The sequence below is a fragment of the Podarcis erhardii genome (genome assembly GCF_964252035.2).
Source record: "Podarcis erhardii genome assembly, chromosome: 15".
Taxonomy (NCBI): Eukaryota; Metazoa; Chordata; class Lepidosauria; order Squamata; family Lacertidae; genus Podarcis; species Podarcis erhardii.
Genome location: NC_138505.1, coordinates 23876222 through 24005924, shown reverse-complemented (window position 1 = coordinate 24005924; position 129703 = coordinate 23876222). Strand labels below are relative to the sequence as shown.

General features: G+C 47.9%; 5 protein-coding genes and 1 long non-coding RNA gene across 13 annotated transcripts; 2 read left to right on the top strand and 4 right to left on the bottom strand.

Moving 5' to 3' along the window:
• Nucleotides 1-25982: 25982 nt before the first annotated feature.
• Nucleotides 25983-45621, top strand: NEFH (neurofilament heavy chain). Its single transcript, XM_081841761.1, has 4 exons — nucleotides 25983-27004; nucleotides 37797-37996; nucleotides 41726-41850; nucleotides 43001-45621. The coding sequence occupies exons 1-4, from the start codon at nucleotides 26119-26121 to the stop codon at nucleotides 44643-44645; spliced, it is 2856 nt and encodes a 951-aa protein (XP_081697887.1). The 5' UTR covers nucleotides 25983-26118; the 3' UTR covers nucleotides 44646-45621.
• Nucleotides 45622-54322: 8701 nt separating this feature from the next.
• On the bottom strand, nucleotides 54323-77524 carry THOC5 (THO complex subunit 5). Of its 2 annotated transcripts, none has more exons than XM_081841858.1 (20): nucleotides 77436-77524; nucleotides 75721-75835; nucleotides 74411-74554; nucleotides 73342-73455; nucleotides 72219-72316; nucleotides 71655-71801; nucleotides 70217-70331; nucleotides 69095-69227; nucleotides 68612-68689; nucleotides 67046-67086; nucleotides 65835-65934; nucleotides 65019-65127; nucleotides 61646-61747; nucleotides 61455-61551; nucleotides 60394-60508; nucleotides 58879-58982; nucleotides 57442-57529; nucleotides 56681-56796; nucleotides 56266-56456; nucleotides 54323-54609 (listed from the first exon to the last, which is right to left on the bottom strand). In XM_081841858.1, the coding sequence occupies exons 2-20, from the start codon at nucleotides 75814-75816 to the stop codon at nucleotides 54546-54548; spliced, it is 2052 nt and encodes a 683-aa protein (XP_081697984.1). In that variant the 5' UTR covers nucleotides 75817-75835; nucleotides 77436-77524; the 3' UTR covers nucleotides 54323-54545. The 2 variants fall into 2 exon arrangements, with proteins under 2 accessions (XP_081697984.1, XP_081697985.1); XM_081841859.1 differs by lacking the exon at nucleotides 77436-77524 and adding an exon at nucleotides 77198-77319.
• Nucleotides 77525-83223: 5699 nt separating this feature from the next.
• Nucleotides 83224-94989, bottom strand: LOC309330432 (uncharacterized protein). 5 transcript variants are annotated; one of them, XM_081842108.1, is made up of 7 exons: nucleotides 94816-94989; nucleotides 91218-91446; nucleotides 86619-86730; nucleotides 86298-86416; nucleotides 86113-86189; nucleotides 85448-85552; nucleotides 83224-83441 (listed from the first exon to the last, which is right to left on the bottom strand). In XM_081842108.1, the coding sequence occupies exons 2-7, from the start codon at nucleotides 91437-91439 to the stop codon at nucleotides 83282-83284; spliced, it is 795 nt and encodes a 264-aa protein (XP_081698234.1). In that variant the 5' UTR covers nucleotides 91440-91446; nucleotides 94816-94989; the 3' UTR covers nucleotides 83224-83281. The 5 variants fall into 5 exon arrangements, with proteins under 5 accessions (XP_081698234.1, XP_081698232.1, XP_081698233.1 ...); XM_081842106.1 differs by lacking the exon at nucleotides 94816-94989 and adding an exon at nucleotides 92072-92120; XM_081842107.1 differs by lacking the exon at nucleotides 94816-94989 and adding an exon at nucleotides 92072-92120 and having other exon boundaries at nucleotides 85448-85549.
• Nucleotides 84614-113755, top strand: LOC309330525. Its single transcript, XR_014151473.1, has 2 exons — nucleotides 84614-84846; nucleotides 113639-113755. It is a non-coding gene; the product is annotated as an uncharacterized lncRNA (long non-coding RNA).
• On the bottom strand, nucleotides 96500-102234 carry LOC309330466 (phospholipase A2-like). The gene is made up of 4 exons (XM_081842165.1): nucleotides 101730-102234; nucleotides 100900-101074; nucleotides 98808-98935; nucleotides 96500-96790 (listed from the first exon to the last, which is right to left on the bottom strand). The coding sequence occupies exons 1-4, from the start codon at nucleotides 101761-101763 to the stop codon at nucleotides 96669-96671; spliced, it is 459 nt and encodes a 152-aa protein (XP_081698291.1). The 5' UTR covers nucleotides 101764-102234; the 3' UTR covers nucleotides 96500-96668.
• On the bottom strand, nucleotides 108231-129263 carry NIPSNAP1 (nipsnap homolog 1). 3 transcript variants are annotated; one of them, XM_081842098.1, is made up of 10 exons: nucleotides 129196-129263; nucleotides 123089-123216; nucleotides 119914-119959; nucleotides 117484-117578; nucleotides 116500-116570; nucleotides 114448-114588; nucleotides 112999-113030; nucleotides 112085-112179; nucleotides 110313-110396; nucleotides 108231-108845 (listed from the first exon to the last, which is right to left on the bottom strand). In XM_081842098.1, the coding sequence occupies exons 1-10, from the start codon at nucleotides 129246-129248 to the stop codon at nucleotides 108781-108783; spliced, it is 810 nt and encodes a 269-aa protein (XP_081698224.1). In that variant the 5' UTR covers nucleotides 129249-129263; the 3' UTR covers nucleotides 108231-108780. The 3 variants fall into 3 exon arrangements, with proteins under 3 accessions (XP_081698224.1, XP_081698223.1, XP_081698225.1); XM_081842097.1 differs by lacking the exon at nucleotides 129196-129263 and adding an exon at nucleotides 125625-125797; XM_081842099.1 differs by lacking the exon at nucleotides 129196-129263 and adding an exon at nucleotides 123909-123943.
• Between the last annotated feature and the right edge of the window lie 440 nt (nucleotides 129264-129703).

Sequence of the window (129703 nt, the reverse complement as noted above, 5' to 3'; positions counted from 1 at the left end):
TAAGTACTTAACCCGAGGTACCACTGCAGTAGTGTTATAAGAAAAACAACCTCTTAATTCCCTTACAGGGGTGCCCAAACTTTATTCCATCAGGCATTTTAAGTTCAGGTTTCTGGTTTTGTGGTTAATTTTTATAGTTTTATTCTCTATGTGGTTTATCTTTATGCAAACTGCTTAGATCTGCTAATGATCAAGTAGCATAAAAATGTGATGAATGAATGAATGTGTCTGCAGCTGCTCCTTCATTCTTGTGAATAAACCAGCCCTTAAAGAAGAGGAGGCTTGGCAGTGGAGAGGACTGTCCCCTTCGTGTAGCTGTTTCTTGCTCTGCTCTGTTTCCCATTTCCCGTTTGGGATAGAAAACTCAAGATGGTGGGCAACTCAGCATCGCTACTGTTTTAACAGTGAGTCCATAAGTGACTGTGGAGGCCAATTTTAGACCCACACGTTCTTCCACAGTGGGGACATAGGTTTCTGGATGGGAGTTGACCACGGTGAGGGTTTGCCAAGTTTGCCTTCCTCTTAGCGCATTTCTCCCTTTCATCCTGAGTTTGAGCGTCTTCAAAGCCCATGGCATCTTTGGTAAAGGCTGTTCTCCAGTTGGAGCGCTTGCAGTTCAGTGTTTCCCAGCTGTTGGTGTTTATACTACATTTTTAAAGATTTGCCTTGAGAGAGTCTTTAGAGCTCTTTTGTTGACCAACAGCATTACGCTTTCCATTTTTAAGTTTGGAATAGAGAAGTTGCTTTGGAAGACGATAATCAGGCATCCAAATAACATGATCAGTCCAACAAAGTTGATGTTGAAGAATCATCGCTTCAACACTGGTGATCCTTGCTTCTTCCAGTACACTGGCATTAGTTCGCCTGTCTTCCCAATGGCCCGCTCCTTCCTGAATTTGTCCGATTCTCTTTTAAAGCCATCCAAGTTGGTGGCGATCATGGCCGCCTGTGGGAGCAAGGTTCGCAGTCTAATTATGTGCACCGCCTCACTATATGCACATCATTGGCTCTGGTTACCACCTACTGTTCGTCTGTCCCCCCAATTTCTGGTCCACCAGTCCTAAATGGCACCAGCCACCACCGCTTACAGCCACCCCCAAATGCAACACACACAGTGCACCCTTCTAGGACATACCCTGAATATATCTTTTGTGAAAGGTCTTGCCCCTACTGTAATGAATCTTGGACCTGTGAAAACTCTCACCCAGCTAGCAAGCTGGCAATGGGCCACAGCAGGCTTTCCATAAGCCAATTCTGGACATAATGCAATTGGCAGCTTCATCGCCATGGAAGCAATTATGAGATAAAGAGCCAAAGCGAGCAATTTCTGTGGCTATTCACAGATGGACGTGTGTGTCGTAGCCATGTGTGTCCTTCCAAGTGCACATTTTGAACCCTTCAGACCGTTTCGGAGCCAGGACAATGAGCCCTTTGGAATGATACAGCAACAATGTTTGGATTTAGCTCCCTCTAGTGACAAGAGTATATTTATTTCTATACAGTCATACCTTCGAGTTACAGACGCTTCAGGTTGTGCTTTTTCAGGTTACGGAAGCACCAAAACCTGGAAGTACCGGAAAGGGTTACTTCCAAGTTTTGGCTGTTGCGCATGCGCAGAACTGCTAAATCGCGTTTTGCGCATGCGCAGAAGCGCCAAATTGCACAGACGCTGGGTTGCAGGGTGTGAACGCTGTGGGTTGCGAACGTGCCTCCCGCAAGGATCACGTTCACAACCTGAGCGTTCACTGTACCTAGAAGAAAAAGCACGGGTGGTATGTATTTTTGTATTTTTGGTATTGTAAACTTTTCTGCAACCTTCGGATGAAGGGTAGTATACAAATTGAAGAAGAAGAAGAAGAAGAAGAAGAAGAAGAAGACAACAAGATACTGGTTGGGTTTCAAATAGATAAAACCTTTATTGATGAATGCTTAAAAGATCTGGAGCTGACTAAAACCACTAACTGCTAAACTTCCTCCCACTGAAATAGGGAGGTTGCGGGTATTAATCTGAAATGACACTGGAGCATGTTCTCAGCTCTTTTGGGCCTACTCCCTTAGCAAAGGGAAGCGGGGGGGGGGGGCTCCTGCTCCTAGCTAAAACTTAAGAGTGTGCAAAGGATACCTGCCCACCTCAGCAACCTTTCAGCCACACAGCTTTGGAGGGGAAAGTCAGACAGGCCTCAAGAGAAACTTGAGAAAGAAGGTTCTTTTTATCACATGTGTTGTAGTAAGGTTAAAGTTTACTGGGGAATGATATATTAGGAATTAAAAAGGATGTTTAAAATAACATTGGTAAAAAACAACAACCCAGAAGCTTTCCTTTTGGGAATTATAGGGGCAGAACTACGCAAACTGTATAGAAATTTATTCATGTATGCGACTACAGCGGCAAGAATATTATTTGTTCAAAAACAGAAAGAAGAAGTCCCGCCAGAAGAAGAATGGATACATAAACTTTGCAGAAATGGCGAAACTTCCTGGAAATCAAGATAACAAACTTTTAATAAAAGAATGGAAATGATTTATTGAATATCTGCAAACAAATTGTAAACAGATAAGAACATTGGCAGGATTATTGTAATAACCTGCCGTTTTATAAAAGTATACATTTAAAGTAGATGAGTAAATGCTTAAGTTAATTTGGAATATGTAGAAAATATAAAAAATAAATTTAAGGAAACCGCAGAAAGAGGGGGAAGGAAGTCGAGTTTCGAAATGTTAAAATGATTGTAAATTATATATATATATACAGTATATTTAAAAAAGAGAAACTCTTGTCCACTCTATTATAAAAGGTAAAGGGTAAAGGGACCCCTTACCATTAGGTCCAGTCGTGGCCGACTCTGGGGTTGCGGCGCTCATCTCGCTTTATCGGCCGAGGGAGCCGGCGTACAGCTTCCGGGTCATGTGGCCAGCATGACTAAGCCGCTTCTGGCGAACCAGAGCAGCGCACAGAAACGCTGTTTACCTTCCCGCCGGAGCGGTACCTATTTATCTACTTGCACTTTGACGTGCTTTTGAACTGCTAGGTTGGCAGGAGCAGGGACAGAGCAATGGGAGCTCACCCCATGGTGGGGATTCGAACCGCCAACCTTCTGATCAGCAAGTCCCAGGCTCTGTGGTTTAACCCACAGCGCCACCCGCATCACTCTATTATCCCATCCCCCAAACCTCACAACCATGATGGGCAGAACTTTGAAAGCATCCACTGTGTTCTTCTTATTTCTACCCCCCACCTGCCTCTACCGTTCATTTAAGAACCTGCCTACCTGAATCTCTCTAGCCCCAGCCGGAAAGAAAACACTCAGGCCCCAGACCGATATGGACCTTTTAAGCGGGGGGGGGGGGGGGAGGAGTTCCCACGCGGCCCCAAAATATTTGGCGACGGGAAACACCGTACTGAGCGAAGATCTTTACTTCCGACGGCCAACCCTTACCTCCTCTGCTTACCCTGGGGCTGCCTCGCTTTTGCTGCTGGTAACTGGGGGAGCCGGGCTACTCCGCCCACGCGGCCGCCCGCTCAATAAATGAATGAAAAAACGCATCAATGAACGCGCAGCCAGCAGCAAGCGCCGAAGGAACGAATGAATGAAAGCGCAGCAACGAGAGCGCCCAGTCAATCAACGAAGGCGCGGCGCCAAAGGCGACAGCAAAAGCCTATCCCTCGGCGGAACAAAAACGCGAGTGGGAGGAAAAAAGGAAACGGGAGGGCGGTTCTCCAAACTCCCTCGATGCTTCTCCTAACTGCACTTTTTCTGCTGGGATTGGGAAAGGATTGGACCTTATAAGAACAGGATGCTGGACTAGGTGGACCTCTGGCCTGATCCAGAAAAGCTCTTCTGATGTTCTTGGACAAGACCTCCATTCAAAAAGTAGGCTGTCCTCTGAAAAAACCCTGGACCCCCTGGTCACTCTGAGTTAGAGATCAGAGCTTCGTACCATAAACTCAGGATAGTAAACACGAAGACCTGAAGAACTGGTGGACATCTGATTAAGCTGAATGTTGGTTAGACTATGGAACTCTCTGCCACAGGAAACAGTGATGGCCACCAACCTGGATGGTTTTAAAAGAGGATGAAACAAATTCATGGAGGGGAGGGCTGTCAATGGTTACTGGCCATGAGAGCTGCCCACAGTTGGAGGTAGCAGTGCTTCTGAATACCAGATGCTGGAAGCCAGAGGAGGGGAGAGGGCTCTTGCTCCCTAGTTCTGCTTGAGGGTTTCCCCATGGGGGCATCTGGTTGGCCACTGTGACAGCAGAATGCTGGACTAGATGGTGGTCTGATCCAGCAAACTCTTCTTACAATGTGGATCCGCCTTATGCTACCTCAAACCACCAAGGCTCTCTTGAAATTTCAGCGAATTCTACAGAAAAACTGTGTGCTCAGTCTAAACGGTTTTTCTGCCCCTTAATGGTTTGCAAACTCCCCTAAAGTAGCTGAACCCAGATTTTATTTTCTTGCTTGGAATGGGGGGCTTACTCCATGGGCCAAGCTTCCCACAAACGTACTGCCGTGTCAATATCCATGCACAATTCACCCATAAAAGTAAGGTAGGCTAACTCGCTGTTGAATCGTCTGCAATAAGCTCTCCTGCCTGCTGAGACAGGAAACTGCAGACAATTGCTGGCGAGATCCCAAGAGCTATGCAACAAATTTTTGCAAATGCAGCAATCCCCCTTAGTGTGTGGCAGGTTTCCAGGGGGGAAGGGGGGCAGTAGACCTTTTTTTTTTTTTTTTTGTCTCCTGAGATCTTTGGAAGAGTGCTGGTAATAGGAGGGTGCCCCATCACCAAGTATATAGATAAGCCTTTCTGCAAGCATAAAATAGTTTCCTGGTGGTTCTAGGCAGCGGCTTGCGAAGACTGCAGAGCTGGATTTTACAAGGCCATTAAAAACTCTGCCTAGCGACTGCCTCTGCTGTTGTTTGGGAAAGGGAGCAGACAGCATTCCCTGTTCAATGCTAGACGCATCAGCTGCAGGAATTATCTTAGGTTCTTCAGCATAATTTCCAGAAATGTACATAGGCTTATTCTGAGCCCAGTATTGTATACACTGACTGGCAATGACTAGCCAGGGTTTCAAGATAGGGGGCATTCCCAGACCCCCCCTGGAGATGCTGGTGATGGAAACACTGATTTATGGCTTTTCCCTTAAGGAAATGTGAGCATAGCAATGTGTCTTGTACAGAGTCAGACCATTAGTCCACCTACCACATGCAAAGCAGATGCTCAGCGTCTGGACTATGATCCCTTTTTTAAAAATGTTAAGATTCTAGTCCTTATGGTTCTAAAGAAGGGACTGAATGAAACAGACACACAGGACTCCCTTGTACTGAGTCAGAGCACTGGTCCATCTAGCTCAGCATTGTCAACACTGACTGGCAGCGGCTCTCTGGGGTTTCAGGCAGGGGTATCTCCCAGGCCCACCTGGAGATACCGGGCGTTGAGCCTGGGGGCTTCTGCATACAGAGTAGATGCTCTGCCACTGAGATTCTATGCAACATAGAAAATGTAATGTCAGAGAGAACTTTTAGTTCATGAGGCTGTATGAGTTGAGACAAGATTACGGCATGGGTGTGGGAGGAGGCCCATGCTATAAGTTTGTAATGCCCCCTCCCAACAATGTGTGGGTCCTGTCTGCATGGCAGACCCTTTCAATATCTGTTGACTGCTATCATCCTTCCCATTAACCTCCTTCTCCTCCGTGACTTTGTTGAATCCTCTTTTAAAGCCGCCAAAATTGGTGGCCGTCCAAACATCTTGTAGGAACGAGTTCCATAGTTTAACTGTGCTTTGCTGTTCCTCTGATGGTGCCTTCAATCTTCACAAAAGGAATTTTGCATGTCACCTGGAACAAAGAACAAAAACTGGTGGTCTGCGCATATGTGTGTGTATATATAAAGCTGAGAGAGAGAGACTTTGCTGTTTGCTCACCTGGACCACAGGGACGCGGGTGGCGCTGTGGGTTAAACCACAGAGCCTAGGGCTTGCCGATCAGAAGGTCGGCGGTTCGAATCCCCGCGATGGGGTGAGCTCCTGTTGCTCGGTCCCTGCTTCTGCCAACCTAGCAGTTTGAAAGCATGTCAAAGTGCAAGTAGATAAATAGGTGCTGCTCCGGCGGGAAGGTAAACGGCGTTTCCGTGCGCTGCTCTGGTTCGCCAGAAGCGGCTTAGTCATGCTGGCCACATGACCCAGAAGCTGTACGCCGGCTCTCTCAGCCAATAAAGCAAGATGAGCGCCGCAACCCCAGAGTTGATCACGGCTGGATCTAAAGGTCAGGGGTCCCTTTACCTTTACACCTGGACCACACACCTATTCCAGCATCCTTTCCTCTCAGTGGCCAGCCTAGGGGAAGCCTGCAAGGACTTCCACTCTGTTTATCGTCATGCCACCCCCAGTGCAGCTTGATGTATGTATCAAAGAAGAAGCGCAAGCAGGCAAAAAAAGGAAGTAGAGATCTATTCCCCAAAGCTACCCACTCAGCAGCCAGAAAGAGCCACTAGGGCTGTTTCCAAAGGGCACTTTCCAAAGGATGCTGGTTGACATAAGAACACCTTGTTCTAAGTGTACAAGGATCCTGATCCAAAGGGAGCTGCAGTCGACGTGCAATATGTAGTAAAATGAGGCGAGAGGGAGAGGAATTTAGGACTGGCCTAGAAGTTATTTTTATAAAGAAAAAATAAAAGAATGCACATGGATGGGGCTGAATCTAGGGACACCCCTCCCTCCATTCTTAACCACAAAATTGTGCCCCAGTTAACATCCAAGATTGGTTGTGGGATCTCAGTGCCAAAGTTAAGCCACATCCTGCCAGCATTTACCGGTAGATGGAGTTGGGGAAGAGCTGTAGCCCAGTGCTGTAGCTTCTAGTTTGCACACAGCAGGTTCCAGGTTCAAATCCCTGGCATCTCTAGGTCTGTCAGGGCAAGGTTTCTTGTCTGAAAACCTGGCAGGACAAATCGGAGACTGCTGGGAGCTGTAGCCCGAAGCATCTGGAGGGGCACCTGGTTGGAGAAGGCTGGAATGTGTCTACTGCAATACTATGCCTAGGTGTGATCTGGTTACATCAGCTAAGCAGGTTCAAGCCAGGCCAGTCAGATGCAGGAGCCTTCAGGGAAAAGCCCTGAGGATACAGAGATGTGATGCTGTTGCATCTCTGGACCAGGAGATGGTGCTCCTTTCCCTCAATGACAAACCTGTCCAGAATAGGGAGAGATGGAAGATGAAGGATGAGGCTGCCTTCCTGTGGGGGAGGGGGGGTTGCATAAATATGCATGATTATAACCTGATCTTGTCTGAGAGGCTTGAGTTAGGGAACCATGGATGCAAATGCTGCAATTAGATGACAAACGTAAGTCACTGCATTCCAATCCAGTTATCAGAATTGCACGACATCTCCCATTTCCCCTGTCTGCCCTTAAGTTGCAGACATGGGAATCTACGTTATATTCAATGGGCTGAGAGAAGTCGGTGTTGTACCACTGCTGAACCTGAACTGCCTGGAAGGGAGACTATCTTAGTAGCCATGCAAAGGTCAGAGGCTTCTGTGCACACGACTCTGGGTTCAACCTGGGACTTTCTGCACAGAAAGCAGATACTCTGCCTCTGAGCTATGGCCTTATAACGTTAAAATCCTAGTCCCCATTGTTCTCAATGAAGGGCTGGATTCAATAGGAGTCTAGGGAGCTGCCTTATACCAAGCCAGTCCGTTGAGCCATCTAGCTCATTATTGTCTACACTGACTGGCAGCATGGCTCTCTGGAGCTTGAGGCAGTTTTCCCCAACACTACCTGGGAATGAACCTGCCTCCTAAGCAGATGCTCTATACCTCTGAGCTGTGGCTGTTCCCCTTATAGTCCTGATAGTCTAAAATTGCTTCTCATGCAGGTAGCTGCTCGCCCAAGCCGTTAGCTTGCCAGTCCTGCCTCTAAAGTCTCTGCAAGCAAACTGGGTGTCCCAAAAGCCAGGGTGCCACCTATTGCTGCTCAGTGCTAATGATTCAGCACTCTGGCTCTTGAAGGAGATGCAGAGAACAATGCAGGGTTTGTGTGTGTGTGTGTGTGTGTGTGTGTGTGTGTGTGTGTGTGTGTGTGCACGCCACACCTGCAGCCCAAACACCCAAGCCCTCCAGATGCAGATGAGGCTGGGCGTGATGGCAGGGCCGGAGGGGGGGGGAGAGAGAGAGAGAGAGAGAGAGAGGCTTGATGGACCTTTAAGATCACCTTTCCTCAGGAGCTAAACGCCAAGGCTGTTAAAAGCCACAGAGCGGTTTTGCATGGATGGTGAGAGGCAGGAAAGAGCGAAGGAGGAGCTGGCGGGTGGGTTTGAGGTCAGAAGGCGAGGTGGGGAGGGGCGGGGGGTTGGCAGGGAGAGAGAGAGAGACCCCAGGAGGAAATGTTGTGCTAGGTTAGAAGAGACATTTCTGCACTGTGTTGGTCTGCAGAGCGTCCTGGGGTGAAAATGGCTGCGTGTCGGATAGAGAGATGTTTTGCTGCAGTGCTACAATTTGTTAGTTATGCTCAGTGTGCTGAGAAGCTCCTTAAAGATGCTGTTTGAGCTGGATGCTGTGACCAGAGCAGTGCTTTCAGCAGCAGCTTGGCCAGACTACATATCACAGGTAGACAATTTGGTGTTCTCCGGCTGCTGGAAACCAAAAGGAGGGGGAGAGTAGCTGTTGTGCTCAGATTATGCTTGCGGGCTTCCCACAGACGTCTGGTTGGCTGCTGTGAGAACAGAGATGCTGGACTAGATGATCCAATGGTCTGATCCAGCAGGGCTCACCCGATGTTCTACCTATGCTGTGGACTACAATTCCCATCAGCCCCATCCAGCCAACAGCTGGGAGCAATAGCCTTTTGCCCCCAGGCTGAAAACTGAAAAGACCTGACACACAAGGAAAAAGGCATGAGGAGGGCAGAGGAGAAAAGCAAGCTCAGGCACTGGTCCTTCAATGTGCAGCTTTTTGCAGCAACCAGCTGGGATGGATACCGTTCAGGAGGCCTTGAGGAAGGTCTGCTGTTAGGTGACAGTTGGGAAGATACAAAAGCAGCTAGCTTTTCAGCAGAGGTGACGGAATTGCCCTGCCTTCCTCTTGTGTCTGCAGTCTGATATGGGAGGAGGGCATGGCTACAATTACTAAGAGGCATGGTAAAGACACTCTGCATATTTTTAGTAACACTATTTTTAATTTTACTTCCTGCCTTCTAAATCTGAGTCCTGACACTGAAAAGCTGAGCTGGGGGTCAAATTAAGGCACACAACTGACATGACATCTGGAAGGCAAGGTGAGACCTTCAGCTGGACTCACCTTTGGTACCACAGAGAGCAGGTGTGGGGAACCTCTGGCCGGTGGGCCAATGGCCTCCCCAGCCCTCTCTATCTGGAAGGTCACATCCCTCACCTTTGAGGAACTGGCTGTGGGTTATGTTATTTGTTAATAGGGAGATAGGAAGCTGCCTCTGTCCTGACTGGCTGCATCTCCCCAGGCCTTTCGCAGCCCTAGCTGGAGATGTTGGGGATCGAACCCAGGGCATTCTGCATGCAAAGCAGATGCTCTACCACTGAGCTACAGCTCTTCGCTATAGTGATTCTAGAACCACTGGTCCATTTAGGTCAGTGCTGTCTGCACTGACTTGCAGGGTCTCAAGACGGAGTCTTTCCCAGACCTTCCTGGAGAAGCCGGGGATCGAACCTGCGACCTTCTGCATGCAAAACAGATGTTCTAACCACTGCGCTACAACCCTTCCCCTTCTGCCTGACTGCCCTGGAACATTTGATCACATCTGACTCTGGTTTATATATTTCAAACACGTAATATCCATCGATATCTCTTACATCATTGGCATTGCCTAACTCGTAATTGATTTAAAATGGTATAATGTTAGCCTCATCAATGATTTTTCTTTATTTGGAATGTCATATTATATTTTGAAATGAATTTGTATTGGACATATTATAGAGATGTGTGGGTTTATAAACTGGATTATTATTATTATTATTATTATTATTATTTTCAGCCAGACATTTAAAAATAATGGGGAATATGAAGAAGGGTCATAGCTCAGTAGCAGAGTATCTGCTTTGCATGCAGAATAGCCTGGTTCAATCCTTTACATCTCCAGGTAGGACTAGGAGATGCCTGGAAATCCTGGAGAGCTGCTGCCAGTCAGTGTAGACAATACTGACCTGTATGGACCAATGTTCTGATTCAGTATAAGGCAGCTTCCTATGTTCCTGTTTCTTTGCTGCTTAGTACACTTTGGGTTTTATTTAGCCATTATTTTAATCATTGCATTGAGCTTAATTATTGTTGTTTCATTGATTCACCATCGTAGCCACATTTAAGTTGCTGCAATTTCATTGCAGTGTTGGACGAGTCAGTGGGGGAAGTTTGCCATTTAAAAATCCTTACTGGTTATCCCATTTGAAAAGCTTATTCAGACCCCAATGACTTTGCAGAAGGAGATTAGCTTATCTGGATACAGAACAATTTACTGTAGCCCCAGCTGGTTTTAAGTCACGCCAATCAGCCTCAACCCGGAGAAATGTCCCTGATGCAATTTGCAGAAATATGGATTCGTGGAATCTCCAGCCCTGGCATTTGCAGGGCCACGGACGGCCACTCTCCCAGGACACAATTCAATTTGCACCTGAGTCCAAAGCCAGCATCACTTTTCACAGCAGAGTGTCTCAGCTATTTTAGGCTGCAGATGAAAGGCAGACAAAAAGGAGGCATTAGACAAACTCACAGGAGAATCCTACCCCAAATGGCCTCGGTGCTGTCTACCTGAAGGAGCATCTAAACCCCCATTGTTCTGCCCGAACACTGAGGTCCAGCGCTGAGGGCCTGCTGGCCGTTCCCTCGCTGCGAGAAGCCAAGTTACAGGGAACCAGGCAGAGGGCCTTCTTGGTAGTGGCACCCGCCCTGTGGAACACCCTCCCACCAGATGTAAAGGCAATGAGCAACTATTTTACTTTTAAAAGACAACTGAAGGTGGCCCTGTTTAGGGAAGTTTTTAATGTTTGATGCTGTATTGTGTTTTTGATATTAGGTTGGAGGCTGCCCAGAGTGGCTGGGGAAGCCCAGCCAGATGGGCGGGGTATAAATAATTTCTTCTTCTTCTTCTTCTTCTTCTTCTTCTTCTTCTTCTTCTTCTTCTTCCAGTGGTACCTCGGGTTACATACGCTTCAGGTTACAGACTCTGCTAACCCAGAAATAGTACCTTGGGTTAAGAACTTTGCTTCAGGATGAGAACAGAAATCGTGCTCCGGCGGCGCAGCAGCAGCGGGAGGCCCCATTAGCTAAAGTGGTGCTTCAGGTTAAGAACAGTTTCAGGTTAAGAACGGACCTCTGGAATGAATTAAGTACATACCCGAGGTACCACTGTATTATTATTATTATTACTACTACTACTACTACTAATACGACCAATGGTGACTAGCCCTTGGAGGCTGGTCCATCAGTGTGAATGGGGGCACTGTTGCACCAAACTCAGCAAGAGACTCACAGGACTTTACATACCTTAGACACATGGACTCTTATGAGCCAAGGAGAGGAGCTGCCTGTCCCTGGCTGGCACCTTTTTCAGTGGCTGAGTGATGCAATCTTGGAGTCCTGGCACAACCCTTACCTATGACACTGTGCCAATTGACTGGGGACATCTTGCAGGTTTGGGACTCCAAGCAGCCCTTCATCTTTTTCCCATCCTGCCTGACAACAGCAAACTTGAGAGAAGGCACTGCAGGGGAGGAAGGTGGGGAGACGACAACATTTTGCATCAGCAGCAACAAAAGGATCCCTGAAGCCTGCGAGATGCACAATTGCCGTTTGTCCTGAGATGATCCGGGAGAGCAGAAGAAAGGAGATTTTGCTCAGGAGCAGAGAAAGGAGAGAATATCTGTAGCAAGGCAGGTCCACAACAGCAGGGGCCTAAGGAGGGAAGAGGATGTGAGATATTGTTAGGACAAAGGTGTTATGATACACTCTTACTGCGAGAGAGCAGCTCTCCTGTAGCAGTTAGCATCTAGGGTTAGCATTCTCCACTTTAAGCATGGCTTCCACTGAGCGCCTCTCCAGAAGTCCTTTTTATTCTGCGTTCAGGATGCTCTGTGCTGAGGATGCTCTTGGAGTGAACCTGCTTTCAAAAAGAAAGAACCTTTTCATACAGCACAAACTATGGAACTTGCTCCCGCAGGAGGCATTGATGGCTTTAAAAGAGGAATGGACAAATTTATGGAGGAGAAGGCTTTTGATGGCTATTAGTTAGGATGGCTATGCTCTGCCTCCAAAGTCAGCAGTAGCAATGCTTCTGAATATTGTGTTGGTGCTGACCTTCAAAGCCCTAAACGGCCTCGGCCCAGTATACCTGAAGGAGCATCTCCACCCCCAGCGTTCTGCCCGGACACTGAGGTCCAGTTCCGAGGGCCTTCTGGTAGTTCCCTCACTGCAAGAAGTGAGGTTACAGGAAACCAGGAAGAGGGCCTTCTTGGTGGTGGCGCCCACCCTGTGGAACACCCTCCCATCAGGTGTCAAGGAAATAAAGAACTACAGTGGTACCTCAGGTTACAGGCGCTCCGGGTTACAGGCGCTTCAGGTTACAGACTCCGCTAACTCAGAAATAGTACCTTGGGTTAACAACTTTGCTTCAGGATGAGAACAGAAATTGAGCGGTGGCGGCATGGCAGCAGCGGGAGGCCCCATTAGCTAAAGTGGTACCTCAGGTTAAGAACAGTTTCAGGTTAAGAATGGACCTCAATAATAAATTAAGTTCTTAACCTGAGGTACCACTGTATCTGATTTTAGAAGACATCTGTTTAGGGAAGTTTTTAATGTTTGATGTTTTATTGTGTTTTTAATATCCTGTTGGAAGCCACCCAGAGTGGCTGAAGAGGCCCAGCCAGATGGGCGGGGTATAAGTAATAAATTGTTGCTGTTGCTGTTGCTGCTGCTGCTGTTGTTGTTACAGTTGCTGGAAATCACAGAAGGGGACTTTGCTCTTGTGTGTGGGTCCTGCCAGCAGTTTTCCACACAGGCATCTGAGTGGCTTCTATGAGAACAGGATGCTGAACTAGATGGGTCATTGGCATGATCCAGTACTTAATGCTGTTTGTGCCTGGATAAGTTTATGGGCGAACATACTACTTCACTTCCCATCCGTGCAAGTTCTGTAACTACCTGCAGAAAGCCTGCAGTTTTTCATGCCCCAAATATATCAGGGTTGCTGCTGTCGTTTTGGACTCGCATTTGCTGGATGAGTGCCCCTCCAGATGGCAACAATATGTTATCATTCAGGAAGCATGGCGGAATGGCTGTTAAAGTGGAATGATTTGTAGACGGTCTAGAATAGAGCCCCGCACTCATGCAGTCCTGTTGCAAAATGTCCTGGGCTGGTTTTGCTGCTAAGTGTCAAATCTTCAGCTTCTTTAAGAACGTAAGTGCCCCACTGGATCTGGCCAAAGGGGCCCAATCTAATCTGGCATCTCATTCACACAATGGCCAACCAGATGTCTCTTTAGGAAGCCTTCAAGCAGGACCTGAGTTTAAAAGCAGCACTCTCTCTCCCCACTTGAGATTTTCCCAGCAACTGGTTCTCAGAGGCATACAGCCTCCATCAATGGGGGACGGTGAAGGGCAGAAGGCATGGAGATCAATTGCAGTTCATGGACCATAGCTCAGCGGCAAGGTGTCTGTTTTGCATGCAGAAGGTCCTGGGTTTAATCCCCGATGGCATTTCCAAGCAGAACTTGAAGAAGCTCTTTGTCTGAACTCCTAGAGAGCTGCTGACAGTGTAGACAGCTTTGGCAGTGTCAAACGAGATGGGCCAGTGGTTTTGACTCAGTATAAGGCAGCTTAAGGGACGCGGGTGGCGCTGTGGGTTAAACCACAGAGCCTAGGACTTGCTGATCAGAAGATTGGCGGTTCAAATCCCCACGACAGGGTGAGCTCCCATTGCTTGGTCCCAGCTCCTGCCAACCTAGCAGTTTGAAAGCATGTCAAAGTGCAAGTAGATAAATAGATACTGCTCCAGTGGGAAGGTAAACAGCGTTTCCGTGTGCTGCTCTGGTTCGCCAGAAGCGGCTTAGTCATGCTGGCCACATGACCCAGAAGCTGTACGCCGGCTCCCTCGGCCAGTAAAGCGAGATGAGCGCTGCAACCCCAGAGTCGGTCACGACTAGACCTAAATGGTCATGGGTCCCTTTACCTTTACCTAAGGCAGCTTAAGGGGTGGCTGAGCCCATGCAGAAGGCCCCAGGTTCAATCTCTGGTAATTTTGGGTAGGGCTGGTTAGAGAGATTCCCCATCGGAGACCCTGAAGAGCTGCTGCCAGTCAGTGTAGACAATACTGAGCAAGATGGTCTGACTGGGTATTTATTATTCCGTACATTTCTATCCCGTATTTTCCTCCAAGGAGCTCAAGGTGGTGTCCATGTTTCACTGACTCCCCATTTTACCCTCACAACCCTCTGGGGTGGTTAGGCTGAGAGACTTTGACTGGCCCAAGGTCATCCAGGGAATGTCATGACTGAGTCAGAATTTGAACTCAGGTCTCCCAGGCCCTTGTCCAGCCCTCTAACCACTACTGCACCACTGGCTCTTCCTATGTCCCTATGCAGAGATGTTCTGTACAGAGAAAGGAGCTAAGTTTTATTTTTTTAAAAAAACATGCTGCCTATTAATTTCCCTGGTCCATTAACATCTCACTTAGGAGCAGTTTTCAGTGTGGGGATAATAAATGAGGCCCATTGCCTAATGAAATGCATCCAACTGGCTTTCAGCAGCCTCCTCGCAGCGCTGTGAAGGGCATCCAGAATCTAGATGGCGCAAAAGGAATTGGCAGCCCCATTAAATGGCTAATGCAAAGAGATGTGTGATTCGATTAGCTCCTCTTTATCCTTCCCATCATGCCGACATCGCCACAGAGAGCTCTGCAGACACTGTGCAGCTGTCCCAAAGAGGCTCTTCTCCATTCAACAAGGGAAGTCTGGTTCCACTGGGTACGAAGCCCTTAGCAGCAAATGAGGAGAGTCATGAAGGTGCAAGTCCCAGTGGCAGAAGTGGCTGCTGTAACCATTGTGAATGGTAGGGTAGAAGGCAAGGAGCTCAACAGTAGGTGGCGCCAGAGCCAGCATTGGGCGGAGGCAACTACAGTGGTACTTCAGGTTACATAGGCTTCAGGTTACAGACTCCGCTAACCCAGAAATAGTACCTCGGGTTAAGAATTTTGCTTCAGGATGAGAACAGAAATCGTGTGCCAGCAGCGCAGGGGCAGCAGGAGGCCCCATTAGCTAAAGTGGTGCTTCAGGTTAAGATCAGTTTCAGGATAAGAACGGACTTCCAGAACGAATTAAGTACTTAACCCGAGGCACCAGTGTACATGAAAAAGTCGGTACTCTCTCACTCTGTCCCTTAGCTATACCCTGTAGGGGCGTGTGCTGAAAGGAGGTCAACCTCTCTTCCTCTGCTTAGCTTATTCGGTGGGATTCTCTCTCTGGTGCCCCGTTTTCAACCACACTCGCTTTAAAGGTTCCTGGAGGGCCCCCCACCCCACCCCCGCTCCCTCCTCTCAATGTCACACTGATCTCTCTTCCCTCTCCTGCATCCTGCCAAGATGCTCGGCTGTATTGCCTCCTCCAGCATTTCCCCGCGATTGTTGACGAGGTCAAAGCACACGGCAGCATTTTCTCCCTTTTGCGTATTGGCTGGAAGGGGAGCAGATTCCCCAGATGTGCTGAGGCAGGCCAGCTCTCCTTGGCTTCCATTGAAGCTGGAATGCTCAGCATTTGGGATGTGTGTGTGTGTGTGTGTGTGAATATATCTAACCCTGGCTGACAAACAGCAGCCTCTGAGCCAGGAAGCAGCTGCCTCTTTAAAGGAGGAGGAGGAGGGGAAATGCTCTATCATATTCAGCAGCTGATGGGTTTCCTGCTGCCCAGGGAAATAGATTTCTCTGAGCATATTGCTCTCCTGGGAGGTCAGAGGAAGCCTTCGCCTTTTAGAAATGTCCTCTGGATGACAGAGCAAATAGACAGGGAGCATCCTTTCAGGGAGAGATTGAGCTTCCAGAAAGAGGAGCGCCAAAACAGTATTCTAGAATAATGTCCCAAATCTGTCAGTCCAGCGATCTCAGTCTCCTGAGTCTTTCCCAGCCTGGATGAGAGGGGTACCCACTGTAAGCTACAATGCGGGTCCTCAGTGAATAGGCAGGCACAGCAGACCTGCCACCATACAAAAAAGGAACATGGGACACCCTCCTTGCTTGAGCCTCGGGCACATGTCTAGCTGTGATTCCTGCATTGCAGGGAGTTAACGAGATGACCTTTGGGGTCACTTTCAATTTTCCAATTCTACTGTTCTATTATTCAGTGACTAAGTATTTCCTTTTCCAGCAGGCATTTGGTGGCAGTCCTCCATTTTGTGATGGTCTTCCGTTTTTGTCATCTTATCTCCCGATTTCCTGTTGGTTGGCATCCCATCTGTCTCAGGAGACAATGGAGGAGGAGTGTGCCTTTGGGGATGAAGCCAAACTTTTGGACGGTTGCAGCGCCTGCTGTGGCTGTCAAGACCAATATGGGAGAGTCTTGTTTTGTTGCTGCTGGGGCAGATGAAGAGGCCGCTGCAGATGCACCGTGACATTTCTTGTAGGATGTGATACATAAGTAGCAGTCAAGTACAACATTCCTTGTTTTCCTAGAGTGGACATGCAGGGAAATGTTTGGTCCAGCCAGTCTAAAACTTCCTGTTTCCTCCTGGCTGAGACATCCTTCCTTTGCATGTGAGGTGGGCATGTCCTTACCTGCCCAGGTAACAAAAGGACAAGGCATGCCGCCACACTTTCTCTCTTTGACTTCCTCCGTCGTTGGAGTAGCTTTTTAGCTAGAAGTGCTCTCAGCCAACAGAGGACACTGGGATTATCCCCATATGGATAGATCCACATGTATATACTTTGTAACTAAGTCTGCCTTCCGGGATCCAACTGAACTGATGATGTGAGTAAATTTATTTTATATACTTTACACAAGATTGTGGCGTGTTTATTCTTTTAAGAAGGATTTAAGGGAACTTATCAGGAACCTTATACTGAGAGGCTTAAACAAGCCTGCAACCAGCTATCCGCTGTGAAGTTTAAAAGGGGAATGTAAAACCCTGCTACAGGGACGCGGGTGGTGCTGTGGTCTAAACCACTGAGCCTCTTGGGCTTGCAGATCAGAAGGTCAGCGGTTCAAATCCCTGCTACGGAGTGAGCTCCCGTTGCTCGGTCCCAGCTCCTGCCAACCTAGCAGTTCAAAAGCACACCAAAAAGTACAAGTAGATAAATAGGTACCACTCTGGTGGGAAGGTAAACATCGTTTCTGTGCACTGCTCTGGTTTCGCCAGAAGTGGCTCAGTCATGCTGGCCACATGACCCCGAAAAACTGTCTGCGTACAAATGCCGGCTCCCGCGGCCTGTAAAGAGAGATGAGCACTACAACCCCAGAGTCGTCTGCAACTGGACTTAACAGTCAGGGGTCCTTTACCTTTTAAAAACTCTGCTAAGTAAAGGAACTTGCTAGCGCAAGTTAGGAAGGATATTAATAAACAATATATCCTCTTCTGCCTCCCTGAACATTCCTACATTTCTTCTCTCTGCACTCCTCCGAGCAGTCATTGCTCCTCTGGTCACTTGTTCTGGCTACACAACCTGATTGTCTGTTTCATGGCACTGCGGTCGGGGTCGTCTGCAGGGTTGATGTTGTCAGCGTTCATGTCACGTTTGAAAACATCTTTGCTTTTTTAAAAAATATATTAATTTTTTTTTACCAACAACCAAAACACAAACAGTGAAAACAAACAGTAAAACCCCCCAGGCAGCTGATACATTAGGTATACATAATCAATAATAACATATTCAAATCAACCATATGTACAATTCTATATACCTTAACACTCCTCCCTCCACAAGGTTTATTTAACTTTTAACATTTTAATTGCCCCAAATTGTTCAAACCTGCCCAAATAATTCAATATCTTCTCAAACCAACCCTCCTCCTTCTCACTGACCTTAAACCCTTTCATTTTATGTATCTTCACAGTTAGATATTCTAAGATTATAATATTTTTCAATTTTTCCCTCCATTGGTTCACCCCTAGCTCTTCTGCATTTTTCCAGTTATTCGCTATAACCTGTCTGGCTGCAATTACCATCAATTTTACCCATTTTACCATTTTACCCATTTACATTCCTCTTTTGTTTCTTTGTAACACAGAGGGGGTCTGCCAAGGGGCCTGGGGCCTGTAGCCAGCTCCCCATCCTTGCGGATGCTGCCATTTCCATTCCAAGGAAGGCCCTGACCAAGCCAGCTTAGATGTTGCTGAGACAGGAGTGCAAATATGCTAGGAATGTGCGCTTGGGAGAACACATCTTTGAAACTCTGTCCTGCCACGTGATAAGCAAGATCTCCCTGACGCAGTGCATTGAGGTGTTGATCCTGACGGTTGCCCACCTCAACCAGCACATGCAAGCCTGGTAGACATTCACCTTGGTATTGGACAAAGCCCTTCACGGCCTAGGACCCTCGTACCTACAGGACCACCTCTCCCGGTATGCCCCACGGAGAGCCTCAAGGTCCATAAATAGCAACACCCTAGAGGTCCCGGGCCCTAAGGAAGTTAGATTAGCTTCAACCAGAGCCAGGGCCTTTTCAACTCTGGCTCCAGTCTGGTGGAACGCTCTGCCTCACGAGACCAGGGCCCTGCAGGATCTGATTTCTTTCCGCAGGGCCTGTAAGACAGAGTTGTTCTGCCTGGCCTTTGGCTTGGAGCCAATTTGATTCCCTCCCCCTCTTTATTTTTTCTTTTACCTTTCTCCTCCTGTGATGAGGCTGCATTTTAATATTTTAATGTTTCAATATTTTAATTGTATTTTAATCTTGTTTTTAAGTTGTATTTATTCAACTTGTTTTTATTATTGCTTGTTAGCCGCCCAGAGCCTGGCCTTGGCTGGGGAGGGCGGGGTATAAATAAAAATTATTATTATTATTAATATTAATATTGCGCTCTCCCATACCCTTTTGGAGAGGTGAGCCTTTGCAATTCCTGTAGAAAAACAACAGCGCACAATTTAAAAATGAAGCAAAATCCCCCCCAGAAATGGAAGGAAGGGAAGGTCCCAACGAAGGAAGACTAGATAACCAAGATGATGGACTATGCCGAAATAGCGAAGATAACCATGAAGATCAGACACCAAGATGATAAGAAATTTTGTAAAGAGTGGGGAAAATTTATAGAGTACCTTAAAAACCACTGCAGATACATAAAAACGTTAGCAGGATTGTTATAACACTTACAATGTAATGAGATTAAAGGTTTAAAAAATGATATAAATTGAATTTGGAAAATGTAATTAGATAGAAGAATAGGGGGGAAATGGAAACCAGGGGGGAGGGGGAAGAAGTCCAGGGATTCAAATAATCTCAGATGTGTCAAGATTGGAAATGTATATCAATATTTCTTTTAAAAATATGAAAATAAAATATATATTTTAAAAAAATAAACATGAATCAAAACCATTCTAACATAGTTTAAAACATTCTAAAAACATTTACAATTAAAAACATCTCAAATTGGTTACGGTGAAAAACGTTTTAAGAGCATTTGCCATTTAAAACATCCTTCTATCCAATGATTACAGGGTAGCCAGGAGCAGTAAAGGTAAAGGGACCCCTGACCATTAGGTCCAGTCGTGACCGTCTTTGGGGTTGCAGTGCTCATCTCGCTTTATTGGCCGAGGGAGCCGGCGTACAGCTTCCAGGTCATGTGGCACGGAAACGCCGTTTACCTTCCAGAGCAGTGCATGGAAACGCTGTTTACCTTCCCGCTGGAGCGGTACCTCTTTATCTACTTGCACTTTGAGGTGCTTTCAAACTGCTAGGTTGGCAGGAGCAGGGACCGAGCAACGGGAGGTCACCCCATCGCGGGGATTCGAACCGCCAACCTTCTGATCGGCAAGTCCTAGGCTCTGTGGTTTAACCCACAGTGCTACCTGCGTCCCTCAACCAGGAGCAGTACACCCACTGAAATAAAGGGCCATGATGACTAACTAACACTCATTCATTTCAACGGCTCCACTCCTTTTTGCAGCATGGGTCTCCTCTTGCACAGGAACATAGGAAGAGTGAGGGGTGGTGCAGTGCTTAGATTGCAGGGCTAGGACCTGGGAGACCAGGGTTTCAATCCCCCACTCAGCCTTGAAGTTCACTGGGTGACCTTGGGCCAATCTCTACCTCTCAGCCTAACCTACCTCACAGGGTTGTTGTGCATAGAGGGTGAGAGAACCCTTTAATACACACCACCTTGAGCTCCTGGGAGAAAAAAGGGAAAACAAAACTTTTTGGTGACTACATCCCAGCTGTTGTTGTTAAACCACACACACACACACACACACACACACACACACACACACGTTGCTTTTTAAAAAAGAAACTTTGGAAACAAGGATGGATGGGGAAGAGTGGAGAGATCAAGGTTGTCTGCTCTCCCTCCGCCCCCTCCTGGACGGAAACTACACTCTCCCACTTGGAGTTATCTCAACCCGCCCCCTTCCCTGGCGCGACATGCGGATCTGCCCAGCCGCACGTATGAATTGGGCCAGAAATAGGACCGGACTGGCATGACCTGGCCCTCTGCAGCAGCGGAGGCGGCCCCTCCCTCCTGTTCCCGCACCTGGATTGCGGCAGAAGCCCCGGGGGGGGGGAAGGACTTGTCAAAACCAGCAGCCCAGCAGCATCAGCAGCAAGCGCCCACCCCTCTCTTGCGCACTCAGTGGTAGTCCCTGCTGCTTGCTCCAGCCACGTGTCACAATTAGCATCTGAAAGGGAGCGGAGGGGATCGCCTGCGGCGTGGAGAAGTGGGTGGATCGAGGCGGATTTGGGTACAGGAAGGAAGGAGTCATGAAAACGAGCGAGCGTCAGAGGAAGCTGGAATGAGTTCCGCAAAGAACATACAGTACACGGTTCCTTTTGTCTTCTGGGCAGGGAGTGAAATTGACCACTCACTCCTGCCGTTTTTATGCTGAGTCAGACGCATTCGCCCACCTAGTTCAGTATTGCCTACACTGAGTGGCAGCAGCAATCTCTCTCTTTTTTTAAAAAAAGATTTTTATTGATACAACAAGAAAAAAGAAAAAAAAAACACAAATACCAAATTACACCCAAGACACATAATTTTCTTAGCAAACAATAAAACATCTGTTGGTCTTAACACTAAAGACCCAACCTCCCGTCTATTCTATATTTCAAATTCATATTATTTATTGCCAATACATGCTTTTTATCATAATTAAACTTATTCTTAATAAATCTAATTTCTTATATCTACCTTGCAACTATTACTGAAGTTCCTCGAATGCTGCAACAGAATTTAAACTACTATATTTATTTTTCAGATATTCTTTGAAAACCTCCCATTTTGAAACAAATTCCTGTTTTGATTTATTCTTTATTTTTTCTGATAGACCATCTAATTCGGCATATTCTGACAGCTTTTGTATCCAATCTTGTATAGAGAGGATTTCATTACCCTTCCATTTTGCTGCGATCAAAGCTCTTGCTGCTGAACTGGCAGCAGCTCTCAAGGGTTTCAGGCAGGGGTGATTCCCTGGGGATGCCAGGGAATTGAACTTGGGACTTGTAAATGCAGAGCAGATGTTCTACCACTGAGCTATGGGCTCCTTCTTGAGATAACCCCACAAGGTTCAACACAAGTCCTGGGAGAAGCTAGCTGGAAACAGGGTGCTGAACTAGAGGAGCCATTGACCTGATCCAGCAGGGCCACCCCAGCTCTGAGATTGCAATAATAATACTTGTAATGCCACTTCGTTGGAACACTCAGTTCCAACCTGAGCAGTCTCTAGCTGTGGCTGGTTCCCCTTGAAACATGGAATAGGATGGAAGGGAGGGAGCCCAACAGAAGGTGGCGCCAGATTCAAGGACAGGCAGAGCCAACTACTTCTAGCTTTCCCACCATCCCTGCTGAGTTATAGAGAGAGAGATTAAGGAGAAGGAAGCTGACAGGCAATGCCACCCCCTGGACTGGTTAGAAGTTAGGAAAGCAGGCTGGAGGGGACTTGCTGAGATTGGCACCCCGTTCATCAAAATGGGGCAACCTCCCCTGCCTGCCATTTCCAATAACCTACTGAATCCACCCTCTCCGCCTCATTTATTTATTTAGGGATGGAAAAGACACTCCCTGTCTGAAGCCCTGGAAAGCCTCTGCCAGTCAGTGCAGACAGTTCTGAGCTAGATGGAGCAACGGTCTGATTCGATATTAGGTAGCTTCCTATTTCTTGCAGCTATTGTGCTGGTCCCGGGGGGAAGGTTACCGTTGGCGTAGTCAAAGTCCGGTCCTGGGTCACTAGCCTGGAAACAGTTCACAAGGAGCGGGGCGAGGTCCGAAGCCGGAAGCCGGAAGCCGGGCGGGGACAGGAACACTGGAGGGTCAGGTCTGGGTCCGGGCAGGAGCAGGTACTCAACGACGTTGCTCCCACAACCTGGGACCGGGCTGACTGGCCTTTATCTTCTCTGAGGCCAGGGGCGGTCCCGGCCCCCAAGAGACCCGCCTCTCCTGGCCTTAAGGCAAGCACTCCTCCTGGGAGAAACCAGTTCCCTCCGCCTCTCTGCCCTAAGCCTCTGCAGTTCAGGAAAGGCTGGGGAGTTACTGGACCCAGGGGGAGACTCTCCTTCCTCTGGCAGGGCCGGGAGAGGCGCACCTGTAGGCACTGTGTCCTTAATCACCTCTGGAGCTGGAGTGGAACCACCTGGTGCCTGCTCCTGAGGATCCGGCACAGGTGCAGGCGCTTCAGATCCAAGGCGGGGACTCCTGTGCAGGCTGGGATTCCTCCGGTTCAGTCTCTGAATCGGATTCCCAGGCCATCACAGCTATGGTTCTTCGTTTTAGAACCATAAGAACTCGTATCTTAACTTGTGGTTAGGGGAAGGGCTGTAACCCAGTGGCAAAGCACCTGCTTTGCATGCAGAACGTCCCAGATCCAAACCCCAGCATCTTCAGGTAAGGCTAGGAGAGACCCTTGTTTGAAATTTTGGTGAGCCACCGCCAGGCTGTGTAGATAATACTGAGCCAGATGGTCTGACTGGATATTTATTTATTTCATTGCACTTATATTGGGGTGTATAGGGTGTTAGGGGAGGGGTAGTACCTCTGGTGAGGGGGAATGCCCTCCTTCTGGAGTAGTTTGTCCAGTTTTGGTCCTCACCGTGCACTCAGCTCTTGCTTGTGGCTCCTAAAAGCTGTCAGCATGCGGCAGCAACCACAGGCCGGGAAACAGCTTTGACTGGCTGGCTAAACCAGGTGAGGGTAGCCAATTGGTCTCAAATTCTCAGTTGGTTAGGGACTCCCCCCCCCCCCCCGTGGGTTAGGGACTTCTCCCACATGCAAAGAGAGGCTTGGCAGATTGAGTGGACAAGACCAATAGTAGGTCCATCAGTCAAGAAGGCAGTCAAGGGGCACATGGGGCTCCTAAGCCTGGGAAGGTAGCCTATCCAGGAGAAGGAAAAGTCTGGTCCTCTGGTGGTTTGAATCCTCACAACAGGGTGAGCTCCAGTTACTTGGTCCCTGCTCCTGCCAACCTAGCAGTTTGAAAGCACATCAAAGTGCAAGTAGATTAATAGGTACCGCTCCAGCGGGAAGGTAAACGGTGTTTCCGTGTGCTGCTCTGGTTTGCCAGAAGCAGCTTAGTTATGCTGGTCACATAACCCAGAAGCTGTACGCCGGCTCCCTTGCCAATAAAGCGAGATGAGCACCACAACCCCAGAGTCGGCCACGACTGGACCTAATGGTCAGGGGTCCCTTTACCTTTACCTAAACCTGACCACTGGTCCTAGGGATGATGGGAGTTGTAGTTCCAATATCTGGAGGGCCGAATTTGCCTATGCCTGGAGTAAACTCTACAGAAATCCAGAGTGGAGTTCCTAAGACGGTTCTTCTATGCCTCCTGCCAACTCCTGCAGCCAAGCTGGTGCCAAACGTATTGCTCTGCTTTCCTTTGGACCACATCAGCCAGGCCGAGAGTGGAGTCTTGTTGTCTGAGCAGCCCAAGGACCTCCATGCACACTGCCCAGGTTTGCACCCCAGGGAGGTCACTTTGATGCTGTTATCACAGTGGCTTGACTCCCCCTGCCCCGAGGCACACTCCATTGTCTCTTGAAGGATGCCAACAATTCTTATATCCCACCTTTTTCTTCTAGGAGCTGAAGGCTATATCCATGGTTCTCCCCCTCCTCACTGAATCCCCACAACAACCCTGTGAGGTAGTTACAGATAGGTAGCCGTGTTGGTCTGCCATAGTCAAAACAAAAAAAATTCCTTCCAGTAGCACCTTAAAGACCAACTAAGTCAGTTCCTGTGAGGTAGGTTAGGCTGAGAGACAGTGGCTGGCCACCAAGGTCAACCAGTGAGCTTCATAGCCAAGTGGGGATTTGAACCCCAATCTCCCAGGTCCTAGTCCAACACTCTTCTCCTGCCTTCACTTTAAAGAAGAACCACAGTCTCAGGTGTGGGAGGAGGCAGATGCAGCCCTCCAAGCCTCTAGTTCAGTGGACGCTCAGGTTGCGAACGTGATCCGTGCAGGAAGCACGTTCACAACCCGCAGTGTCCGCAACCTGCAGCACTGTGTCTGCACACACAGGTTGCGATTTGGTGCTTCTGCTCATGCGCAAGCACCAAAACCCGGAAGTAACCCGTTCCGGTACTTCTCTGTTTGGCGCTGTGCGCAACCCGAAATCGCGCATCTGTAACCCAAAGCATCTGTAACCCGAGGTATGACTGTATCTGGCCCTCGGGACTTTCCTCAGGCCACGCCCCTCTCTGACTCTGCTCCACCCCCCTCCCCTTGTGCTTTCGCCCCTCTGGGATGTGCCACTTCTGGCTTCCATGGATGGAGAGAGAGTCTGTTTGGTACAAACTTCTGAAATGTTTCTGGCTTAATTGAAGCCTACGATACCGTCGCATCTGTTACTCCGCCCATTTTTGCCTCTTGCCACGCCCCCATTGATATGCAGCCCCTGAAGGTTGCTCATGAAGGAATTCGGGGGCGTGAGCCCCCGAGACCCTTTAAGTAAAATTATCCACCACATACTTCCAGCGGAAGGAGCCCCAGAACCTCTTAACAATGAAATGTGGATGTAATTAATGGGTTCATTTGTTCTGATTACAGGTTATAAAATACAATGAATGCTGTAAAGGAAAAATTAGTATGATATAGTAGCTCGAATATTATATTAAACAGAAGATGGTTAATCCTATTTGTAATATATTGTACTTTAAAGAAATGTAATCTGAATCCTGAAATATTATTTAGTGGGCTAATTTATATTTATACTTTCAGCAATATTACTTTTGTAACACAGTTTGGTATGGGTAATTTTTTTCTAAGTGTCAGAATCTGGAAAAAGAAAAAGAAATCAATAGAACCATCACACACCTTGAGTTGGGGGAGGGGGAGACATGCACCCCAGGACCTTTTCAATTACACTAAACCATCATATGCTGTACCTCAAGCTGGTGGCTCCCGAACCCCTGTCCCAGATCCTTTCAAACAATTAAACTATCACATATTTCAGGACGGGAGGTGGAGAAAAGACGCGAGCTCCGGGACCTCTTAAACAATACCGCCCCACCCCCACCCCCACCCCCCAAAATAATATATCTCACGTTAAGGGCAAGACGCATAATCTGAGCCCCGGAACATCTTTTCAAACGAGGAACCCTTCTCGGTAAGTGTCTCAGGTTAGGAAGGCGGGGTACAACTTTGAACCCCGGTACCTACTGAAAAGCTCTGCAGAGTTTTCCTTTGGCAGGAGGGGGTGGGATGCGGGCACAGGTATATGTGTGGGAGAGGGGGGAGGGGGAAGAAGCCGTTTCATCTCCTCCTCTACCACCCCGTCTCTTTCTTTCTTTCTTTCTCTCTCCCTCCCTCCCTCCCTCCTTCCCTGCTCGCAGAAGGGGCGGCCCCGGGATGCTCGGCGGCTGCCGGCGTGAGGTATATAAGAACCGCGGCGCTCCCTTCTGCCGCAGTGGCCCCTCTGGCGTGTCGCTCCGACGGCAGCGGCGCCCTCCCGGCCACCACCATGATGAGCTACGGCATGGACACGCTTTATAGCGGCCCCTCGTACCGCAAGGAGCCCAGCTTCGGCGGCGGGCGATACTCGACGGCAGCCGCGCGCTCCGCAGGCGGCAGCGGCTCGTTGGCGTCGAGCGGCTTCCACTCGCAGTCGTGGTCGCGGGGCTCGGCGGTCTCCGTCTCCAGCTACCGGCGCCTGGGGGCGTCGTCGGCGTCCGGGGCCGCGGGCGTCTTGAGCCAGCTGGGCTCGTCGACTGAGAGCCTGGAGTCGTCGCTGAACGGCGACCTGCGCGGGCGCAACGAGAAGGAGGTGCTGCAGGCGCTCAACGACCGCTTCGCCGGCTACATCGACAAGGTGCGGGCGCTGGAGGAGCAGAACCGGCAGCTGGAGGCCGAGGCGGCGGCGCTGCGGCAGCAGCAGGCCGGGCGCTCAGCCATCGGGGAGCTGTACGAGCGCGAGATCCGCGACATGCGCGGCACGCTGGTGGTGCTGAGCGCCGAGAAAGGGCAGCTGCAGCTGGAGCAGGAGCACCTGGAAGAGGATCTGGCGCACCTCAAGCAGCGCCTGGACGACGAGAGCCGGCAGCGCGAGGAGGTGGAGGCGGCCATCCGGGCGCTGGGCAAGTTCGCCGACGACTCTCAGCTAGCCAAGGGCGAACTGGAGAAGAAGCTGCAGGCGCTGCGCGAGGAGAGCCTTTTCCTGCGCCGCAGCCACGACGACGAGGTGGCCGAGCTGCTGCTCCAGATCCAAGGCAGCAGCGCCCTCCAGGTGGCCGTCGAGGCTCGCGACGCCGCAGCCCGCTCCGACGTCACCTCTGCGCTCAAGGAGATCCGCGCCCAGCTGGAGGGACACACCGTCAAGAGCTCCATCCAGTCCGAAGAATGGTTCCGAGGTGAGACTATAGACGGGACGGGCCATCCCGGAAAGGAGGAGGGGGGCGTCAGGGAGCTCCCCGACGGTGGGATAAGAGAGCTGCGCGCGCGGAGGGGGCAGCTTTGTCCAAAGGAGGGAGGGAGAGGTCACCCCACCCGCAACCCTTCCAAGGACATGGAGAGGGCCGTCGGGGAACCACTGGAGGGCCCCCAGTAGCTGGGCTGGGCGGGGGCGGCAGCTTTGTCCAAAGGAAGGAGGAGGCGGCCACTCGGGAACCGCCCCAGGAATAGGAAGGAAGGAATTGGACGCCGGGGAGCCGGAGAGCCGGCAGGGAAGTAGGGCTACGGGGGGAGACGCCTTAGTCTAAAGGGGGTCGGTCGGAGAACCATCCTGCAGTTAGGAAGGAAGGAAGGGGTGCCGAAGAACCACCTCAGCGGCAGCAGAGGGAGAAAGTGCTGTCTCCTAGCAGCCGCTTCATCAAAGGAGCGGCGAGGAATGGAGGGGGTGTCCCCGTCGCTTCATAATCCAAGAGTGGACCCAGCCCCCCGCAACTATTTGGAAGTTTCAAAGCTGGGAGCGCGCCTTCGTTGGGAAGGGTCAGCGGATGAGGGCTGGTGGGTTTCATTAAAGATCCCCTTTCTCCCCCGCTCCCAGATAGCAGGGAGCAAAGAACCAGATATGATTCATTCCTCTCCAGGACTATATTTTTCTGGCTATTATTTTAATAATGTGTCGCCTTATAGTCAAGCATAATAATATGTCCTCATAATCGCAAATTAAATAATTGGCCGTTGTTAGGTGCGAAAAGGAGCGCTTGCAAAATTATCTGTTGATTTTTTCTTCTTTTTGGATAAAGAGCCCTTTCATCTTGGATATATTCAAGGGCAGGCTGCGAAAACTCCCTGTGAATCTTCACACACAAACATACCGGGCGAAACCTCTCTTTCTCTCTTCTTCTCTTCCCCCCTCTCACATTCGCCTCCCTCCCCATCCCTGAAATCGGGCTCCTACCCCAAGGCAAAAGGGGAACAAGTCGCATGGAGCAGAGAAATTTCCAAATGTATTTTTTTCGGGGGGGGGGGGTTATCTGCGTGCCGGGGTGGGGAACGGCATCCCTTGACAAGACATTACTCTGCAAAAATGGAGACCTTGTCATGGAAGTCTCCACGCAAAGGAAGGCGTTGCAATGGGGGCGTGTCCCTATTTCAGTGTCCCCCCACCCCACAGTACGTCTAAATAGCTTCAACTGGGAAACCTATGATAGCAACACTTACAGGTAAAGCGAAACTCGCCCTCCCCTCCTCAAGTGAAGCAGACGAACCGCGTAGAATTGCTTGTATAAGATAGTCCAATGCAGTGGACAAGATACTTCTGCGGGGGCGGTGGGGGGGCGGGGCGGGGATACTGGTCATCGCCCCTCCCCAGCTGCTGAGTTGGGGGAAGATGTCCTGCCATGGAGGTCAGGCCCGCTAGCCTAGACAGAAAAAGATTAGGAAATGCGTTGGGAGGGGGAGAAATGTTGGGGGAAGGAGGTGGATTGCCGATTAAAGGAGTTGGGAGGTGGATGAAATTTTCTCTTTCCAGAGTCTATAGCGAGGGAAGAAAGACTCCAAAAGGGGCGGGGGGCGGGGGGCGGGGAGAGAATGCTTTCAGGGACTCGGGGGCAGTGGTGAACTTTGGGGATACCTGGACTGTGAGCGCGTTGCTCCATTGCACCAATACGAGGAGGGAGGGAGACTGAGTCAGCACTGTGGACAGCGGTGGAAGGAAAGTACAGTGGTACCTCGGGTTACATACGCTTCAGGTTACAGACTCCGCTAACCCAGAAATAGTACCTCGGGTTAAGAACTTTGCTTCAGGATGAGAACAAAAATCGTGCTCCGGCGGCGCAGCAGCAGCAGCAGGCCCCATTAGCTAAAGTGGTGCTTCAGGTTAAGAACAGTTTTAGGTTAAGAATTGACCTCCAGAACGAATTAAGTACTTAATGCGAGGTATCACTGTATTGCGCCGTCACTCTTGGGGGACAGAGGAGGGTGTCCTTTCATTCATTTGCTGGAGGTGCAGTTTCTACAGGGGAAAAAAGATGAATCTATGCCTCTCCTTGGTGCAAAAGGCGGGTACATTTCCCGCCCCCCCCCGGGGGGAGAACTGAATCTGTCACCAGTCCTATCCATACTGCAGAGGTACCTAAGAAAAAAGGGGTCGATCCGCCTTGCTGCAGAGAGTGGGGAGAGAAAATGGTGGGGGTAACCATGTGTGGGACGAGGTTGGGGGGGGGACACGACGCGCGCTGTGTCTGGGCGCCGCTCCGCAGTCTCTGCTGAGTCAGTCCTCTCCTCCTGCAGTAACTTGAAGCCAAAGTCAGCTGCACGCGGGGAGGGGGGTTGTGGGGCGGAGGCGGCTGCCAGGCTGGCGCAGGGTGTCTGACTTCTCTTCTTACAGCCCCTCCCCTCCCCAGGGCCCCGATCCTCTCCTGCCGCCCCATTTCTCCTCCCCCTCTGGCCATTTCCCAGTTCCCTTGGGATCCACCCACACACCTACCTACTGAAGCGAGAGAGGCGCGCTGAAGTAGGGGCGGGGCGGGGGCGCCCCGGAAAGGCTGGTAATGTCGGGATCGGATGCAGTTGGGGCGGTCGGTGCAAGCGCTCGCGCCTCCCAAAATGAGTTAGGTGGGAGGGAACCTAAGCTGTCTTACACCGAGTCAGACCATTGGTCTGTCTGTGTAGCCCAGAGGCTACCCCAGAGATCCTGGGTGGGGACATTCCTAGCCTAGCCCTACCTGGAGATGGCGAGGATAGAACCTGGGACCTTCTGCATGCAAAGCAGGTGCTTAACATTTTTTCTACGATCTCCCCCCCCCCCCAAAAAAAACGGAGCCCTTTCGACTTCCAAGCACAGGCGGATTTCAGGGACTGCAGCAAAAGCAAGTTCTCAGAACCAGCCGGAAAGTTGGACAGCTCGAGTCACTGTCTCTACCACCTAGCCGCTCTTTTCCTCTCCACGCGCCCCCTGGCCATGCTAACCCGCATTCAGGGCCCCCGGGGTGTGGAGGGACGACGCTGTCCAGGGTCCTGATCCAGCAATTTTTTCCAGGACGCTTGCGTTATCATTATGGCAGGCGCGGGCGCTGTCCGCGGTGCTGATCCTCCATTGTGCCGTTGTCGGCGGGGGTCCTGATCCCGCTGTTCGATTGATTGGTTGCATATATATATCCCACCTCCCCGTCCCGTCCCCCCAGGAGCTCAAGGCACCGTACATGGTGCTCCCCCTCTTCATTTAATCCCTGCAACAACCCTGTGAGGTAGGTTAGGCTGAGAGGCAGTGACTGGCTCAAGGTCACCCACTAAGTTCCATGGCTGAATGGCGATTTGAACCCTGGTTTCCCAGGCCTAGTCTGTACCACTTTAGACCGTGCAGTAGGGGTTCAATTGCTCTGTTCCTCACGAAGACTGGCGCAGAGTGTTACTAGTGGAGAGAGAGAGGCTCCGATCACAATACCGCAATTTATTCCTGGGACTGGTGAGGGGAGTCACATACAACTTCTCCCTAAATTTACCTCCTCCTTCTTAGCATTGCAAAGGGAATCCGTGTTGTTGGAAGTTAGCGGGAGGGACATATTTTTACTTCCTACAAATCCCTGCTGTTGTTGCAGTCCAGCTTTAACAGCTCCCTTGTCTTTCCTTAGCCATTCCTGTTTGGTAGCCACCAGCAATACCCTCCTCCTTTCATAAAGGCTGGCAGAAGCCTGGAGGGCAGCTGCAGGAATGCGAGCCAAATATCTAAGCTGGTTTTCCCACAGGCATCTGGGTGGCAGCTGTGAGAACAAGACAGTGGACTGGATGGGCCATTTGCCTGCTCCAACAGCCAAACTCTGTTTATGTTATTGTGAGGAAATGAAAAGCCTAGCTTATGGTGGCACCCGGTTATTATTATTTATTAAATTAAATGTTTCACATAGCACTTTCATTGTGCAAAAAGCAGCTTATCCCTTTCCCCTGGGGATGCAAACTGCAACCCACCCCCCAGCTTCTAGAATTATCTGTCCCACAAGCCCCTTTAAAGTATGTTGCTTGACAGCTCTTCAGCATGCCTGCATTGTGAAAATGGCACAGGCTTAAGAGTGAGGGGGATGTGACCTAATGGCTCTATTATAGTCCTGTCAGGCAGGTTCCCGTACTGAGAGGCGGCTTCAGATGAGATCGTCAGGTTGGCCCCACAACCTAAAGGAAAATAATTGAGATGCACAGCTGAAAATAATTGAGATGCACAGCTGAAGGTCACTTAATGCAGACAGGTCAATTCTAACACACACACCCTGCTCACAATACGAGGTGCTAAAAGGAGGGTTCTTCTCCCCAATGCCCCATTGTATGGTCATTTGTAGAGGCTTTTTGAGTCCATTTTCACTACTGATTTTGGCTCCTGCGTTTATTCTAGAATGAAACCATCCAGACATCATAACGTATTGCCACTTCCTTAATTTCTCAATGGAGCAGTTAGTGATGGTCACTAAGCGAAAATGTCACCACCCACATACAAGAGGCAGGTTATTGGCAAATGTGGGGGAGATATAAGCTTGCAGGAATAAAAAAAGAGAAAGGAAAGGAAAGGGGTCTTTAAGTCCCCCAAATGCAGGTGGGGGTGGGACTGTTTGATCATGTACAGACAGAGTTTGTGAGGGGTGTTTTTATGGCTATGTTTATTTAATCTATTCATCTTACCTTTTTACAAAAAACATTGCAACCTTTTAAAACATTATTAAAAAACACAGTAATAAGAACAAACGGGCTAAAGGCAATAATTAAAATACACCAGAACAGATTTAGAACCTGCAGTTAAGATTTATTTCTCTCTGACCGTAGCCCAGTGATCAGCATCGTCTGCACCTTAGTTTTCAAAGGCGTGTCTGAATAAGAAGGTCTTAGGCTGTCAGCGGAAATATGACAAAGAGGAAGCCAGTCTAACCTCTCCTTGGGAAGAAATGCTGCTGTTTGGGAGCAGCCGCAGAAGGGGCTCCTTTGTGGATAACCACCTGCCGTGATTCAGATGCCGGTGGGATTGAGAGAAGTTCTATTTTGGCAGCACAACTGCAATAGTGACTGATGGTAAACTAATTCCCCTGCCCTAGGCTTCCTGTCCTTGATCCCACAGTTGCTATGCTCTCCCCCAAAATAATCCTGTGGCAGAGGCCTTTCCCCAACAAGAATGGCTGCAGGCCCAGACATCACCAAGGCCAGCCCATCCAGCAAAGTGTGTGTCGAGGTTGTTGAGACCAGCTCTCCCTTTCTGAGAGGGGCGCCTCCTATCTGGAGGTCTGGAGTGGGGATGTGTGAGCTTTGAAGGTGTAGATCAGTCAGGGCAACTGTCAGCCAATCTGTGTCTTCTACGGCTCTCACTCCTCAGACATAGTACAGTCTCTCCACCAAGAAGAAGGGGAGATTTGAAGTCTCTCTCTCTCTCCCTCTCTCTCTCTCTCTCTCTCTCTCTCTTTCTCTCACACACACACACACACACACAGAGAGAGAGAGAGAGAGAGAGAGAGAGAGAGAGAGAACCAACATTGTCTTTTGAGGCTCTTTGTGCTCCCTATAATACTGAGTTCAAGGGACGCGGGTGGCGCTGTGGGTTAAACCACAGAGCCTAGGACTTGCCAATTAAAAGGTCAGTGGTTCGAATCCCTGTGACGGGGTGAGCTCCCATTGCTCAGTCCCAGCTCCTGCCAACCTAGCAGTTCGAAAGCACATCAAAGTGCAAGTAGATAAAAAGGTACCACTCAGGCGGGATGGTAAACGGTGTTTCCGTGCACTGCTCTGGTTCACCAGAAGCAGCATAGTCATGCTGGCCACATGACCCGGAAGCTGTACGCCGGCTCCCTCGGCCAATAAAGCAATAAAGCGATGAGCGCCACAACCCCAGAGTCGGTCACGACTGGACCTAATGGTCAGGGCTCCCTTTACCTTTAATACTGAGTTCAGGTGGTTGAGTGCCGACAGGATTTGAGCTCAAATTTGGCCAATGAGAAAGATATATAAGAATGCTTTGGTGAATCCTGAAGTCCGCAGTAGTGCGAAATACTTGCAGAAAAATTAAATTCGGGGACTTTCTCCCCGCCCCCACAAAAACCCCAACAACCAGCAGCCAAAATCAGCAGCCCCAGGAACTATGGAATAATGAATGTCAATTGGTGATGGAACAGGCAGAAAAACCAGGAAAGAGGAGCAGGGGAGAGAATAACTGGTTTGCTTGAGCCTTTTAGAGTAGGGCAGGCTGGAAATCTGAAAAGGAGCACTCTTAAAAAAGGGTGGGGAGACACTGCAAATTTTTGTTGTGGATCCTACAATTGTGTTGTGTATGCACATGTTTTCCAAACATAACATCCCATCTTATACAATATAACAAACCTTTGGCTATCATAGCCTAGGACTTCTGTCAACCTTGATTAATGGTTTTCTAACTTTCTTTCTGATTTTGCATTTTATTTTAATAGTTATTGCTATAAAATCCAAATCCTAAATAAACCCTTTCTTGGTCCTTTTTCACAATAATTCATATAGTTCTCCTTACAAAACTTCTTGCAATCCTACAAAGCACAGCCTTATTTTCAAGATGCAGGAAAATCTGTTAGTCTATGTTAGTTTCCATTGCTTAGGATGCGTTCATTTATGGCCATGAAGACATAGGTGTTTCCTTCTCCCCACCCTTCATTTCTGATATCACTTAAACCAAACAGCCTTTTTCTGACCTACCTCATCTATTTTTTGCTCTTTGTAGCCACCGCTTGCCCATATCATTTTTCTGTGGTCCCCTAGCTGGAAATGATCCTGGGAAAAGTTTATTCTATGGCGGCCATAGCTCAGTGGGGAACAGTCCTAGCTCAGTTGCAGATCATCTGCTTTGCATGCAGAAGTTCCCAGATTCAAACCCTGGCATCTCTGAGTGATTTTAGAAAAGACTCCTGTCTGAAGCCCTGGAGAGCTGCTGCCGATCAGTGCAGACAATACTGAAGTAGATGGACCAACAATTGGGCTCAGTATTAAGCAGTTTCTTATGTTCCTCTATGTATTCAGAGGTTAAATGCCTTTGAATGCCGAGCTGCCCTGAGCAGTTATGACATTTCCCAGCCACTGTTGTGTGTGTATGTGGAGACATCCTGCATTTATCTCAATCCCTCTAAAAACATTCCTAAATCAGAGGCTGTTATCCTGCCTTCTGGAGAGGAGTGTCATATGTTGACTACACATTAGAGAGGCAGTGTGGTTCAGTGGTTAAAGTGCCAGGCTTAGGACCTGGGAGGCCAGGGCTCAAATTCTCACCCAGCCATGAAGCTCACGGGGGGGGGGGGCAGGGGGGGGGAGAATGCCATACATGCCACTTTGAGCTCCTTTAAGAAAAAAAGTGCAATAAAATAAAATAAATACATATTTTTGCACCACGGAGAATACAGCGTTCGTTTAGGCTCCATCCCATTTGCCACCTTTACTGCTGCTGATCCTCTCTGGAAAATCAGAAGTACAAACACATTAAGGTTTGTTTTTCAGGATGCTGCAGTCAGCAATATGTGGATGCTGTGCGAGCCCTTCTGAAAGAGACAAATGATGTATGAGCAGAGATCAGAAGAGCTCACAGCTACTTTACAATAGCATTCAACTGATTTGGGTTTTGTTTTTTAAGTTCTGTTTTTTGTTTTTTAATTTTAGCAGATCATTCGTGAACCCAATTAAAAGGGAAAACCTTTCACCATCATCGCAGCGCTGGTGACTGGAAAGCAGAGAGCGAGAAAGGGCTCACATTCACTCTCTGCTTCCATCTGCCTCCATATGTGGCAAGGCAGTAACACAAAGTATTATCCCTCCACAGGATGCCACCTGAAAATCCAAATTCCCCTCCCTGTCCCCTTGCATCTGGGAGCTATGGAACCCCTGCTGAATCTAGTGGGTGATCAGGATCAAACCCTCCTTTATATCCAAGGCTGTATACCTTATAGCTTACGACGCTGCAAACAACACACAGCAAGCCAGCAGCTTAAATAATACAAAACACAGACAAGAAGTACATATAAAAATCAGTTTTGTGGTTTTTTTTGTAGAGGGCATATTGAGGCAAGACTATATACATTTGGGAGCAAGATTCATTCCACTTTTAAACCTGAACAGCCTTAAACGAGTGCAAAACCAGTATACTGTATTTTTAAAAAATCCGTTCAGAATGTTTTAATAATGCACAGTTCATTCGCCCCTCCCCCGGAACTTGCCTAGTTCCGGATGGTGATGCTAAATCATGTTGCAGATCCCAGCAGAGGGGGCTGGGCTGCCCTTTCGTCTCAGGAAGCGAAGTGATGGAGGCTTGGAGGTTCCCATCAGGGGTTGGCCAAAGCGGCTGAATTGTCTCAAGCCTGTTATTATCCCTTCCTCCTCTCTTTCCTCCATCTCTCCGCAACTGTGCTAGCTAGGGCTGCTGGGATCTGTAGTCCAAAAGAGTTGGAGGGGGTTGGGGCAAGCGAGCCGGCATTGCAGTGATGGGCGTGGCCAGTGGCAAAAGTGGGCGGAGCAACAGGCTTCACTGCCGCCTGAGTACCGTACCGTAGGCTACATTTAAGCCATGCACAATTCAGAGCTGCCTACGGGCGTCTCTCTCTAGCCAGGGAAGTAGGAGGCACAATCACAAGAATACAAGTGGCCCATCTAATCCAGTATTCTGACAGTGGCCACCCAGATGCCCCAAAAGGAAGCCCAGAAGCAGGACCCCAGAACAAGAGCCTTCTCCCCTCTTGTGGTTTCCAGGAACCGGTGTTCAGTAGCATTACTGCCTTCCAACCAGTGTCGGATTTACGTATAAGCTAAACAAGCTATAGCTTAGGGTCCCACTCTCTTGGAGGCCCCCCAAAAAATCAAAGGAAAAAAACCCGGATGTACATTTCCAAAATATAAGATAAAAAGCAAATAAAATAAAACCTACATACAGCAACAGTGTTTTGTGTTGTGTAAGTAATGGGCCCCGCCTGCTAGCCTGCTCCCTAAAATGTCACTGGTTTGCTCATTTCTATATATAGGGTGTCTACATTCTGCATCAACTGGTTGCATGGCAACATGTGCAAATGGCTTTCGATTAGGTCCATACATTACCATGTAGCATATTTTCAACACAAAAAACACCGACAATTTGTTGTTGACAAAGGACAGCTGGACATATGTTGTTGTTGTTTAGTCATTTAGTCGTGTCTGACTCTTCGTGACCCCGTGGACCAGAGCACGCCAGGCACTTCTGTCTTCCACTGCCTCCCGCAGTTTGGTCAAACTCATGCTGGTAGCTTCGAGAACACTGTCCAACCATCTCGTCCTCTGTCGTCCCCTTCTCCTTGGGCCCTCCATCTTTCCCAGCTTCAGGGTCATTTCCAGGGAGTCTTCTCTTCTCATGAGGTGGCCAAAGTATTGGAGCCTCAGCTTCAGGATCTGTCCTGTCCTTCCTGGACATATAAAGGGCCCCATTACCTTCAGTAGCTTAGGGCCTCATCAAACCTAAATCTGGCCCTGCTTCCAACCGTGGAGGCAAAGCGAAGCCATCATGTCTAGCAGCCTCAATGAATAGCTTGGTCCTCAATGAATTAGTCCAGACCATGAACTCATCCAATCACATTTCAGGGGCACATTCCAGTACAGTGGTGCCTCGCAAGACAAAATTAATTCGTTCCGCGAGTTTTTTCGTCTTGCGATTTTTTCGTCTTGCGAAGCACAGACTTTGGAAAAGCTTCAAAAAGCACCAAAGTCTTCAAAAACCTCAAAAAAGGCTACCACACCACATGCTATGAGTTGCTCCTCGAAGTGAATGCACGGTTTTAAGAAAAAGGAAACAAACTTGCAAGACGTTTTCGTCTTGCGAAGCAAACCCATAGGGAAATCCGTCTTGCGAAGCAACTCAAAAAACGAAAAACTCTTTCGTTTTGCGAGTTTTTCGTCTTTCGAGGCATTCGTCTTGCGAGGTACCACTGTATGGCAAAACCACTAAGTAAAGGGATAGCAGAGAGCCTGAGGTCTGTCACATGGGAAGGGGCACAGCATGTGGAGAGTCCCAAAGGCCATATCGAGAGCCCTGGAGGGGGCCCAGAATTTGGCCCCTGGGACTGGAGTTCACTCCTGTTTTGGACCATTGTGGATGGAGTAGGAACGGCCTGTACTTGGCAATCTTTCCTTGATGATATATTTTGGCATGCTTTGTGAGTGGATAGATGCTTTTTCTTTCCCCCCAATAATATTTATTTGATTTCATACAAACACATAACTTCAATAAAACAAAAATAAGAAAAACAATAATAAAAGAAAAGAGAAAGAAATAAAATATTACAAACCTCACAAATAATACCCAAGAATACCACCACATACACAAATACAATAAAACTTAATTAATTTAACTTCCAACTTCATAAACATATTACTTGACTTCCTCTAATCTCTTCCACCTGAATTTCCTTGTAATTGAATGTAGCAGTTTCCAATATCATTATTTCAAAAAACAATATTCCAGTTAAAATCAAATTTCCTAACTTTTCTTATTGTTCTGTTTCTCATTTATTTATTTAATCCTAATTTAATCCTAGGCCTAATTAGTTCTTTCAAGTAGTTTAATATTAGTTTAATAGTTTAATATTAATATTTAATATTACAATATTTATTCAAATAGTCTTTAAATTTCTTCCAGTCTTCTTGATATTCATCTTCTTTCTGGTTGTGGATTCTCCCAGTGAGATCAGCCAGCTCCATAAAGTCTGCCAATGACTGGATATATGCTTTTTCTCCTTTCCCTTCCCCACGTTACAGTGAGGCTGGACAAACTATCAGAAGCGGCCAAGGTGAATACCGATGCCATCCGTACAGCACAGGAGGAGATTTCCGAATACCGCCATCAGCTCCAGTCTAAAACCACCGAGCTCGAAGCTCTCAAGGGGACGAAGGAATCCCTGGAGAGGCAGAGGGCCGACATTGAAGACCGCCATCATGTTGATGTCCTCTCCTATCAGGTAATGTGTGGGCCAATGGCAGCTGCCTACAACAGATATCAAATATCAGGTCTCATCCGCCCCCCATGTGGGACAGCCAATGGGGAGGAAGAATGGGGCCATAGTCCAGTGATATCTGGGTTCACCACCTAGATTTAAATCCACCAGTCTTAGCTGTATAACCCAAGGGTAGCCCAGGATAAGCCAAGCTCTCTTAGGCTGAAAACAGACAAGAATGTTTTAGAAAAGAAGTGTTGAAGCTTCTCCCACTGACAGCACTGAAGGAAGATTTAGCCACCACCCTTATCAACCACTGTCTGTGGATTGAAGAGGGTGTCATCTTGTTTTCTGCCCCATGCAGAAAAATGGGTGATAGTCAATGGCAGTCCTCCTCAGAGCAGACCGATTGGAGTTAATAGGCATGGGTAACTTTGGTTTGATCATTTCAATGGATCTACTCTGAGTAGGGCTTAGGTGTAGTTTGTAAAGAACTCTTAGCACCCTTAGGAGTCCCCTGTTTCCCTCTCAGAACTACATTTCCCCAAGCGATTTAATAATGAATCCCTCTTCACTGGGAACTCTGGGAATTGTTGCTCTTAGAGTGGAATAGGGGGCTCTCCCAGCAACTCTCAGCACTCTTAACAAATGACACTTCCCAAGATTCTTTATATGACTGTATAAAGTGGTAAAATACTGCCTCTAGATGAGACCTAAGGCGTACAGCTATTAAAAACAAAAAACAGACCTTAGGTGGATCTACACACTATTGAAACATTAGAAATGAAATCGTTATAAAAGAAGAAAAAAACACTATGTAAAAATCGCATAGAGTTTTTTTCTCTCTCTCCGGCGCCATCCCGTGTTGCATGTTTATAACGCATTCAAAATGTTGGTTGTGGTTTTTTTACCAATGTAGCTGAGTCCCTTGTCTGGTTGGCTTGAAGACAACCTCCCTCCCTTATGCAGATAAACATGCAGATAAACACCAAACAGAAAATGCTCCACAAAGCAACCTTATTATTACAGTGGTACCTCTGGTTATGTACTTAATTTGTTCCGGAGGCCCGTTCTTAACCTGAAACTGTTCTTAACCTGAGGGTTTACCACTTTAGCTAATGGGGCCTCCTGATGGTGCCGCGCCTCCGTGGCGCGATTTCTGTTCACATCCTGAGGTAAAGTTCTTAACCCGATGTACTATGTACTTCCAGGTTAATGGAGTCTGTAACCCGAAGTGTTTGTAACCCAAGGTACCACTGTAGTGGTGTTTTGTTGATGTTACTAACCAAAATGTTTAGGGCTATGCGTCCCCCTGCGTCCCCCCCAGGAAAAAAGCACTGGTTATTGTTATTGTCGTATTACAATTGGAGTGTGTGCCTTTTCAACTAAGCTCTAATTGGTGTGTCTCAGGCCTCTGCCAGTGGCAGTTAATGCCCATTGGGGCTGCTTGGGCAGAAGGCAGGGAGCCCAACACTAGGGGGCGTCAGAGCTGATGGCAGGCCGAGCCAACTAATTCTTAGTTTTGTCTCTGTCCTCCTCCCTGCCAAGTTCTACAAGGGGCAACAATGGGATGAAAGAGGAGGAAGCTGGCAGCCGGGGTCACTTCCTTGGACTCGTAAGAAGGAAGGTTGGTGGTGGGCTGGCTGAGGGCAGGCAGAGGTTGGTGGCACCTCTGACCAGCCTCTGATGCCTTCCAGTAACTAGCAAAGTAGATCCCAGAAGCCTGAAATCTGCCTGCATTTGATCTAGCCCAAACCCAAGCACTTTCAAGCCCCATTCAGTTCAATGGGAGGGCTAAGCATGCACCGAAACCAGTGCAGTCCCGCTTGAACTGCATCCAGGTCAAAGATGTTGAAGCCGTAAGGGGGAGAAAGAGATTTCACTCTTAAATATTCTGTGTGTTTGTGTGTGTTTTTAATTATTTAAAGGTAGTTTTAAGCCACCCTTCACCACAAAAGTAATCCCAGCGCAGTAAAAGGATTGAAACCACAAATACCAGTTACAAATAATAGAAAACCAAGGGCAGATAAAACAAACAAGCAAACTGCTGCAGAAGCACTAACAGCAACATGTCAAGCACAAATATCCTGTGGCAGCCTGTAGTACTGAAAACTCATTAAGGGGGGGCACCTGCCACTTTTGGGGAGGGTGGTGTAGTGGTTAGAGTGTTGGACTAGGACCTGGGAGACCAGGGATCATGAGGAAACTGACTTGGTGTCCTTGGGCCAGTGGCTGCTTCTGAGCCTAACCTACCTCACAGGGTCATCATGGGGATTAAATGGGGGACAGGGGTGAACCAGAAACACCACCTTGAGCTCCTTGGGAGGGAAGGTGGCATTTAATCACAGTCAATAAACAAAACAAATAATAGGACGGAACAGCAGCACGGAGCCTCAGATCTCAACTCTGGCGGGGGAAAAATCCCCGAGGATTTGCTGCCAGCCAAGAGGACCATTGCAGTCCCAGACGTGCACTTGATAATAGACACACTAGATTAAACACCTCTGATGTTTTGGTACAGCTGTCCTGTGCCAGTATTAAACCCTGCTTACTATCGTGTCTGGGGCGCGGGTGGCGCTGTGGGTTAAACCACAGAGCCTAGGGCTTGCTGATCAGAAGGTCGGCGGTTCGAATCCCTGTGATGGGGTGAGCTCCCATTGCTCGGTCCCTGTCCTGCCAAACTAGCAGTTCAAAAGCACGTCAAAATGCAAGTAGATAAATAGGTACCACTCCAGCAGGAAGGTAAACGGCGTTTCCGTGCACTGCTCTGGTTTGCCAGAAGTGGCTTAGTCATGCTGGCCACATGACCCGGAAGCTGTACGCCGGCTCCCTCAGCCAATAAAGCGAGATGAGCGCCGTAACCCCAGAGGTGGCCACAACTGGACCTAATGATCAGGGGTCCCTTTACCTTTACTATTGTGTCACATCTCGCTTGTGGCCCTCTCAGCAATACCCTCCTCCTTTCATAAAGGCTGGCAGAAGCCTGGAGGGCAGCTGCAGGAATGTGAGCCAAATATCTAAGCTGGTTTTCCCACAGGCATCTGGGTGGCAGCTGTGAGAACAAGACAGTGGACTGGATGGGCCATTTGCCTGCTCCAACAGCCAAACTCTGTTTATGTTATTGTGAGGAAATGAAAAGCCTAGCTTATGGTGGCACCCGGTTATTACTATTTATTAAATTAAATGTTTCACATAGCACTTTCATTGTGCAAAAAGCAGCTTATCCCTTTCCCCTGGGGATGCAAAATGCAACCCACCCCCCAGCTTCTAGAATTATCTGTCCCACAAGCCCCTTTAAAGTATGTTGCTTGACAGCTCTTCAGCATGCCTGCATTGTGAAAATGGCACAGGCTTAAGAGTGAGGGGGATGTGACCTAATGGCTCTATTATAGTCCTGTCTTCTCCCAGACCTTTTTAAATAATTTTACACTGCCACTACATATGGTAGCCTCTTCTACTTTTTGCCCTGCCTTCCTTTTTCTTCTCTATCACAGTCAAAGGCTTTGACTGTGAAAGAGCGAAAAAACTTCATGCTGATTGGGCAGATCTAGGATGCCAGTGGCTACAAAAATAGCAACAGGTCTTCGATTCCTCCATGACCCTGGACCCGACCACTACCCCACATTGGTCACTGCGGCCCTTCGGCATCATTCACCTCACACTCTGCCTAGTGCTAGGGCCAGCTTCAACCCTGCCGTTCACTCATTGGCCCCCTGAAGATGATCCCCACTCTTCCCTGCCTCTCTTTCATAGGAGAGCATCGCCCAGCTGGACAATGAGCTGAGGAATACCAAGTGGGAGATGGCCGCCCAGCTGAGGGAATACCAAGACTTGCTGAATGTCAAGATGGCTCTGGATATAGAGATTGCAGCTTACAGGTAAGTGTCGCTTCATATCCCTACTCTGACAGGCTCACAGGCGTAAGCCCTTCCTCCTCCAGACACGGCATCATTTCCTTTCATGCTGTCGTGCACAGGCACATCCCTGTGCATGCCCAGCCTTGTTTTCTTCACCTCGGTCCTTCAATTCCACTCCTCCACAACCCTTTCTTTCCTTGGGTTTATTTATTTATTAAAATATATATATTTCATTTTAAAATGTATACCCTGCTTTTCACCATTTAGCATACAATGATTTTTTTTTTAATGTACAAGATTTAAAACAAATGAAATCTCCAACATGTAAAAACTTCAGAAATTTATAAAGTCTCAGAAATTTAAACAAAGAACACCTGAAATATTTTAAAACATTGGAGGAACACTTGGGACACAAAAGCCTCCTGGAATAAAATGGTTTTAATCAGGCACCTGAAACTCAGCAGGGAGATTTCCTATGCCTGACTTCTAGTGGGAGGGAGTTCCACAGAGTTGGGCCCACACAACTGAAGGTGCAGCTTTGTGTTGAGATGAGTCGTGCTTCTGGTCCCTGGGAGATCATTAACATTGCTTCCCTGGGTGAGTTTTTAATTAAAACTGTGGCGCGTCTATTTAGACATAGATCTAGCCATTGTTTTCCAGGCACTTTCCCGGCAATGAGGCCAAGGGAATATACATTATGCACCAGCCAAAGTAAAACAAATACTGGCCAACTTCACACCATACATTCAAAGCTCTATGGTACCACTTTAAACATGGCTTCCCCCAAAGTATTCTGGGAGCAGTAGTTCAGTAAGGCTGCTGAGATTTGTTAGGAGCCCCTTATTTCCCTTCCCAGAGCTACAATTCTCAGAGTGGTTTAACAATCAATCCCTCTTGCCAGGGAACTCTGGGAACTGTAGCTCTGGGAGGGGAATATAGGGGTCTTCTAACAACTCTCAGCACCCTTACTGAACTACTGCTCCCAGAATCCTTTGGGGGAAGCCATGACTATTTAAAGTGATATCATAGAGCTATAAATGTACAGTGTGGATGTGGCCATTGCTGTATGCCCTCCTGGTTTTCTGCATGGCGATTGGTACTCGCAGCCAATTGGTTTAGCAGACTCTGACTTCTTTTGATTTCTCCCACACACCTTTTTTTTTGGAAACAGGAAGCTCCTGGAAGGCGAGGAATGCCGCATGGGAGCTGGGCTGGGCCTCTTTCCTTTCCCTGAATCCGTCCCCAAAGGCCCCAGCATTTCCACCCACATCAAGTTCAAGAGTGAGGAGAAGATCAAAGTGGTGGAGAAGTCTGAGAAGGAGACGGTGATTGTGGAGGAGCAGACCGAGGAAGTTCAAGTGACTGAAGAAGTCACGGAGGAAGAGGGAGGTGAGAAAAAGGAAGAGGAGGAGGAGGGAGAGGAAGAGGGAGAGGGAGAAGAGGAAGGAGAGGAGGGAGGAGAGGAAGAAGGAGATGCAAAAGAGGAAGAGGAACAGGGAGAATCTGAAGGAGGAGAGGGTGGTGAAGAAGAAGAAGAGGGAGAGACAAAAGAGAAGGAATCTCCATCAGCAGAAGACGCTCCAGAAAAAGCACCAACACCTCCAGAAAAAGAGGTCAAATCTCCAGACAAGATTCAGTTGCCAGTGAAGGATGATGCCAAATCTCCAGCTCCTAAGTCTCCAGCTCCCAAATCTCCAGCTCCCAAGTCTCCAGCTCCCAAATCTCCAGCTCCCAAGTCTCCAGCTCCCACATCTCCAGCTTCCAAGTCTCCGGCAGTTGCCTCCCCGACGCAAGAGGAATCCAAATCCCCGGCCAAAGCGAAGTCTCCAACAAAGGAAGAGGCCAAGGCTCAGGCAACAAAATCTCCTGAAAAGCCTGCATCCCCTACCAAAGAAGACTCCAAGTCTCCAGCAAAAGCTCCATCTCCCACCAAGGAGGAGAGCAAGTCTCCAGATAAGGTCAAGTCTCCGGCAAAGTCTCCGGCAGCAAAATCTCCGGAGAAAGGGGCCACCCCGACAAAGGAGGAGTCCAAATCTCCAGGGAAGGTCAAATCCCCCACAAAGGAGGAGGTGAAGTCCCCAGAGAAAGCCAAGTCCCCGCCGAAGGCCAAGTCACCTGAGAAGGAGAAGCCCCCACCGAAGGAACCAGCCAAGCCACCTGCGAAGGAGGCCAAGGCCCCTGCAAAAGAGGAGGAGAAAGCTCAGGTGAAGCCAAAAGCAGAGGAGAAGAAAGAAAGCAAGAAAGAAGAGGAGCCCAAGAAGGAGAGCCCGGCCAAGGATGTGCCAAAACAGGAAGCCAAGGTGGAGGAGAAGAAGGGGAAGGAGGAAGACCAGAAGAAAGCCACCAAGCCAGAGAAGGAGGAGGAGGCACCTTCCAAGGCAGAGGATAAGGTGAAGGAAAAGGAGCCCACCAAGGCGGCAGCGAAGGCCAAGCCGGAGGCAGAGAAGGAAGCGGAGAAAGCCAGCAAGAAGGAGCCCGAGCCAAAGGCTTCGGCCAAAGAAGCGAAGGCCAAGGAGCCGACCGAGAAGGAGGCCGAGAAACCCAAGGTGGAAGAGAAGAAAGAGGAACCCAAGAAGGAGAAAGCAGAGCCCAAGAAGGAGCCGGAGGAGAAGCCCAAAGCCGAAGCCAAGCCCAAAGAACCAGCCAAGGCAGAGGTCAAGGAGACCCCCAAGGCTGAGCCGGCAAAGGAGCCGGCCAAAGCCACCAAGCCCAAGGCTGAGAAAGTGGAGAAGTCGTCCAGCACAGACTCCAAAGACAGCAAAGCCGCAGAGAAGGCGTCCCCGGCAGAGGAGAAAGCGAAGAAGAGCGAGAAGTGAGAGGGAGGAAGCTGGAGGCACCGGCGGATGTGGGAGGAGCTGTTCAAGGGCCCTCGCCGCCTCAGGACGGGCTCCTTTTTTTGCCCTTTCGAAGGCTGGACCTTTTCTGCTTAGGCGAGTGGTGACTCTCGCTCACCCGCCGAGGCATGGAGCTCACGTTAGCAATATGTTTATGTGAAAGAAAAATAAACAAGACACCCCAAATAAGCAATGAACCGAGCCGCCGCCACCCCCCAGAAAAAGGTGGTTCAATAATGTTATGATAGCTTCCGTAGCAGAATGTGATATACGCAGAATGCCACATTTAAACACTTGAATTTATTTAAGGAACGGGGAGAGGGAGGAGGGGAGGGGAATATCCAGAGCAAAACTTGACTGCCCTTTTCAAATAAGTGCATTTATTTCCAAGTACGGGCAACGATGGGTCGAATGCAATAAATGAATGTATACAGTTAGAGCTGGGATTTATGCTTTGGGAGATGTATAGTAGGCTAGAGAATTCCAAAACGATCTAGAAAAAAAATGCCTTGTCTTCATTTTCACACTGTCGAGAGCTTCATCCGTAGCTGGTCTCAGGAGGAAGGTCATTCAGGGCGCGTTTTATACCGGAAACCTAAACGGGTTTCAAATCTGGTTCCATTGCTTCGGTTCCTCGCTTCCATTCTTAAGGGACCCTGGGAAATGCAAGTTTACCGTGGATACCGAAAAGGGATTTCTCAGCAGAATCCCTTTGCAGGGGAACAGCAGTTCCCGAAGTTTTCTGGGAGGGAGCCAAGCCGGTCAAAACCGGTTGAAAACCTGGCTTAGGTTTGACGTATAGATGTGCCCTCTGTCGTTAAAAACAAAAAAAAACCATGCACACACATGCACACACTCACCCACTGGAAAAAAGTGCACAACAGCAAGTCAAACGTTCACTTCCAGTTGCTTCTGTGCAATAAAAGCAAATGAAAATGCTTACAAAGAGCTGACTCTCTCCTCTGTGTTGTGGTCTTCTTTCCGGGATGTCAAGAGGGAAGGTTTGGCAGGTGGAGCTCAGTGGTGAACGATGTGCTTTGCATGCAGAAGGTCCCCAGTTCATTCCCCTAGCATCACCACTGAAAGGGTTCAGGAAGTAATGGCAAAGATCCTGGGGAGTCATTGCCAGAGTGAAATCCTGGGCTCAATGAGCAATTATTATTATTACTAGTAGTAGTAGTACACTGGCTTGACATCGTCTGATAGGAAGTGCCTACAGAGGGTGGTGAATACAGCACAAGATATTATGGGCTGTCCTGTGAATCCACTGGATGAAATAGCGGAAGACCATTGCCTCAGGAGAGTGAGGAAAAATCTCAGGGATGATTCACACCCTGGCCGGCACTTTCTTGATCTCCTGCCCTCAGGCAGAAGATATAGAAGCATGATTAGTCGCACCAACAGGGTAAAGAACAGCTGTTAGGCTGCTGAATGAAAAGATAAAAACAGGGCAACTGACTTTCGGGTTTGGTGTGTGTGTGTGTCAGTAAACGGGGGGAATTAAGACTAAGGGAGCTGAGTGGGGTGAGCTTGTGTGATCTCACTGTATACAAGTTGTACAAGTGACAATAAAGTATTTCAATAATAATAATAATAATAATAATAATAATAATAATAATAATAATTTATACCCCGCCCATCTGGCTGGGTTACTCCAGCCACTCTGGGTAGCTCCCAACAGAACACTAAAAACAGAATAAAACTTCAAACATTAAAAACTTCCCTAAGCAAGGCTGACTTCAGATGTCTTTTAAACGTCAGATAGTTGTTTATTTCCTTGACATCTGGTGGGAGGGCGTTCCACAGGGTGGGTGCCACTACCGAGAAGGCCCTCTGCCTGGTTCCCTGTAATCTCACTTCTCGCAGGGAGGGAACCACCAGAAGGCCCTCGGAGCTGGACCTCAGTGTCCGGGCTGATCAATGGGGGTGGAGACGCTCCTTCAAGTATACTGGACCGAATGCTCTGACCTTAGCTTCCTCTGCTCCTTTAACTAGGCTGTTAGAAACCCTCAGCGTTAGGGACTGAGAAGCACTTGCCAGGGCAGCTCATCCCAGTCTAAGGCTTCCAGGATGGGTTGGGCCGCAACTCAGAGCAACTGGCTTGCATGCAGAAGGTCCCAAGGCAGCTGCTGCCAGTTAGATTGAGCTAGAAGGACCAGATGCTGTATAAAGCTGCTTCCTGTGTTCCTGCATCTTAAGGGAGGGCCCAAAATTCAATGGCAGAGCACCTGCTTTTCATGCAGAAGGCTACTGGCCAGAACCCTGCCCTATGGCGCTGAATTCTATGTGCTAAAAAAATACATTTATTCTCAACCAGCAATGTAGAACATCTGTGCATGCAGAAGGTTCCAGGTTCATTCCCCAGCATCTCCTGGCAGAATGCCCCCTGCCTGAAACCCTGAAGAGCTGCTGCCGATCAGAGTAGACAAAACTGAGCTGGGTGGACCAGCGGTTTGCATAAGGCAGCTTCCTCTGTATCCCTTGGCATTAACACACTGTCTATCGGCTTCCTGCCTAACGTGACCTGGTTTCCAAGCTTACTCATGTAATATATATGAGCATCCTATTGTCCTCATAAGTAGCCTGTACTACTTAAAACCAATGGATCCACTGCCCTTCTTAATGGATCTTCTTTTCCGCCTTTGGTTTGGCCCCAGCTGTGCTTCTGCTACAAGTCCAGCCTATACCCAAGTGGCTTTCCCATTTTGCAGCAGTATTTTTGATTTGGCACTGCAACCCACACCCTTCTTTTCCACCTGGCTCAGGGCTGTCCTAGATCCTACAAGCATGCAAGCTGCCTGTGTTCACTCTAAGACGCCTCACCGATTGAGTAATTGTCCTGATCTGCAGCTTGCAGAGTTATATGACACCTGCAGACAATCAAGCATTTGTTCCTATTTGTCTGCAGGGACGTGACGTTGAGCACACACTTCCGAGTGCATATTCCCGTCAACTTTCTATGCTGCGAAAAGTCCAGCTTCTTTGGGAGGGGAGGGAGAGATCTTGTTGCACAAGAGCATCAAGCCCACTTAATTGCTTAAATATACTCAGAGTCGAGAGTGGATTTCATGCTCTTTATTCAGCCCATAGTGGTGAGGAGGAATGGAAGTTCCCCCAGAATGTCTGCTTTATATACATTATTTAAACAATGGGCCCCACGTGATTGGCTAATTCTGGGATTCTCCTGTAGGCCAATCAGGTTGCGGATTCACTTCCACATGGAGCTGGATTGGGTGGCTCCTGTGGACCAATCAGACTGCTGCATTCTGGATCCTATTGTTCTGGGACCAATCAGACTGCTGCATTCTTGATCCTATTGTTCTAGAACCAATCAGACTGCTGCATTTTGGATCCTATTCAACTCAGTGCATAACAATTGTGTACTGTGAATTTGCTCGTATGTGATTAATTTGCAATCACAAAACAGCAAGGCCCTGGAATCAGCTTTTGATTGTTTCATTCTCCTCCCAGCCCCAAATACAGGGATAATCATACAAGGGGTGGGGTGTTATGTTACACTGATCCTTTGTGTACTTGAATCAGCTTTGCTGGGGGTTTCCAAAAGCAGTTATGAGATGCATCTCAGATTGCAGAAGTCAAGCTGTATTTACCAGTGCAGTAATAAAAGCAAGACAAGTATCTACATGGAGGAGTGAGACTTTGCACAGGTCTTTGTCCGGTTGCCTGCCTGCCCCTTTGGCTCTACATGCTGATAGACCTCTTTCCACCCATACATTAGGTTTCTTGGATTTCTGTATTGCTTCTCAACTACAAAAAGTTGGGAAGTGAATTACAATGAGTGAATTACAAAAGAAGTGAATTACAACGAGAATGAAGCACAGCAATAGCTATATATAAACATATTAAAAACACAGGACAAAGAACATCAAATTATTATCGGTGCTGCACTGGGAAACCAAAATGTCTTTGCCTGGCATCCAAACAATGACAAATCTGGGGTCAGGCAGGCCTCCCTGGGAAGAGCATTCTAAGGACAGAGAGCCACTATGAAAAAGGCCCCGCTCTCTTGTCGCCATCCTCCAGACCCCCCTTGGTGGTGGTTCCCTGAGAAGAAGCTCAGGTGAACATTTCAGTGTCCAGAAAGGTTCATTTTAGGGGTAGGGGCCCTGGGCTTTAATGGTCAAAACCAGCATTTTGAAATGGGTTGGAAACAAATTGGCAGCCAGTATGGATGCAGATAAACATGCCGGCCCAAGACATTTGCCATCTGAGGCGAAGGCCAAGATGGTGTCCCTATTCCACCTACAGAGGCTGACCAGATGAATCTCATTGCAATAGGACAGTGTTGTCCTGAAGTCAGCAGGAGAGATTATTGGGTGCAGAGCAGCCACTCAGCCCACACAGCACCTGCTGCCTTAGACACCTGCCTCATTTTGCCTAATGGTAGAGCCAGCCCTCAGCCTTAGGGACGCGGGTGGCGCTGTGGGTTAAACCATAGAGCCTAGGACTTGCTGATCAGAAGGTTGGCAGTTCGAATCCCCCTGACGGGGTGAGCTCCCGTTGCTCAGTCCCTGCTCCTGCCAACCTAGCAGTTCGCTAGCACGAAGTGCAGGTAGATAAATAGGTACCACTCCGGCGGGAAGGTAAACGGCATTTCCGTGTGCTGCTCTGGTTTGCCAGAAGCGGCTTAGTTATGCTGGCCACATGACCTGGAAGCTGTACGCCGGCTCCCTCGGCCAATAAAGCGAGATGAGCACCGCATCCCCAGAGTCGGCCATGACTGGACCTAATGGTCAGGGGTCCCATTACCTTTACCTAGAGCCAGCCCTGCCCACCAAGTCTTCCAGGCAGGTCTTCTTGCTCGCAGAATGTGGGTTTCTGAAGCAGAGAGATCCAGACCCATCCCAGCAGACAGAGAACTGGGCCTGGATGAGGCCGATGGCAATGTAGTTCAAAGCTTCTGGTAGACACCAGATTTTTGGGTGGCTGTTCCAGATTCAATCTATTCCTGTGTACACCACTTCACAGCTGCTTGGCTTTTCAGTCTCGGATGATAGGAGCTGTATCTTGTGGGCACCACATTGAAGAAGAGTTTGGATTTGATATCCCGCTTTATCACTACCCGAAGGAGTCTCAAAGCGGCTAACATTCTCCTTTCTCTTCCTCCCCCACAACAAACACTCTGTGTGGTGAGTGGGGCTGAGAGACTTCAGAGAAGTGTGACTAGCCCAAGGTCACCCAGCAGCTGCATGTGGAGGAGCGGGGAAACAAACCCAGTTCACCAGATTACGAGACTACCGCTCTTAACCACTACACCACACTGGCTCTCACCACATTGCTTACCCCTGCTCTAGTGGAAGGATTTCCCTTCCCTTTATTCCTGGATAAAAAGAGCTCAGTTGCTCTAGATGGAAGACCCATTCCAAGGTGAAAAAGACTATGGCACTTTTGTGACGAAATCCCAGGAAGGGGGGGGGGAGAGAGAGAGAATATCTGCACAGTTGCTTTACATTAATTAGCAAGGGCCAATTCAAAGCAATTCTTGGCAGCAGCAGGAATTGGAAAGGCGTCTGAAGACCAAACATCAGAAAGGAAAGCTAATTGGATATACATAGGAGTCATCAGGAGAGAGAGATGCAAAGCGTTCTCCTTGTTCCCAATGCCAATGTCATTTCATAACACAACATCTCACTGAGTGGCTCTGGTGGTTTGCGTGCAGAAGGGCCCCGGTCCAAGCCTCCAGCTAAAAGGATCAGGCGATGGGGAGAGACCAGCCTCTGACCAAGACCCTGGAGAGCCACTGCCTGTCAGAAAGCAGAAAGATCAAAAGTAGGCACAGCCAGAGCCAGTGATAGGCAGTGCCGCCCTCTGCCTGCCTGGAGACAGGTAGCTTGGGTCAGATTGCTTGCAGTGCTTCCATTTCTAGCCCATCTTACCTCCAGGGAATTCAAGGTGACTTGTGGTTCTCCCCTTCCCCATTTAAACCTCACAACAACCCTGTGAGGTAGGTTAGGCCGGGAGATTGTGACAGGCCCAAGGTCACTCAGTAGGGTTGTTGAATGGGGGGTTGTTGTTGTTTGAATACCACCCTATACCTGCAGGTCTCAGGGCAGTTACAACATAAAATCACAATATAAAAACACAAGATACATAATACAAATAAAAACAAAAACAACACAATAACCCACCCACCCCGGCCACTTTTAAAAAAGGCATTGGATGTCAATCAGCCAAAGGCCTGGTTAAAGAGGAACCTTTTTATCCTGGCAACTAAAGGTGTATAATGAAGGTGCCAGCCGAATCTCCCTGGGGAGAGCGTTCCCCAGATGGGGAGCCACTGCAGAAAAGGTCTGGAGGCAGCACACGAAGAAGGGCTTCAGAAAGATGACCTGAGTCTATGTAGGTTTATATGGAAAGAGGCATGAGGGCTCTGACAGGGTCCTAGAGCAGGGGTCAGCAGCCTAAGGCCCATGGGCCGGAAGTGGCCCGCAGAGGTCATTTGACCAGCTGCTGAGCTGCCCTCGAACTGAGCTGCCCGCTTGCGTGCTGCGCTAAACCGGCACAGCGTGGCATGGGGACTCACTTCCACGGCACTGAAAATTGCGTCTGAACATGCACAGACACTGAAAATTGCAGGCACGCACACAATCCAGCCCATAGAGGGATCTCTGCGGGACCAATCCGGCCCAGGCAAGATAAACCTTGCTGACCCCTGTCCTAGAGTCTTCCTATTTCCTTCTCAAAGCCTAGTTAGCACTTTCTCAGCTTTAGGAAGGAGGTGGGGAGGCTCCAGGACTCTGCCAGAGCTTTGTGCCACCTTCTCAAAACCTGGCTTTGGGAAGACAGTCCGAGGGGCCGTGGGAGGTGTCAGATTTTGGTCTCACTCCCCGCACTCCACATGATAAGGCAGTGTGCAGAATTCTGTGTGAAGTACTTTTGCAGCCTACTTGGTATAAACAGCTGGACCACCCTGAGCCAAAGAGAAAATTGAGCTAAAAGTGAATTATTGCACCCGAGTAATACTTTGGGTGTACAGGGGCCCTACTTGCTTTCAAGCTTTAGGCAAATCCTCCACTGTTAACTGCCAGAAGTGGACCCCGAGAAGGCATATCTGACACAGGTGGGTTGCCCAACAGTGACCCCTTGGAGGCTGAAGTCTGCACCAAAAAAGCATGGTCTTTAGTTCCTCTTATATCAGGTGCAAGGAACTTTTGGCCTTCCAGATGTTGTTGAACTACATCTGTAGTTCCAGCAACATCTGGAAAACCAAAGGTTCCCCACATCTAGTTCAGGGTATCCAAGGCATGTTTGGTTGAATGCCAACTTACGGGGCCCATATGCCTAGCCAGAGGATTGGCTCATGAGGGCATGCTCAATCACTAAACTCTCTTACAGAGAGTAAGAAGTCCCCATTGATCCACAGAAGATGGCTACCACAAGCAGCTTCAAGGGGATCAAGAACAAACAAGAAGGTGAAGGAACCTGGAAAAATCTGAGCATGTCTAGTGTGGGCTTTTGGAGTTGCAATCCAAAATGACAGGTGGGCACCAGCTTGGGGAGGGCTGGTTCTCTCCCAGGTCCTTTGATATAGGCTGGGGTGGGGGAACCAGGAACAGAGACAGAAATGGGATTTGTGTCTCCCTGGAAAACCTTTGCTGAAACTGTTATTTGCCCACCTTGCAGGACTGTTGTAAAGAAGCACTTTGAGAGAGAAAACACTCTACTAATACTGAATGTAGTTATGGAATATATTAACTGCTGCAGGACCCCGCTGAAAAGAGAGACACTGTAGGTGAATTCCTGATTTTATTTTCCAGTGAAAGTGAGCACAGCAATGTAGCAAACATGCCTGCCTTTTCACAGCAACTGGACCGTGGATGGAGGCCTGGTTCCGGCACTCTCCCAGAGCCCCAGAGCCCTTCCCCATAGCTCTCTCCCCCTTATGATTTCCTGCAGCTCCTTCTTCCTAGCTATGTGCCCACATCCCATCCTCCAGAGCTCCCTTTTCTGCGGGTAAAGAAGCAAGTCAGACGCCGAGGCTAAAAATAGGCACCTAATGGAAGCTGCAATGCAGTCCTCTCTTCTCGGCATCCTTGCGTTTGGGTGGCAGGGAGCCAGCTGACTTGGCAGAAAGATGAAGCCAGGAAGGCAGTTTTCTGAAGGGGGAAACGGAGACCAACCCGCCCCAGGCCCCGTCAGCTTCCCCCAAAGAAGCCGGGGAAGATTTGAACAAGAGGTCCTTGCGCTTGCCAACAGTAGTTCAGGCCTCAGCGCACCCAATTACATCTCTCCCCACAGCAAGGACCCAGCTTTTCAGCCCCAATCAAGCCAGGCTATCCGCTCTGAGTCTCGGTTGCAACTGCAACTTGGTGCAAGCCAATCTCTGGCATGGATCTTGGCAGCTTCAAAACTCTGTGTCCCGTTTTCAAAAAGTGCGGCAGGGATCCGAACAGCACGGGGGGTCGAGAGTTGTTTTGTACAAGACACCTTTCCTATGCAGGTGCGAGGAAAGCGACAGCTTCCGCTCCCAAGACAGATGCATCTTGCCCGGGTAATGGACCGGATGAGAGCCAATAAACTGAAGCTCAATCCAGATAAGACTGGGGCACAGTTAGTGGGTGGTTCTCTAGAGCAGATGGGTGGAAGGTTGCCTGCTCTTGATGGGGTTACCCTTCCTCTGAAGGAGCAGGTTCGTAGCTTGGAGCTACTCCTGGATCCCTTGCTGTGGCTCGAGGCTCAGGTGGCCTAAGTGGCCCAGAGTGCCTTCCATCAGCTTCGGCTGGTGGCCTAGCTACACCCCAATCTGGACAAGGATAGTCTAACTACTGTTGTCCATGCCCTGGTAACCTCAAGTTAAGATTAATGCAATGCATTATGAGTACGGCTGCCTCTGAAGACGGTTCAGAAACTTCAGCTAGTACAGAATTCAGCGGCCAGGCAACTGAGCAAGACAGTTTGAGCATATTGCAACGATCCTGCTCCAACTGCACTGGCTACCAATTAGGTTCCGGGCCCAATTAAAGTGCTGGTTTTGACCTATAGTCTTAAACTGCTCAGGACCACAATACCTCAAGGACCACCTCTTTCCATCTGAACCTGCCCGGACCCTGAGAGGTGTGGAGGGCGGCAACACGAGAACAGGCCTTCTCTGCAGTGGCTCCCCATCTGTGGAATGCTCTCTCCAGGGAAGTTCGCCTGGCGCCTTCATTATTCACCTTTAGGCACCAGGCAAAAACGCTCATTTTTAACCAGGCCTTTGGTGGATCTGATTGACATCCTATGCCCTTTTAAAAATGTGGCTCTTTTTCAGGGTGGTTATTGGGTTGTTGTTTTTATTTTGATTATATATATTGTGGTTTTTATGTTGATCTTTTCTGTGAACCGCCCTGAGACCTCTGGGTATAGGGCATTATATAAATTCTAATAATAATAAAATAATAATAATAATAATAATAATGTAATAATAATGCAGTTGTAGCAAAACAAGACACCCCATTTGCCCGCGCAGAAGTTACATGGTTCTTAAACCACTTATGGGGCACACTTATGGGGCTTTGCCGTTGATTGGTACTGCTTCTGTGTGCAGCCAGAAAGTCTGTGCTGATGTTGCCAGGGTCAAACAGATTCCTTACCCTCTGTTTCAGTTAGCTGCCTTTGGTTCTCTGCACAACAGGAGAGACACATGTATGACAAAACGAAACTTGTAAAAGCACACACTCAATTTAATATTTTAAAACGATCCCCGCTACAGATAGAATGGAATGGATAAATCCAGAGGTGGGCAGAAATCTCTGGTGAAAGTCGTCGGCAGGATGAAGCTGGAACTGTGCCAACCAAGAATCCCAGAGGGCAACAATTCTCCTCTTCTCTCTTTCTCCTTGCATCGAGCTGCCTGGAGGGAGGATCCCAGCTGCAGAGGAGTCAGCGATGGCTGAAGAAACCCTGAGGATGGTTGAACTTGAAGGGCTTCATCCGACTGGGGCCCCTAAGAAAGAAGAGAGATTCCTGAATATCAACAGCTATTGCAGGACAGCTCTTTATCATCAAATGCTTTCAAAAAATCTGTGGCTCCTATATCAGGATCGTGATGAAAGGGCTGTTTAGAAAGTCACGCTAGTACCTTTGTAGAGATCTGCTGGATGTAACAGAGGGAGATAATCAAGAACTTTACCTGAACAACTTAGGTCCAGGGTACCTCAGGGATTGCCTGAGCCCTCATAAACGTCTCATTTCAAACAACCAGTACAGAATCAGGAAACTGTGCAGAACCAGGAAACTCCACAACATTCACTGATCACACCGGCTGCCCACAGATACCTGACCTCCACACTCTCCTTTCTATTGGAGCAGATTTACGCACAATTCTGCCTTCGTGAAAAGAAACAAAAATACTGCGGCCTCTGGCTGTCTCACAGCATGCCCTTCCTTCCTCCTTTGACTGCCTTTGTTAAAGCACAGAGGAGCTTGAGAGGAGGCAGGCAGAGCCCCAGTCGCAATGCCACCAAACGTTGTGGGTGCAAAAATCAGAAAGAGCCATGGCAGGAGATGAAAAACGGGAGACAGCTCCCAGAAGACACTGGAGACGAGATGAAAGTGCCAAAATCCAGGGGAATGAACAGCTTCCTGCTAGAGATAGAGCTCACTCTTCCTCCCCGCTGGTATAGGAAGAGGCAAGATGAGCCCTCTAGAAGCATGAGTAGAAGTGCCAAGTAAGGCTCATAGCTGTACAAGGCGGGAAAAGATAAAGGGCGGCAAGGGAAGGAAGAGACAGCAGGAACAAGGTGTGCCAAAATTTTTGATTGGTGGGGAGGGGATCGAGAGAAAAGCAAAGCCCCATGTAGGTCACAGCCAGTTAAAAGAAAACCACAGCTTTCTGCATAAGGTGCACAATGAAGCCATCTTGTATGCAAACTTCCAATCTACCTCAATAGTGTCTACACTGACTGGCAGCAGCTCTCCAGTGTTTCAGGCATTAAGTTGCTCACTCGCACCTATGGAGGTTCTTTCACCTGGAGACTGGCCAGAACCTGGGCATCTTCTGAAAGTGCGCACACACACCCCGCTCTGGCTACTCTGCTTCAGATGTGCCACAGTACAAGTGTCAGGGACTGTGCTGAGGAGGGCTGCACTGAGGAAGAATGGTGGGAGTCACCCCCTTCCCCTGATCCTGAATCTCCCCAGGAGCAGGAGGACAATATAGATTTGGAACAGTGGTTTGCAGAGGGGCATAGTTCAGAAGGCAGAAGCTGGGAAATACTGGATGGGGAACAGCTAGGAGAAGAAACACTGGGGGTGGGGGGAGAGAGTTAACAGATTCAGTCTCTGGACAGCATGCACCCCCCGCCCTTCTCTAAATACATGGAGAGCTTAGAGAGTGTTAGAACACAAAGTGCAGAGGGTTTGAGCTCAAATTACAAGACGTAGGAGTGACGTAGATTAATAGGGACGGAAGTGGGGGAGTATGCCTTAATTGGGAGCACCGTCATTTCTAGGAGACGTGTTCTTTTCTCTCTCAGTGTGATTATTAAAGAATCTAACTGGTAAGACTTCCTTTCATTTGATCTTCTTATTTACTGCCATGGCGGAGGAAGCAGATTTCCCGAAGCTAGACAATGAGACACACACATGCCCTGCTCCTTACCTGACGAGGCGCAGACACATTTTCTCCTGCGGAAACTCCTTGGGCCCCTCCACACTGTTGTCGTGGGTCTCCGTCTCTAGGTAGACATCCAGGACAACGCACAAGCGCTGCAGCTGGTTGGTCAGGAGCTGGTAGCCTGGCTTGGGACCATACAGCTCTTTGTAGTAAACAGAGACCTCGCTCTCCATGGCCTGAAGAGAACCAGAGAGGGGAGAGAGAAGGAGAAGTTGAAAAGGGGTCCCTTGGAAATTGCCCAGCCATGTCCTATATCAGGGATGGGGAACCTGTGACTCCCCAGATGGAACTCCCATCATCCCTGATCATTGACCATGCAAGCTGGGTCTGATGGGAGTTGGTGGGCCATAGGCTCCCTGGTTGAGAGTCCTCTTCCCTGGGTTTGGGCCCAGCAGCGTACCCGGATGTTGTCGTCGTTGCTGTTGGTCTTCTCCCCTTTCCAGTTCAGGCACAGGCTGAAGATGGGAGGCATGGAGGAGTAGCCTGGGTTCAGCACCACCGCTGCCTGCAGCTTGGCTAATCACAGAAGGGAAGGGAATGGATGTCATCATAATTATTATTATTATTACATCTGAAGGCTGTAAGTTCAGGGAAGTTTTTAATGTGTGACATTTTAGTGTATTTTTGGTCCTTGTTGGAAGCCAGGGAACCCAGGGAACCCAGAGTAGCCAGGGAAACCCAGCCAGATGGGCGGGGTACAAATAATAAATCATCATCATCATGGAATGGTCAAAATTTCTAGCCCCTCTTGGTTTATGAGTAAACACCAAAAAATGAAGGCATGCACAATGAACCTTGCCACTGAACAAAGGTAACCCACAGCTTTACTTGTCGTTCTCTTGGCCTCAATCACCAAGCGGCCCCTGGAAAACTGCACACAAGGGAATGCAGCCCCCAGAATGAAAACAGTGGCTTCCAGAAACTGTTAATCTGAAGTATTACTGCCTCCAACCGTGGAGACAGAGCACAGCCATTGTGGATATGCTCTGCCCCTGCGGCTGGAGGCAAATACGTTTCTGAATACCAGCTACAAGAAACCACAGGAGGGGATAGGGGTCTCGTGCTCTTGTGACTCTTATGGTCCACACCTCTGCTGACAGCCATGCCTTCTTCTCAAGCCTGCTTGCGGTGGGGAAACACAGGAGAAAGAGAATCACCCACCTGTTCCTCTTTCTATCAGGGCCATGTAGTACAGGTGTGTGTCCTCAGCCAAACCGGCCTCGACGACATCTTTTGTGTAGGACAGCTCCTGCAGTGGGAAGAGGGAGAAGCGGGCAGTGAGCTGGGTCTACAGAGATAGGGACGCTGTGTATCCACACACAATGGAGTCTCTTTACAACACAAGCATAGATCAGACGGCTCAGAGCAACACACAGTGCAGAAAACAGGCAGCTGAGGCCAGCGGTGTGAGATGGAAAAACAAGAATAAGCATTCCACTTCCAAAAACTTTTTGCTTCATTAAAATAGTAATAATATGTCAGGCTTCAGGGAATCTGATCCCCCTCCCTTATGGCAGGCTGCCAGTAATGGAAAGACAAGAAGCTCTTACCAAGGTATTTTATTCAATATTCAGAGAGAGACGTACAAATGCCGTTTCTCGGATAATGGCGTTGCTCCGAGTAAAGTCCCACCCCATCTGTCTCTGCTATTATACGCCATCCCTACACTGGCTGATCTGTGCTTTCTGCCTCTGAGCTTTCTGTTCTCCTACTCTCAATGCCTGCCGGGTTCAGGGAGAGGGGTGGTGATCTGGAATGCTTTCTAACGACACTGAGTCTGTCAGCTGTCTCTCCCCTGGTGCTGCTTCTTCTTCCTGCTCCTCTTCCAATATTCCCAGCTTCTCCCCTCTACAACCTCTGAACTGTGACCTTCTGCAAACCACTGTTGTAAACCTATACTGTCTCCCTCTTCTCTGGGAATTGCAGGAGCAGGGGGCGGTCTCCACCATTACTCTCAGTCCAGCCCCTGACATAATGATAACAATACAGTGGTACCTCTGGTTACGTACTTAATTCGTTCCAGAGGTCCGTTCTTAACCTGAAACTGTTCTTAACCTGAAACTGTTCTTAACCTGAAGCACCACTTTAGCTAATGGGGCCTCCTGCTGCTGCCATGCCGCCAGAGCACGATTTCTGTTCTCATCCTGAAGCAAAGTTCTTAACCTGAGGTACTATTTCTGGGTTAGCAGAGTCTGTAACCTGAAGCATCTGTAACCTGAAGCGTCTGTAACCCGAGGTACCACTGTAATAGATACAATACCAACCAAACTGAGCAAAGCTGTAATTGCCTCTCCCTCCACATGGCTATTCTTAAGCAGCATGCACACATATGATTTTCAAGCAAAGCAGGAAGCATTCTCAGATGTAGCATTCAAACAACATTAAATGGGCTTTTTTGATCCCCTCCCTCCCAGCTCAAATCAAGTATTTCAGGGCAGCCTTTCCCTGCCCAATGGTTTTGGACTACACCCCAGCCAGTACAGCTGTTTTTGGCCTCAGCTTCCCATCAAGTCCCAGACAGTCCAGAACAGCTGGCGGGCACCAGATTGGGGGAGGCTGGTTTAGCAGGCCAGTTCTTTCTCACAAGACTCCACTTACCAGGTAATCCTCATACGTGAGCGCTGTCCACTTCACCAACCGCGACACAATCTTTGCCGGAAAGAGATGCTGGCACTCGCTAGAGACCGGCAGAATGCCATGCTCTGAAGTCCAAGATGGGAAAAAAAGAACATAAATATGATCCAAGAAAGTCCCCTTTCCCTAGCAAGGTCAACGTGTTATGTTCAGAAGTGGTAGCTCGAAGGGCAAATCTGGCCGCTGGACAATTGTGGCTTTAGGTTCCTGTCATATATGGTTAAGCCAAAAAGGTTCTAAACCTCTGAAGGCTCAACAGAGTTCTGACAGGTAACAGCTGGTGATAGGACCAACATGCTGATGAGTGATAAATTAGCACAAAGCTTGCTCTATTGGAGATGGAAGTGGAAAAAACAGAGAGGTGCTTGGAAGCTGCAAAGGCAGTGTTTGACCAAGATTGTCTCAATCAATAACAAGCAGATGTACTGCAGGATCCCTTGGCCAATTCCCAGTGAGCCGCTGAATATCTGTTGGTTGCTAGGACTCTTGCCAAGAATGCTGGGTTAGGGAGATCGTGGCCTGATCCCACAAAGGAGATAGGACTGTGGGAACTGGCCGGTCAATTCCCGTAACTTGGTGAGCCCGATCTGGACCTTGGGCTAGCCACCCACTTTTAGACCTTTTTCTTTAGAGAGGTTCAGTGTTCGCCACTCAGTGCTCTGAAGATTCCATTGTCCTGACAACGTTTCAATGGATAGCTGATAATTGTCAATCACACCCGGGACACCTATTTGGACACATGGAACTGTGTATATTAATTTATATGTTCAAGTCAAGATCAGTGGGATATTTTAACAGTCTATGAAGCTGTCTGTGTAGCTTCAAAACAATTTTGGAGAAAGTCAGTGGGGAGAATGTGCAGAAGGGATGCAATCTGGATGAACCCCCTCTACACAATCTCCCTGCCAAAAATTGCCTCTCAAAGCTTTTGTTAATGTTTTCCCCCCAAAGGAGCTACTACAGCAGCTTCCAGGGGGTGATTTTTGTCAAGGAAACAGGCATGGGGATAATAATTACTTAAAATTCCCCCACTGTCCATGCCATTGTCATGGGGATCCCACAGCTGCTTGATCATAAATGAAACAATTTAGCTGCTTCTAAGCAAGCAAAAATGCTTTTTAAGTTAGATGTAGTTAGGCCTGGAGGTGGCAGATTTGCATCTGGGAGGCTGCCACCTCAGATTACAGGTAGGGGGTTCCCATGATGTGATTCTCCATACAAAATAAAAATCCCTGCACCTAGAAAACTAGCAGTGTCAGAGGAAATGGGACTCTAGCTACATCTTCCTGACATGCTAGGTTTTCTTGTGCAGGGATTATTTGTTTGTTGTATGAAGGAACATTCCGCCTCACTTTGTAAGTTGGGGCTGAAATGAGTCCCAGGCCTGAGGGTGGGGGGCATCTGATGCTCAGAGTGTGTGTGATTGGTGGAATCCAGAGTGTCACTACTGGGGGAAGCAGCAGGGCAGCTGGGATTTACCAAGGGAAGCAAACTGCTTGTGTAGAGCAAGGCGAGACTCCAGCCTCATCTTGAGCAATTTCATGGTCCTCTCCATGTGGCTAGCACTCAGCGAGTTATCGGCAATCACAGGATTCTGCAAATGGGATAAAGGCAAAAGTGGTGTTACCTCCACACCACTGAAGAGCCAGGAAACTGGGCAGGCTTGACCAGATTGGATTCTCTCGCAGCTGCAACCTGTTTCCTTGCACAGCCTCATCCGAGATAAAAAGAGCCGAGGCCCCTATATCATCCAGATTCCTCTGTGCACAACATTAAAACTCGTCCTTATGCTGACAGACGAGAGAATGGTGGATAAAGTCGTAGAAGCGATCATCTAGCCCAATCCCTGTCCCATATGGGGACTGAACCTGCAACCTTGGTGTCATCAGCACCATGTTCTAATCAGCTGAGCTATCCTAAGGATACTTGCTGAGTCCTCCTTCCACTGCCCTGGGACTCTGCTCTTATGGTTTGGAACCACCTAAACATGCACAAACTTACACACACACACACTTCCATAAGAAGAGCCATGCTGGATCAGACCAATGGCCCATCTAGTCAGGCACCCTGCCATGGGCATAGCCGGGGGTGTGCAGCTGCTCCCCCTAAAACAAGTAAATAAATAAAAATACTTAACTGACCAATTGCATCTCAGATAACTCAGTTTTGCCCCCCAACATAAAACCTGACCCACCTCAAATAAATCCTGGCTACGCCCATGAATCCTGCTCTCACCGTGGCCAACCAGATGCCCAATAGGAAGCCTGTAAGCAGGATCCGAGCAAAACAGCTCTCTCCCCTCCTTGCAGTTTCCAGCAACTGGTGTTTGGAAACATTACTGCCTCCAGCTGTAGAGGCAGAGTGCGGCCATCACAGCTAGTAGCCATGTCCTCCCTCAGTGCATCTTCATTCACCTGCCCGCAAGCAAACGCTCGCTCCGTTTGCAATTTGGAGAGCCTGGTCCAGCAGTGCCGGCAAAGGCTGCCTATCGAGATTTGGGCTGCGTCTTCCCCATTGTTCAAAGGCAACTCTGCACCTACCTGGGGCTGATCCTTGGGGAAATGCAGGCCCCCCAACTTCTGCACCCACATGTAAGGGTGTCCCAGTTCTGCAACATAGTCGCTCAGGGACACGATCCTGGAAGACACAGGGAGGGAAGGAGGGAGGGCGCAGGTGAGAAGCCATGAAGGAGAGGCCTACAAGGCAAGCACCTCTGTCCTTTCCAGCTTACCCGACTTTATCAAACTGGAACTGGTTGGCGGGGTTTGGAGTCCTCTTTCCGTGATCTCCAGGATACAGGCAGCTCAGGAGGGTGTCGGGGCACAGCAAGTCTCTAGAAAGAAATAGGAACAAGCGATGTGAAATTCAGGATCTTCTTTGTTGGAAGATCCAGCAAAGATAGGAAAAAGTCATTCTTCACACAGCAGAGTTGAACCACGGAACTTGCTCCCGCTGGAGGAAGCAACAGCCGCCAACCTTAGGTGGTGTTAAAAGAGGATTGGGCAAATTCAAGGAAGAGGGGCAAGGGTATTGATCACTACTAACCACTATGAGTAGGCTCTGCCTCCATGGTCGGAGGCAGCAATACTTCTGAATACCAGGTTCTGGGAACCACAGGAGGGGGAGGCCACTGTGAGAACAGGATGCTGGACTAGATGGGCTCTTGTGCGACTGTGTTTCATTTCTATCTAAGTCAGATCTGCCAAAGAAAAATCTCCCCGTATGAACGACTCTAAGATTCTGTTTACTTCTGCTGCGTTGCCATGGGAATTCCACAGGAGATCTGCAGGGACCTCTGTTGTGTGTGTCTGTGTTCTCCTCCCCTCACCCACTGGAACATTCTGATGTCACTCAGATCTTTTGAAACTCCATTTTGCATCCATTCCTGTCGTCTGCGCTGTCCCCCTTTCTAAATGGGCCACAGACTGTCATCTTGCAGTGATGACTCTAGAGTTGTATGCAGGCATACTCTGCATTCTCTTCAGATCATATAAATCTTCCCCTCCCCTTTTAGAGTTGAATGCAGGCAGCCCCCACAGCTCCCACCCTTTCTCTCAAATGCTGCCGACAGAAGTAAACGGGTTCTCTGATCAGCAGCAGATTAGACTGAAAAGTCACATCAAACACAGATAATGAGGGCGACCGAGGACCCTGTGTTTAGGCAGGAGCACAATCGGATCATAGCATTCATACTTATCAGCGACTTTAAGAATCAGGGTAGTTAGCCAAGCAGGAAGTCAGGTTACTGAAGGCTGCCACCGGGAATTAACAGCAGAAGTGTCCAAGGATGAATAATTGCACTGGCACATATACACCCCCCCAACATCACCTCCTCTTTTTCCACTGTTAAAACTGCCTTAATTGGGAGTGTGTGTGCGTGCAATAAACAAAGGTTTAAGTGATATTCTGCCGAACGTCTCAGCTTTAACTAAAGTTAATGTTAGACACGTGTGAAGCAGGCTACTGCAGGGGAAAGAGCAAGTTGCTTTTCCCAAGCCTATTTTGGCAGCTGTGCTTCCAAGCCAGATTTCCACGCACACCCCAACACACACAACTCCAAAGGGATTAAAAGCTCCACTCCCTGAGGCAAGGTAACTCACAGAGCAGAAGAGGGAAGGGAGAGGAATAGGAGGAAGCAGTCTCAGCAGAGAGAGAGACTCAGCGACCATGCACAGGGAGAGGAAGCGATTAGTCTGCTAGAGAGTAATTAAATGAGACAGGGAGACGAGATGCGATCAGCCCCTAATTTATCCTCGCCAACTCAACAGAGCACCAGAGACACATAGGTCCGTTTGTTGGTTTTTTCCCTGCTATCTGACCCATAGGAATGCTCCTCTCTCATCAGGCTCCTCCCTGTCTCGCTGCCAAGATAAATTAAGAGATCAGAGACAGATCTTGTCTCTTCCGCTAAAGTCTCTCTGCTCTTTAGGGGCAAACGAGGCCCGAGAGGGGATATATAACTGCAACGACTACAAGCGACATGCAAGTGACTCTGCAAACTTGTGTGCCCACAACGCCCCCTGGTGCAACTCGATGGCAGTGCCCATCTTTTGCACTGCCCCAAACAACGTATTGCAGTGTAAGGCAGAAAGCCAAATTCTGCCCAGTTAGATGGGAAAGTTCAGGCTGGGGAATTTTTAGGCCTGAGGTTCTGGCTGATCATGGTTTAATGGGAGGCCCACCGCTCCCTTACACAGATCAGAAGACTCAGATCTTCAGTATCTGAGAACAGCAGCTGACAAATCCTGTTCTCTGTTACTCCAGAATAATTCTTCATATTTGTGGCACCGTTAAAATTCGCACTTGTGTATGCTAACTGACTCCAAATGCAGGACAGCAACTGTGCCTGCTTGTTTCAAGGTGCTGCCTTCTGTACAGTTAAGTGGACAATTTAACAAGACCCAAGGTTAACAAATGGTTTTGCCTGCGTAGAGCAAGAGATGTGAGTCTGTTGATTCTTCTGCACTGTAACCTATATAGTGAGCACAGAGCAGGGGTGCTCCACCCTTTTCGCTCCACAGGCCAAAGTCGTATCTGCCACGCGGGGCCAAATGTGACAGGTGGGCGCAGCCCACACCATGTCAAAATCCCATAAGTACATAAGAGTCTGCTGTTCTCACAGTGGCCCACCAGATACCTGTGGGAAACCTGCAAACAGGATTCGAAGCGCAAGAGCACTCTCCCCTCCTGTGGTTTCCAACAGAAGCAATTATGCCTTTAAGGGAGGAGGCAGAACACGGCCAATGTGGATGGTTGCCATGGATAGCCCTCTCCTCCATGAATTTGCCTAATCTGGTTTTAAAGACATCTAGGTTGGTGGTCATCGCTGCCTCCTGTGGCAGCGAGTTCCATAGTTTTGACCCAATCTGGAAGGGGAAGGAGACTTGCAAAAGCTTTTGTCCCTCCCTCCCTTTAAGGTCTGGGGACTTAAAAGTAAAGTGAGGGAGAGATTTGCAAAGGCTTTGCAATCTTCCTTTGTGTTGGCTTAGTTCAGTTCTCATAAGGAAAACAAATCCCTAGGCTCAGAAGTTCTCTGTCCTGCAAAGAACACAGGAAGTGACTGGCTGCTTGATCCGGCCAAAGGGGCTCCTGTTCTCACAGTGGCCAACCAGATGCCTCTTCTGGGAACCCCGCAGGTAGGAGCTGTGTAGTGATCCCCAGCATACTGCCCCCAACAGTGAAGGGAGAACACAGCCACCTTTTCTACCTGGCTCTGGTTGGCAGAACTTGGGGTTCTAGTAGATCCAAATTGCCGAATGTCTGCCCACCCCTGATCAAGATGGACCAGCAACCTAAGTCAGGTTAACATTGCTTCTCAAGTCCCAAAATGAGGTACCTCTTTGCCAGGTGCTGCAGGAAGAGGGTATGCAGAAAACACTCACAAACTTTCCACATCTCAGAAAGACTGCACTGGAATCTCTCCTTTTTCTTCGGGGGTTAAAAAACACCACCCAGCGGGCAAAGTAGAATTCTGCCAGGAGCCACAATAGCAGCCACAACAGCTTGCCAACACCCCATGAAATAATTTCCCAGCTGATCCTACCCTTGGCACCTGGGATCCATCAGCGACAGCCTGTCCCCTCGCCCCCCCCTGCGAAGCTCACCCAGCACTGATGGGCATGGACACCTCCGCAGCTGCCGTCACCTTGGCTTTCGTCGTCATGACGTTGAGGTTCATCAGATAGTAGAAGGTGAGGAGGAGGAGGCTGCCATCTGCAATGACACAGCCAATGCCAGGGGTTTAGGAAGGGAGAAGGCAATTTGTCGAGCAGGGAAGGTGCAGAGAGAGAAAGGAGAGAGCAACAACTTCCATTTGTGTTTGAACCACTGTGAGAGGATGGGGGTCAGTGAACTGCTCCCTTACCTGTTGGAACTCGCTAGCTATAATACCTCAGGCTTGCGGGCTGAATATGGCTCACCAGGACTCTCTACCTATCTAGCCCTCGAGGTCTCCCTCTCCTAAGCCCTCTCCACATGCAATGCCCCTCCCTGGCCCTACTTCATACCCTCCTTGAGCGTTCTTTTGCCTGGCTGTAAATATGTCCTTGAACTCCGAAAACACTCCTTGCTTGCCGTTCTCCAACCAAAGAAATGTGTACAAAAATGCATGGGAGGAAAGCGTGTATTAAAAAGCCATGTTTTAGTGAAAGTAACATGCAAAACTTCCTCTGAGGCAAAGTTGCTTGAATATTAGGAGAAAGGCACAGGAAAACAATTACAATTGTTTGGTGAAAGTGTGTTGTGTGTGATCAAAAAATCGCAAGCTGCTGAGGAGATGTCGGAGACCACCCTAAGACCGGAAAAATGAACAACTAACTGATACGGAAATTGAAATATTCATGCATCCCTAACTTCCAGAGAAGGGAAAGATCCCCAGTTTAGGGGCACCAACAAATGATCCGCTTTGCTCTCTCACGTACCTTTGCATTTCAGGTCGACGGTGACGGACAGTGGGTGCCTCTTGAGCATTTCCTTCCGCTTGTCATCCAGCTGCACCCCTAAGGTTGGGCGGCGACGCTTCTAGAGTGGGGAAGGGAGAATCACAACACATTCCTGCCTCCTCTCTCCCAACGAGCTTCCCCTGCAAGTCTGCATTTTGTTTGCTGTGGCTTTGAACCACACCTGTTGCACTCTGGGCTGCTGCTACCTCTCCTGCCCTTGTGCTTTGAAGTGCAAGTGTGAGATGGGCAGCAGGGAGGCACAAGCGCAGTCATTGGTACCCCCCAATATTTCCATTTTCCTTTCGAAGGGGCTGTTGCCCCATTCTGAATAAGCCCCATTTCAAAATTCTAAATCCAACACCATGGAGGAAAGGAAGTGCTCACGAGGAACAAAGGAAGTCGCCTCATACAGAGTCAGACCATCGGGTCTATCTAGCTCAGGGATAGGCAACCTAAGGCCCAGGGGCCAGATGTGGCCCAATCGCCTTCCCAATCAGGCCTGCGGATGGTCCGGGAATCAGCATGTTTTTACATGAGCAGAATGTGTGCTTTTATTTAAAATTCATCTCTGGGCTATTTGTGGGGCATAGGAATTTGTTCATTCCCCCCCCCCCAAAAAAAATATAGTCCAGCCCACCCCATGGTCTGAGGGACGGTGGACCGGCCCACCTCTGAAAAAGGTTGCTGACCCCTGATCTAGCTCATTATCACCTACATGGACTGGCGGTGGTTGTCTGCAGTTTAAGGTAGGGCTCTCTCACGCCCCTACCTGGAGATTCCGGGAATTAAATTAGCGACCTTCTGTATGCAAGTCAGATGCTCCACCACTGAGATGCTCTACCACTGAGCTATGCCCCTTCCTGCAGCCCCTCCCAAGTGAGGGCCAGGGAGAGCCAAAAGGAAATGATAATGCAGATGACCGAAGGAGATGGTCTGTTTGTAAGTGCATCACCAAGTCCCAGTATGTCTGTTTCTCCTCACTTCGTTACATGGGAATGGCACACAGGAAAGGCCCTTCACTTATTATTTTTAATGGGGGAGGGGCGGGTGAATGACAAGGCACATTAGACGTGAAAGAACAGGTCTAATGGCACACGGCATACCAGTTTCAAGGCAGAATGAGACACCTCCCCGCAACATCCCTCCCCTCCCTGCAATTTTATAGCGCAGTGGGAAGGTGGAGCTCTTACCGTGGTCTGCTCCTCCTCAGCATCCGAGTCACTCTCATCATCTGTGAATCCAAATAAAGGACTGTTAAGAGCCTGGCTGCATCAGGATAAAGACCTATTTAACCTAGCATTCTGTTCTCACAGCATTCTGTTTTCCACAGATGCCTGTGGAAAGCAAACAAGTAGGACACAAGTGCAACAGATCCTTTAGTGATGGTGGCCAACTTGGATGGCTTTAAAAGAAAGGATTGCCTCTCCCCTTATGAACCAACACAGACCCTGCAATCATCACCCGAGGTCCTCCTTCATGTGCCTCCTCCACGAGAGGCCCAGGGGGCGGCACACGAGAATGGGCCTTTTCTGTGGTGGCTCTCATATTATAGAATGCTCTCCCCAGGGAGGCTTGCCTGGCCCTATTGTTACATATCTTTAGGCGCCAGGCAAAACATTCCTCTTCTCCGAGGCCTTTGGCTGATTAAACAATCTGTGTCCTTTGTTTGTTACTACAGCATGCATTTTTGCGGTTTTTTATATTGTAAACCACCATGACCTTCAGATGAAGGGTCATATAGAAATTTAATAAGAATAATAAATGCACGGAGAAAGAGGCTGTCGATGGCCACAAACCATGATGGCTATTTTTCACCTCTGCCAGCAGAGGAAGTACCATATTTTTTGCTCCATAAGATGCAAAAACGTGGTTACAAAGCACGGATCCACATGGATCCTCAGGATTTTTGCATTGGGCTACCCCAAACTCACTGTCAAATCACATGTCTGTGGCCACAGCATGAACCACAAAAATCATACATCCACTGTTTTGTTCAGAATATTTTTTTTCTTGTTTTCCTCCTCTAAAAACTAGGTGCGTCTTATGGAGCGAAAAATACGGTATGCCTCTGAATACCAGTTGCTCCACATAGGTCCACTATGTGAGCTTTGTGCAGGGGCAGCTGTTTGGCTACTGTGAAGACAGGATGTTGGACTAGGTGGGTCTTTGACCAGAACCAGGGTTTCTCTTATGCTCCAACAATGAAGCAGCAATGCCTCCCCAGTTATGGAGCATGTTTATCCAACTGCAGCCAGGGCACCCCATACAACGTCCAGCATAGACACGTTAACACTGCAGGACAGAATATCCTAATTTCCTCTTTACAAGTCTAACAGTTTTGGTTAGCTTTGAGCTGAGTTTTAACATGCAAGCTGCCAGTGGGCCACCCATATTTTGCGGCCCTTGTCAAACTATGACTCCCCGTCAGCCTTGATCCTCAGGCGATGCTGGAGGGGGTTGATGGGAGTTGCAGACTAGCAACTTTTGGAGGGCACCAGTCTGGGGCAGAACAACTTCTGTCAGATCCAGCCAGCATGGCAAATGGGGATGCCAGGAGTGGTAGTCCTGGAGTGTGCCAAGCCAAAGAAGGCTGGTCTATGCCAACTGGCTGCTGCTCTCCAGGACATTTCCCAGCCCAGGTAAGTGGGAATCCTTTTGCTGGAGCTCCTGAACCTGGAACCTTATGGAAGCAAAGGACATGCTCATCTGAAGAGCCATTCACAGCAAGTGAAGGCAGCTTATGGACCCTCACTCACCCTGAGAGTCCTCTGGAGGTTTGCAGAGAGCTTTGGCTTCCTCCACGTTGCCTTCGATAGCCACAGCCAGCTTCTTGTCTGTGAAGGAGATGGTGTCATTAGCCACACTTCCCCAAAGATGACTCCCACAAACTCCGTAAAGCTCAGAAGCAACAAGGTTCACAAATGCAGATGCTTCATCAGGTTTTGGGCAGCTGTGCGCTCTCTCTCTCTCTCTCTCTCTCTCTCTCCCTCTCCTCTCCCTCTCCCTCTCCCTCTCCCTCTCTCTCTCTCTCTCTCTCTCTCTCTCTCTCTCTCTGTGTGTGTTTCTCATTATTCCCCAACCCTGCAGACTCAGGGGAGCCAGGGATCAGATTAAGGGGGGGGGGGAACGACACACCGAGGTGACAGTCTTCAGATAATGTCATGCTTTCTGCAAGGAGCTGTGAAATTTGACACCTCTGCTCCCCTTCAAAGCTCAGCTACCTTGAAATAGTAACTTACCACAGGCCTGGCCGTAGGCACTGGCTTGGACAAAGAGCACATAGAGGGGTGGCGGGAGATGCCTGGCCGTCTCATACTGCTTGTGAACCTGGTCAAAAGGCATGGAAAGGTACTCCTGGACAGGGAGCGATGCCTGGTAGGAAAGAGGACCGACAGGGGAAAAAATGGGGGTTATAATTCTGTGGTTTGAGAACAGGTTGGCACCAAAATGCCCCCAAAGATGCTGTTTTTACTACGCTACGTTGTCAGTACGTGCCCTTTCATTATTAGGTATATTATGTTTTGAAGCACAAGGGGCAGGAACCTGTCAACCAGGGGCAGCATGCGCCCCCCGTCTCATTTGATGTAGCCCCTGACACCTCTTGAAGCTGCTCTAGTTCTTTTATCCTAGGAGTTGGGAACTGCAGGTTCAGGGCACCCCTCCTCCAGGACTCTATCTGGGCCTTGGGACTCTTTCCCAGTCCGCACCCCTCATGGGCCCTTGTCTTGAACCCTCCTCAAGTATTTTTGGCCTGGCTGGGCTGTGTCCTTGAACTCTGATCACGCCTCTTTTTGCCTGGATGGAGGACGGAGCGGGATGTGGGTGAGAATGTGCAGAATATGAGCTTATGTACAAAGGGGGGAAATTACACATGTTGCCCCACCCATTTTTGCTTTGGCCCCACCCACTCCAACAACCTCAGGAGGCCTGCAGCTTAGCCAACCCTGTTATAAATAATAATAGTAATTGCAGTAGTAGTAAAATAACCAGCATACTGAAGGAGAGGGAAAGGCAACGGTCTCTGACAGTGTCAGTGGGGCTTGTGATAAAAGTTCTACCCAGAATCTGTTCTTACTGAAAACCGCTCATATATATTCAGGTTTTCTTTCTCTGCAGCAGGAATGGGAATCTGTGGCCCTCCAGAGGCTGCAGGACTCCCAACCCCCCAGCCAAGCATGGCCAATAAGCTGAGAATGATGGGAGATGTAGTCCAGCGACATCCCGCACCAGCTCTCTAATCAATGGTTTGGTTCTGTATTGAAGGCCTCTCCCATGCTGCACCAACAGGGTATGTGGGTTTCTTAACCTCCTGCTGAGAACTCCTAAAGAAATTCTTTTTAAAAGCCTGACCCACAGCATACCTGCATGATGCTGTTGAGCCGAGGCTGAAGGTTACTGAGGTACTCCTTCTTCACTTCTATCTCTTTCAGGATCTTCTCTTTGTTTGCCAGACTTTCTTTGTACTTCTCTGCCAGCCTACACGTAAGAGATTCACAGTTACTAACAAGCGACAATGTGTCCAGAGAAAGTAGAGGAGGCAGAAAGGGGGGCACACACAAAGTCTGGGAACACAGAAAGCTGCCTTATAGTGACTCAGATCAATGGTCCATCTAGTTCAGTATTGTCTACACTGACTGGCAGTGGCTTCCAGAATTTCAGGATGGGATCTCTACCTGGAGGACTGAATCTGGGGCCTTCCGCATTCAGGGTGCTCGAACTATCAAAACAAGCTGAAATTATCCATCTGGCAGGGGGCGCTCCAGGGTTTCATGCAAACAGCTCTCACAGCCCTACCTGGACATGCTGTGGAACTGACCCTAGGATCATCTGCATGCAGAGAAGAAGCTCTACCACTGACATTTCAGCCCTTCTTCCTCAAGTCCTCCTCTCGTAATATTTCTAAACTTGGAACACTATGGGACCACTCTTCTAGATTTCCAGGTCTGTTCATTTTCTGGCAGTCTTTAAAATGCAGGTTCCCCTGCCCCTGCAAGCATGCCAACATCACAGACTGTCTTGCCAGAGTGGTGCATGCTCTGGTTATCTCCTGCTTGGACTACTGCCATGCGCTCTACGTGGGGCTACCTTTGAAGGTGACCCGGAAACTACAACTAATCCATAATGCGGCAGCTAGACGGGTGACCAGGAGTGGCTGCCGAGACCATATAACACTGGTCCTAAAGGATCTTCACTGGCTCCCAGTACATTTTCGAGCACAATTCAAAATGTTGGTGCTGACCTTTAAAGTCCTAAACGGCCTTGGCCCAGTATACCTGAAGAAGCATCTCCACCCCCATTGTTCAGCCCGGACACCGATGTCCAGCTCCGAGGGCCTTCTGGCTGTTCCCTCCCTCCGAGAAGTGAGGTTACAGGGAACCAGGAAGAGCCTTCTTGGTAGTGGTGGAATGCCCTCCCATCAGATGTCAAGGAAAGAAACAATTATCTGACTTTTAGGAGACATCTGAAGGCAGCCCTGTTTAGGGAAGTTTTTAATGTTTGATGTTTTATCACTTTATTATTATTCTGCTGTGAGCTGCCCAGAGTGACTGGGGAAACCTGGGCAGATGGGCGGGGTATAAACAAATAAATTATTATTATTATTATTATTATTATTATTATTATTATTATTATTATTATTTGCTTCTTGCTTTCATTAGCCCCGTTCTGGCTGCAATCCCTGTTGGCTCTCACTGCCTGAGTTCACTATTAGAAGGACCGATACTGCAGAGTGGAAGGAAAGGGAGGAGAACCGTAAGCTTGCTCAAGGCCACCTAGCAGCTGCTGGGCTATCCTACTCACCGCTTGCGCTGCTCCAGCTCCCAGTCGAGGCGGGAGAGCGTCTGCTGGTGGGGATCGGCGAGCGTAATCTCCGGCTTGCTGATTTCTGCAGGGGCCTCCTTGTAAAACTCCTCCACGCTCACCAGCTCAATCTCCTCATGCTTGGACCTGAAGGAAGGGGACCAAGAGAAAGATAAGTAAGTGGGGGCGAGGGAGGAACCTTCCTCTGTATCCAAGGTCACGTGTAGCCCAAGGACCGCAAGACTGAGCTAGCTGCAGTTCAGTGACAGCTCTCAAGTTGGGCCTTGGAATGGGCTTATCAAAGTTGTGCAGACCAACTAGATAAGGCTAACTTACAGTTCAAACTTCTAAAAAGCGCTTTTTTTCTTCTTTCAAATGGCCAGGCTTGTAATAATGAAATACTGGAAGAATTTGGAGGCTGCATTTTTTATAAAAAGGATGGCCAACAGTACTTGAGGGGAACAAAACAAAATTGACACAAGGCTTGAAGCCACATTAGTCTACTAGCTAACTTTTGGGGGCTTCTCCACCCTCCATTCACATCCTATTTTTTAAGCTGCTTACTTAAATTCCAGGCATTTTGTGATCTCCTTCTGCAGGTGCATGACTTCGTACAGCAGATTTTGGAGCTGCAGGTGATAAGCATCCACTTTCTGCTTTGCCTGTTAACAGAGCACAGAGTGAAATCATTACAAGGCAAGGAAGTGAAAAATCAAGTTGGTGCGACTGAGACACACGGCTAATGATGCGATCTCAAAAAAGTGGCAAGTTAGTGAAACTGAACTGAGATCCACATGCTCATGTGGGCAACCTTCCAGAGGCCACCTGCCAGTGGTGGGCAGGGCCAGAGACAAAAGTGGGCGGAGCAACAAATGCAAATTTTATTTTGTATAGTAGGCTGGTTTCTATACACATACTCAACACACCTTTCTCAGTCCTCCATCCTGGCATACAAGAGGCATGATCAGAGTTTGAAGACACATTCCATCCCATCACTCAGGGGAGGGAAGTAAGGTCTGGGAGAGGCAAAGTTCAGGAGGGTACGTGGCCTGGGGAGAGTCCTGAAGGGCTACATTTGGCCCCGAGTCTGATGTCCCCCACCCCTGATTTACATATGCAAAGCATATAAAACATCAAATTTCGTTTTACCCCATGGGGAAGTGTGTTTTAAGAAAACACAGAAAGCCATGTTGTCAGAAAACAGTATTGCGTATCAATACCAATACAATCTCTCTTCTTTATAAAGAAAATATGTTAGCTCCATCAGTCCAAAATAATGGGTATTCTCCTATCTCTCTCCTTCTCACTTGGATTTGAATGTTCAGCCCAACGCACAAGTAGGAGTGAAAGGGTGGGGTGATGAAAAAAATCTAAAAATTTACTATCTTGTAACGTATAGGCTGTATCATCATCATCATCATCATCATCAATTCCCCGCCATTCACCCTCAAGTCCAAGAGTGGGTTGCAACATTAAAACACAATATTCAAAACAATTTAAAACAACTGACAATCACAAAAATAAGGTGGGTCTGAAAAATCTTCCCTAGAACTGCCTTGTATGAGAGTACGTGTCCAATGAGGGAGAGGGTTTCAAGATGTGGAGCAAGCTTCGGTGCTGCTGCATCTAATGATCCGACCATCCAAGATCCTGTAACCCTTCCCTGGTTCTCTGGACTCAACCGTACCTCGTGGGTTTGATCCCTTCCCTTCTTTAACCGGATGTGAGCCAAACGGTTGAGTTTCTTCAGGGTCATGAAGTGGACACAGCTCTGGATGCGACGCTCCTCAATCTCGGAAGCCTGAAAGGCAGAGAGAGGGGGGAAAGAGGAAGCCGATTAGGACGGTCCTTACCTTTACAGTGGTGCCTCGCAAGACGAAAAGAATCCGTTCCGCGAGTCTCTTCGTCTAGCGGTTTTTTCGTCTTGCGAAGCAAGCCCATTGACGGCTTAGCGGATGAGCGCTATTAGCGGCTTTTAGCGGCTTAGAAAAAGGGGGGGGGAGTGGGAAAAAGTCGGAAAAACTCGCAAGACATTTTCGTCTTGCGAAGCAAGCCCATAGGAAATTCGTTTTGCGAAGCGCCTCCAAAACGGAAAACCCTTTCGTCTAGCGGGTTTTTCGTCTTGCGAGGCATTCGTCTTGCGGGGCACCACTGTATATCCTGCCTTCCTTATACCATCATGGAACCCAAGGTGGTTTCTGTGAGGTTTCCCCGGTCTTCATCCATCTAGGCACTGCCCCAGACCTGCCTAGCTTCAGCAAGGTGGATGTCTCATGTGCCTTCAGACTACAGCCCAGGACCCAATTGTGTACCTAACTCCCTTGCCCCCTAAATCTGCCAGGCTTATCCTTTCCTCTTTCAAATATCTAAATTTTGCTAGGGTTTATCTACATCCCCCAGCCCCCGGTCACATTAATGCATTGACAGCGGTGGGAAAAATATTTTTAGCCAGATGGTTGGATTCCCTTCCCAGGGCCACATGCCCATAGTTGGCAGGGTTACAGGCGAATGTGAGTGGGGTGGCTAATGTAGTTTTACCCTTGTACATTAAGCTTTTTGCTGCTCACACTCAGACACTCCTCTCTCTACCTTCCATACAGGCACACAAAAGTCAATTTCAGAGTTGAAGGAGACATCCCAGCCAGGCAAATACACCTGAAGCAAGGCTAGTGGAGTGTGTGCGTGGTTGGGGAGAGTCCAAGGGCCACACAGATAGGTCGGGGGGGGGCACATATGGTTCCCCACCCCTGCCTTACACTGTCTTTGTTGCCTTTGCTCTTCAGCTCCTGGATTTCCGCCATAAGCCTCTGGAGGTCCTGGCAGGTCTCTTTGTAAAGTTCATAATCTTTGTTGGGGTCCCGCAGGTCCATCTCAGCCTCTTCGCTGTAATATTTGGCATCCTGCAAACGGAAACAGAGAGGGAAGCTAGACTCTTGGAAGTTCTCTCCTCTTCAGAAGGGAAGCGATGGCATATTATACAAAGGGCTCTCTGTAGCGTCTCTGGTCACTCTTGAAAGCAGAATATAAAGGTAGGCAAAAATGATCCTGGCACTGCAAACTCCATCATCACCCTTCCAGTTTATCTTGTTTCTGAGACCATGCCGCATTAAAGCTCAAGGAGAAAGTAAGTTTAAGTACAGCTTCCACAGCCTAAGAGCGAAAGCTCCACGTGAGAACACCGGCTAAGAATTTCTCAGCCCCCCCTCTGAGAATCTGTTTTCAAAGACAGGAGAGGCAGTGCTACACTAGGGGCATCGCAGCATCCTAGTCACTAAAAGGCTCCTTCAGATGGTACTTGGGAGTTACAGTGGTGCCCCGCAAGACGAATGCCTCGCAAGACGAAAAACCCGCTAGACGAAAGGGTTTTTCCGTTTTGGAGGCGCTTCGCAAGACGAATTTCCCTATGGGCTTGCTTCGCAAGACGAAAATGTCTTGCGAGTTTTTCCGACTTTTTCCCCCTTCCCCCCCTTTTTCTAAGCCGCTAAGCCGCTTATCCGCTAAAAGCCGCTAATAGCGCTAATCCGCTAATGGACTTGCTTCGCAAGACGAAAAAACCGCTAGACGAAGAGACTCGCGGAACGGATTCTTTTCGTCTTGCGAGGCACCACTGTATATTAATTTTGAAGCAGTAAAAAATGTTAAATTATGCCCAAAAACCTGCAGCACACAAGCCTGCTACACTCCGAGAATGGAATTTGGTGAAGATATAATTTTCTATGTCTGGAAACATCTGCCCATTTGGGCAGGCAGCAAAACCAGGGGGCTTGACTGAACCCCAGGCAGATTCCCATGCATGGTTGGTGGACTGTGTTAAGGCTCTGTGGGTCACAAATTGGGCAGGCTTGCTCTGAGACCCCCTCCCCCTTTTCCTGACACACTTTACAGTAAATGGCCACACTTTGAGTTCACCAGGAAATAATCAGTTACTAGTCAAAACCTTGCAGTTAAAATACAGTAACCCCAAGTGTTAGTCTAGAGTGTCTTTTACAGACATACCTCCAAACTGCTCTGGTTTTCAAAACAGCATCTAAGAAGCCCACAAGTAACTCTGTTACAATGAAACTACCTGATCAGTGTCTGGCCTGCCCCTCTTGCCTTCCGATGGGCCTCCATCTGTCCGGATGACCTTCGGCTTCCGTTTCTTACTGGAGTCTGATGACATTTTCTTAAAACATGAGAATCTGAAAACCCATGAAAAGGGGGCAGAGGGATCAGTTAATCTTACACAGACTCAAGTAAAATCTACTTTTATATCAATTCTCCAAGGCAATGCGGAAAGTGTGCCTGTGACTACCGAAGGACGATTCCTTTATTATTTTAAATCACCCAGAACCATTCAGATTTACCCCTGGACATAAAAATATGCTGAAAGAAAGGTGACTGCAAGAAAGGTCATTCTGCATATAACATCATAACAGGAGATCCAACACCATATAATGTAGGAATGGGGTCTTCAGCATGGTGGTCCCTACCCTTTCAAATCCCCACCCCTGATGCCTCCCTTGTTTTCTTTTTGGCACCTACTGAAGACTTTCCTCACCCAACAAGCCATCTAAAGTGGGACTTTTTATCCCAGTTGCTACATGTACCAAATTCAAAGCTTTTGTTTTTTTTTTTGTATACAATAAACACCCTATGTTGCACTTAACTCTTTGGGCTCCTTTAGGAGGAAGGGAGGATAAAGAAATTTGATCAATAAAACAAAACCCAGAAGTCAAGAGGGGTCCCAGGCCTCATTACCTTTCAACCACAATGGCAACTCTGAAAATACAATTAATTTGTATTTCATAATGGTTTTTTTTTTGTTTTTTTAATGTTGTTAGCCGACTTGAACCCCTACAGCTTGGGAGACAAGCGGGATAGGTAAAGGGACCCCTGACCATTAAGTCCAGTCACGGACGACTCTGGGGTTGCAGCGCTCATCTCACTTTATTGGCCGAGGGAGCCGGCATACAGCTTTCAGGTCATGTGGCCAGCATGACTAAGCCGCTTCTGGCAAACCAGAGCAGCGCACGGAAACGCCGTTTACCTTCCCGCCAGAGTGGTACCTATTTATCTACTTGCACTTAGATGTGCTTTCTTACTGCTAGGTTGGCAGGAGCTGGGACCGAGCAACGGGAGCTCACCCCATCGCGGGGATTCGAACCGCTGACTATCTGATCGGCAAGTCCTAGGCTCTGTGGTTTAACCCACAGCGCCACCTGCGTCCCTTATATACACTAAATAACGGCAATTGACAACAATAATCCAGTGGTACCTCAGATTAAGAACTTAATTCGTTCTGGAGGTCTGTTCTTAACCTGAAGCACCACTTTAGCCAATAGGGCGTCTCGCTGCCGCTGCGCGATTTCTGTTCTCATCCTGAAGTAAAGTTCTTAACCTGAGGTGCTATTTCTGGGTTAGCGGAGTCTGTAACCTGAAGCGTCTGTAACCCGAGGTACCACTGAAATGACCCTCTTCCCTCCCCATTCTTCTTCACTGTAAGAGAATAATGCTTAGGAGCCCTTGGGAAGATGTCTGCACATGCTCAGAGGGGCTCTCACCTGCAGCAGCCGCGACCAGTACCAAGAGGCTGAGCCCTTGCCCAGAGAACGAATACCTCCCGGGGCTAAAAGCCCCCCCCCCGAGTTCTCCTCGCCCTCCCCGCCTCCTAATCTGATTTTGGAGAGGAAGGGGTACTAGCAGGGGCAACCTCAGAGGGCAGAAGGGAAGAAAGAAGGAAGCCGTGAACCGACGGTCACGCGTCCCCCCCCCCCCCCGCCGCCGCCATCCGGCTCTCACCAATTGATCCTCCTTCTTCCACAATGCCTCAGAGCCCAACCGGAAGCACCTAACCGGAAGCGCGGGCAAAGCAAGCCGGTCGCCGGCGAAACGACTAGAGCGTCGGCACAGGGGTTTTTTTCCCCCCTCTCTCTTCCGCCCCCTAGTGGCGCCTCGCGGATGCTTACAGGAAAGGAGGGAGCAGCTTCTTCTGCTGTATTTTCTCCATCCCCGCTTTTCCTCTCCTCTCCCCCAGCTTCTTGAAAAATAATAATTTTTTTATTTTACGTTTATATTTTTCCTGTTGTATAATTATTTAATAATAAGCATTGCTATTATAGATTGAAGTTTCTCTGCCTTATATAACAATCTTACCACCTCGCTGCCGCATTTGCTTATAAGCTAAACAAGCTGTAGCTTAGGGCCCCACTCTCTTGGTGGCCCCCCAAAAATTTAAAGGACAAAAAACATGGATGTACATTTCCAAAATATAAGATAAAAAGCAAATAAAATAAAAGCTACATAACAGCAGCAGTGTTTTGTGTTGTGTAGGCTCCTATGATGTGAGTAATGGGCCCCGCCTGCCAGCCTGCTCCCTAGAATATCACTGGTTTGCTCATTTCTATATACAGTGGTACCTCAGGTTACATACACCTCAGGTTACATACGCTTCAGGTTACACACTCCGCTAACCCAGAAATAGTGCTTCAGGTTAAGAACTTTGCTTCAGGATAAGAACAGAAATCGGGCTCCGGCAGCGTGGCGGCAGCAGGAGTCCCCATTAGCTAAAGTGGTGCTTCAGGTTAAGAACAGTTTCAGGTTAAGCACAGACCTCTGGAACAAATTAAGTACTTAACCCAAGGTACCACTGTATAGGGGGCCTACATTCTGCATGGACAGTTATGTGCAAATGGCTTCTGATACATATTAGATCCATAAATTACCATATAGCATATTTCCAGTTACAGATAGGTAGCTGTGTTGGTCTGCCATAGTCAAAACAAAACAAATTCCTTCCAGTAGCACCTTAAAGACCAACTAAGTCAGTTCTTGGTATGAGCTTTCGTGTGCATGCACACTTCTTCAGATACGAGTGTGCATGCACACGAAAGCTCATACCAAGAACTGACTTAGTTGGTCTTTAAGGTGCTACTGGAAGGAATTTGTTTTGTTTTGCATATAGCATATGTTCAACACAAAAAACAGCGACAATTTGTTGTTGACAAAGGACAGCTGGACATATAAAGAGCCCCATTACCTTCAGTAGCTTAAGGCCTCATCAAACCTAAATCCAGCCCTGCTGGATAGGGACCAACTCCTGTGGGAGCTTTGGCCCCCACAATAAAATATTTGAGGGGACCAGGCCCCCACAAAGTTGATGGGCATTCCCATTCAAATGGTGTGTGTGCACTGCATCATGTGATTGATTACACAGGGCGGGGATTACCTGGCCCCCCACAATATTTTATTCAAGTTGGCACCCCGGCACCAGGCATGTGTGTATGTGTGCTCATATCACAGTGCACTGGCCCAGACTGGCTGCTGTGATAGGAATTTTGAGGTCTTAGATATATGGTAGTGTTCATAAGTTTACCAACCAAGCACATACATAGATCAGCACAGGAAGACCGACCTGAAACCATTTTGATTCCCAAACTGTCCCAAACTGACCAAATGTTTTCTCTGCAAGGTCAAAGGAAAATGGAAAAGCCTCCCCATTGTCTTTTCCTTCACAAATCCTGTCTTAAGGGTATGTCTGTGTTTGAATAGGGTGTGAGCCTGTGACATGGCCCAGGAACTACCATATTTTTTGCTCTATAAGACTCACTTTTTCCCTCCTAAAAAGTAAGGGGAAATGTCTGTGCGTCTTACGGAGCAAATGCAGACTGCACAGCTATCCCAGAAACCAGAACAGCAAGAGGGATTGCGGCTTTCACTGTGCAGCCATCCCTCTTGCTGTTCTGGCTTCTGAGATTCAGAATATATTTTTTTCTTGTTTTCCTCCTCCAAAAACTAGGTGCGTCTTGTGTTCTGGAGCGTCTTATAGAGCGAAAAATATGGTAAGCATTTATCATTACAAAAGACTGGCCAGGCTCCCCAGGCAATCCAATCAAGTAACCTGCCAGACAGGAGATAAACAACAACAGGAGAGAAACAACATTCAAATTTCTGTTTTAGACCGCCTTTTCTGTGATGTAGGTATGATGTATCTGGGGGTGGTCTTGGTCTACAGGGTGGCAATTTCAAAAGTCTTTATAAGGCCTTGCGCTCCATTGTTCTGGGTTCCTCCTCTCTCCTGCGGGTGAGGGGAGCACCCTGTTGCAACAGATCAATAAAGATCAGGCTTACTAGCTGCTTTGCTTCTCAATATTCTCTGGTCGGCCTCTGTTATTTTCTCCTACCAATAGGGAACCTATGTAAGGACTCTATATGGGCTCTTGGATACCCCATAAAGGAAAAGGGCAATTTTTGTTTACAACACTGCTGGGAGTTGAAGTTCAACAACATGTAATTTCTTTTTTGGTTGCATTTTATACCCCACCTTTCCCCTCCAAGAAGCTCAAGGTGAGCACATGTTAATTTATATGTATGGATAACAAATATAAGCCTGTGAACAAATTTAAACGGTGGCTGGGGTTGCGTGCACGCGCACACACACACACACACACACACTGCAGCAAGCTCAGCAGCCCCTGTATGCAAAGTCCCAGCACAAAATACTAAAGTGGGCACCCCTTTCATTTGCAAGCCTTTGCCACAGTGCAAGAATGGTGTTATGTACTGAAGTTCTCACCCTGGGCCAGCAGGGGGATACTGCAGATAGTTCAGGTCCACATATGCAAATAAGGGATCGAAAGTGACATTCAGTGATTGGATAGTTACAGAAAATGGTTACTGTTGCATTCTAGTGGAGCTCTATATAAGCAAGCTGGCTGAACCTTTCAGTTCAGTTCAGTTCAGTTCTGGCCTGTGAATAAACAACAGCTGTTTGAAGAATTGTTGTGCCTGATATGTTCACCCACAACTTAACAGATGGGAAACCTGTGATGCTGCAGATGTTGCTGGAGTCCCAACGTCCATCAGCCTCAGCAGTCATCATGGAAAATGCAGACAGAGGCATAGGAAAGGGGGGTGTGGTGAGTGGGATCTGGGTTTCATGACTGAGGGGTGTGTGACACAAAATGGCAGGCGAGTGGGCGGCACAATTCGCACCTGGCGGCAGCAGCTCTTCTAACCCGGCGGCAGAGAGCAGCCCTCCTCCGCCATGGCGAGGCACACCTGGCTGCAGCGGCTCCATCGTCGGGTCACGTCTGACCCAGCTGCAGAGAGCAGGAGAGTGAGAAGCAGTTTCCCCGTCACTCTCCTACTGGTCACAGGCGATCAAAGTCCCGGCACGGGACGTCAGGAACGGGGGCAAGATGGAGGGCTGGGAGCAGGAACGGGGGTCCAGAAGCCAGGAGTCAGCCAAGAGTCCGAGGGTCAGAGAGCCAGGAGTCACAAAGTCAAGGGTTCGAGGATCAAGAGCAAGGAGTCACATAGTCAAGGGTCCGAGGATCAAGAAGCAGGGAGTCAAGAAGCTGAGGTTCAAGGATCAGGAAGCAAGAAGCCAAACACAGCAAGGCAGGGAACGTGTTGCTGTGGCAAAGCGCCGAAGGCAAAATGCTGACCTTATATGCCTTCCCAGCTCTTGCCACCAGGTGCTGTGAGTTACCAACCGGCCTCACCTGTGTGGCCGTGACTTGCCTCTTCAGAACAAACTTAGGAAGGCCCCAGTCCTGCAAAGTCCTGTTGGTCACAGGGCCTGGCTCCTGCACGCACACCTGACACCTACACTGAACTGTGGCATGTGGGAGGGCACCCTCCGCGCCCCACACCCCTCGGGAGTGCGCCCGCCCTTGGCAGCGCGGGCATATGCTCTGCCGCTGAATGCAAACCCTCAAAGTGTCCCTATTTTCCAGGGACTTCCCTGATTTAGAGAAGCCGTTCCGGTTTCTGATTTGATCCCGGAATGTCCCACTTTTCCTTAGGATGTCCCTATTTTCATTGCAGAAATGTTGGTGGGTATGGAGTTATCTGACCCTCGAGCCTTCTGAAGGCAATCCTGTATAGGGAAGTTAAAAAAAAAAAAAAAGTTTAATGTTTTTATATATGCTGGAAGCTGTCCAGAGTGGCTGAGGCAACCCAGTAATATGTGTGGGGTATAAATAGTAAAATTATCATTATGGAATGGGACTTCCCTATTTTCATCGGAGAAAGGTTGGAAGGTATGACAATGGTCAGATGGGAGTCTGCAGGGCCACAGGTTCCCCACTCCAGCTGTAGTGGTATGTTCCACTGTAGACAAATCAATTCTGTAGTTGTTGTTTTCTCAAAATAATAATAATAGACAAGGAATCTTCAGGAGAGGGATTTGGTGCGTTACAAGTTTCTATCAAACCCAGATAAATGATACACTCCCTTGAGAAACATTTTTTTTTTAGTTTATTTTCTCCTTCGGATCTATAAGGACTAGAAACTTGTGTACTGCTTTTGTTTTTAAACTGAAATCTGATAGAATCAGGAGGCTGTATTCAGTTCCATTTAACAGATTTCATGTAGACAACACATGAAATGGTACCTCAGGTTACATACGCTTCAGGTTACAGACTCTGCTAACCCAGAAATATTACCTCGGATTAAGAACTTTGCTTCAGGATGAGAACAGAAATTGTGCTCTGGCGGCGCAGCAGCAGCAGCAGGAGGCCCCATTAGCTAAAGTGGTGCTTCAGGTTAAGAACAGTTTCAGGTTAAGAACAGACCTCCAGAACGAATTAAGTTCTTAACCCGAAGTACCACTGTATTCAGATCCAACTGCACCATTATACAAGGCCAGGTTGAAAAGAACTGTGTATTTTCACAGGTCTAAGCAGGACTGCTTAAGTTTCATCCTAATTGCAAAAGCAATGAGAAACTACTTTTTAAAAACTCCCAAATTTAAAAAAGAGTTTGCCATATTAGGAGTTGGGGTGGATAATGTCTGAGAAACACTTTCTGTTTGTACAAATACAAATCGTTTATTGTCTATGTGCAAAAATACTGTAAACAAGTTGAAACATTAGCAGGATTTTAAGTAAACGCTTGCAACTAGCATAAAATTAGATAAAATTAAGGGAAATAATAATTGGAAAAGTATAAGTATGGAAATGCAGCAGAACTTGGTTAAAATAAGGAACCAAAAGGGGTTTGGAGGGAAGTCCAGAGATTTAAAAAATCTCAAAGAGGTTTGTGAAAAGCCATTTGTATAAATTTGAAATGTAAGTAAATTACTGTTTTTATTTGTGAAAATATAACTGTGAAAAATTAATAAAAAATTATTTACACAAAAGGAGATAAACATCTTCTCTTTGGCACATTCAGTGTTATTTTTATAGAAAAAGAGGTGCTGGAACTCATCATGAACACCTCCCTTGTTCTCTTATAACAGCTACAGAGCCCACCTGAGAAGTGCCGGAACTGAGTTCTGGTGAGTTACGGCTTTTAAAAACCTGATCCAGTTTATGTGGTTCATTCGGTATCATGGCCTGAATGCAGAAAGCTGGAGACAACCAAAGACTGGGAAAGTGAGAAAGGAGCCAAAATGGACAGATCTGCCCATCCACCCCACACAGCGCTACAGTTCCCCACACCCTTAACAAATTATGGTCCTCAACATCTTCAATGGCTGTCAAAGTAGTATAACAGTGTTTTAAATGGGATGTGACCTTGGTTAGCCATTTTGCCTCCCCCTCCCTCCTCCGGAGGTGCTAGGACATCAGAACCACCACACAGGTAAGGATCATGCACTGAACTTTCATTTGCTTAGCATCTTCCGCTACACCAAGAGACATCTAGGCCCCCGTAGGGTGGGAACTGGGGCCCGGGTTTTCTTTATCCTGTGTGTCTTCTTTTCTGACTCTCGGCTGGGCCAGCAAAGGTGCGTTCAGAACTGAGGATGTGCTGGCTGGGCTGGCACTTTGGATAGAATCAGTCGGACCGTTGTCAACAGTCCTGGAAGAGAAAGAGAAACCGCCCCCGTGAGAAATCCCTAATATCTTATGACCACAGCGCATCTACACTTCCATTGTAGGCCTCATTGACACCACACAGTCATGGCTCCCCCCAAGGAATCATGGGAGCTGCCATCGGTTCGGGTTGCTGAGCCTCATTAGAATTCCTGCTCCATGATTGCAGTCATGGGATTGTTGTCTATCACATGACGGTGTATGTTTTGACTCCACAGTGGGAAGTGACGGAGACAGGATGTTTGCGTTACTGTGTTCCGTGAAGTGGGACTATTGTCCTTTGTTCTTTTTCTCTTTGCTGTCTGATGCTAGAGAGTGAGGGAGCCATTTGCAGTGCTCCGTGTGTGTTTATATGTAAATAAAGTAGATTAGCCAAAATGCTGAGTTGCTGAAGTCTGTTGCTCAAGCTGCGAAGACTCTGCGGATCCCTAAGTGTGCTGGTGGCAGTTGGCATTGGTCGCTGTGATGTTTGGGCTGAAGAAAACTTTTTAAGCTCCCGAATGAAAGACCAGCAGGGAGAGAACATGCAAGTCGAGCACGTGTCTCTACCAGGGTCCTACTTGAGTGTAGGCCGAACTCCTGACACTTATCCCCCTCAAGGAGCTACCATTCCCAGAGTTCGCTGGGCAGAGGGATTGCTAGTTGGACTACTCTGGAAATTGTAGCATTGTGATGGGGCATTGGAATTCTTCTAATCCCCAGTTTTGTGTTTTGATATGGTATTTTGTGTTTTTATATTGTGATTTTATGTTGTAACCGCCCTGAGACCTGTGCGTATAGGGCAGTACAGTGGTACCTTGGTTCTCAAACTTAATCCGTTCCAGGAGTCCGTTCGAATCCCAGAACTGTTCCAAAACCAGTTTCTGTTCCTGCACTCAAGCGGAAGCAGCATCAGATGTTCAGCTTCCAAAAAATGTTCACAAACTGGAACACTTACTTCCATGTTCGTGGCATGCGGGAGCCGATTTGTTTGACAACTAAGCCATTCGAGAACCAAGGTACCACTGTATACAAATTTAATAAAAACAACAACTATCAGCACCCTTTGCAAACTACAGTTCCCATGATTCTTCTGTGGGTTGGAGCCATGACTGTTTCAAGTGCAATTAATTAAACAACTGTTTTAAAGTGGATTTGTTTAAGACTGCTTTTTAGGTACAGTGGTACCTCGGGTTACATACGCTTCAGGTTACATACGCTTCAGGTTACAGACTCCGCTAACCCAGAAATAGTAGCTCGGGTTAAGAACTTTGCTTCAGGATGAGAACAGAAATCGTGCTCCGGCATCACAGCTGCAGCAGGAGGCCCCATTAGCTAAAGTGGTGCTTCAGGTTAAGAACAGTTTCAGGTTAAGAACGGACCTCCGGAACAAATTAAGTACTTAACCCAAGGTACCACTGAATATCAACGTGTTTTAGCTTTTGTTGTGGTTTCATATTGGTTTCCCGAAAGCAGCCCCCCCCCCCGAAAGGACCCCTGCCACCGCCTCATCTTTGGCAGCGTCATTGTCCTCTGCCTGGGCCAGGGATCCACGGGGCACAGAGCCCATGCCGCTGGCCTGGGCGGCGGAGGCAACTTCCCTGCCGCCACCGCTTCCTCCAGCTCGGCTCTTGGCCATACGCGTCCACCTCAGCAGGAAGGAAGAGGCATCACCCAGAGGCGTCCGCGGCTTCGGATTGGCTGCAGGAGCTTCCTGCAGCCAATCTGAAGCCGCGCCGGTTTAGCGTGGGGACTGACAGAGCGAGCAGCAGGATCCACAAGGTTCGCGGGCTGGATTAATGAGCCCAGTGGGCCACATCCAGCCCCCAGGCCTTAGTTTGCCGACCCCTGATTTAGGTTCCTGTCTCAAGGCCATGGGATTTTTCAAGCAGAAGCGCCTCAGAGACACCACACAGGCCAGCTCTTTATGCCCATTGTCAAAACAAAACACCTCCTTGCACAGGCAGAGTGAGGACCAGGAATGTGTGCACAACCTTGAAAGAGAAACTCTACCTTGGAAAAGTGGAGGGTTTCGCCCTGCTGAAGGTGTTGCTACCCAGGAATGAGGAACGGCAGCCACCGGGGCTCAGCATAACGGGATGCAGGTCGACTGTACTGCTAAAAACGAATAAAGGAAATGGTTTTCTATTGTGTTATGTCTCACCTTTCCCACCAAATGGTGCTCAAGGTGGCTAACCATCACCCACACAAGCACATTTAAAACATATTAATTACCCCCAAAGTATCCTGGGAACTGTCTTTTCCCCATTATAAAACAATATCCCAATGTTTCTGTTATGTACTGAAGTTCTCACCCTGGACCAGCAGGGGGATACTGTAGATAGTTATGCAAATAAGGGATCGAAAGTGACGTTTAGTGATCGGATAGCTTTAGAAAATTGTTACAATTATGTGTACTGGAGCTCTATATAAGCAGGCTGACTGAACCCTTCAGTTCAGTTCTGTTCTGGCCTGTGAATAAACAAGAGCTGTTTGAAGAATCGCTGTGTCGTCTGATATGTTCACCCACAACTTAACATCGGAGTTCCAGCCCTTCGCAACCAGACAACACGAACTCTCGGCTCATCGCAGCTGTCTGCATTGTCAAGCATTGTGGGATGGCCTTGCCACTTTGACAACCCCCTCCCTGCCCACCTTGCCCTTCAATCAGCTCCCACCTCTTTTGATTGACTGGTGATATGCCAACCTGGGGCTGCTTCAAGTCCACATTCAGAGAACCCATCGATCTCTCTGCCTGTTTGGGGGTGGAGAGGGAAGGCTTGTTACGCCCAGTCCACCAAAATGGACAGATTTGTTGATTTCCAACTGGGGGTGGGGGCAGGCAAAGCATCTTGGCACAAACCTGTTTTGGGTAAGGACCAAAGACTTTGGGCATAGCTGCAACAACCTGCTCCGGAAGCCTGGCGTGGCCTGGCATGGTCTTCCTTGCCCGTCTCTCCAAATTTGATGCCCTCTTGGCTGCTGAAAAGGAGTTTTAAAAAAGTAGTTTGTTATGGGTGCCGGGAGTTGTCCTGCGACGGGTAAGCTCCAGAAACCGGGATTCCTTGGGAAGGAAGGAACCACGTCTTCAGAGGCATGGCATGTCCACAGCCTCTGCTGGCTGGAGCAAAGTCCAGAAGTAGCCCCTTCCCAGCCCTTCTACCTAGAGGAAGGCAGGACCAACCAAAAGCGTAGTTGCTGGCCTTCTGCATCTCCCGTTTCAGCTGTTCCGCCTCTTTTTGAATCTCCTCCATTTCCATTGAGTTGCTGTGTTTGAATAGTGAAGAGATCTTGGCCTGGAAGAGAAGGGTTGGCTGGGTGGAAGATAGGCTGGGCACCATAGCAGGGCTGGAGAAACTTATCCTGACTTGTCATAATAATAATAATAATAATAATAATAATAATAATAATAATAATAATTTATTTATACCATGCCCATCTGGCTGAGTTTCCCCAGCCACTCTGGGCGGCTCCCAATCGAGTGTTAAAAACAATACAGCAGTAAATATTAAAAACTTCCCTAAACAGGGCTGCCTTCAGATGTCTTTTAAAGATAGGATAGCTGCTTATTTCCTTGACATCTGGTGGGAGGGCGTTCCACAGGGTGGGCGCTAGGAGAAGGCCCTCTGTCTGGTTCCCTGTAACCTCACTTCTCGCGATGAGGGAACCACCCGAAGGCCCTCGGCACTGGACCTCAGTGTCTGGGCTGAACAATGGGGGTGGAGACGCTCCTTCAGGTATACAGGACCGAGGCCGTTTGAATTTGAATTGTGCTTGGAAACTGTCAGGGAACTGCCATCGGAGAAAGAGGTGGTGGATAAGTTCCATGAGAATAGGAGAGAATCTGCGGCAGAAGGAACCAGCAGGGGGAGTGCAGGAGTCACAGCGGAGGGGAGGCTCTGGGATACTTCCAGTGACGACAGCGAAGAGGTAACAAGACCCCCGTTAGGAACTCCCACCCTGCGCCGGAAACTGTCACGCAGAGAGTCACGAAAGCGCATGTCTGTCAAACAACTTTTATGTTGGCGTAGGTTCCGTAGACGCCCACTGTCAGATTCTACCAGCGACTAACGGAGTCATGCTTTGGGGAGCTCCGTTAGTGCCTAGGTTGGGATGACCAGCCAAACCCCAGAGGGATCAAGCTTTACGCACAAGCAGCTCATTATCCCATCACAGCAATCTGACAGTCTCTGAAAGCAGCTTGTGCAAGCAGAGGGCATCATGAGCGAACCAGCTGGAACCGGAGGTGCAGGAGCTGGGGCTGGAGGAGGTCCAAGCCTGGAAGACAGGTACAGGGCGTTGGAGGTCCAGCTCGCGCTGCAAACGGCGAGGCTCGAGGAGAGGAGGGCTCAAGATGCGGATAAAGGGAAACCCACCCCACTTGCCAGAAAGGTGCCTGGATTGGTGCAGAAATTTGGGGGGGATCCCAGGAACTATCAAGCCTTTAGGACAGAGATGCAATATGCTCTTAACCTACTGTTTGATGACTTCCCTGATGAGAACTCTAGAGTGGCGTACGTGATCGGCCATCTAGAGGGAGGGGCGAGGGACTGGGTGCGGCCCCTGATGGCAGCCAATAATGAAATCTTAAAGGACACTATGAAGTTTTTTCGCGCCATGGACTTGATGTTTTCCAGTGAGATTGAGCAAGGGGTGGTGCGGAGGCAGTTAATGGCGTGTAAACAGGGGAGCCGATCTGTACGTGAGTACTGGACTGAGTTCAGCATGCTGATTCATAGACTGGGGTGGGACCTTGCGAGTGAACCTATTCAAATGCTGTTTGAAGAAGGGCTCTCTCCGGCAGTGAAAGATGAACTTTCCCGGGCGCCCAGGGCGGAGTCTATGGATCATCTGACTAAATCAGCGCTGTCCATAGGAGCGCCCGAGGCAAGGCATGTAATCCCTGAAGACCGCTGGGTGTGTGGGGCGGCATTGGTGGGGCAGAGGGAACTGATGGAGGGTACTGAGAACGATGAATACGCCCAAGGGAAACTCAGAGAGCTCCGGAGGGCAGAGGAGAACACAGGGGGGTTTGAAGAAAAGAACGGGGCGTTGTATTACAAAGGGGCACTGTACATACCCGACGGGGAACTGAGGGGCAGAGTACTCAAGCAGTTGCATGACAGCCCCACCGCGGGACATTTTGGACAGCACAAAACCATGTGGTTGGTTACCAGGGAGTTTTGGTGGCCCAAGGTGAGGGAGGACGTACGGGAATATGTCAGGGGTTGCGTCAGGTGCCAGCGAGCAAAAGGAGAGAGGGTGGCGCCAGCGGGGCTATTACAACCCTTACCCACGCCCGAAAGGCCATGGGAGGCAGTATCCATAGATTTTATGACGGACCTGCCAAAATCCAAAGGCAAAACAGCTGTCATGGTGGTGGTAGATCTATTAACCAAGATGTGTCATTTTATAGCTTGTTCACATGCAGTCACAGCGGAGGAAACCGCCAAGTTGTTTGTAGAACATATTTTTAGGTTGCATGGCGCCCCCTTGAGGGTTTTGAGCGACAGAGGGAAACAATTTACTTCCAGGTTCTGGAGGAAACTGATGAGCTTATTACACGTAGAACTCAATTTCTCAACTGCTCGGCACCCAGAAACCAATGGGCAAGCGGAAAGGGCAAATGGGATTTTACAACAATACCTGAGGTGTTATGTAAAAGACAGAGAAAATGATTGGGTGGATAAGTTACCTCTAGCAGAATTTGCCTACAACAACGCGGAGAACGTGTCCACAGGGATGAGTCCCTTTCTGGCAAATTATGGGTGTCACCCCCGGGCATTCCCAGGAGAGGGAGGGGAGAGGTGGAGCGTGCCGGCGGCGGAATATTTTTTTGAAGAGATGGAAGCGATCCACCGTCAGCTTCAACTTAACTTAGAGAAAGCCAAGGAAGAATATAAGAAGCAAGCAGACAAAAATAGGAGGGAAGGTGAAACCATAAGGGTGGGGGACCGGGTGTGGTTATCCACCCAAGGACTACCGTTCAAAGGAGGGTGTAAGAAATTGAGACCCAAAAGATTGGGACCCTTTGAGGTCATACAGCAGGTCAACCCAGTAGCATTCAAACTCAGGCTGCCCAGTCACATGAAGTTACACCCAGTATTTCACAGGTCATTACTGTCGCCGTACCGAGAGGGACGTGAGTGGGGGGAGCATGAGAGAGAGGCCACCCAAACGCCCGTGATAGAAGAGAGAGAGCGCGACATGAACGTGGCAGGAATCATTGATTCCAGGTGGAAGGGGAATCAGGTGGAATATCTGGTAGAATGGGAGGGGGAAGTAGAGTCGGAAAACACTTGGGTACCAGCAGAGGTAGTCAATGACGAGGTTTTAATAGAAACATTTCATCAGCGTTTCCCAAGAAAACCGCAACCCGTGGCACGATTTAGAAGGGAACACTTTGGTACCACCGATGAGGAAGGAGAGTTTGAAGGGTTCCCTGAGTCAGGGGTGGGTGAGGAAGCCGACTCAGACGAAGAAGAGGAAGACGGGGAGAGAGACGGTACGCCGTGGCTAGAAGTGTTTGAATCCTCGGACGACGAGGAGAGTTCCTTCAGGGGCTTTCCGTCCTCACCGCCAGTGGGAGAGGAGGCGGGAGGGGGTGAAGGGGGCCCTGGGGGGGAGGTGGATGTCAGGGAACTGCCATCGGAGAAAGAGGTGGTGGATAAGTTCCATGAGAATAGGAGAGAATCTGCGGCAGAAGGAACCAGCAGGGGGAGTGCAGGAGTCACAGCGGAGGGGAGGCTCTGGGATACTTCCAGTGACGACAGCGAAGAGGTAACAAGACCCCCGTTAGGAACTCCCACCCTGCGCCGGAAACTGTCACGCAGAGAGTCACGAAAGCGCATGTCTGTCAAACAACTTTTATGTTGGCGTAGGTTCCGTAGACGCCCACTGTCAGATTCTACCAGCGACTAACGGAGTCATGCTTTGGGGAGCTCCGTTAGTGCCTAGGTTGGGATGACCAGCCAAACCCCAGAGGGATCAAGCTTTACGCACAAGCAGCTCATTATCCCATCACAGAAACATACTAGGATACTGCCCCCTCTGCAGGCCAACCAGGACAGGTGGGTGGGAGAAACCCCCCTGTCAATCACCTGCTGTCAGGTGGGGTTGCCCAGCCTGGTGGGTTAGTGTGAGGATTAGAAGCAGGGCTAAGAATGGAATACACTCAATTTTTGTTGTACAGTGGTACCTCTGGTTACGTACTTAATTCGTTCCGGAGGTCTGTTCTTAACCTGAAACTGTTCTTAACCTAAAGCACCACTTTAGCTAATGGGGCCTCCCGCTGCTGGCGCGCCACCGCCACGTGATTTTTGTTCTCATCCTGAATCAAAGGTCTTAACCAGAGGTACTATTTCTGGGTTAGCGGAGTCTGTAACCTGAAGTGTATGTAACCTGAAGCGTATGTAACCCGAGGTACCACTGTATATATTAGCAACCCACTCATGTGGATTATTGGGATCGGGTGGCACTCTGAGAGAGACTTCATTTGATGCAAAATGCTGCTGTTAAACACTTGACTGGCACAATGTGTTGGGCCTGGGTGAGACATCTCAGGACCCTGAACTGGGGTTTAGCCTCTGCTGTGCTGAATCATTCATGTCTGGAAGCAGCTGGTGTACTATGAAGAGAGAAAGAGAAGCTCTAAATACAAACGAGGCACAAAAGAGGCAAGCCTCAAAATGCAGAAAACTTTCATTTTGAGGCTTGCCTCTTTTTCCCTTCTTTTCTCTCTCGACCCTCTTTTCCAGACATCTTGAGGTGCCCCCAGCTTTACCTTCAAGTAGGACGCCATACCCGCCTCCTCACTCTCCAGCTGCTTCCTCTTGCGCACAATCGACTCGCAGATTCCTGGGTTCTGCTCCATTTTGGCATAAAGGTCCTGCAGGGATTTCTGGGTGTATGTCAAAGATTGCTTCTCAAAGTCCTCTGGGGAAATCCGCTTGCAGAAAGAGACGTAAAGCGGGGATTCATTGTCAAATTCACCCAAGGTCTCCATCTTATCCCTGGACAAGAAGGTAAAGAAGTTCTTGATTTTAATTATTTTAGTAATTTAGTAATTTATTATTTTAGTAATTGCCTTCCACAGTCTCTTTTTTATGATTTTCAGTTTTATACATTTCCATAATTTTATAATCATTTTAACGTTTCTAAACTCGATTTCCTTCCTCCTCTTTCTGCAGTTCCATTTTGTTTTTTTATATTTTTCTGCATATTCCACATTAACTTCATTTACACATGTACTTTAAATATATATTCTTATGTAACTGCAGCTTATTACAATAATCCTGCCAACGTTCTGATCTGTTTACATTTTATTTGCAAATAGTCAATAAACCATTTCCATTCTTTTATAAAAAAGTTTGTTATCTTGATTTCTTATTTTTCAGGTAAGTTTCGCCATTTCCGCATATTCCCTAAGTTTTTGTATCCATTCTTTTTTCTCTGGGACTTCTTCTTCTTTCCATTTTTGGGCAAATAACATTCTATACAGTTTGGGTAGTTCTGTTCCTATAATCCCCAAAAAAGAAAGCTTCTGGGTTGTGTGTTTTTCTAACATACATTATTTTAAACATCTTTTTCAATTCGTTATATATCATTTCCCAGTCTCAAGGCTGTTTACATATATACCTATTTGTGTGCATTCTTGGAGATGTGGAGATGGTCACCAACTTGGATTGCTTTAAAGGGGGATTAGACAAAAAATCATGGAGGGGAAGGCAACCCCATGGCTTTGTTCTGCCTCTATGTTTGGAGACAGTCAGTGGCAGCACCAGAAATGAATTTTGTGGGGTGTGCAGGAGTCACAGAAGGGGCAAAGTATATTTCTAAGCGGTGAGCTGTGTCCCACAGGCTACCATTGTCAGTTTGCATTTCTTAGTACAGAAAGTATGTGTAGAGATCTTTCCTATTCTAATTAATTCAAGAGGGTCCTGGAAGCTTCTCTGTGTGAAAGAAGCAAGCAGAAGGTTCATGATGTTTGGGTTATTCCAGGCTTCCTCAACCTCGGCCCTCCAGATGTTTTGAGACTACAATTCCCATCATCCCTGACCACTGGTCCTGCTAGCTAAGGATCATGGGAGTTGTAGGCCAAAAACATCTGGAGGGCCAAGGTTTAGGAAGCCTGGTTATTCCTTCAGAGAAGCTGGTTTAAACTGATTATCTCTTTCTGTGAAGATCATGCTGACTATAATAATAAGCCAGAAGGACCCTGGGTCTTAACTATCTCTCTTTTCCTTCTGGTGTGGTGTTCTGTATGCTTAGTGTTAAGGTTTAGACTTATTATAAGTTCTTGTAAGTTTAAGTCTGCCGCAACTGGATTTCTTATGGACAGTGCCAGTCCTGAACACATTGGATTTGTGACTATTATTCTCATTTGCCTTCAGCAGCAGTAAAGCTCTGCTGGATGAAATACAATTGCCTCTGGTCTATTTTTGGGGAATCCTGCAACGTGTTTAAGTTGTTACTCTGCTAACTATACGTTGGAATCTGCTCTGGATCAATATTGAGTAGAATTCCACGACAACTGTATCTGAAAGAAAAATAACAGCAGTGGAGGGGCAGGTGGAGTGGAGCTTCTTGGGGGGTTTTCTGGGAGGAGGGGGCTCTGGCTCTGTCCATTGAGGCAGTATGATTCTGAATGCCACTTCCTGGAAACCAACTGGAGGGGAGAGTGCTGTTGTGCGTAGATCTTGCTTGTGGATTTCACATTGGGACATGCTGGGCAAAATGGGCCATTGGGCTGGTCCAGTAATCAGTCTCTTCTTGGATTCTTATGCTTTCAGGTTTTGCGGGGGGTGGGGGGTTTCATCATGACTATGGCCTATGTGGAAGAATTAAAAGGCCCTCCCTGTGTGCAGCAGTTGCAAACTGGAACGGGCCTTTCACAGCTGTCTAGGCACATTAAATGCAATCACGTATTTGTCATGGGGTCCAGTTTTTCCCATTTCAGGTTTTTGATTGCAACCTCAATCAGAACGAATGTGAAACGGCGAATGTACAGATTGATAAGAAAGACCGGAACGGAAAGTGGAAGAGTTAGTTTAAAAATGTTAGCGCCAACAAAAAATACGGGGAAAATGCTCTGGAAATTATATTACGATGTTATCTAAGTCCCTAGTTATTGAGCAGAATATACGACTGCAAATCTGCCATGCTGGAAAGGATAGCAAGAAATAAGCTCTTTCTATATAACATGCAGTGGAGTTGAAGGATAAGTAAGAAATTTCAGTCAGCCGAGTTCAGGAAAATGGGTGTCATTGCAAAATGCTTTATAACTATTGGACTGAGGCTAGTATTACTGTCTGTTATATACTGCTGAAAATATGCAACAGAACTTATGTAAGAAACGTTGAGGAGTTTCTTGTTAGCAAAAGTTTGCTTAGCAATAGCAGAGAACTCTGGTCACATTTAAACCATGCATTTAAAACATTACGATGCCATTTTAAATAAGCAAAACTGTCCCCCCCCCCAAAAAAAATTGTGGGAGTCGTAGTTTGTTAAGGGTGCTGAGAGTTATTAGGAGAACACCCTATTCCCCTACCAGAGCTAGAATTCACAGAGTTCCCTGTGAAGAGGGATTGGTTGCTAACCACAGAAATGTAGCTCTGTGAAGGGAATAGGGGACTTCTAACAACTCTTAGTACCATTAGCAAACTACAGCTCCCAGAATTCTTTGGGGGGAAGCCATGACTGTTGAAAATGTCATCACACTGTTTTAAATGCATGGCGTGAAGGTGGTGTTAGTGTTGCTTAGGGGTAGGCAACCTAAGTCCCGGGGGCAGGATCCGGCCCAATAGCCTTCTAAATCCTACCAGCCGACGGTCTGGGAATCAGTGTGTTTTTACATGAGTAGAATGTGTCCTTTTATTTAAAATGCATCTCTGGGTTATTTGTGGGGCCTGCCTGGTGTTTTTACAAGAGTAGAATGTGTGCTTTTATTTAAAATGCATCTCTGGGTTATTTGTGGGGCATAAGAATTCGTTCATTCCCCCCCCCCCGCCGCCAAAAAAAAATTGTCTGGCCCTCCACATGGTCTGAGGGATGGTGGACCAGCCCACAGCTGGAAAAGTTTGCTGACCCCTGGTGTTGCTCCTTGGAGAACCCAGCAGGGAGGGAGGTGAGGGGAAAAACCAGAATTAGTTGCCCATGCCTCTCATTGGCTGAGGCTCCTCCTAACAACTGGTTGGACATTAGGTGGGTCATTAGCCCAATCCAGCAGGCTCTTCTTATATTCTTAAGAGGCAAAGACTCAGTCGTAACTCCCTCTGTGTTCAATGGCAGTTACTCCCCACGAAGTGTATGCAGGATTACAGACAAAAGCTTACAGCGGAAGCAGTGACTCCGCTAAGGCAAACGACTAACTAAAGTGGTACCTCTATTTGGCAGCTGTTACTTATTCCCAAAGGCTTTTATAGACCTGCAGTAGCCAAGTAGCTGATGCTTGGGGCCAGCTAGCCAGGAAAGGAGGTGCAGTTTTGACTCTGAGGTGGCTGGCAGGGAGCAGCTTTGCAAGCCAACCCATTCTGCTCTGATGCCCTACAGCTCCCAGCCTCAGGAGGAATTGTGACATCAGAGGCAGATGAGCCAATCCCTTACGTGTCCCAATTGTTGCCTCCAGCTGTGCAATTGTGGCATCACAGATCAAAAGCAGCCAATCATCATTCCCAGCACCAGCTATCAATGGCTGCTAGTCTTGATGGTTATGTTCTCCCTTCACCATAAACACTTTTGAGTACCAGTTGTTGGAATAACAAGCCGGGAGAGCACTGTTGCACTTTGACCCATCTAGTCCAGCATCCTGTTCTCACAACGACCAACTTACTGGGGTTCGCAAATATTATAAGGCAACTGCCTTCTACTGAACCAGACTATTGGGTCCATCTAGGTCAGCAGTACTGCAAGAAGAACAAACCGATCCATTCTTAAGGAAATCAGCCCTGAGTGCTCACTGGAAGGACAGATCGTGAAGCTGAGGCTCCAATACTTTGGCCACCTCATGAGAAGAGACGACTCCCTGGAAAAGACCCTGATGTTGGGAAAGATGGAGGGCACAGGGAGAAGGGGACGACAGAGGACGAGATGGTTGGACAGTGTTCTCAAAGCTACCAGCATGAGTTTGAGCACACCGCGGGAGACAGTGGAAGACAGGAGTGCCTGGCGTGCTCTGGTCCAGGGGGTCACGAAGAGTCGGACACGACTAAACGACTAAACAACAACAACAGCAACAACAGGTCAGCAGTGTCTACCCTGACTGGCAGTAACTCTCCAGGGTTTTAGATAGGTGTCTCTCCAAGTCCTGCCTGGAGATTGAAACTAGGGCCTTCTACATGCAAGGCGAATGCTCTGTCAACTTACCATTGCTTTTAAAGTCCTCATGAAAATTCACTAGTATTTTACAGGGAATTTCTCCTAATACTCTAATTTTTAATGCTATTTTTGCCCAATAGGCATTTTTGGCAAAGCCATTCCCCACAATATACAACTGTACCTTGGAATCCATTCTGGAAGTCCGTTCGACTTCCAAAACGTTCGGAAACCAAGGCGCAGCTTCCAATTGGCTACAGGAATCTCCTGCAGCCAATCGGAAGCTGTGGAAGCCCTGTTGGATGCTCGGCTTCCAAAAATAGTTCGTAAACCGGAACAGTCACTTCCAGGTTTGCGGTGTTCGGCAGCCAAAATGTTCCAGAACTAAGCTGTTCGAAAACCAAGGTACGTCTATAATGCCTTATTGATGTGGTTATCATTTTTATGCTTGCATTTTTATTTTATTTTTGCAAATTACTGGGATGGTGAACTGCGCTGCGAAATTGGGAGAAGGGCAAATTTCCAAAGGACACCTGTGTTTCGGCTCCCATATCGTTTCACCGTTATATATGTTGGGGAAATGAATCAAATTTCTTCCCCATCTGATGAACTGCTGACTGTCCACAATTTGCCAGGATATAAAGTGGCCACTTTCCAAGGATACCAGGCAGAGTGTGTGGAAGCCATGACATCTGTGTCAAGCTGAAGATTTGCAAATACTGTACAGGGTGGGGGTGGGGAGATAAAACACAGTTTTAGATGCCTGCTTTTATTTTATTCATGACTCAGGAAGCAATCCCTTTGCTGTAGAAAACACACAACGGCTTGATGGACCTTGTCTCAATCTCTCCAGTTGTCCGCCAAAGGATCAGCATCCGTGAGAAGCGGCAGCGAGGGCCTTGCATGGTTTGTAGTACAAACATCACTTGCAGTATTTACTCGTGTCCAGCTGTTTATATTCCTCTTGGTATGGAGCCCCTGCAAAGCAGATGGCCGCACTACGGTCGCACTCGCAGACGAACGCCGCACATTCATCGTTGTCATCTGAAGCAGGAAAAGGCCAAGTATGAACTGGGTGACTTCTTGGGAGAAGGACCTTAGCCGAGTGGAAGGGCACCTGCCTTGCATGCAGAAGGTCCCAGGTTCAATCCCTGGCATCTCCAGGTAGGGGTGCAAGAGACGCCCTGCCTAAAATGCTGTCTGACATCCCGGAGAGCCACTGCCAGTCAGTGCAGACAACACTGGACTACATGGATCAAAGGTCTCACTCAGTATTAGGCAGCTTCCTATTTAATTCAGTTTCTTTCTTTCTTTTTAAGAATTCTAAATTCTAAAATCCTAATTTGTTTTTAGGAGAAGGTTTGTAGCTCTGTTATAGAACATCTGCTTTGCTCTCCTTGACTGAGATCTTACACAAGCTCCACTACTGAAGATAAACGTGGGGCTACCTTTGAAGGTGACTCGGAAACTACAGTTAATCCAGAATGCAGCAGCTAGACTGGTGACTAGGAGTGGCCGCCAAGACCACATAACACCGGTCCTGAAAGACCTTCATTGGTTCCCAGTACATTTCCCAGCACAATTCAAAATGTTGGTGCTGACCTTTAAAGCCCTAAATGGCCTCGGCCCGGTATACCTGAAGGAGCATCTCCAACCCCATCGTTCAGCCTGGACACTGAGGTCCAGCTCCGAGGGCCTTCTGGCGGTTCCCTCACTGCGAGAAGTGAAGTTACAGGGAACCAGGCAGAGGGCCTTCTCAGTAGTCGCACCCGCCCTGTGAAATGCCCTCCTGGCAGATGTCAAGAGTTAAGCAACAATAGATTTTTTTTGTAGACATCTGGAAGCAAAACTTCCAGGAAGTTTTTAATGTTTGATGCTATATTTTGTCGGCAACTGCCCAGAACGGCTGGGGAAATCCAGTCAGATGGGCAGGATATAAGAAATAAATTATTTATTATTATTATTATTATTGTTGTTGTTGTTATTATTATTATCATCATCATCATCATCATCAAGAGCCCTGCTGGATAATAATAATAGTAATAATAATAATAATAATAATAATAATAATAATAATAATAAATTTATTTATACGCAGCCAGAGCAGGGCTCAGGGCGGCTAACACCAGTAAAATTACAGTAAAAACATAATAGGGGGAAAAACCAATTTAAAATACAGGTTAAAATGCAATTTAAAATGCAGCCTCATTTTTAAAGTAGCCCATAGATCAAAACCATAAGGGGAGGGAAACATAAGGGTCCGACTGAGTCCAAACCAAATGCCAGGTGGAGCAGCTCTGTCTTGCAGTCCCTGCAGAAAGATGTCAAATCCCGCAGGGCCCTAGTCTCTTGTGACAGAGCATTCCACCAGATCGGGGCCAGTACTGAAAAGGCCCTGGCCCAAGTTGAGACCAATCTAACCACCTTGTGACCTGGAACCTCCAAAATGTTGTCATTTGTGCACCGTAAGGTCATCTGCGGGGATCAGGACAAAGGCCCAAATAGTCCAGCATTCAGTTCTTGCAATGGCCACTCAGATGCTTGTGGGAAACCCAGAAGCAGTAACTGTGTACGAGAGCCCTCTCCCTCCCGTGGCTTCCAGCAACTAGCATTCAGAACCATTGCTGCCTCTGACCATGGAGGCAGAACATTGTCACTTTGGCTAGTAGCCATTGATAGCCTTCTCCATGAATTTGTCCAATCTTCTCTGAAAACCACCTGTTCAACTCTGGGATGGAGTACCTGCAACCAGTGCTATTTTTCTAGAAAAAGAGGTACCGGAACTCACCATGAACACCTCCACCTGGGAGACGCCAGAAGTCCCGACTGAAAAATAAAGCCCTTTAACCATACAGATGTCAACCCAACACTTGCTGACCATTAGCCACACTGGCTGGGAGCGGTGGCGGGGGGGGGGAGAAGCTGGGAGTCCAGCATTATCGAGATGGCCAGGAACTGTGTCCATCCCTGATTTAAGACAGTGGGGATTTAATTTGGAGGCTTGTGGAGAGAAAGTTGAACTAGGCCCTCTGGCATAGCCAAAGAATTTGGCTGCATTTACCGCTGCAGGTGACATCACTGCCTGAACAGCTGTAGGCATAGGTCTTGGTGTAAGGGTTGTCTATGAGGAATTTGCACTCGGAATGCTTCTTGGCCTCACCGTAGCAGTTGTCGTGGATCTGGCAGCACCTATTCGAAAATTAGAAACATTCATGTTGATTCAAACGAGCTTGGGAGACCCTTGGGAGCTGCCTTGTTTAGTTGATTTCTCTAGACCACGTCACAGCAGACATTTAAAGCACACCAATCCACTTTAACCAGAAGAAAACAATGCAATGATCAGTAAATATAGTTAAAAACAAATACTCAAAACCAGTTAAAATCAAGGATAAGGGAAAAGGCCATATTGAAACACATGTCAACATTCTATGACACACTAAAATATTAAGTTAATACAACTGCAGAACAGGTATTATGTGGCATCTCTAACAGTGCCACTTCCACAGATCGAAGCAGTCAAGTGGGCACATCAGGGTAAGGTGATTTCGCAGGTAAACTGGTTCCAAGAGGTTAAGGGCTTTATATGCTAATAGTTGTTGCTGTATGTAGATAGATTCCTAGATCCAAATGGGGCAGAATACCCTCCAATAAGAGAGAGCCACAGCAGAGGTTTTAAAACACAAAAACACACAGCAAAGTGAAGAGCAGGAATATATTCTGTTAGACCTTTAAATTATTCTGTTTTTAAGTCAGTTGTATAAAGCACTTGCCCTTTCTATCCCTTTAGAACAGCAGAGACCACACTATTTGATAAGTTTAAAAGAATAGTTTACTTACAAACTTCAAAGGTCAAATTCATGTGCTTTTCCATGCAGCAGCCAGAAAAACACAGGTAAAAAGGCTAAGTTTACAAAATATGCAAATGTTTCTGAACACACTTTCTGAGCTGGGAGCAATCGAGCTCAGACATCATCTCTGATTGGCTTCACATAGTAGAAGAGAACAACAGAAAGGAGGCAAAGAAAAAACTTTGCTAACTGCCCACTGGAGGTGAGAGGGTGTGCCCTGGTCAAATCTAGCAACAACAGCTTATTCTGTGGTCTTAACCCCTTAATGCATTAACCCGAACTAAACATGCTAGTTACATGAGGCTGCATTTCCCACAAGAGTAACACCTTGTACTTAGCCTGGTAGAAAATTAGCAACCAGTACAGTGGTACTTCGGGTTACAGATGCTTCAGGTTACAGACTCCGCTAACCCAGAAATAGTACCTTGGGTTAAGTACTTTGCTTCAGGATGAGAACAGAAATCACGCAGCAGCGGCGCGGCAGCAGTAGGAGGCCCCATTAGCTAAAGTGGTACCTCAGGTTAAGAACAGTTTCAGGTTAAGAACGGACCTCCAGAACGAATTAAGTTCTTAACCTGAGGTACCACTGTACATATCACTGAGCAGAGTTTTATATGCTGACAAGGCCTCTATTCTGCCAGCAACCATGCTGCAGCATTCTGCTGTAGTTGCAGCTCTCAAATTAAGTGCAAGGCACTGTGGGTTAAACCACAGAGCCTAGGACTTGCTGATCAGAAGGTTGGCGGTTCGAATCCCCGTGAAGGAGTGAGCTCCCATTACTCAGTCCCTGCTCCTGCCAACCCAGCAGTTCGAAAGCATGTCAAAGTGCAAGTAGATAAATAGGTACCACTCCAGTGGGTTAAACCACAGAGCCTAGGACTTGCTGATCAGAAGGTTGGCGGTTCGAATCCCCGTGAAGGAGTGAGCTCCCATTGCTCTGTTCCTTGCTTCTGCCAACCTAGCTGTTCGAAAGCATGTCAAAGTGCAAGTAGATAAATAGGTACTGCTCCGGCGGGAAGGTAAACAACGTTTCCGTGCATTGCTCTGGTTCGCCAGAAGCGGCTTAGTCATGCTGGCCACATGACCTGGAAGCTGTATGCCGGCCCCCTTGGCCTTTTACCTTTTTAAGACCCAAATAGAGCAAATTTTTAAAGGTAGATTTGTTGCAGTAGAGTCCACTTCAAGTGTAGAAAACTGAAGTTCTGGTATGTTCTTACACCCCTCCTGCAAAATACTGACCACCTGCAGGTGCCCTAATAAAATTAGGAGGTGCGGGCAGAGGGCAAAGATGAGAAATTTGCTTACTTATCCAGCTCATCGACCGGTGTCCCGCTGCCCCCCAAGCCACAGTAGCAACCATAGTCTGCATAATCCTTCAGCGGGTCACTGCTGGGAATGGTACATTTGATCATGTTATGGAACTGCAACAAGTTCCTAGGGATGGAGGCCGTGTCCGAACCTACTAGAAAGGAGACATAAACTTCCCACAAGAGGAGTTCAGTTAGGGTTAGGTTGGCATTTCCCAGGCTTCTGAGAGCTGAAGCATAATCCTGCCTGCTAAACGCAAGCTGGAAAGTAAAACCCCACCCTGAGGGTGCATTCCTGAGGCCAGGCTGTCCTTCGGTCTCCAAGTTGGACCGTGCCAAGGCCCCTCGCTGAATGACCACCCAGCCAGCACTCGCTTGCTCCTTTCTTGGCGTGCCATATTCCCTGGACGGTGGGAACAGATCAGGCCCATAGATGGGGGAGGCGGGCAAGGGGCAACCCCAGCACAACCTGCCCCAGTGCTCCTCTCTGTGAGTGTCAGGGAGTTTCGCCTGCCAAGGGCTCCATCAGCTGGCTGCATTCCCCTCTGCACAGCTGGATAGGTGATGCAATGCAGCCCTGCTTGGCTCTGGTAGCGGGTCGCTCTTGCAGTGTTGGCGACTTGCCTGGGAAGCCACACTACAGTGCTGGTCAGGGAGCACATCAGGCAATGGAGGTGGTGTGCCAAAGGTGCCATGAATTGTTAACCAAGAAGCATCCTTCAGGGGGAACCCAGTTAATAAAGGAATTTATCCCCCACCCCCAACACAGGATATCCATTTCCCGTTTCAGTAGGAACACCCATTCATCCCTTAAGAGCCACAACTTACTTGATGCCAAGATTAGGAACCGAGCAAGTTTCATCCTGTCGGCTGTTAAGTCCTCGCAAGAAGGGTTTTCCTGTAGGACGTTCGGCCTCTTTATACCTTTGCTTTTACCTTGGTTCCCGGCAAAATTCAAGATAAGATACCGGGAGGTTTGTGTGTGTGTTTACCTTTATATAAGTGTTGCCCAGGTGATCTGTGATTAAACCAAGGCCACCTGAAAGCCAGCCATCTTATTTTCTGGGTCTCCGCTTAGCTATCAGCTTTCCCCTAGAAGAATTTCTTGTTTTAAACTTTTGGGGCACGGTGTGTCGGGTGCTGGTGGGTAACAGCTCTGCAGACCAAAATGGGACTCCTTTTGGGCTTAAGTTATCCCATGGGCTGGAGGTTCCCCATGCCTGCTATATGGGGCCACCCACAACTGCAGAGAAAATTGTTCATACCGTTGGTTACATCTCCTGGGAGTTAGTTTTCCAAGGACTGCTAAACTTGAGATCCTTTCAACCTGAGAGTTGCTGGCTGGGACTGAATCTTAGGCCTTCTGCACACAAAGAAAGTGGTCAATTTTATTGTATATAGCCAAAAGCCTTTACAATGGACAAGAGAGAATAAAAGGAGAACTTTCCTCTAAGATCAGACACGTAACCTGTAGCAGTTTACAACATGAAAAGAAATTTACAACATTGAGACTTAAGACTGGACTGCATTCACATAGCTGGAACGCAGCTTCTTGGCTACCAGTGCAAATTTGGTTCCTTGGTGTGTAATATGATGTTTATCTGCTAGGAGTTCAACTGTCATTTCCTGTGCGGACCGACCCGGAAGCCAGTTAAGAATTGGCGACATAAATTTTGCTCTGGCCGTTGTATACAGGGGGCAAATCAGCAGATAGTTTGTAATGTCCTCTACCTGATTGCATCCAGATATACATTTGCGATCCATAAGGGGAATTCCCCGAAATCTCCCCTCTAAATATGACGAGGGCATCTGCTAGAATCTTCGTTCTGCAAAGGTCCTGCGTAGTTGTGGGAAGGTCAGTGTCTCAAGGTAACGGGGCCTTGAGTAACGGGCGGCAATAGTGGATGCTCTGTCTTACGTTGCCATCCTGATCAAAAATCCAGTTTCTTTTTTTAAAAAAAAAAAATTGAATGATTTTATGTTACAAAAAACAATACAGCCATACTACCACTAAATATAATTAAGAAATAAAAATTACATACATCAATATTTGTTATTTACTGTCTTATTTCCTCCCAAACATTGCATACAACACACATATGTGCAGAAAACCCACACACCCACACACAAAATCATAATAATGAAAGTAAATATTTATTCCCCTTTTATCTTCCAAAATCTTTTCTTCAACTTTGACTTCCTGTCAAGTCCCTTTGCATATATTTTATCTTACATTTGAATGTACACAAAACAATAAACCTTTCTGTACTGTATAATTTTTCTAATACATTCTGAAAACATAATAAATCTTTAATTGTTATCCACCTCCTTTTAGTTCTTTTATCACGGAGCACGGAGTCAAAACTATTATTGTAAAAATCCAGTTTCTAAGGTCATGTGGGCTAAGGGCTAAGTAGTTCTCCATTTGAAGATTATAAGCCCTGAGTTTATTTTGGCACTTTTGTACCCAGCCCCCCGGTCTTCCACTGAGCTAAACCCAAACCAACAACATCTGGGAAGCCACATGTTCCTTATTCCTAGTCCAGTATCAAGTGTATAACATGATGCACAGGGGGGAGAAAGTGAATAGAGGAAAGCTTTTCTCCATCTCTCATAACTCTAGAACTCGGGGAGATCCATTGAAGCTGAAAGGTGGAAGGGTTCAAGACAGACAAAACTCCCGCAAGAGGGAGTGACCGCCACCAAGATTCTCTGCGCACAAAAATGGAAGGAAGAAGTTGCCATCAAAGAACGGATAAGTAAGGCGATAGGACTGTGCAGAATTGGCAAAGTGAACGGCCCAAATAAGAAATCCTAACAATGATGGCTTTGTGGAAGAACGGAAGACCTTTTCGGACTATTTAAGAAAATACGATGAACTGACAAGCTGGATTAGGACTATGAGCAACAGAAGGAATTAAGAAAACACAGCATCAATGGGACAGAATAAGAAGCAGAAGGTATTGTGCAGCCGAAGGGGAGAAATAAAATGGAAAATGAAGTGGGAAGTTGAAAAAAAAAGACAAATGTATCATGTACTTAAGTAAGGTAAAGGTAAAGGGACCCCTGACCATCAGGTCCAGTCATAACCGACTCTGTGGTTGCGGCGCTCATCTCGTTTTATTAGCCGAGGGAGCCGGCGTACAGCTTCTGAGTCATGTGGCCAGCATGACTAAGCTGCTTCTGGCGAACCAGAGCAGCGCACAGAAACGCCGTTTACCTTCCTGCCAGAGTGGTACCTATTTATCTACTTGCACTTTGATGTGCTTTCGAACTGCTAGGTTGGCAAGAGCAGGGACCGAGCAACGGGAGCTCACCCTGTCGCGGGGATTCGAACCGCCGACCTTCTGATCGGCAAGTCCTAGGCTCTGTGGTTTAACCCACTGCGCCATACACTTCTAATTCTTAAAAACTGAAAGAAAAACTACCAAAAAAAGTGGAAGAGAAAAATTCATGGATGAGAAACATTTACGGATGAGGTGGTGATCAACTATCCACGATGGCGATGTTCTTCCTCCATGCTTGAAAGCAGCAATGTTTTTGAACATTCCTTGCTAGGAATCACAGGCAGCAATGTCTAGGCAACACGATGACCATGTATGTACGCAATAGACAATCTTTATAGAATTCCTTCAAACTGTAACAAGTACAAAATGAAATCTTTAGTCTCAAAGTCTCTGAAAATCTTTAAATGGAGCGAGGTACCAGACTTTGAAAGACAAGCTGTGAAGCTTTGTGTATTCGGCAAATATGATGTCCAACGCTGAACAGTGATTCCAGATATTGACTACTATTTCTTAGAATTCTTCGTCAGCGTGGTGGGAGGATATAGAATTGCTTCAGTAACACAACTTATTTCAAATGCAAATTAAAATATCAAGTGCTCATGTAATAATCTAGTCACTGCTGACTACATTACAACGTCTGGTACCTCGCTTCATTTAAAGATTTTCAGACTTTGAGACTAAAGATTTCATTTTGTGCTTGTTACCAGACTTTGTAATACATGATTACATGAGCACTGTTCCACAGCATTTGATATTTTCATTTACATACATTCATTCGAAATAAGATGGGTTTATGAAGCAATTCTATATCCTCCCACCACACTGACGAAGAATTATAAGAAATAGTAGTCAATATCTGGAATCACTGTTCAGTGTTGGACATCATATTTGCCGAATACACAAAGCTTCACAGCTTGTCTTTCATCTTACAAAGTCTGGTACCTCACTTCATTTAAAGATTTTCAGAGACTTTGAGACTATTTGTACTTGTTGTGATTTGAAGGAATTCTATAAAGATTGTCTGTTGCGTATGTACATGGTCATTGTGTTGCCTAGACGTTGCTGACGTTCTCTTTGCAACACAGGGGTTAGGAATCACAGGCAGGCAGAGTGCTGCTGTGCTCTGGTCTTGCTTTTGGGCTCCCCACTGGGGCATCTGATTGGATGCTGAGAATAGGATGCTAGACTAGACCTGATCTTATGTTCGCTAACCTTGCTTCAGGCTTTGCCCTGGCTCTGCTACATTCCACTGAATTGCCAACAGCTTTGCAAACAAAGCAGGCAGCTGAGAGGCAAATTACACAATGAGCAGGTGGCTGGATCCCCACACTCCTGCCTTTCTAGGCCTCAAAGGACAAGGCCCGGTTATGCCCATGACAGGGAACCTTTTCCCAGCTTGAGGGCCACGTTTCCTCCTGTGTGACCTTCTGGGGGCCACACCAACTGCTCCTAGCACAGACCTCTGCCACAAATAGACATGGCAATCCATCGCTTTCCTCTCGGCCCCCTGAAATGTATACAGCCCACACGGTGCAGCAGTTAAAAGGGTCAGACTTGGACCTGGGAGACCAGGGTTCAAATCCCCACACGTGGCCATGGCTTTGGGCCAGCCATTGTCTCCCAAGCTAAACCTTCCTTCCAGGGTTGTTGTGGGGATTAAAGGAGGAAGGGGAGAATCACGTGAGCTGCTTGGAGAAAAAGGTGGGGTAGAAAAATGATAAATAAGGAATAAGGTAGGGCAGCTGGCGGTGGTAGAAAAAGTCACAGAACATAACAGACAGCGTTAAAGGTAAAGGGACCCCTGACCATTAGGTCCAGTCATGGCCAACTCTGGGGTTGCGGTGCTCATCTCGCTTTACTGGCTGAGGGAGCTGGTGTACAGCTTCCGGGTCATGTGGCCAGCATGACTAAGCCACTTCTGGCGAACCAGAGCAGCACACAGAAACGCTGTTTACCTTCCCACCGGTGCGGTACCTATTTATCTACTTGCACTTGACGTGCTTTCAAACAGCTAGATTGGCAGGAGCAGGGACAGAGCAATGGGAGCTCACCCCGTCGCAGGGATTCGAACCGCCAACCTTCTGATCGGCAAGTCCTAGGCTCTGTGGTTTAACCCACAGAGCCACCCCCTAACAGACAGCATTAAGAGGGATTAAATCCAAAGCAAGGTTCTCAGTTACTTGGTTTCTGTTTGTTGAATTTCTTTTGCAAGAACAGGAAGCAGTCCTGGCCCCGGGTCTTCATTGTCCATTGTGGACAGGTACTATACCTAAACATTTTTGGTCTTCAAACTAAAAAATAATAAATCACTTCCTTTGGTCTTCCAAACTGCTGTTTCAACAGATCACCTGTTTTTGTGACCTCGGGTTGCTTCAGTTCTCTCCCTGGTCCCCCCATGCATCAACAAAGTAGTACTGGGACAAAGTTCACACTCGGGTTTTGTTATGTGCTGTAAGCTGTGTTTGATACTACACATTATGTCATTTGTCTCAGAAAAAATTCAGTAAAATTCAATATAAAATGATTAATATATAGGGATGCTGTTGAAGGGATAGCTCAGTCGGTAGAGAATGAGACTCTTAATCTCAGGGTTGTGGGTTTGAGCCCCACGTTGGGCAAAAGATTCCTGCATTGCCGGGGGGCTGGACTAGATGACCCTCCTGGTCCCTTCCAACTCCACAGTTCTATGACATTGATCTACAAGTTTGGTATTTCACGGGTCTGGAGGTGAGGAAATTTTACTCCAACTCCACAATGGACAATCAATACACACTGCCACACACACAGTAGTATATTAAATATTTTATTACGTGTGCAGCTAGGCTGTTTCACATGGTCCCTAGGCAGAAGAGCACTTAAAATAGTTTATTACGAACAAGCACAGCCTCACTATGCTACCCAGAGATGGGTAACTGGTCAAGAGACAAGATGCATTGTGCCAATGAGAGGACACTGTTTCTGTCCACCTCCTCTCTTAACTCGCAGCTGGGCGACCACATTTAAACCACCAGGGATTTTTCGGTCTGTGCACGTATAGAGAGACCAAGCTAAGCAGGCTAGGAGGAGGACACTTTTGGCATTCCAGAGGCTGCAGAACTACAACTTCCGGCAAGCATGGCCAGCGTGACCATGGGAGTTGTAGTTCAGCAACATCCAGCAGGTTATAAAGGTTCCCCACACCTGCAGTATACATTCATTACATTCCTGAGAACGCTACCCTGTTGTGCATTATAGTCGTACCTCGGAAGTTGAACGGAAACCGTTCCGGAAGTCCATTCGACTTCTAAAATGTTTGGAAACCAAGGCATGGCTTCCGATTGGCTGCAGGAAGCTCCTGGGAAGCTGCAGAACCTGCGTTGGATGTTTGGGTTCCAAAGAATGTTCGCAAACTGGAACACTCACTTCCAGGTTTGCAGCGTTTGGGAGACAAAACGTTCAACTTGCAAGGCATTTATCTTCCGAGGTACAACTGGACAGTCATACCTTGGTTGTTGAACGCCCTGGAACTGGGACATTTTGGCTCCTGAATGATCAAAACCCGGAAGAGACTGTTCTGGTTTTCAAATGTTCTTCTGGAAGCCAAACGTCCGACAGGGCTTCTGCAGCTTCCGATTGGCTGCAGGAGCTTCCTGCAACCAATCGGAAGCAGCGATTTGGAAGTCAAACACTTTGGAAGTCAAACGGACTTCTGGAACGGATTCCGTTCCAACTTCCAAGGTACAACTATTTCCTTTTAGAAAGGTTTGGAGGCTGCCTTGGCAGCGATCAAAAAGGCTATTCCAAGGATAAGAACTGTTGCGGGGTAGAGGGTGGGGAGAAAAGAGTCATTTCCTTTGTAATCCAACAATACCAGCTTAGGTGGCATTCACACCTTAAAGGGCTATGCTATTACTTTAAACCAGTGTTTCCCAACCTTTGGCCTCCAGCTGTTTTTGGACTACAACTCCCATCATCCCTAGCTAGCAAGACCCAGTGGTCAGGGATGATGGGAATTGTAGTCCCTAAACAGTTGGAGACCAAAGGTTGGGAAACACTGCTTTAAACCTTCATGCCCCCCCCCAATGACTTCTGGGAGCTGTGGTTTATTGAGAAGTCTCAGCAACCTTAGGAAGACCCCCCTATTCCCCTCCCAGCACTACAATTCCCAGATCGGTTTAATAATCAATCCCTTCCCCCAGGGAACTCTGGGAGCTGTAGTTCTATTAACAACTCTTAATATAATTGTGTGTGCCACAGCAAGCAACAGCCAGCACCCCCTAAGCAGCTTCATCTAAAGAATCATCAGCCTCCGGAACAAGCCAGACTGGGTCGTCCATCTGTGGCAACACATCAAGCCTTCAGGCTTCTCATTCAGAGTAAAAAAATGAGCTCAGCAGGATTCTGACACACTTCCTGGAAACCAAGAGGCTGGAAGGAAAGGGGGGGGAGGAAGGCAAGGAGATGGGTATCTCCAGACAAAGCAACAAGAGAAGATGGGGGGCAGGAGAGAAGGTCAGAAAAGAGTTCAGAGAGGATCCAGGTGGAGGAAAACGCGGCCAGCTCAATTTCTTTTTGCGTGTTTGGTGCAGAGAGATGACAGCCTGGTGACAGCATCATTGCAAGGGGGAAATCTTCAAGGGGATCATGATTCGCGATTCCATGCTCCGGACCAGAGGCACTGCAAAAGGAAAACCCGGTGGTCACTCGGCAAGGACACAGAGCAGAGGATCCTGCCCGTCACTGCCTCCTCCACCCTCACCCTCAAAAGGGAGCCCCACACAAGGTCTCTGGTCCAAGGACACCAATACTGAGCACTGACACTTCATAGAAGGACTTCTCCAAGGACTGAGTTCTCCCAGGGGTAATGCCAGGGTGGGCATTGGGAGCAGGCCAGCAGGGACTCACAAGACATCAGTGAAGTTAACTCTTCGAAGAGACAAAACTGCTCAGGTCTAGTAAGCACAGCAAGGCTTCCCAGGAGGTCTTGCCCTGATGAGGCAGCTGCAAAGACTGAAGATCCGCAAAGCTCCCTAAGTCTCCTCTTCCCCCAGGTCCTTTCCAAACAACCTGAGAATTCTGTGCCTTGTCTGTCTTTGCTATGCTCTCTTCATGCCTCTTTTGGTTCTGGGAGACCAGGGAAGAGGGAAGCTTGTTGCAACAGGAGGGGGAGACTTCCTGGCTTCTCTCTGCCTCTTGGCCCTCCTCCTCTCCAGCCTCCGATTCTGGACTGCTCTCTGCCACAGACTCTCCCTCCTCACTAAACCCGGTTACCTCTTCAGCTTCTGACACCTCCTCCTTCCAGTTTGCTCCCTCTTCTCCCTCCGACCAGCTAACTGTCCACGAGGGCAAAAGCAAGTCACCTGGTGCCAGGTGATTGACAGGTGGGATGGCCACACCGCCTGTCAAACTTGGAGGAGGGTGGAGGAGATAAGGATTCGGCCCACTGGCCAGATCTAGTCCCGCACCCCTGGTATGAGGGTACACCTGGATAAGCAACTCCTGAATTTCATATTCAAGCTCAAAAGAATTTTGGAAATGGGACACTAAGGATTCGGGCAGGGGTCTGCAACCTTTAAGACAAAAAGAGCCACTTGGACCCGTTTCCGAAGAAAAAAAAACTGGGGCCCCAAAACCATTGCGACATTTAAAACAAATATATCTCCGGAGCCGCGATCTGACAGCGGTCGGGAAGGTGACGTCGGGATGGTGCGTGACTAACGCACGCACCGCCCCCATGCGACGTCACAGCCAGTACAGCGCCCGCCACAGTGGGGAGTGTCGGGGCGCACAATGCGCCCCTTCCCTCGCTAGTATCCGCCCCGGAGCCGCGGCAAAGGTGTAAGAGAGCCACATGTGGCTCCGGAGCCGCAGGTTGCAGACCCCTGGATTAGGGGGAGGCAAAGCTTTTTCCTGCAGAGGATGTTCAGAAAAACAGCTTCTCTAAGCGCCAGGGACTCTGCGTCAGGGACTCTGTGGATGCAGGAGAGATCAGCCGAGGCAGGGAGTGCAAAATAAGTGCTCTCATCTCTGTCTCATTCCTAGAGCCTGTCATTGGTTCTGGGCTGGCTCCCCCTGCTGTTGCTCTCCTGCCTTGCAAGCCATCAGCCCTGAGTACCAGCCACCACCGTTGAAAAAGATGCCTCACCTGTATAGTAAACGTTCTCATCCCACCCTCGCTTTCTCCAGGCAGCGTTCCTCGTCTCCTCTCGAGACTGCAGGTCCCTGTAGGCTAGAACGACAGCAACCCACTATATCACAGGAAAGCTCATCGGCGTGGGAAGCCTTTTTGGCTGCTGCATAAAATGCTTGACTCATGTTAAGCAGCAGAAAAAGCTAATGCAGTCTTGGCAGACCACAAGCATAACATGAGGCAACAGTGTGATTATAGTATACATAATATAGTATACTGTATATAGTATACAGAATAGTACCACTCTATTCTGCCTTGGTTAGACCACACCACACAGTTCTGGGCACCGCAATTTAAGAAGGATATTGACAAGCTGGAAAGGGGGCAGAGAAGGGCAACCAAGACATGATCTAGGGTCTGGGAATCAAGCCCTATGAGGAACAGTTGAGGGAAACCGGGCATGTCTAGACTGGAAAAGAGCAGGCTGAGAGGAGATACGATACGGAACTGGCAAAACTGACATACAAACTGCGAGACAAGGACAACTGTGACTTTAAAGAAGAATGGGAACTTTTTACAAATTACTTTAAAAAAAACAACAAAATGAATTGGACTCCTTGGAAGGTTTTGAACAAACATACACAAATTTATAATGGTTAACATAAAAGATAGATAATTTAAGGATCTTTACAATTTTACAATATGCAGGGAATAATATGTGTTGAAAAACCGGAGAGAGGAGCGGAGGGAAGTCTGGGGTGTGTGTGTGTGGGAGGGACAGTTTTTCTTGGGGAGAGGGGAATGAAGATGATATGTTTTTGATAATTTGTTATGTTGAAATTCTTAATAAAAACTATTTTTTTAAAAAAAGAGAGGAAATATGATAGCCATCTTCAAAAATCTCAAGGCGGGGGGGGGGTGTCACATGGAAGAAGGAACAAGATCTGGAGGGCAGGACGCAAACTAATGGCTTCAAATTACAGTGGTGCCTCGCAAGACGAAATTAATCCGTTCCGCGAGTCTCTTCGTCTAGCGGTTTTTTCGTCTTGCGAAGCAAGCCCATTGACAGCTTAGCGGATTAGCGCTATTAGCGGCTTAGCAGCTTTTAGCGGCTTAGAGGATAAGTGGCTTAGCGGCTTAGAAAAGGGGGGGGGGAAACCCCGCAGGAACTCGCAAGACATTTTCGTCTTGCGAAGCAAGCCCATAGGGAAATTCGTTTTGCAAAGCACCTCCAAAACGGAAAACCCCTTTGTCTAGCGGGTTTTCCGTCTTGTGAGGCGTTCGTCTTGCGGGGCACCACTGTACAAGAAAGGAGATTCCAACTGAACATCGGGAAGACCTTTATGACAGTAAGAACTGTTCAACAGTGGAACTGTCTCCCTCGGGAGGTTGTGGACTCTCCTTCTTTGGGAGGTTTTCAAGCAGAGGTTGGATGGCCGTCTGTCAGGGATGCTTTAGCTGAGATTCCTGCATGGCAGTGGGGCTGGACTTGATGACCCTTGGCGGTCCCCTTCTATACAATTCTCTGTTTCTATGAAATGTACAGAAGGGCAGGCAATTCAGGGGTAACCCAATGGAGCTCATGGCCACAGGCTTTTCTGAGAGGGGTGCAGGGCTGTCTTCCCCCGAGACCAGCGGTTCTCAACCTGTGGGTCCCCAGATGTTGTTGGACTACAACTCCCATCATCCCTGAGAACTGCTGCCCAAGTTGAGAACTGCTGCCCAAGACCCTCTGGATCTTTTGGACCGCAACACTTTTCATCAGCCCCATTTGAGCAGCCACCTACCCCACAAGTGGTGCACGATGTACAGCTCCCCGATTTGTGAGAAGAAGCCACCCACAGCTTCCTGGTTCTCTTGGCGATATTTAATGGCCCGTGCCCTGTTCACCAGTCAAGGAAGAGAACAAAACGCATGCAAGTAATAAATGAATCGCTATCATTGGCCATTTCTGCCCTGCCCAAAGAGATAATGGCAAACCTGTACTTGCCCCATGACTTCAGGGATGTAGCCCTCTGGAGGTTATGGTCCTCCAACTTCCAGCCAGCTGGCAATATGGCCCCAACTACATTGGGGGGGCCCTCACAGGCTCCCCAGCTATGCAATGGGTGCATTGCCTCCTTCTCAGTGTGCATAAAAATGCATGCAGCACAGAAAGCAACGTACAAAAGCAATGCCTTAAGGGGAAATGGCAAAACTGTCTCTTTCACTTTTACCTAATGAGCAAAGTCTACGTATTAGTAGAAATGAGTACTGAAAAGCTGGTGGGTTTTTAAAGGACTTGAAATATATATATATTTGTAAGTACATAGAAACCAGCATTTCCAAAAATCTCTAAGCAGTGAAAAACAACAACAACCCACCTTTGTGGTGAAATGAACTTAAGTTTGGGGAAAACGAGGAGCTGAAATTGACACATCCACCACTATTTGTGGAAGCTCAAAGCTGGCTTCCTGAGGACAGGTTTGGTTTTTTGCTGCTTATATCTGCAATCCTGACCACGTCTACTCAGAGGCAAGTCCCACTAAATTCAGTGGGGCCTACTCCCAAGGAAGCAAGGTTAAGCCTTCAGCCTTATAAAGGGGCAGTGGAAGCTACTCCTCCTTGTAAGGTCTTGTAAGGCACTGTACCAGCAGCTCCACCTCCCTTAAATGATCTTTTGGATAAAGGCACATTCAAGGTATTTGAAAAATCTGCTTACCAGTTATTTCCCCACTCAATCATAGTCCCAGGCTGAAAGCAAAAGGGAGAGGTGATGTACACAGCTTGTAGTCATCATTGCAGAACTTCAGGGAAAACTCTCTCGAAGAGTTGTGGTGAGCTTCCCAAGCTCAATCTTTGGGGTGTATCTATATATAACTTCATCGATGCACAGGAAACTGAATTGGTGCTCCAGAAACCTACTAAAGGGCGGGAAACTACAAGGAGGAAGCATTTGGAGGGAATGACTCATTGTTTCAGTTGTTTCTACACTAATGCACAGCGTATGGGAAACAAGCAAGTCGAATTTGAGCTTTTAATACACGATGGAAAATATGACCTAATAGGCATTACTAAAACCTGGTGGGATGAGACTCATGACTGGAATGTAGAAATTGAGGGGTATAACCTATTCTAAAGGAATACAGTTGTACCTCGGGTTACATATGCTTCAGGTTATGTATGCTTCAGGTTACAGACTCCACTAACCCAGAAACAGTACCTCGGGTTAAGAACTTTGCTTCAGGATGAGAACAGAAATCATGCGGTGGTGCCACAGCAGCAGCGGGAGGCCCCATTAGCTAAAGTGGTGCTTTAGGTTAAGAACGGACTTCGGGAACGAATAAAGTACTTAACCCGAGGTACCACTGTAGTCCAAACAGGAAGGGGAGAGGAGATGCATTGTACGTAAAGGATATGTACACTAGTGAAAAGACCTATGACCTGGAGCACAGAAGGCAGATTGAGAGTACAGTGGTGCCCCGCAAGACGAATGCCTCGCAAGACGGAAAACTCGCTAGACGAAAGAGTTTTCCGTTTTGGAGGTGCTACGCAAAACGAATTTCCTATGGGCTTGCTTCGCAAGACGAAAATATCTTGCGAGTTCCTGCGGGTTTTTTTTCCTTCCCCCCCTTTTTCTAAGCCGCTAATCCACTTATCCGCTAAGCCGATAAGCCGCTAAAAGCCGCTAAAACGCTAATAGTGCTAAGCCGCTAAGCCGTCAATGGGCTTGCTTCGCGAGACGAAAAAACTGCTAGACGAAGAGACTCACGGAACGGATTCTTTTCGTCTTGCGAGGCACCACTGTATATGGGTAAAAACTGTAGGAGAGCAAAACAACAGTGACCTTCCAATGGGGGGTCTGCTATAGACCTCCAAGCCAGACTGAAGACTTGGATGATACCTTTCTAGAGCAGATTATTACCAAACATTCAAAATTGAGGGATACAGTAGTCATAGGAGACTTCAACTATCCCAATACCTGTTAGAACTCAAATTCTGAGAATGCAAGGTTCAACAAACTCCTCAATTGCCTCGCTGACCATATGCTTTCCCAGAAGAGTGTCAGATGGCCCGAGGGCCCGTGTACTGGCAGAAATGTTCCAGAAGATACTAGTATCCTGAGCTGTAACATCCATCCCCTCCCCAAGATTCACCCCCCAGAACTCACTTTCAGCTTGTATGTCCTCAGTTCATAGATATTGGGCCCAGGTCGTGGCAAAGGCTCATTCCAAAAGCTGAACTCCAAGAGCAGCTGGTTTCTTCGGGACAACAGCATTTTACTCCTCTCCTTCCGGAATTCCAGGTACTCCTGGAAAGGGAGAAAGATCAGAAGGGTCACTTGGGCACTTAGCTGTGAGCTTTCAGTACTTTCCATTGGGGGGGAACATGATTGAAAAGAGTGGGCTAGAGTTGTGCTGTGTAAGCATGGGATTTGGTTCTTTCAAGCAAGTTTCTAGTTCTCATTGACCTGAAAGTCATATGTTGACAGTACTTATATGTCGGATGGTTACTGTTTGGGTTATCCCAGCCACAATTTGAAGGTGACCTGGAAACTGCAACTAATCCAGAATGTGGCAGCTGGACAGGTGACTGGGGGTGGCTGCCGAGACCCTGTAACACCGGTTCTGAAAGACCTACATTGGCTCCCTGTACATTTCCGAGCACAATTCAAAGTGTTGGTACTGACCTTTAAAGCCCTAAACGGCCTCGGCCCAGCTCCTTCTGGCAGTTCCCTCCATGCAAGAAGTGAGGTTACAGGGAACCAGGCAGAGGGCCTTCTTGGTAGTGGTGCCTGCCCTGTGGAACGCCCTCCCATCAGATGTCAAGGAAATAAATCTGACTTTTAGAAGACGTCAGAAGGCAGCCCTGTATCAAGACGTTTTTAATGACTGATGTTTTGTTGTGCTTTTAATTCTGTTGGGAGCTGCCCAGAGTGACTGGGGAAACCCAGCCAGATGGGCGGGGTAAAACTAATAAATTATTATAGTTAGCCAGGGACTTGATCCAGGGGTCAGAGAGACAAGCCTAATACTCTACCCAGAGGTAGGGCCACAACTCAGTGGTAGAACATCTGCTATGTATGCAGAAGGTCCCAGAACATCTCCATGTTAGGCTGAGAGAAACTCCCTCTCTGAAACCCTGGAGAGCTGCTGCCAGTCAGAGTATACAACACTAAGTTCAATGGACCAAAGGTCTGACTCAGCGCAAGGCGGCCTTCCTATGTAGGCAGGTTCCAGATGTCCCATCATTCTTGATCGAGGGCCGTTCTAGCTGGGCCGATGGGAGCTGGGGACCCCCAACATCTGGAAGGCATCGCCTTGTCTACCTAACTATGCCATTAAGATTGCCACTGGCTCTTTGCTACAGAGACCAGATGTGGCCTGGCAGTGGCACCGTCCTCTTGACAGCAGCATTGAGAATCGTTCCTCCGTCGCTGCTGATGTGTGATAGTTTTCCTCACATGTCTGTGTTGACATTCTACAGTGTTGGAGTCATGAGAGCGGAAGTTCAGTTTACACTGTTCCGTTATGTTGTGCTATTGCATTTTCTGTTCTCTCTCGGACGAGAAGGAGAGAGGAGCCATGATTCCTTTGTTCCGTAACACTTGATCTTGTACATAATAATAATAATAATAGTAAAAATAGTAATAGTGATAATAAGAATAATTTATTATTTATACCCCGCCCATTTGGCTGAGTTTCCCCAGCCACTCTGGGCGGCTCCCAATCAAGTGTTAAAAACAGTACAGCGTTAAATATTAAAAATTTCCCTGAACAGGGCTGCCTTCAGATGTCTTTTAAAGATAGGATAGCTGCTTATTTCCTTCACATCTGAAGGGAGGGTATTCCACAGTGTGGGTGCCACTACCGAGAAGGCCCTCTGCCTGGTTCCCTGTAACCTCGCTTCTCACAATGAGGGAACCGCCAGAAGGCCCTCGGCGCTGGATCTCAGTGTCTGGGCTGAACGATGGGGGTGGAGATGCTCCTTCAGGTATACAGGACTGAGGCCGTTTAGCTTACAATTCTACACCTCAAGTCCAGCTTCTGCTTTGAACTCTGCTATGTTTGTGTGTGCATATATCTTCGGATATATGTCACAGTTGCGACTCGGGACAGAAGAGTGATGAATCATCCCGAGGGGCGCTTTGGAGGGAAAGATAGTTCCCTGGCGTTTTCCCAACAAGCAGTAAATCTGGAGAAGAGAGACCTGTGCTTGGTACCTGGTTCTGTTTCAGCTTGTTCATGCAGTCCACGAGGGCTGGGTAACCACCAGTGAATCGCCAGAGGTGCACTAGAACAAGAAGAGGAGAGCCTCAAATCCTTGCAAACCCCAGCCGAAAGCTAACACCCACATGGCTCACTGCTAGAGCATCCGTTTTGCATGCAGAAGGTGATTGTGGTTGATCAAGTCCTGAAATGCACTTTTTTATTGGGAGGAGGAAGGGCTAAATCTCAAGGGCCTCCTTAGGGAATGCACACAGAATCTAGTAATTGTGGATGTACTGCTCTTGCACATGGAGGTTCTGATTAGAGGCAGTGGCTAATGGATTATGCTGGCAGGGGTCAGCAAACTTTGTCAGCAGGGGGCCGGTCCACTGTCCCTCAGACCTTGTGGGGGGCCAGATTATATTTTGAAAAGGAAAAAAAAAATGAACGAATTCCTATGCCCCACCAATAACCCAGAGATGCATTTTAAATACAGTGGTACCTCAGGTTAAGTACTTAATTCGTTCCGGAGGTCCGTTCTTAACCTGAAACTGTTCTTAACCTGAAGCACCACTTTAGCTAATGGGGCCTCCTGCTGCCGCCGCGCCGCTGGAGCACGATTTCTGTTCTCATCCTGAAGCAAAGTTCTTAACCCGAGATACTATTTCTGGGTTAGCGGAGTCTGTAACCTGAAGCGTATGTAACCTGAAGCTTATGTAAACCGAGGTACCACTGTAAAAGGGCACATTCTACTCATGTAAAAACACGCTGGTACCCAGACCGTCAGTTAGCTGGATTTAGAAGGCGATTGGACCGGATCCGGCCCCCCAGGCCTTAGTTTGCCTACCCATGGATTATGGGTTTGTTTGTTTTAAAGACGGAAGGGGAGAAAGGGCTGAATCGCTATGGCTCCCTGAGTCATATGCAATGAACTTCCTGTCAAGGCAGAACTCAAAGGCCCCTAAACCCACCCTGCATGGTTGGACCTGCCCCCTCACCTGCCTGGTCCTGTTCACCATACCAAGTATTCCAGTTGCCAACCAGGTCGCAGGGGTAGTCTGAGTCCGAGTGCAGCTTTGGAAGTACCTGTTCCCTGCAAAGCAGACATGGAATCGACAGGCAAGGTGGGTATAGCCAAAGCTCACATTTATTATTAGCAGCAATTATTAATAACAATACCTATGGCATCAACTTAGTCCACATATGTCCCCACAGCCACTTTGATCAACAGAACTGACACTGTTACAAGTATCACATAATGTCTGTTCCGCATTTGTAAAAATATTTTTGTGTGGCAGACCTATACTTTTTTTTAATGATTTTCAGTTTTATACATTTCAATAATTTTACAATCATTTTAACATTTCAAAACTTGACTTCCTCCCCCCTCCCTTTCTGCGGTTGCATATTCCAAATTAACTTCATTTACTCATCTACTTGAAACATATACTCTTATAAAACTGCAGGTTATTACAATAATCCTGCCAATGTTCTTATTACCTGTTTGTAAATATTCAATAAACCATTTCCATTCTCTTTTAAAAAGTTTGTTATCGTGATTTCTTTTTTTCCTGCTAAGTTTTCCCATTTCTGCATATTCCATAAGTTTTTGTACCCATTCTTCTTTCTCTGGGACTTCTTCTTCTTTCCATTTTTGGGACAAGTAACATTCTTGCCACTGTAGTCGCATGCATGAATACAGTGGTGCCCCGCAAGACGAAAAACCCGCTAGACGAAAGGGTTTTCCGTTTTTCGAGGCGCTTCGCAAGACGAATTTCCCTATGGGCTTGCTTCGCAAGACGAAAATGTCTTGTGAGTTTTTTCCCTCTTCCCCCACTTTTTCTAAGCCGCTAAGCCGCTAAGCACCGCTAAGCCGCTAATAGCGCTGATCAGCTAAGCCGCTAATAGGGATGCTTCGCAAGACGAAAAAACCGCTAGACGAAGAGACTTGCGGAACGGATTATTTTCGTCTTGCGAGGCACCACTGTAAATTTCTATAAAGTTTGGGTAGTTCTGTCCTTATAATTCCCCAAAGCACCTACACTTTGGAACTCCCTGCCTGTTGATATCAAGCAGGTGGCTTCACAGGAAGACCTAGTATTATGAAAAATTGAAAAGCATCTCTCTCTCTCCGCACAATTTAATACACCTCTAGCTACTGTAGTTGTTTATTGTATTTTAAATTATGTTCCTCCTTACATACATCCCCTGCCTCTAAAAACAGGGGGAGCCCCTTCCAAGACTGAGAACATACTATACAGTGGTACCTCGGGTTACATACGCTTCAGGTTACAGACTCCGCTAACCCAGAAACAGTACCTCAGGTTAAGAACTTTGCTTCAGGATGAGAACAGAAATCGTGCTCTGGTGGCACGGCAGCAGCAGGAGGCCCCATTAGCTAAAGTGGTGCTTCAGGTTAAGAACAGTTTCAGGTTAATAACGGACCTCCGGAACGAATTAAGTACGTAACCAGAGGTACCACTGTAGTTTTAAACAAATGCTGTCTTCTTTTTATTTTAAGGAAAACTTGGGGGCAGGGAGCAGAATACAGTACAGTCATACCTTGGGTTGAAGTTGCTTCAGGTTGAGTGCTTTTGGGTTGCGCTCCGCGGCAACCCGGAAGAAACGAAATGCGTTACTTCCAGGTTTTGCTGCTCGTGCATGCCCAGACGGTCAAAATGACGTCACGCGCATGCGCAGAAGCGGCATATCGCGGCACGCACAGTTGCAGGTTGCGTTTGCTTCAGGATGCGAACAGGGCTCCGGAACGTATCCCGATCGCATCCTGAGGTACCACTGTATCTGGGAAGGACAGGATGGATGGAATGGAGTGTCTGGGGGCCCAGAAATGGAAAGGATATAAAGTTCCTACCAGAAAAGAATGGCAGGTGAAGCTGATGGACTATGCTGAAATGGCTAAAATGACTGGATAAGAATCAGAAATCAGGAAGACCAAAATTTTAATAAGGAATGGGGAAAATTTGTAACGTATCTTAAAGACCCCTGTAAACAGTTAAAATTGTTAGTAGGACTGGAATATCACTTGTAGCGAATAAGGGTGAATTTTGGACATAATGGAAGAGGTAAAAGATTTGGATCAACGTAAAAGATGCCAAAGGAAGTGATTAATAATAGGACCCACAAAGGGGAGGATGGAAGTCCAGGAGATTCCTTGGAATCTTGTTTTTAAGATTTACGCTTGATATATCTCTGTAAAATTTTAATTTGAAAAACCAAATAAATAAATAAATATTTTAAAAGGAATGGAGTTTCCGGGAAAATGGAGTAGGAACTGGACGGCTCCCTGAACATTGCAGCAAAATTCCCGCTTGTGGAATTTTATTATTGAATTGCACTATACTGTCGTTAGGCCTTTTAAATAACCTCTCTTCTCAATCTTAGAACTCCTGACAGCGGGAGAGACTTACGTCAGGCTGTTATAGGCATCCAGGCACTCAGGTTTCACATTGTGGACTGAAATGACAAAGAAAACAGTTGCGTTTGGCTTAGTATCAAATGCAAAATAAGACGGAGGGAGGAAGAGCGGAGGAAGCCTACAGCAAAACAGTCTCCTTGAACAGGACCAACTCGTTCCCCTGGTGAGCTAGCAGGGAAATTCGTGGCTGCCCCACAGCAAGCATTCTGCACCAAAGAAATAATAATATGTTTCCTGAAGCAACAAGTATTCTGTCCAGATAAAAGACGCGTCAAGAATCCAGATTCTGTTCCAGAATCCAGATTCTATTCTCAAATTCCCAAGTAACGGCAACAGGGTGTTTTTATTTTTGAAATGGAATCCTAGAACTGTAGAGGTGGAAGGCACCCCAAGGGTCATCTAGTCCAACCCCCTGTGAGACAGGAATCATGGCTAAAGAATCCCTGACAGATGGCCATCCCACCCCTGTTTAAAAACCTCCAATGAAGGGGAGGCCACGACCTTCCAATGGAGCCCATTCCACTGTCAAACAACTCAAAAGTTCTTCTGAACGCTCCATCAGAATCTTCCTTCTTCTTGTTTGAATCCATTGGTTCGGGTCCTATCTCTCTGGAGCAGCAGAAAAACAGCTTGCTCCATGTGACAGGCCTTCAGATATTTGAAGATTATTCTGTGTGCATTATTCCTGCCTAACCAGCACACATAATTCTGAATGTCTGTCTGTCTGTTTGTTTAGTATTTGCATCTTGCACAGAATTTGGAACTTCTTGGAGGCAAGGAACAGATTGGGCAGTGGGAGGGTGGTCTGAGTAAGTCTGCCGTGGACGCCGATAGGAGATTGGTTGGAAGCAGGCAGCAAGAAGTCACTATATCACAGACAACAGAGACTGTCAACGTAGCTTCCGTAATCATGAGGTTGATAAACTTGACTTGCTCCCCAACCTATGCCTTAATATTAAGCATTTTCTCCTTCATCCATTTACAACACCTGACATCTATTCATCTCCCATTTGAGATGAGACCATCAATTGAGACAGTCTCCCCAGATCCAAAGAAACACCTGGAGAGACCTAATTGGACTTTCTAGATGAGGATGAATCCTGACAAGACAGAAGTACTGTTTTGGGGGGACAGGAGGTGGGCGGGTGTGGAGGACCCCCTGGTTCTGAATGGGGTAACTGTGCCCCTGAAGGACCAGGTGTGCAACCTGGGAGTCATTTTGGACTCACAGCTGTCCATGGAGGTGTAGGTCAGTTCTGTGTCCAGGGCAGCTGTTTATCAGCTCCATCTGGTACACAGGCTAAGACCCTACCTGCTCACGGACTGTCTCGCCAGAGTGGTGCATGCCCTGGTTATCTCCCGCTTGGACCACTGCAATGCGCTCTATGTGGGGCTACCTTTGAAGGTGACCCGGAAACTACAACTAATCCAGAATGTGGCAGCTAGACTGGTGACTGGGAGCGGCCGCCAAGACCACATAACACCGGTCTTGAAAGACCTATCCCAGTACATTTCCGAGCACAATTCAAAGTGTCGGTGCTGACCTTTAAAGCCCTAAACGGCCTCGGTCCAGTATACCTGAAGAAGCATCTCCACCCCCACTGTTCAGCCCAGACACTGAGGTCCAGCTCCAAGGGCCTTCTGGCGGTTCCCTCCCTGCAAGAAGCCAAGTTACAGGGAACCAGGCAGAGGGCCTTCTCGGTAGTAGCGCCCTCCCTGTGGAATCCCTCCAAGCAGATGTCAAAGAGAACAACAACTACCTGACTTTTAGAAGACATATGAAGGCAGCCCTGTTTAGGGAAGCTTTTAATGTTTGACGCACTATTGTATTTTACTATTTTGTTGGAAGCTGCCCAGAATGGCTGGGGAAGCCCAGCCAGATGGGTGGGGTATAAATAATAAATTATGATGATGATGATGATGATTATATGCAATATAAACTTCTTCTAAGCAGTGGTTCCAGCTTTAAGCTGCCACTATACTTTGTTTCCAAGAAATAACACGCCAGCTGCTATTGCTGTTGGTTATTGAACAGTCATACCTTGGAAGCCGAACGGAGTCCATTCGACTTCCAAAACGTTCGGCAACCAAGACGCGGCTTCCGATTGGCTGCAGGAGCTTTCTGCATGCAATCAGAAGCCACGTAAGCCGCGTCGGACGTTTGGCTTCCAAAGAACGTTTGCAAACCGGAACACTTACTATTGCAGCATTCGGGAGCCAAAACGTTCAACTGGCAAGGCGTTCGGCTTCCAAGGTACGACTGTATTTTGAATTATGTTTCTTGTATGTGAGAAAGCAAAATAATAATTTTTAAAAATACAGTGGTGCCCCGCAAGACGAATGCCTCGCAAGACGGAAAACCCGCTAGATGAAAGGGTTTTCCGTTTTGGAGGTGCTTCGCAAAACAAATTTCCTATGGGCTTGCTTTGCAAGATGAAAATGTCTTGCGAGTTCCTGTGGGTTTTTTCCCCTCCCCCCCCCCCTATTTCTAAGCCGCTAAGCCACTTATCCGCTAAAAGCTGCTAAGCCGCTAATAGCGCTAATCCGCTAAGCTGTCAATGGGCTTGCTTCGCAAGACGAAAAAACCGCTAGACGAAGAGACTCGCGGAACAGATTCTTTTCGTCTTGCAAGGCACCACTGTATACCGTATTTTTTGCTCTATAAGACTCACTTTTTCCCCTCCTAAAAAGTAAGGGGAAATGTGTGTGCGTCTTATGGAGCGAATGCAGGCTGCTCAGCTATCCCAGAAGCCAGAACAGCAAGAGGGATTGCGGCTTTCACTGTGCAGCGATCCCTCTTGCTATTCTGGTTTCTGAGATTCAGAATATTTTTTTTCTTGTTTTCCTCCTCCAAAAACTAAGTGCGTCTTGTGGTCTGGTGCGTCTTATAGAGCGAAAAATACGGTATATTAAAAAGTTTTCAGAAAGCCAAAGTTCTGCACCAAGAAGGTTCCAAGGTTTTTACGCAAAGCATGGAAGGCTCTTTGTCGATCACCCACCTCCCCAAGCTGCTCTGTTGAACGGAAGACGCGAAACCTGCTGCTGCTGCTTACAGTCCTTACCCACGGACCAGCCCTCGGCCCTCACCCGTGCAGAAAGCAACACAGAGGCTTACGACAAGAGCAGAGGGGAAAGCAAGTTTAGGGACAAGTGGGGTGGCGGCTCACACTGTATCTTGTACAAGTGGTTGGTCTCTTTCTTTGACAGGAGGTTGGAATGGGCATCCTTTCGGGGGTCCACTTTGTGGACAAAGAGGGAACGGAACCAGCTGCTTTCGTGGTCTTTGGAGTAGTCCCTGAAAGAAAATGCAGGTGTCAGAAAGGCAACCCACAAAAGAAAAAAGGAGGTAGCAGCCTTCACAGCAAAACATCTGGACCAGGTTTCTGAATTGCTACTCGCCTGGTTGCCTATGGCGAGTGAGACATGATCTCCAGGTGACCAAGGAACAGGACGAATGTCAATTCATTACTTCTCAAAGGCCAATAATGAGTTTCAGTCCCTGCATAATAAGCATAAGGATTCTGAAGCAAGTAGCCTTCCTTGTTTTAAGTTATTATGCCCTTGTGTTGTGGATAATTCTGCATCAGTTCGCATGGACTCTTAAAAAATGAGCTGCTGGAGGACGAATGGAGCATTTCGCAGCTTGGAAAACTATGCTACTGGTTTACCGTATTTTTCGCTCTATAAGACGCACTTTTTCCCCTTCAAAAATTAAGGGGAAATGTGTGTGCGTCTTATGGAGCGAATTCAGGCTCCTTGGCTTCAGCGATAGCAACACGAAGCCTCCAAAGCGCAGAAGGAGAGCTCCCCCCGCGCGCCGGGGCTTCAGGCGGCTATCCGCAAGCCTTTGGAGTGCAGCGGGAGTTCCTGCCGCTTCGCTGAAGGGGCGCTGAGCAGAGAGGAGGAGATTTTTTTCCCCTGTTCTCCCCCTCCTATGGTCCGGTGCATCCTATCGAGCGAAAAATACGGTACTTTAGTTTCGTGTACCAGCTTGCTCCAAGCTTCATTCCCAGCTGTAAAATGGAAACAGATGAAAACATTTTTGTTCCAGCAAGCCTATCCAGAAATGCAGAATGTCAGCATCTGTTATAACCTGCTTTTTACCTTATTGTTGATTTTAAAATTATTTTAAAACAGTTGTTTTAAACCTTTTTTAATGGTAATTTTAAGGTTTTGCAAACTACTTTGAGTTGTTATTACAATCCATCGGTATATAAATCCTGTGAAATAGAGTGAAATGTGAATCAGGACAGACCCCACATTTCACCTCTTACACCCGCCCCCCCCAAAAATCTAGGAGATGGAGAATAATAATACAGAGCTACCTCACAAGGTTGTTTGTATGGATAACTGACACGAAAAGGAAGTTTACAGTACAAATATGGTTATATAGAAATTCTGATCAACATAGCTGTTCACTTTTCCCTTTTCTTGCGAGGAATCCTATTCAGAATAAGGGAATTTCCCTTAAAAAAAGGGAAACGTTGACAGCTCTGCTGATCAAGCTTCTCTCTCTTAAGCTCTCCCCACGTAAAAATAAAATATCTATCTGCAAAAGCTGCGAAATAAAAAATGAACGGCTTCTCTTGAACACAGCTCTACCGAGCAATGGGTACCATTCCACTCCAGCCAATGTTATGGATCTAATATTCTGCTCTTATCTAAGATGGCAACTAGATAAATAAAGAGAGAGGGGGAGAGAGAGAGAGGGAGAGACCCTTTCTTTGCAGCCAAGACCTTTGCACCAACGCTGGTCATTCATTAACTTCAGAAAATAGATGGTAAACAATCCATCAGGGAGGCACTGCTAACTCCACAGGATTCCCACTGGCCCCTTCAGGGGCTGTGACTATGTGAACATGGACACCAGTGTTCCCCAACCTGGTGCCCTCCAGCTATAAGATGCTGGGGTTGGTGGCAGCTGGGAGTCCAAAACTCCTGGAAGGCACCAAGTTGGAAAAGACTGACCTGTTAGCCAAGGGCTCGTAGCTAATCTCTAGCCCAAAATTCCATCTTTCCAAATAATTTGTTACTTAGAGCACAAGCCTAATAAGTCCATCTACTCAGACAAAAATCCTGCTGGATTCAGTGGGGCTTACTTGCAGGTCAATGGGATTAGCTTTGCCGCCTAAGGCGTCATAGAATCTTAGGAGTTGGAAGGGACTCAAGGGGCGTCTAGTCCAACCCCCTGCAATGTAGGAACCTTAGCTAAAGCATCCATGACGGACAGGAGAAGGGAAAAAGAGAAGACTCTCAAAACTTGCAAGAATCAAGCAAACGAGCATTTTAAAACAGGGTTGCATCCAACCAAGTCAAGAGCAGGCCCATTGAAGTTCATGGCACTAGGTTAAGTAACGTCCATTCATTTCAATGGGCTTCCTAGGAGTAAGACCCCAATGTTGGATACGACCCCAAAGTCCACTGCGTTATAAGAGCTTCCAAGGCCAGGCCTCACCAGCCCTCCAAGGGCGCAAAGTGAAAACGATCCTTTTCCTTCCTCCCGGGTTTGTTGCGATCCTAAGGCAGGCTTGCTCTCTCCCTACCCCCCCCCCCCGCCCCAGCCTGCTGGAGATTAACCCTTTGCCACCCGGGGAGCGCTCGTTGCGCAAGGAAAGGCGCAAGACTTTGGGCATTGAGAGGTGCGCAAGGCAGCGTCGGGGGAGGGCTCCGGGTGGGGAAGGGAGGGAAGGGGAAGCTGCTCACCGGCCCCCGCCGCGGGCCAGGCAAGGGTCTCCGCCCCGCAGCGCCGCCAGCAGCAGCAAGCGCCGCGCCGGCATCCCGCACGCCCACGTCGCCATCTTCGCTCTCGCCCGCGGCTCCAGCAAGACCCGGACGAGAGGAGGGAAGAGGAGGCGCTGCCGCCGCCGCAGCGACGCTTTGGGGCGGATCTCGGTGCTCCGATGCGACACACGCCCCGGGCGTGGGAGGGACCACTGGGGTCTCCTTACAGCCGCAAGGGGGCGTCAGCGGCCGGCAGCCTTCATGCGGACTAGCCACCTGACGCTCTCCCTTTAAAGCGCGTTCGAAGGGCAGGCTTTCCCGCAAGGGATTCTGGGCCGTGTAGTTCACCCCTCGTAGAATTACAAAGGCCGGCTGCCCTTCACGAACTACAGCGCCCAGAATTCTTTGGGCGGGGAAAATGCTTCGAAGGTTGCAGTGTTTGGGGCTTTTTGTCTTTTAAAGTTTAGAGAAAAGGCAACACGACAGAAGTTTGCAAAAGTATGCACGGCACTGGGGAAAAGCTGTTCTCCTGTGAGTTCAACAGCATTCTTGGTGCCTTAGCTTCACAGGTTTTAAACTTTGTCCCAAGGACTTTTTAACTTTCTGATGTTTTGCCGCTGCTTAATATAACTAGTGATCCGCGCCCGCCAATAAACAAAATTCCAGCTAGTTTGAGGAACGGTTGGCTTGCTTGGGAAAGCTGATCTCATAACGCTAGCACTCATCATCATCAGTATTTATCTATTGTTTCATACGCGAAATCCCTGATATAGAAAAACAAAGGGTGGTTGGCTTTTGCTGCCCAACTCCCCAAGGGACTGAGTCCCCTAAGTCCATGATCCGTCAGAGATGGATGGATGGAGGCAGGAGGCAGTGAAAGCAAGGCAGATCTTTATTTTTCTGTTGCAACAGAGTTCCCTCCCCTGCTAGCAAGGAGGCAAGAGAGACCCAGAGCCCAGAAGAAACATCTCTTTTAAGCGTTTGCATTTTGGCGTGGAGAAGAAGGACATCCTCTCTACAAACAGTCAGAAATTACATTGCACATAAGGTGGGGTTGCTGTGGCTCAGGCAGGCCAAGGTGTGATATTCCTGAATATTTAGGAAGTTTGACATAGTTCCAGACACAGTTTACACAAATATTAGCATAAGACAATCAGGATGCCTGTCAGATATCCCTCAGTGCAGAGCATCTGGGGAAACAATGACAATACAAAGGAGGTTCATAAATATAGGAAAGGAATCCCTTCAGAAACTTCGCCTGATTGCTAGCTGCCTACCTGTTCTCAGGCAAGGGGGATTAAGGAGGCAGAGGGAATATTTAGACTTTAGGAGAGCCAAGATGGCTTTTGGATTGTTCTCCAGTACTATTTTAGACATGTGACATATATACTTATGTGTGTGTGTTTACCTTGTGCAATTATCAACATTTATTCTATATTTGAGACCTTAGAATTTCTATAACACCCGTAAGCAGTTTACATAAAACACAAAAAGGTATTTTTTAAAAGAGAATGAAAAATGCAACTAAAACAAATACAAAGGAATACATCGGTAAAAACAGAGAAGCCATTGATGAAACATTGAGTTAAATATCAATAAATAACAAAACAGAATAGTGTGATTAATCTTATTAGCCCAACAATGCCTGCTTAAATATATGGGTCTTTAAAGGTAAAGGTAAAGAGACCTCTGACTGTTAGGTCCAGTCGCAGACGACTCTGTAGTTACGGTGCTCATCTTGTTTTATTGGCCAAGGGAGCCGGTGTACAGCTTCCAGGTCATGTGGCCAGCATGACTAAGCCGCTTCTGGCGAACCAGAGCAGTGCACCGAAACGCCGTTTACCTTCCCGCCGGAGCGGTACCTATTTATCTACTTGCACTGGCGTGCTTTCGAACTGCTAGGTTGGCAGGAGCAGGGACTGAGCAACGGAGCTCACCCCGTCACGGGGATTCGAACCACCGACCTTCTGATCGGCAAGCTCTAGTTTAAAACTTGCCACTATTTTCTGCTTCGTGAGCATTGTGTGGAAGGGTGTTGCAGAGTTTGTAGTGTATTGCATGGTGCTGCGCCAGTGTAATCGATTTTCTTTTTGTCTGCCTTGTTAAAATCAATAAATTTATCTGAAAAGAAGAAGAGGATTTGCTGCTTGAGGGTGACAGAGCCTTTTGATCCACCTTACTTTTGCAAGCCTAAAGGTCCAGTGTGAGACTGAATACCTCCAGCAAAATACCGGCAAATCAAGAGGCAAGCAAAGATGGCAATTCAATAATTATAACAGAAATACATAGCAAAGGCCCCCGAGTGTAGCTTACTGGTAATCTAATTCAAAACATAATATAGCAATCCCAAATAAACAACTTGATTTGAGTAATCCTCTGGAAATGAATTTTTAATCAAGGCTTATCCCAAGATTTGTATACATGTTTCCTAAGATTTATATACATATTTGTATATCGTCTCATTTGAATCCTTTAAAAATGTCTAGCAACTTAAATATGTATTTATTAAAGAGCCACCAATAAATACATTTTCTGGCTTCCTGCGGATTGAAATGTTCAAGACAAAACACAAAAATCAGGACACGCAGTCATTGAGCGGGAGACAGGAGAAGGAAAACGGAAAAAGGAGTCAGGTCCAGCAATTGCATTTCAATTTAAACGGGAGCGAAAGGATGTCTGGGTGCAGAAAATGAAGTCTGACATTGACAAATCCACTCTTGGGCTTAATTCTTTTTCTATTCCCAGGGAAAGGAGAATTTCAATTGCTCTTGGCAAAGCTCCTGAAGAAAGTGAATTATCTCTATTCTTAAGGAAGGTGACCCACATTGAGGGATTGGCCAAAGAAACACAATGGTCATCTCAGGGAAGAGCCTAATTCTGAAGAGATCGGTGCCCCTTCACAGAGCCCTCAGGCGCCTCTGGAAAATCTGAGCTGCCACTTGAAACTAAACTCTGCTAGTCTGAAGCTGCCACCCTGTATCCCAGTGGTGGGGAATCTCTGGGATGCTAGACTAGCTAGGCCTCTGACCCATAGGCTAACTGGCCTCTGGCTCTGACCCATAGGACTAGCTAGGCTCTGGTCTGCAGGACTGACCAGGGCCACTAGGCCTCCCCATGTGGCCCCATTTAGTTAATAAAATCAATTAAACCAGGGTGGGAGACCTACATACCCTCCAAAATTTCTCTGATGAAAACAGGGACATCCTATTCCATAATAATAATAATCATCATCATCATCATCAGTGGTTTTTTTCTGGGGGTACGCAGGGGTACACATACCCCTAAACATTTTGTGAATCTAAGTTTGAACTCTTGAGGGGTAGTATTTCAATATGAGTAGGAAAATAATACCCCTAAACATTTTTTTTAGAAAAAAGCACTAATAATAGTATTAATAATAATAATAATAATTTCATTATTTGTACCCTGTCCATCTGACTGGGTTGCCCCAGCCACTCTAGGTAGCTTTCAACATACATTAAAAAAACCATAATAAAACAGGGCTTCCTTTGGTTACTTATCTCCTTGGCTCAGGAGTTCCATAACTCCCTACCCTCCAACATTTCTCCGATGAAAATAGGGACGTCCTAAGGAAAAGAGGGTCATTCCGGGATCAATTCAGACAGATTCTGTAAATCCAGGACTGTCCCTGGAAAATACGGGCACTTTGAGGATCTGGACCTCAGGTGCAGGGACCAAATGTGGCCCTCTAGCCCTCTTTATTTGGCCCTCTGAACGCCCCTCAGGCCACACCCCTCACTGATCCTGCTTTGCACCAAAAACCAGAGGTGGGGACCATCAAACCTAGGGGCACAACATGATCCACCAAGCCTCTCTGTCTGGCCCTGGGACTCTCCCCAGGCCACATCCCCTCCAGCACCCTGCTTGGATGTTCTGCTTCATTGGACGGTGTCCTTGAACTCTGATTGTGCCTCTTGCTTGAAGGATAGAGAGTGTTGTGTGTGCATGCATGTGTTTGTGTAGAAACTAGCCCACTGTACCAAAGGCAAAGTCAATATTGATTGCTCTGCCCATTGTTGCTTCTGGCACTGCCCACCACT

Bases quoted from the DNA above. Each gene is read 5' to 3' on its own strand.
- NEFH (XM_081841761.1), top strand. From the start codon at position 26,119: ATGATGAGCTACGGCATGGACACGCTTTATAGCGGCCCCTCGTACCGC. The intron at 27,005-37,796 runs GTGAGACTATAG...CCCACGTTACAG, and splicing joins GTCCGAAGAATGGTTCCGAG to TGAGGCTGGACAAACTATCA. The intron at 37,997-41,725 runs GTAATGTGTGGG...TCTCTTTCATAG, and splicing joins TTGATGTCCTCTCCTATCAG to GAGAGCATCGCCCAGCTGGA.
- THOC5 (XM_081841858.1), bottom strand. From the start codon at position 75,816: ATGTCATCAGACTCCAGTAAGAAACGGAAGCCGAAGGTCATCCGGACA. The intron at 56,797-57,441 runs GTGGGTGATTCT...TTCTGTGATTAG, and splicing joins CCTGATAGAAAGAGGAACAG to CCAAGCTGCAGGCAGCGGTG. The intron at 56,457-56,680 runs GTACGCTGCTGG...GGTTCTCTTCAG, and splicing joins GCAACGACGACAACATCCGG to GCCATGGAGAGCGAGGTCTC.
- LOC309330432 (XM_081842106.1), bottom strand. The intron at 86,190-86,297 runs GTTTGTGCCAAG...ACCCCCAAACAG, and splicing joins TTGGTCCTTACCCAAAACAG to GCAGAGAGATCGATGGGTTC. The intron at 83,442-85,447 runs GTAGAGTTTCTC...TTTCTCTTCCAG, and splicing joins AAACCCTCCACTTTTCCAAG to GACTGTTGACAACGGTCCGA.
- LOC309330466 (XM_081842165.1), bottom strand. From the start codon at position 101,763: ATGAAACTTGCTCGGTTCCTAATCTTGGCATCAA. The intron at 101,075-101,729 runs GTAAGTTGTGGC...TCTTGTGGGAAG, and splicing joins GTTCCTAATCTTGGCATCAA to TTTATGTCTCCTTTCTAGTA. The intron at 98,936-100,899 runs GTAAGCAAATTT...ATTTTCGAATAG, and splicing joins CCGGTCGATGAGCTGGATAA to GTGCTGCCAGATCCACGACA.
- NIPSNAP1 (XM_081842097.1), bottom strand. From the start codon at position 125,719: ATGGCGACGTGGGCGTGCGGGATGCCGGCGCGGCGCTTGCTGCTGCTG. The intron at 119,960-123,088 runs GTGAGCCGCCAC...TTGTCATTTCAG, and splicing joins CCACTTGTACAAGATACAGT to TCCACAATGTGAAACCTGAG. The intron at 113,031-114,447 runs GTGAGTTCTGGG...TTTTGCTTTCAG, and splicing joins TGAGGACATACAAGCTGAAA to CCTGGGACTATGATTGAGTG.